The sequence below is a fragment of the Oryza brachyantha genome, chromosome 8, assembly GCF_000231095.2.
Source record: "Oryza brachyantha chromosome 8, ObraRS2, whole genome shotgun sequence".
Lineage (NCBI taxonomy): Eukaryota > Viridiplantae > Streptophyta > Magnoliopsida > Poales > Poaceae > Oryza > Oryza brachyantha.
In genome coordinates, this window is record NC_023170.2 from 10251302 (window position 1) to 10394121 (window position 142820).

Consider the following 142820-nt stretch of genomic DNA (forward strand, 5'->3'; position numbering starts at 1 on the left):
GCAGCCCGTGTATGAAGAAATCGGACGGTGAACCAAAAATATCGAAAATAGCTCATTATGAGAGTCGACCTTTGTGTGTTAGGCCATTTTTAGTTCTCAAAAACTTTTTTCAAAAACATCACATTAAATCTTTAAACATCTAAATGAAGCATTAAATATAAATAAACATTAAAAATAATTACATAGTTATGGAAAAAATCGTGAGACGAATCTTTTGAGCCTGATTAGGACCATGATGAGTCATAAATGCTACAGTAACCAACATATGCTAATGACAGATTAATTAGACTCAAAAGATTTGTCTCACGGTTTCCAGTCGAAATCTAAATTTTGTTTTTTTATTTGTGTCCGAAAACCCCTTCCGATATCGGGTCAAACGTTCGACATGGCTCTTTTGCTAAAAAGTTTTTGACAATTAAACAAGGCCTTAGATAGCACAATCGACCTCCAAAAAAGGGTCAAACTTAGGATGTTAAAATATTAGTTTTTGTTGCGACGCTGTTTCCATCTATTATCATGAGGAAAATGCATAGGGGAGAGACTTTTGTAGCGTATATGCCCCCACAAAAATAGATGTACGCTGTGCACACTGCAGCCATCAAATAAAAGTTGTGTTCGCTGTTTAATAAGTGTAGTAGTCGAACAAGCACCGGAGACGGTCTTAACACAAATCTCGTTGCTGCTGAGAGTCAGTGTCAGTTTCCTTGGCATTGACCTCCTAATTTTTACCCAGATTAAAATTTACTCGTAAAATAAGACAAAATGACACAGAATAATCAAAAAGTGCCGCTATCAACTTTTTCACTTTATTCGACACCAAATCAACATAAAGCGTCAAAAAGGAGTGAGTGAACCAAAGCCCTTGTCCTTATTACCAATAAAAACAAAGAAAGTGGAATAGACCACAATACATTGATTTGTTATTTTTTTTCTAAAAATTTGATATGAAACTCAATTGGATTTAGGAGGCAGAGAGGTTCAGATCACGTTCTCATCCCTATATAAAATACAAAAACAAATTAGTGTAAAAACTTGTCAGTTTTAGCAATATTTGATGACAAATCCATAGGATCCATGAAGAGATGAGATGAGAAGTTATTACTACCTCCGTTTTATAATTTAAGATATTTAACTTTTTTTTACGACGTTTGACCATTCGTCTTATTTAAAAATTTAGTATAAATATAAAAAAATGATAAGTCATGCTTAAAGTTCGTTTGATAATAAAGTAAGTCATATATTTCCATAATTTTTAAATAAAACGAATGATCAACTATTATAAGAAAAAATTAAAAATCTTACGGTATGATGTCTCGTAGCAGCAAGGGGCAGCGCCAAAAAACCATCGGGTTCTGGCGCCACATTAGCGATAAATTTTACGGATGAAGGATGATTTACCTAAAAATACATGTTCGAACAGGATCGAATTGCAAAAGCATAAAAAATATGGATGCCCCCAAGCCCCAGCCCAGCCCAAACCATGCACGTGCCTCCCACGCCGCCCTCACAGATCACCAGTCGCTCTCCACGCCAGTACGCATGAACCGTCCTCGTTACTGATGAGGCTGCATTATGCGTGGAGGAAAGGAATAGTCTTTTTTTTATGTACCAGCGGTTTTTAAACTTGTGTGCATATGTTATCTAGATTCCTGAACTCTTAAAATATATTTTTGGGTCCCTGAACTTGTCCAGAGGTGTTATATAGGTCCAAACGGGCTTCGACCCACTCCATCTACTGACGTTCCTTTTTATTCTTTTCTCTACCTTCTCATAGGCGCCACCGTGGCATTCTATGTCAGAGCAGGTCGGAACTCGTTTGGACCTATATGACACACTTGGATAAGTTCGAGGACCAAAAAATGCATTTTGAGAGTTCAAGGATCTAGATAGCATATGCACATGAGTTTAGAGGCCGTTGGCACACTTCACTCTTTTTTTTTCCCTCTCTTTTGATAGTGCTGCAACCCCCCATTACTCCTTCAATGTGCATGCAACGATGGAGTAATTCCAACGCCATCAGATGAGATCCCGTGTGTGTGCTTGCTTGCTTTGGTCTTTTGAATGGTGCTTTTTTGTGGTTTGATCTGTCCTGTGAACACATATGATGAATAGGAAATGTGTCATGGGGAAGGATGCATACAGGGCTGCCAAAAAAAAGGCGCATGTATGCCGCCCAAGAATATCCCAAGTTTAGGTGGATCTAGCTAGGTATACTTTACTGTTTATATAATCATTTCACATCATATCTAGTAGATGATATATAGATTTTAACTGTATAGATAGAATATGGTATCCATATGTTTAAGTCGTCTAATAATTAATCAGCATACGACTGACTTCCCTCTCCTCGTCCTCTCCGTTACAACTTATAGTCAAATATATTTTTAGCCTCATGCCATAACAGGGTGCCATTATTTTTAGCTAAAGTCAATATATTGACCGGTTTTAATTTCATATAATTAAAAAAATACGTAGCTACATGATTATAACTGGCTTTCCTTATAACAAATTTGGCTACACCATTTTTATATATACCCCAAACATATATTCCAATGACACTCTTTTGTAACTCGAAAGACATAGAGAATATACCATCTTGGCTAGTTGGCGCTCACAGAGATAATGTCTTTTAAAACGTGACCTCAAATCTCGAAATCTTAAAGCATTTATAAGTTAAAATAATCTAGCATTTTAAAATATGAAATTACGTTAGTAGATTTGTCAAAGAAAAGACTTATTCATATAGTTTTATCTTAAAAATTCTTTGTAAATATATATTTTGAATAACAATAGCTAAACATGTTCGCTATAAACCGTGTCAACATATAAAACATCAAGTGAAAGAATGGGATGTACTAGTACGCAGTACCATGTCATCTCAAATAAGAACAGGTAACCTCAAATTTTGCCAGAAAGCAAGCTTTAGCCAATTCCGTGATACCATACCACGATTGAAGAGATACATCACCTTAATAACTTCTTATGGAAGATGAGAATTTTGGGAAGCATTTAATGATGGTCCCGAAAAGATTATATTTAATGTTCTTCATGAACACCTCATACTAAAGAGTAATGATTTTGGAGGGGAAAAAAACAAAAGACATTATATATAACTATCGAACTATGGAATCCCAGAAGCTCTTCCTAACAAAATGTGCGAACAATTCCTGCCATCTACATGGCCATATTACAGTAAGATCCATCGAATTCTCTCTGTCTATAAATATAAATATTTTTAGGTTCTTTACTAAAGATTAAGTTTAAGGAGAAAATACTTCAATATCCCCCGGTAAATATGGATAGTTGGGTCTAGGAGAATGGTTTAGGGTAAAATGAAAAGAAACTTAAGTTGGGCAGTTATAATGTAGTGAGTAAGATGATGTTTATATAATTAAATAAATTTTCACGTAATAAAAAGAGTATTGTTTTAGAATCCCTACGGTTAATGTAAGTTATATGTCTACTAACTATATTTCAAACATAGGTTTTCAACACATGAAGTTCTTCCAGTAAATGTTTTAACTTCTTTTTTCTAATTCATATAAAAGTATTAAGTGGTTAAAGTTGCATTTTCTTGATTTAAGAAAAACAACATTGATGCAAGTAGCCCTTTCCTTCAATTTTTTTTCATAACTATTAACCTAGATATAAATCATATGAGATTCGTAGCAAAAATGATACACGCACACCTTCGTCATCCAAATGCTGTGTGCGACTAAAAACATGATTAGGGTTAGACGAAAAGCTCGGAGCTCGGTAGCTCACTCAGCTCGTGGCTAGCTTGGCTCAGCTCGACTCGACTCATTTCAATTTCTTAACGAGCGAAGCCACCATTTTAGCTCGTTTGCAATAACGAGCTAGCTCGAGCTGGCTCGCGAGCTACTCGTGAGCTAAACGAGCCGCATCAAAGTAATTTTCTAGATTATTTTATGCCTGGATACTTATAATTTAAGCAATCTTGATCATGAAATTATGGAGGCATGAAATTAAATTTAGATTATGTTTTCATATTTTAATTAAATTTACATTATATTTTTTATATTTATACTTTTATGGTAATTGTAAATTTTAGTGCAAAGAATTCACGTAAATGGTGTGGCTCGCGAGCCTAACGAGCTAGCTCGAGTTGGCTAACGAGCCGAACCGAGCTGGTCTGCTAGCTCGTTTAGTTAACAAGCTAAACCGAGCTAGCTCGTTAACCAAACGAGCCGAGCCGAGCCGAGCTGACTCGTTATCCAGCCATGAACATGATAAATACTTAAGATGGTACAAAACATAGCATAAAGTCGGACATCCCATCGTATAATGGAGTCATATGAGTAGTGGCTCTCAATCCGTTAGCTGCAAATTAATATTTTTAAAAATGTACCGCAACAGATTTATAAATCATCCTAATACGGATAAAATTACACAAATTAAGTTTCCATAATCTCCTCGAAGAACCCAATCCAATCATCAGCCTCTCGAATCGTATTCCAACGCTTTGTAGACCACACCTTTCCTCCCTCCCACCGTTGAGCCATCATTTCGGCCTCACGCCCACCCCACTCCCCTCCATTTTGTCCACCCCGTCCAGTGCCAGTCCACTCCATCCCAGCCGTCCATCCCCCATCTCCCTCATCTCCAAGCGCTCACCGCACGCAGCCATCCCCCACCCCCACCCCGCACAGAATCCGAGTCCCATCTAAATCACGCACACTGAGAGAGAGAGAGAGGCGGCCATGGCGACGCTGCCGCAGCGGTTCAAGCTGCTGGCGACGCGGTGCGCGGCGGGGGCGGCGGCGCCGAGCCCGTCGAGGAGCCCGGCGCCGTCGTACGCCGGGGCGAGCCCCGGGTACCGCCTGCGTCGGAGGCGGAGGCGGCGCGGCGGCGGCGATGGCCGGCTGCGGCGCTTCCTGTCCCGCCGCGTCGGCGTGGGAGGGTGTGGAGGAGGAGGAGGCGGGGGGAAGGAGGCGGCCGCGCGGGAGCAGGAGGAGTACAAGAAGCCGCTGGTGGGCCACGGCGGCCGCACGCTGCGGGATCTGTTCGTCGCGTCGCCGGAGGCGGCCCGACGCCGCGGCGGCGGCGAGGACGATGAGAGAGGCGCTGGTGGCTTCAGGTCGGCCCATGGAGACGGGGGTGTAGGAGGCGGCGGCGGCGGCGGGAGGAGGTTCGGGTCGGGCGGGCTGCGGAGCCTGCTGATGCGGCGGAGCTGGCGGCCGGTGCTGGTGGCGATCCCGGAGGGAGAGGGCCGGCCGGAGCTCGCCGTCATCGAGGAGTAAACAAAGCTTCAACAACCGCAGAACAGAAGGGATCAGGCAGAACGGATCAAGAACACCCAGAAGCGGACATGGAATTCCTCCTCTTCTTCTTCTTTCTCCTTGCTCTGTTTCTTTCTCGCCTCTTCTTTCTTTTTTTACTAGCTTTTACCCGCTTTTGTTTGTTTTAGGAGATTTGCCGCTGTGAATATGGAATACTACCAAATCACCCCTGCCAATTAAATCTCATCCCAAATTGCACCCTACTCTGCATGCATCGCAAGCTCACCATTTCTCTCCTCGAACTGCGAGGAGGCCACGGTGATCTCGTCAGTACCACCACCAGCAGCAGAGTCATCAATCATCACCAGTTCACCACTGCACTCACCTGTCACCTGCCAAGAATAATGTACGCCAGGCGACTTGTACACAGCTGTACCGTCGGCAATGCAGCAATGGCTGCGGCCGGAATCCATGGGAAACGGAGGAGCTGGTAGTTCCGGTCGGGACGAGACGGCGCGAGGCACGAGGCTGATCGACGAGCATGTTGTTCGGTTCCGCTCTCAGTTTCATCGGAGTTTCAGCTTCAGAGGTTCAGTGGGTGGCGATCGTCTGTGAGACTGACCGCATGCATGCTTGCTCTACTCCGGCGTAATTAGGGATGGCAACGGGGATATAACCCGTCGGGTATGGGCAAAATGTTCTTGTCCCCGCGAGTTAAAATCTGTCCCGTCCTCATCTCCGTCCCCGCTGCGGGGATAGATTTTTCTCCGTCTTCGTCCCCGACCAGGTATTGCATACCCGTCGGGTACCCATACCCAAGTACACACTCATCTAAATTCATTATTGTATGACTTTTATATGGGTTGTACCGGGTTTGGGCCAATATATGCTTACTGGGCCTATTTTGATATAGGCATGAATAGCAGTAGCAGGTTCTCCAACGGGTAACAGAAACAGGTATATATAGGACGTCTCTGTACCCGTTATATATGATCCTATATCTATCCCCTAAATGAACAAATACCCGTCGGGTATCGGGGCCCGTTGCCATCCCTAGGCGTAATGCCTGGGCCAGCGTACTGCATTGCATAGCATTGATGGTTTCGGTTACTCATAAAGCCGACCGGAAGTGACAATTGAGACTAATTTTGGTTGCGTATGTTTCTCGAATTGCTCAACGATTACTCGTACAATAATAACATTGCTCGTTTTATGTATGCTAATTAGCCCAAATATATCTGCTATTGCGAACGAGCTCGATGAATCCATGTACCCCCGACCAACCACAAGATTGTTACTAGCTGATGATCATTTTGAGAAGTTAAGAGTGGAGATACTAGAGACTGCGAAGGAAACCCTCGTCATTTGATTTTTGTCAAAATTTAAATTTTTAATCTTAAAGTTTGAGTTGGTTTTAAGATTTTTTATTATAGTTTATTTTTTCGCTTTGGTTTGTAGATTGCTACGAATATGTATATAAAAGTTTTATTTGTAATTTTTTTTATTTACAGATATGGTATTTGATTTTTTTATGAAACACCCAAAGAAACACCTCCTATAATAGGTAAACATGGAGGGGTGATGATTTGGCATATTAAGAGAAAAAACCAAATGACATATTGCAAATAAGAAATAAGTTGTTAATAAAAAATTTATATACATGTTCTTAGCAATATAAAACTAAGGCTAAAAAATAAACCACGATAAAAAAACCAAAAAATAATCTAAATTTAAGATTGAAAATTTAATTTTTTTGCTTGAAAATGTAAACAAAACCGAAAAGATGGAGCTGATAGATGACATATCTAAGCACAACTGCATCGTTAAAAAAAATTACTTCCATCATATTTTTTATATGATGCACTTTACTTTTAACTTTACGTTTGACCATTCGTCTTACTTAAAAAATTTATAACTATTAATTATTTTGCATATTTAGATATAAATTTTGAATGAGACGAACGGTCAAATATAGACTCAGAAGTCAACAGTGTCATGTAAAAGAAATACGGAGAGAGTATTCATTTTCATTTCCCTATGTTTTTTTCTTTAGACTCACCTTTAGTACTAGCTGATTAGTCCTCCACTGTTGTATTTGAACTAAAGTAGTACGGTACAACGGTCTCGTACTCGTAGCATTATTATTTACCGAAGCCCACAGGCCACAGGCAAAGGAGCCCCACGACCGTACATCTCGGATCTCGAAGCCTAACGGACGGACGGATGGATACATACACACGGTCCCACTCACGGGGCCCCACCAGGCCCACCCCCCATAGCTCCATTGCAGCCGGGAAGCCCGACTCGCCGGCCGCCGCCGCCGCCCACGTCCCCTCGTCGGCCGGCATAGCGTCACAGCTAAGGGCCACCACAGGGCTTCTGTTCCGGCCGCAGGGCGTCCCCCCGATTCTCCCCGGGAGCGGCAACCAGCGCGGGGAGGGAGGGAGGGAGGGGGACGATGCTGGCGACGGCGGCGCGGTGGGCGGCGAAGAAGGGGAAGCCGAAGATGGCGCCGATCGAGCTGCCGGCGCCGCCCGAGCAGGCGCAGTCCATCACGCGCACCATCTTCGACGTCGTCCGGGAGCACGGCCCTCTCACCATCTCCGACGTCTGGGACCACGTCAAGGTTCGTCGGGCACCCAACCCAACCCAACCCAGAACCCGCCAGTCCTTCCTCCTCCTCCTCCTCCTCCTCCTGCTGCTGACCGTCTCGTTCGCCGCCTCACCCTTGCTGCTGTGTTCTTCTCCCTGTACGCCGTCCGCCCCTTCCCCGCAGGCCGTTCGTCCTCGTCCCCGCGGCGGCGGCGCGCGCGCGCGCGCCACCTGTTCGACGGAATGTCTCGCAGTATCAAAATAAACCGCGCCTCAATCTCCTGATAATCTTGTGTTCCCTCTGATTGCCAGCCTGATTGGAGAAATTTGGATTGCATCTCTGACAAGTGAAAAACAAAATTTTTTGTTCAGGGAGTTGGGCTTAGGGGCCTGACGAGCAAGAGGCAGATGAAGCTCATGATGCGGTGGATGCGGGAGAAGCAGAAGCTCCGGCTCATCTGCGACCACGACGGGCCTCACAAGCAGTTCCTCTACACCACCTGGTTCACCAATCCCAAGAACGCGCCGCCGAGGCCCAGGAGAGAGCATCATCATCATCATCAGCAGCAGCAGCTCAGAGGAGAGCCTCCCAAACCATGACGGACGGCAATGGCATCAGCAATGTGGAACAGATCCTGATGAATGCTCACTGCCAAGAAGGCTTGCCATCTGCCACTGCCACCCAGAGAGTTCCTTCAGTGGTTCAGCCCTTGTGCTTATCTAGGCCTCCCCTTCTCGAGTGCTTGTTTGAGCGTTGCGTATGGTACAGGAATCTCTGCACCACATGAAATGAACAGGGTTTTCGCATGGTTTAGTTCAAATCTTGCAAAAATCCCAAAAAGTTCGTCCATTTCAAAGAAGAGCAGGTGGCCACTGCTAGTGCTAAGCCAGGATCTTTTCGTAATTTGTACTAGGAATGGATTTGAGCAAGTGTCTTCTCTCTCCTAACTTTGCAAGTGCTATGAAGTAGATGGCACAGCATCTAATCTTTTTCGTTTATGCTTATAAGTTAAAATTTAAATTTTTAATCTTAAATTTAGAATTAATTTTAAGGTTTTTCACTGAAGTTTATTTTCTAGCCTATAACTTTTATATCAATAAGAATACATATATAAACGTTTTATTCATAAATTATTTTTCATTAGTAAATATGCCATTTGGCTTTTTTATGAAAAAAACCAAACAGTCACCTACTCTAACTAATTTTCTTTTGGGTAGTCCATATGATTTGGACATTCTTTCAGAGCATGAAAGCGCTAAGCATGCTCAGCAACCTCTCTTGAGCTTTAATCAACACCTAGTGGTGGGTTCGTGCTCGTAGTACTAGAGCCAAAATGAATGGTTGAATTCTCATGTGCTTCAGTGTAACATATGTACATAAACAGAAAAACTACATCTTTACACTTGCAATAAGACTCGTTACGGCCTTTACAAAACTATACCAGACAACCATATCTACCAGATCTGGAAGCCTTTGTGTACTTTGTTCTTCGTAGTTTTCATGTAAAAAACTCAAAAACTTCAGCGTGTGTCTTCCAATCCTCAATGTTGATACTGATCATGCTGCCAAGGCTGTTCAGTATAATGGTTTAGTTTCCTGATTTCCCTCACCACATTCGTCTGTAACACGAGCAATAAATCAAGTTTATAAATTTCAAGCTGTTTAAGCGTATGAGTTTCATTTCATTGTATTGGTATGAACACACATGTAAACTAACCAGTCTCCTTTTCAATTCATCAATGGACTTTTTCCTCTCCTGAGCAAAGTACTTCAATGACTGCAAAATGAACAAGGAAATGAGATGCCCGGTAACAGCTAACATAATGGAAAATAAGGGGGAGAAGGAGAATTATATGCCAATCCATACCCCTCGACGTTGAACCTCAATCGATCTTTGTAATGCTTCTCTTTTTGTCAGGAGATTACTGGGTGATGATTTTGATGGGCGACGATAATTCTTTCCTCGGTAAAGTATTATAGCATGGCTGGTAGTGAGCCTCTCTATTGCTATTAACATACCTCCTGTCTCAACCTCAAGCATCATAGATGTGTATGTGATCTGGCGGGCCTGATTCTGCTTGGTAATTACTTTCACAACCTCTTTATGTTTCCAGTGTTGATGAATCTCTTCAATAACTCCTTCAAAGATACCACGTCTCCCTGCAAGGGAAAACCACAGATGAATATCTTACATATCATAGGACGGTAAATAGCTTTTCTAGGTTATAAGGATAAGGACACATATAGACATGGAATACTGCAGTTCAATGAAAAAGGCTATACCAAGCAGCACGTGCTCATCCATTTTTAGGCCAATTTTTCGTAATATCATCCTTTCCTCCTCAGTCAATAGTTCTCTGTCTCCATCTTGTTCTGACGGGCTCCAAGAACTATGAAGCTTTGCTAGCACCTGGTTTGATCTTTCAATCTTCTTGGTAAGCTGCAGTATGTACCTTTTTTACATTACCATTAGAAGTTCAGGAATTCAAAACAAGGTACAAGATGGGTTAGATCAAAGCATACAGTGGAAAGCCTCCATTCATGGTCTTTCAGCTCCTTCTCCAGTAGATGCTTCTTTGCCTCTAGTTGAATCCTGACATTGTTGTTTTCAGTTGTTCCACACTCATGGTTATCCTGGAAATCCTGATACTCCCTGAAAGTACCCACTGAACTTTTCTCTGGTGATACTGCAGCAAGCATTTGAAGTGAGTCAACCACCTTTAATCGAGCTTCCTCTTCTTTCGCCTGTTGGTCATGTACCTGAGACTCCCGTTCAATAACTGATTCAGCAACATCACCAGGAAGAAAATCTTTGCCTCTATATATAATAATAAAATCCTTGTTCCTCAATATGACAGTTCCTCCTGTAAGACGCTGCACTAAGGGACTTCAGTGTCACAGATGAAGATTGAAGAGACAGATATCAGGGAAATCCAGATGACTAACATATTTCATGAGAACAATACACACCTTAAGATTTCTGGCCATCTGTTCATGATTGGTATTTTGGATACCCACTTTCACTGCAATCTTTGCTATTAGGCTCTTTTCCCAAAGCTTTAGTATAGCAGCAGCCAAACCCTGCAGTTTTGTATTTCTACCTGCCAGAAATTATACAAGATTATAGTTGGGCTACATATATAAGCATCTTATGATGGGTTTTTTTTATAACCCTACAATAATGCTCGTGGAAATTTAATGTTATTTGTAGAGACAGTCAACATTTAATCATCCTATGAAGCATACTGGAACTATCGATAAAGTGACTGACAAGTGAAGAACTTGGGATTAATAGCAAACTTACCTAAGGCAAAATGTGTTGGCAAAGGCCGTGCAAGCTTCCGCAGGTAAGTCAGTTCCTGATCTGCTAGTGTTGGTCTCACACCAGGAGGGCATTGTCTAAATGGAGTCTTGAAGCCAGGGACAACCTCTGGAAGGAGATCAGCGTCAACAGGCAATGGTGTGTTCCACCACCAATCAACAAATCGAGGGCCCAAACTGTCCAATAGTCTGTTGACTTCTCTTTCATACAGAGTTCCCTTGACAGGTTCGTTGTCCTTATGAACATCAATGCTTTGATCATTTTCATGAAAACTTTCAGCTTTACTCCCATATTTCCCTTGGGATGCAGGAAAGTTAGCTGTTACTGGAGAAACTTCCTCATTATGAACAAAGTCATGATGTCGCTTTGAGTTTTCTATATAATTGGCTCCTCTGTACACAAAATGTATGTCTCCTTTTGTCCAAACAACTATGCCTCCTGTTTTAATCTAATGGAAAACGGAAGTCAAAGAAAGAAATATCAGTGGTTTGAACTAAGATTAATAATGACTTTAATTAAAACAATCTCGGTTTAACCACAGTTCTTTAGATAGGCAACAACAAATGTCATCAACTAAGCCAACATATCAATATTAACACAGAGAGAATGAATCAAGCACCCGCAGTTCACCAACGGGCGTAGCACCACTTGCATCAACTCAATCATTTTATCTGCCAGAAAATGCAGATCACATTTGCAACTTCCTAGAAACATTGTGGTAGACGATGCCAAAAAAGGAACTAATCCTAGCAACATTGCTCCAGATGATGCTAAGATTGAACTCCAAAGTTCCAGAAAGATGCAACTAGTGCTGTTGCAATGACCACGATATCAAGTTCAGACAGGCAGCCAAGTAGTAGTAGTAGCTAGCAATGGAAGCAATCACCTCAAGAATCTCCCTTGCCCGGTCCATGTTTCGCTGGAGCGGCTCGACGATCCGCACGCCGGCGAGCTCCTGGACCCTCCTGGCCCACGCCCCACGCAACTCTTCCACCACCTCATCGGTGATCCCGGCCTTCTTGGCCCGCGCCCACCTGTCCATCCCCCGCGCCAGCTGCCGGAGCCGCTCCAGCTCGGCGGGCTCCAGCTCCGCCTCCGCGCGCGTCGGCACCCGCACCTTCTTCTCCCGCCGCAGCACCACCTTCAGCTCCTCGTCCCTCGCCGCGGCCCACGGCACCGCCCTCTGCCTCCCCTTCTCCTCCTCCTCCTGCTCCATCGGGAGGTGGAAGGGGACGCGGGCGGTTGCGGCGCTACTGCCACCACCACCACCACCGCCGCCGCCATTGGGGCTGGGTCTGCGCGGGTCGGAGAGCTCGAGGGAGCGGACCTTGCGGATGATCCCGAGGACGGCGCGGCGGGTGCGGCCGCCTGGCACGCCCGCGGTGAGGGGCCTGGCGGAGGAGGAGCCGGAGCCGGGCTTCCCTGGCGCCGGCCTGGTCCTGGGCCCACGGGGCTGCTGCCTCGGAGGCGCCTCCGCGGGGTCCGGCAGCGCCACGTGCGGGCCGTGGAGCCACGGCGGCGGAGGCAGCGGCGCCGCCTTGGGGGACGGCGAGAAAAGCGGCAGCGGAGGCGGCGACATGGCGCGGCGAGCTCGCCGCTGTGAAGAGGCGGAGGAGGAGGATGAGAGGCGCCTGTTTCGTTTGGAGCGTGGGATATTTTTTTCTTTCTGGGCCCACCTGTCGATATCTAGCCCATTTGTTGCAGTTTGCACGTCACGGCCCATGGACCTATACTTCCTCCATCTACGGCACACTGTTGGGCCTAAAGGGTCTGTTTGGTTGCTCGTATGTTGCCGGCTGCCCATGATAGTTGAGAAAAAGAGCTATTTAGTGAACGTTTGTACGAAACTTGTTATTTCTTTTAAAGTTTATATATATATATGTAAATTTATATCATTAATATTATACATACAAAGTTTACATATTTGACTCCATTTTAAACTAGGTTTTGATTTTTAATTTTAAATCCATATATTTATATATCTATATTAAAAATATATGTTAAAGTTTATATACTTAAAATTTTATATATATAAAACTTATATGCTTAAAGTATACACATGTTTGTTTATATGTTGGAAGTATATACATGTTAGATAATTAAGATGATCGTCAGAAGATCATTCACATGAACATTTGCTAAGCAAACTCACCCCAGTTGAACCGTCAGCCCGTCACAACGATTTGTTCTGTAGCAGTGCATCCCTCTCTTCTTACATACTCGAGGGTGTAATAGTTTTTTTTTTCCTTCCTTATACGATAATTTCTCCAAAACAATCGACAATCTTTTATGTGAAAAAGATGAAATGAGTATGTTACTTAATATCATATATTAATAAAATAAAACTATAAGCTCCTTAGAGGAGAAAGTTCTCCCTATTTTAACGGACGTTAAATTAAACTTCTAGTTATATAGTGCATAATTTTTAATTATTGATAACACATTTTAACGTTGGTGCTCGCGTTTACGGTTGATTATGACATTGGTGTTATAACTTGGTTTCGCAAAAGAAAAGAAAATCAGGTAGATGATAAGTAAGCGAAAAAATGGGTTAAGCTAGAGGACTCACCAAATACAATATTGTGTTTATACCTACTCCCACCGTTTTATAATATAAGATGTTTGACTTTTTTACTTGCAATATTTGATCATTTGTGTTATTCAAAAAATTATAGAAATATGATATATTTTGCTTGTGACTTACTTTATTGTCAAAAAACTTTAAGCACAACTTATATTTTTTATATTTATACTAAATTTTTAATAAGACGAATGGTCAAATGTTAAAAAAAAAATCAAACATATTAGATGTTATGAAACGGAGTTAGTAGAATATTTGGCGCGGTCAATCGAATGATTAACTTATTAGACATGCAGTTTCCTTGTTATTGACTGGCTGACTGACTGGCGCTGGACCGACTGACGAAGAACGCGGTATGGTCAGTATCTAAGCGACCAAAGCAACCACTGCAGTTTTTTTTCTCCATCTAAAAAAGTTACACTTTGGCATGACACCATCCAACTCTCCTTAATCTCGAAACTTAATTGAGGAGATCACCATTTCAATTAACTTTGCTTTGATCGCCGTTCAACCAAATCACCGGTCCATCTTTTTCTTCTGCTAATTATATTTATAAGTCAAAATTTAATGCTTTAAGATTTTATTTATCGTATCTTTTAGTGTTGGTTGTTAGATCAGGAAAGTACTATATAAAAGTTTTATTTGTAAATTATTTTTATTTGCAACCCATCAGATTGCGACTATTAATTTGAAAACAAATATTTGATCAAAAAATTAGAAAACAAATAAATTAAATTGAGCAACCATTTAGGTACAGCGTACCTGGCAGCATAGCTCATGCAAAACTTTATTTAATTTCCTGTTCCAAGTTACCATCGATTAGTGAGTGATAGTAGTACGTTTCAGCTGCCGATCTTTCTAGTTTAGCGCTAGCTTAAAATTCAGCTTGACTTTGTGCCAGCAGTCTAAAAGTAAGGCCTTATTTAGTTACTAATTTTTTTCTAAAAACATTAAATCAAATTTTTTGACACCTAAATAAAGCATTAAATATAGATGAACTAAAAAACTAATTGCACAGTTACGAAAAAAATCTTGAGACGAATCTTTTGAGTCTAATTAGTCCATGATTAACTATAAGTGCTACAGTAACCAACATATGCTAATAATGGATTAATTAGGCTCAAAAGATTCATCTCACGGTTTCCAGGCTAGCCGTGAAATTCATTTTTTCATTCGTATCCGAAAACCCTTTCCGACATCCAGTCAAACATTTGACGTGATACTTTTCCTAAATATTTTCTCAATCTAAACACCCCTGAAATCTAAATTCTTCTCGCCATTATGGTTACACATTATAAACTGTACCAGATGTGTTGTCAGGGCATCTCCATTATATATTCTATTAGCAAGTTATAAGTCTACATGTCATCTGATGCTAGTTTAGCTTGGTGAATGACGCACTTTAATGTTTAGACTTATACATCTTTGATTAAGGTAGAGCCACTAAGATAAAAAATTATCATCATTTCCACCTTTTCCACAGTACAACATTAAATATTTTGCTAAAATATTTTTTAATCTAAGCACTAATTAACTAAATAAGCAATGTATACTTTAAAAAATTTAGCCTAACACCATTCCTTCAATGTCTATCACATATACTTCTCTCTTTTTTAATATATCTTTTTAGAACACACATTAGAGATGCTCTCACCAGCGAGCCAACGGCTCAAGGCTGCTTATACTGCTTATAGTACACTAGTAATCTGTAACTATGTCTCATGCCATTACAAATGTCTTGTGCCATTACAAACGAAATATTGGTGGTTACGGGTAATTAAATTAGAGAGAAATTAAAATGGAAGGCAATAGAATCCTTACTTTTATATTTAGATAAATATCCCTATATACATGGGCGAATCCAGCGTGGATGCTGTAGGGGCTCTAGCCCCCTACACGCTGAATCCCTCATAGAAAATGAGGTAGAGCAGAGGGGAAGAAGAGAGGAGCGAAAGGAAGATGAAGATAATCAGTCCCTCAAACTTCAGATCCTGGATCCGCCCCTGCCTATATATAAAATAACCGAGGGAGCAACTAGCTAGCGAGTCGGTGGCACCTAGTTAATATATGCTCATATGTTCTAAAATATAAGATTTAAATTTTATATCATAATATAAATATTTTTTTATGGATTCCTATAATTCCAATCATTTTAATAATTGCAGAGTCAATCAGATATTTAGAACGAGAATATAACCAATTTAAAATTTAAAAATTAACCACTAAATAGCTTAAAAATAATTTAATATTTTCTTAGTCTATGCTAAGCTTGGCTTGAACGTTTATATGTTTGAACGGCGATCCAATTGGAAGGGAGAAACGTCAAACATGGGTGTACACTGTGGACAGGTCTACAGGAGGCAAGAATGTTCGCGGAAGTGTAGCAGTAGTAGTACGAGGTACCTAGGTTTGTACGTACGTATATATATGCCTGTCAGGTACGATGCAGTCGCTCTCAGCTGGGGCCGCCGGGTTAATTTCACAGAAGGAAACACTGGAATTTAACCTATAGCTATCACGACCGTATGACGTAAACATCAATGCATGGGTACCTCCGTGTATAAACATGAATTTAACCGATATGTGCTAATGATAGATTAATTAGACTCAAAAATTCGTCCCGTGGTTTTCAGACGGATCTAAAATTTATTTTATAATTAGATTACGTTTAATACTTTAAATGTGTGACCGTACGCGTCGAACGCGGCTTAAAACTCGAATAATATACTGGCTTGTATCCGAGGGCAGAGAATGAAGTCCTGATTAAACAATACCATATATAAGATAAATAAACCAAAACCATACTCAGTTATGTTCCTATAATTTTGAACGCAGCGAAACAAAAGCCATGTTTGGTGCACGCAAGATTTTCATCTTTGGATAGTTTTATTTGGCTCTGTATTTAGTTATTTTTCATCTAGAGTATAGGAGGATACACCTAATAGTTGCATCTATTCGATGTATCTAGGATTTCATCAATGAGTCCTCCACGATCTCTCTATAAGACATCAAGGAGAAGGAGAATACTCGTGAAGAGCAATCAGAAGAGTTGAAGCACCATACATTGGTCTAAACTATGAGAAAGACATAAGCTCAACTATGAAGCGCTTAAGGACTACTGCGGGTGACATGGATATTGTGTACCAACGTAAAAGACATAACCGACTATGGATAGGGGTAGATCAGATCCATGATATATGAGATAGACTATAACTTGAATAATATGTTGCGTTGTACCCTATAACAAGGAGTAAAGTCACCAACAAATAATACTAAGTAGGTAAAGATAAGGAAACTGAGGCAATATTCGATTAGGTTCCTTACATTGTAATCATGCCCCTCAGTATAAAAGGGAGACATAAGCTCCCGCAAGAGCACGATATTCCACACCTACCAATACATATGGCTAAATCCTGACCAGTAGGAGTATGGTATTACTCAGTATTTGAAGGCCATAAGTCCCTATCTTCTGCGCACCATCATATATACTTTTAGTCTCATGTGCCATCTTCAATTTACACAACATCAACACTACTTTTTTATTTTAATTTGTTTGGGCAATTGATTCCTTACATTTAAACACGTGCTTAACATGGAGCTGAGTATCATGGATTAGAATTCATGTTACTCGAATACTTTTACATAGGGTTGGCAGTTTTCATGTGAGGCCAGGGGAGATTTTACCCCCACTGGGAGAGGGTTGGAAGCCCCGGTAATAGCCAGGAGCGGGGATGAGGGGTGGAATTCTCCTATGAATTTCCTACGAAGCCTCGAAGTCTATGTTACCCCTTCAAAATAGTACATTAAAAAAAGACCAATATGCCTAACAACCTAGTTGTAGAAATGGATATGGAGGTGTAGATACAACTCAATGGCGCAAACTCTAAACTCATTCTCCATCCTACCCCCACTCCTGCCACCGCCTCTGCGGCTGTTGTGCGTCGGTCGGCGCCGTTGCCGACTCCATGCGTCCACGCCCGTCGTCGCCACCACCCTCAACTCCATGCAAACCGCCGCCGCTGCTCTTGCCTCTGTGCCTATCGCACGCCGGCCGCCTCCGCCTCCACACCCGCTGCGGCCTCCCTGTGTACCTATGAGGCCCCGATCAGGGTTGATGGGCGGGGCTGTTCTTGACCGATTTTGGCCCAACTCCTCAATTGCCAACCGTACTTTTCAATCATCAAGGGCAAAAACAAATTTATTGTCATCAAGAGAAGAAATAAATTTATCTCTTTGTTTTTTTATTTGCTTCGAGTAGTACTTAACACCTTGCTTTATACAATCTACACAACTAGCACTCGAGTGCCCTAGACTAGTACGGAGCATAGTGTAACACCCGAGTAGACATTAGGAAATAGAGCTTCACGACCGCATACCTTTTTTTTACTCGAGTTCATTTGCAAGAAATCAAGATAAATATTTAAAAAGCTAAAAACACATATTATAACATGTGGAGCTCCCGACTCACTGTTCAATGAAGAATCAATTGATACAGTGAGACAAAGGAAAAAGAAAATATTATTCACATATAAGAGAAACAACTTAGCTTTTTGATATTCATCGAATTGGTCCAGAATGATTCGTTTTCTTGATCATCATGCCCTACTAGGCAGCTTCATGAGGGGGCAAGTTTTACACTTACCGTTGGATGTAGTTGGTGTAGAGATAGGGTCACCACTCGACGATGATATAAAGGTGCTCAAACATGAAGGTGATGAAGCTTGGTGACGAGTTGACGACAACAAATGCAAACCGTATGTGAAAATGATAGGGCCTAGCAGCAATAGATGCAACAGAAGTGGGGAAGAAGTCAGCACTCGACGACGAATGCGACCAACCATGAAGACAATGAAGCCTGATGACAGATATGACCAATGTGGGAATGAGGTCATCACTTAATTAGTGGTGGCGATGAATGTGATCGACATGGGATAATGTTAGAGACATGCGCAATCAAGGACACGATATTCAACACCCAACCAACACACACGGCTAAACTGTAGTTAGCAAGGATATGATATTACTTTGTATTCAAAGATCCAAACCTAAATAATTTCTTGTTCCTTTTGTGCCATCATATTTTCGGTCTCGTGTGACATTTTCTTTATTTATTATACAGGTAGGTGCTAAATAAAAGATAAAGAATATTTAAAAAACAAAATATGAAAATTTATTTTCGCAAACAGGTCACTAAAACGTCCACATGCGAAAATTGTGATTTTCATAGGAAAAAAAACAGCTAGACAGTGTGAAAATGCCTGGAAAAACCTATGTTTGCAGTATTGTGCGTCGTCGCAGGCACAGCATGCATGAACACGACGCACCTAGACTGACCCGGTCGAGACTCGATCACGTACGCACGCACGCTCGCTCGCTCGCCTGGTCGCATCCATGCTTGCTACTTGCTGCGTCATGCCCAAGAAGCTGCTGGGCTCGCGTCGCACTCGCACACGTATCAGTGTAGCAATGACGCGTTTTTAACCCAGGACCCCTTTTGGCCGACCTGTCTTTTTTTTTTTTTTTTTTACGACCGTGTTGCTGCTCCGATCCATCCTTTCCAGTCTACTGATGGAGGAATAATATTCAGGACTTTTTGAAGCTTCGTCAACAAAATCACTGATCGGTTGGGTTCAGTCACGGCTGATAAACAGCAGTTGAAATGTGAACCAAGTAACCCGTTCAATTTTTTTTTTTCATATTACCCTGTTTCACATCATAATATACTCTGACCCACGCTCTCTATATATACCATATACTTCGTACGTTTCAAAATAAATTTATATTTTAAATTTTAATAAGAAAAAAGATGAATATATCATTATACGGGAGAGTATTCATTTATTCATGCATAAATCTAAATGTGATCAAAACATTTTATAATATATATGAAATAGATAGAATATATTATTTGTTATTTACAAGATAAGAATAATTAAAAATATACCAGAGTTAGGGCCTGTTTGGGAGCACTCTAACTCCAGAAAATCAACTCCAGGATCGTCGCAACTCTAGGATTAGCAAATCTAGGATCCCGAGTACATGTTTGGTAAACTCGTGTATCTAGCTCTAGGAAAAGGAGAGTTTGGTGAGATAGATTTTTTTGTCATTTTACTGTGGCGAGTACTTATATTGAAACTATCACAAAGATTGAGAAGATCCATTCCGTCACCTATGGAGGACCACCAACAATGGAAGGGACGGCGGCATCCTAGGGTTTGGTGGTCAGGGAGGGGGCGACCTACTGTTTATGATGAACGGTAGCCATGAACAGTAACAACAGGGAGGGGGTCGGGTTCCTCTCATTTTTTAGGGAAGGGGTACGTGTGTAATTGGTGGCATTGATGGGTAATTACTCCTTAACTTCATGTTTAAGTTGATAAGATTAGTTTTTAGAGCACCCCTCGAGGAGCTCTAGAAAAAACATGGAGTTGGCCTCCAACTCCATGATTTTTGCGGATTCGAAGTTTCTGGAGTTGGACGCGTTTGGCAGGAAAAAGTTGGAGCAGAGTTAAAAATGTTGGAGCGAAGCTGTGCCAAACAGGCCTTTAAAATTTAAATTTTAGCTGCGATTGACAAGTGCACTACCTCCGTCCTGTAATAACCTCATTTTTCGTTTTCCGTGTCCAACGTTTGACCATTTGTCTTATTTGAAATTTTTTTGCGATTAATATTTTTGTTGTTACTATATGATAAAATATGAATAATACTTTATAGGTGACTATTTTTTTTAGGTTTTTACACAAATTTTTCAAATAAGACGAAATGTCAAACGTTGGACACGGAAAAACGAAAAATGAGGTTATTATGGGACGGAGGTAGTAATTGCAACAACACAAAATAAATGAAGTCGTTGCAAAATCAAAGCAAGCACTTTTCAGCAAGCACTTTTCAGTAGGGATCGAGTCGCACATGCAGGCTACTAGTAATTGATCAATCGATCGAGCCCGGTGAAATGGGATGCATGCGATGCGATGCAGGGATATCTTCCAGCCACCTTCCTACGGCTTCCCAGGAACATTCTCTTCTCCTCTCCTCGCCTGGCCTTTTCCCTCGGCGATTCTATGCTAGTTATTGTCGACTGGGCGCAGGCAAGAAAACTTGCAGCAACTTCTTCAGCCGATCACTAATATCCCTTTGCTTATTACAATTCCTAGGTAATTAACAAGAGGCCGGCCGGCCGGCCGGCGTCCAGCTGATCGATCTCTCTCCCTGCCCTGCCCTATATATACAAGCCTAGCTACCTGGTTGCTTCTCTCGATCGAGCATATACAGCAACAATGTTCTTGCTTAGTTCAGTTCAGTCGTTCCAGGTGCAGGCAGGTACTTTAATTAGTTAGTTACCTTCATTATTATTACTATCTCTCATCTTATTTGTATTTATACGTATGAATATACGATCGACCTTCTGCTACCTTCGTTTTGTCTCATGCGTACTGTTGAGCTAGCTTCAGACATGACCTCTACGGCTGCCTGCTGGGCTTTTTGTTTCGTTCTTTTGCAGGCTGATCATCTGCGACTGATTAGTTAATTAGTTAGTTAGTTAGTCAGTTCTAGCTTGTTGCTGAAGGTGAGGTGAAGGAAGGAAGGATGTCGGTGCGAAGGCCACGGGTAGAGGAGGAGGGCGATGAGGATGAGGATGGGAGCAGCGGTGGTTCAGCAGAGGAGCATCAGCGACGGCATGGCGGCAGGAGGATCCGCCCTGTCCTCTCCTTCAGATCGTTAGTAATTTTAACCTCTCTCTTCTGTTTCTCCAGCCTCTTCATTTTCTCTTGAGAATTGGGCAACCAATATAAACCTATACTCCATCCGTTCCATATCATAAGATTAGTTTCTCTAAATTTATTGATGCATCATTATATATGTTTTGTATATGTGTTTATATTTATTATCACACAAATAAAATCTAGACAATGACAGAAAGTTTTATAACATGGAACGGATCTGGAATGTTATTTAAGGCTCCATTTCGTGTATATTGATATAAACCAATATTGTTCAAGACTCCATCTTCGCTTTAAAACTTATAGTAACACATGTACATAATTGTTATACGTTTAATAATTATATGTTTTGGGGGTGTAATATGCATGCATGTGCTCTTTCTGTAGGGTGGTGAGAAGGGCAGTAGCAGCCGAAACCATTCAGCAAATTGTCCTTAACCTGGAACCGGTTATTCGTAGGGTGGTAAGTTAATTCCTCTATCTCCTAATTTGGCCTCGATTTCTTAATCATTTTCACTTAGGGAATAATTGTGCTTGACGTCAAGTTTTCATGTGAGACGTGGGCTCGAATTAAATCCTTCACTATGCATGGATTAATGTAGAGCAAACAAATTTTAATATTTTTTTCTATAATCAATAATATATTCATTTGGACTTTTTAGGTACACTAGAATGATTATGAGCCATCTATTGCTTTGGATCTAACATATCTAATTTTACTATATATACTATACCGATACAATTAGAACTAAAATATATAACTCTGCAATAAATTTTTGTGTTATATATCTTATCAAAGTTTTAAATAAAATATTTAATATACTTAAAAAATACGAGTCAGATCTAAATTTAATACACTACTAAACACCGCTAGTAAAAGCTAGGGCACATTTTTTTTGGTTTATAATCTTTAACGAGTATGTACGCATGCAGCTACCGTAGATATGAATGGCCTTTTACTGTTCATCTATGTCATTTGCTTCTCTCGTACGTGTGAATTTCATAACGCTTTCGAGTGCATGTATATGAACATTCATTTTTAAGTTGTTCTGGATGAATTTTTTTTTCTTTCAACTTTCTTAGGTGCGTGAGGAAATTCGGAACATATTTGCGCAGCATGGCCATGACGTACCACAAAGGTATATACTTCTTTTCTGATGAGATTATCTAATTTTCTGGATTATCTAATTTTGTAATATCTACTGAAGGATATAAATGACTGATTAAATCCCTGATTTAATTACAACAAAGTTAAAATTTTGCTTTAGAAGGACTAGATGAGATGCTTTTATATAGAAAATTTGCACGAAACATATCGTTTATATGAAATGAGTAGGGCCTAACTGAGAGGTTTTGAATTAAAATGATGCATATATATAGCAGAAGGCAAGAAGCGAGTATAATCAAAACTAGCAGGACCACCAAAACAAACATCAACCATTTCTATCCTGTAAATTCGAAACATCAAAGTTCTGAAACATATTTCAAAAGTATACATGTCAAAATTTTAGCCACACGACCTGACAATAAAACCATCACAACCAGATCCATTCCAGTACAAATCCAAGAATTCGTCGGGATCTCGGCTCCACTGAAGCTCGTCTTCGCCAAGCAGCTCAAGCTACCGATCTTCACCAGCAACAGGCTGGTCGACATCGACAACAACCCAATGCAAATCCATCTTGTAGACGCCAGGACCAACCACATGGTGATGCCAGCAAGCACTCACCCAGCATCTTCATCAACGAAGCTCGAGCTACTTGTCCTAGACGGCGATTTCCGATGCGAAGATCGACCCGGGTGGACCGGCGATCAGCTCTCCGCTGCGATCGTCAGGGCCCGGGAAGGGAGGCGGCCATTGCTTGTGGGCGCAGGGCTCAGTCGGACAATGGACCGCCATGGAGTTGCGGTGATTGATGAGGTCTCGTTCACTGACAACTCAAGCTGGATCAGGAGCCGGAAGTTCAGAATCGGCGTACGCGTCGTGCCAGCTGCGAACAATCAGGCGGCCGTCAGGATCCAAGAGGCAGTGAGCGAGAGCTTTACTGTCAAAGATCACCGAGGCGAACGTGAGTCTCATGCTCAAAGATCATATCAATTATATGTGTGGTGTGTAACTATGAATATATGCTATGTAGAACTCTGAGACAGAAGACACAAACTTCCTTCACTTGCAGTGTACAAGAAGCACTACCCTCCTGTACTGACTGACAATGTCTGGAGGCTCAAGAACATTGGCAAAGATGGGCCGATCGACAAGAGATTGGAGGCTGAAGGTGTCAAGAACGTCCAGGACTTCTTGAAGCTTAACACCATTGATCCCAACAAGCTTAAAAGTGTAAGTGCCATATTCCAGTTTATGCAAAAAAAATTGAGACCTTGGGGCATCATAATTTGTAATATACTGACAGTTCGTGGTGTTCAAAAGCTTGTTGGCATGTCAGATAGGCAATGGAGTGCGACACTAAACCATGCAAAAACGTGTGATATGGGAGGGAAATGCTACATCTTCAAGTCTGAAGGGTGTGATCTTACATTTAACCCAGTAGGAGAGATCTTAGCTGTGAGAATTGGCGATCAGGTGTCCTCTTTACATGACCTGATTCCACTCCAAATGGTAAGTACATATTATCAAATTATTCCATGCATGTTTGATCATTAAACTTTTAATTGCTTTATGAAGATTTCCTTATGCCTTGTTTCTCCTTTGCATGCAGGTCCAAATCAGGCAATTGGCCAACCAAGCATACAAACAATGGGATCAGCTAGAGGAGGTGCCAAATGAGATGGCACTTGTTAACAAAAGCTTAATTCCATTTCATGAGGAGAAGCCCATGACTTCTTCAGCCATACCAAGTAATGAAATTAACTGCCATGTTTATCTACTTCCATGACTTTCTCAGTTTTTTTTCTTTTGGTAAAAAGTACATCCAGCTAACTAATTAATATTTTTTTCTTGGACCTTGATTTCAGGCCATATTGATCAAGCAGAGGGGCTGATGGAGAATTCAGGGTGGGAGCCGAGTGAGATGAGCCAGGAAAGCATGATCAGCTCTGGGTCTCAGAGTGCCATGTATCTTGACAGCATGGGAGCTGCCACGACCTCCACTGCTGAAATGGTGGCTACCAACAGCAGCACTAATTTGGAATCTGTGTCAGCTGTTCCAGGTGCTTTGTTCGGCTGGAGTTCAGGCATGGCTACTGATGATCACTTCAGCTGGCAGAACAACACAAACCTTGGCGCTTGGGATCATGCTGATGATCCTTGCTAGCTATCTGAGTCCAAACAGATTAGTCCTTGCATTGCTACCAGTTTAGATAGCTAGTGTTCTTATGCTTTTTTTTTTACAAACTGCGAAAATAAAATTGTATATATTAAGGGGCTGGTTTTCTCTAATGTTAGTTTGTTTGGCTCTCATCTTTTATTTAAGCCTGACTGGTGAGTATTGTAATGTCTTCTGGTCAAGTTAATATGAAAAAGAAGAGGACTACGGAGTACGGACGTCTTCCTGCAACATGTAGTAAGGCTGTAACTCATGTTGAATTTTCAGATTAGCTTTCCGTCAAAGCGAAGAGAAAAAGAACTCGCCCGCGCCGCTCACCACCGGCGGCACGCCGCCGGCCACAGCTCGCTTCCTCCTACCTCTAGCCTCACCGCCGCTCGAGCGGCCGCCGGCAAAGCCAGTCGGGCGTTAGGACGACGGCGGCGGCGGGGCCATCTCTCACCTCTCCGCTCGTGCTCTACAGCGGAGGCGGGCGCAGCGGCACGGGCGGCCAGGGTCGGCGTCACTGTGGCCGCATCCGGCGTCTTGCGCCCAGATCGGCGACCCGGCCGGTGGCAAGACCGTGGAGGAGGCCGCGAGGGCTGTGGTGGCTGGTCACGTCGGCATGGAATCCGTGCTGCTCGACGGCAGGTGCGGCGTCGCGTGCGAGGGCCGGCGTGGCTGGGTTCCGCAGCCGAGGTGGCTGGATCAGTGCCGGTGTGTCCGGATCTAACTGTCCTACGGTCGGTCGGTAAGGTGGTGGTGATGCTGCTGTGCGGCACGTGGGTGCCATCACAAGGGCGTGAAGATAGTTGGATTGCTGCTCTCGTTGCCTTGCGAGCACGAACAAGACAAACGTCTACAGTGGTTCGTCTTCCTCGCTGCCGGCCGGGCTCTCCCACTCCTTCGAATTTTCTTCCTTATTTGGCCAGACCTTGCTCTGGTTGTGGGGAGCTTTCAAGGGCGGGTTGGTGGTCCGTCTTGCGCCATGTGTTGGTAACGGGCTGTTGGCGTTCCGAGGGTTGCCGTAGGTTTGGTTGAGGTTTGATTGCTTGTGTCGTGATTTAAATTGTTCTTTAGGCATCAATGCTAAGGATGCTTTTGTAGATGGTGCGAAGACGTTGGTGAAGCTTTGTTGTGCCTTTAGACCGGCTTGACAACGACATCCCTGTGGGCGCCGTTTCCCTCCTTGGAGGTGCTGTCTTGGTGTTCTCTTTCATACCCATAATTCCTTAGGTGAAAACCTATTTCTGACTTCGGACGAGCGGTGGCGACGCAGGTCCTTCTTGGGGGCATCTCTTAGGCGGGTAAGATACTTGTGCATCAACGACCATGAGCAATCTTTTTCAGTTCTATAGCCTTCTTGCCTTGTTTTTTGGTGAGGCCTTCGTCTTCTTGGACTCGTTTCGTTTCTGTGGTGGGCAACTTGCTTCTTGGTGTTTTTGCTCTTTGAAGTCGAAGCCGCTTGCTGATGGGTTGCGGTGACACTTGGGAACGATAACATGGTACAATCTCTTCCTAGGGGTTTTGGTGCTGGCCGTGCGGGAAGTGGCTCTTTGGTGGCTTTGCTGAGTCTGTTGTAGGTTATCAAAACTACTTCTCGCTTTGTCGGTATGCTGGCAACAATGTCTTTGCGGTTGTGAAGTTGGACCGCTGGGTCGCTTGGACGGCTAGCTTGGCAACGATAACACCTTGAGCTATTTGTGTTGTCTTGTATTTAGCCTGGCTCCGGCGTCCTATGTTAGGCTCCGCTCTTGTGGTTCATCGTGTAATTAGATCTCGTGTTTTCTGTACGGAGGTTTTAAACGGTTTTTGTTAATTAACCGTGCTTGTAAGGTTTTTGGACCCGATTTTCCTATAAACTGAATCAACTCTTTTCTTGTTGATATAAAAGCGGAACAATTCCGCCTCTGTTAAAAAAAAGGTTGTAACTCATACTAGACGAGATCTATGTTACCATGGAAATAGAGAGTAAAAAACATATGTTTGCCATTCAAACTAAATTAAGTTTTATCAGTAATAAAATAGGTAATATTTGACTAATCGAGAACATATCATGTGAACACAAGTTCGATAGGTTTAAGAGTACCTATCAAAGTTTTATAATTTTTAATCTCTATGTATAATGAATTTGAAGATGATACTTTAAACAAAGATGTAGTTCTATTGAAAGTACATGTACAATTTTTTTTTGCAACATTTGTTAGTTGGTGTGTACCAAGTGTGCACGAAAAGCACAGTGTGCATAGGATACTTTTCCTGATTAATCAAACAACCCATAATAATATTTTTGCAAGTTATCTATACCAGCTTTTCTTTTCTTTTTGAAGAGTAATTTTTCAGTAGATGTGAACTCCCTCATCCATTTCTACCTCTGTAAAAAAATAATAATAATAACTGCAGTATGCTTGAGTCGAGTGGGCCGCTTGGGCCGACGGCCCATCCAGGCGCAAGGCCCGTGGCTTGGTCAGCCTCTTGGCGCGCCACCACGCCCTACCCCTCCCGTTCCCCCGGTGGCAAGGACGACTCAACTACGACTGCGGCAACCAGTCACCTTCGCTTGTAGTTATTACTCCGACGCCTTCCACGTCGCGGCAACCCTCCGGCATAGAGCTTGACGTGTTGTTCCTGGTTCGAGAGGAGATTTCTTCATCGTTGTTACCGAGTTTTCTTCAATGGTAGCAGTGAGGTTACTCTAATGGTACACATCCTCCTCTTTTTGTTTTTTGGCTGGATGACTCGCGGTTGATTTCATGATTATGTGGTGCTCTCTTCACGTGCATCTCGTCAGTGTCATGTGTTTGCTGTTGAATATTTGTGTGTTGTCTATAATTGAGCCCCTTTCCGGTGCTTTTTACTTGCGACAGAATTTAATCAACAATTTTGATCTATTTTATCGAATGACTAAAATTAAATTATAGTACCAACGGTATTATTAGTTAGTAGTAGAAATTTAGAGGGATATTATCATCTTTTTAATTATGATCTTGAAAAAACTAGGATATTTGGGCGCACATCGCTGCGGATCACAGCCATATTGCGTATCGCAGTCTTGCTGCCGCAGATGCAAAAAGTCACGTACGTATTATCTTTTCATTTAAAAAAAGAAAAATCTAAATTATACTAATCGATTACTCCCTCTATTACAGGATACAAGTCGTTCTGCCCCATCACCTCTTTTTTCAGGTTATAAGAATTCGGGGGTGGATATTTTTCTTCCCAAAGTACCGTTCGTCTCTGCCTCCCCAAATCCTGTGCCTTTCATCTTCCCGATCCAGCGCCACCACCTTCACCTTCGCCTCACGCGTGTCCCGAAGAAAGGAACCCTTCGTCGGTGTCACGGTCGGCATGGCTGACTTGCAAAACTCTTCGTCACACTCGAGAATGTTCTGATGTCAAGCCATCTCCGTCGCACTCGAGGAGGTGGTGACAGCGGCTGCATGAATGATAGAAGATGAGGCAGCGGCGCAGACCTCCAAATGAATCTCACACATGTGGAAGCCAAGGGGAACTACATCGTGAAGGAACTCGTGCGGCACGCTGTTGCCGCCGGCAAGCATTGGTGCCATGTGCGGCGGAGATCTACGCCACCAACGACCTCCATTTCTGCGACCTCTGCGGCGGCTGTTCTTTCGTCATGAACAAGAACAAGAAGATGAGAAGATTGTGCGTGTCCAGTAACAACGGCTCCTATCCACCGTTACAGGATCTAGGGCTAAAATGGAGCGAATACGGATGGATAATACACGTACCATATTTGTTTTCATATTTTTAGGCGGGTATGGATACGGATACGAATATCTCGAATACGGAAACAAATACGGATTATCTCGAATACAATAAGGATCGAATGTAGTCGAACACGAATATGAAAACAAATATTTCTCAAAACATATAAACCACTCAAACCATTCATAGAGACAAATAGTATCTACATGGGCATCCAAGATCTACATGATCTACATAAGGTATTGAGCTTATTGATTTCATGAATGCACAGCCAAGACTACTAGATCTAAGAAGAGCAAATCAAATATATTACCAGAGGGATTATGAGCTTGAGAACGACAGTTTGCTACCGGCGTCCGGCGGTAATAGCCGCCACCGTGCCAACGATTTGTTCACGGGTGGCAATGCAACACGGAATGACAGCTGAGGGGCCGAAGACCAGGGCCGAGCCATCGTCATACCCATTGCTTCCATCATGTCCGTCGTCGCCGTCGTGTCCACCGCCGCTGTTTCCGCCAAGGGTCTAAGGAATTAAGGGATACCTCTGTTGATGGACCAGACCGGGCTGAAGTACTGGTTTCGCTTTTACAGATATCCGCTCGTTACAATCTTTGGATATCCGTCGGAGTATCCGTATCTATCGGAAACTGCCATACCATATTCGTATTCGTATCTGGAGAAAATTATCTGTATTTGAATTATCCAAGAAATATCCGATTCGAACTACATTCGTATCCGTTTTTACCCGGAGCGGACGGAAATTATCCGCTCCGTTTTTAGCCCTAACAGGATCTGTGGCTACAGTGTCACAATGAGGAGGAGGTGAGGGCAGAGGTCAATACTCAACCATTGGCACAATATTAAATCAGTGTAGTTTCAAATTTTTCATAGCACAACCATTTTTCATAGCACAACCATTTAGTCAAGTACATGGATTATTAATACTTACTGCAAGGGAGTAAACATTGTTTGTTCAATCTGATACATAAGTGATCTAGATTTTCACAAAATTAAATTAGGCTGCCCAACTAACAATTTTTCTTCTTAGTGTAAGTAGCCTATTTAATCCCTTTCTGGGATTCAACATACTCGATTCATTTGCATCATACTCCATTGACGTCATGCATGACACCATGATTCATGTATCCATTCAATTTCAGTGACCATAAAAATCAGACACTCAATGAAAAGACAACAGAATAGCCTGGCAACCTTGCAATCCAAACTTTGTTTTCCAAAGCAAACTTTAGAACATATGATGTGCATGACAATAAACCATAAAACAACACCAGAGTTACTCCCTTACATCAGTATTAGCACTTTACTGTAGTTTCCTCTCTTATATCAGTAGTATTTGTAACTTTTCTCCTATACATCAGTATTTGTGAATTTTGTATACTCCATAACAGTACTGTCTTAAGCCATTACTCTAACCAACTTGTTCTAGATAGTCCAACACCTTCTTGTAGACTCTAGCATCACATGACAACAAGGATGGTAGCCTTCCTTCTCTTTTCAAAGCTTGCTTATTTATATGCGGTATTTTGTACCCATTTTCTCCATAAGCTTTCATCACTTCCATCATGCACAGTTGTAGAGTTAGGAACACTATTTATTTTTGAAGTTTCATATCCATCAAATTCTTCTTGGACAATATGAATTAGTTCTTGAATAATTTTTGAACTTAATCAACTAATTAATGATTGTATGGAGCTCAAGAATCCTAAATCTAACACATTCATATCTGGTGAATATTTAGTCTGGTTGCAACCACTGCTGGTAGGAAGTGTGGATCATTTGAAGGGATATGTGTTCTGGCGGTGTCCTGTTGGATATAAATTATCTCGCTAATGTTCTCTTCTAGCCATAATAATTGAATAGCTGGGATTACTTTTTCAAACTCACCTTTTTAACAAATGGACACATGACAATTTTACTCCCCCAAGTATGCCTTCAACATATTGGAGTGGCGTCTTATTAGAACATAGAATAAATCATTTAAAATGATGAGATCAAACTCACCTTTTTAACAAACGACCACATAATAATTTTTCTAAAAAAAAGTCACATTTTATTACTCATCAAATCTGGGTCTTGCTATTGCAGTTACAAAAATAACTTTACCGATGCTATTCTTATTTTGAACAGTCCGCAAAGGTTTTCCTTTTTCTATGCTATTCTTTTGACCATAATAATTGAATAGCTGGAATTACTTTTTCAAACTCACCTTTTTAACAAATGGACACATGATAATTTTACTCCCTCAAGTATGCCTTCAACATATTGGAGTCGTCTTATCAGAACATAGAATAAATCGTTTAAAATGATGAGATCAAACTCAACTTTTTAACAAACGACCACATAACATTTTTTCTAAAAAAAAGTCACATTTTATTACTCATCAAATCTGGGTCTTGCTATTGCAGTTATAAAAATAACTTTACCGATGCTATTCTTATTTTGAACAGTTCGCAAAGGTTTTTCTTTTTCTATTTAATCATATCAAACCACTTTCCATCAATCTAGACTATCTTTTGCATTGAAATACACAATTGCACCCTTTCTCTCTTATTTTACTCACTCAATTATGTATTTAACATATTAGAGTGGCGTCTTATCTTAACCAACTTGAATTTTCTATGCACTGTCGTAACATTCACGGCCAAAAAATTTGCAAGTGATATAAAATTGGATATTCTATTTAGTGAAATTATAGCAATTTTAGAGAGATCAATTTCCATTTTGCTGGGATCACAACGTACAACTTTTCTACTTGACACATCAACATCAAGCCCGAGTGCAACTTGTTCCCTTGCACGCTTAAAAATCTTTTGAATAGCTCGAATATCTACACTGAAATGTTCACTTTTTGGTGACATTCTTTTTTAATCTTCCACCTTTGCTTACAGTATGTAATACTACGTAACCAGGATATCTTTGTTTATCTGATAAACATTTTCTTGACTTTCTCTCTCGTGGTTAAACTCCTACAAGGACAAGAATGAAACATGACAAATATATTAAATCAAATTAAGATGTACCACTGTTAACAATATAGTGGTATTAGTATTCTGGAGTTGATGGACAATTAATATGGATGACAAATTAACTCTTTTTTCTTTTACTCTTTATTTCAGTTTAAGAACTACAGGCACAGGAAAGAAACAAATGACAGCGGGAGCATGTGAGCAACAATACATGCATTCAAGTGTACATGCACAACATAAGGAAACTCTAGTTTGTATCTTTCTTTTGTAAATGCAGTTTGTAACTTCTTTTTAAGCTGTAACATATTGGTGTGAAACATTATATTGTACTTAATAAAGTTAGTGAATTAATGAGTGCAAAATGAATGAATGAATCGATCTGACAGTATATCTGCTTGGCAAATTGAGTCATGAGCTACTCCTGTTTATATCACTAAACCTACAAACTGAATAAGCATGAGTACTTCAGATTTTAGAGGGACGAGTAAAATATCTACTCTATTTCAGAGGGAAGAGTACACATACAGGAACCGTAAATTTCATGAGTTCTCCAACCATAACAAAGCATGTACTCATACATTTATAATATTCTATGGAGTAAAAATTTCAGTACTCTATAAACATTTCATGAAGTGATGTACAAACACTTAGGAATAGTACTCTAAAAATATTAGCACAGACATTTACTTTGAAGTGGAGTACATGCATTTACTCTGAAGTTGACTACAAACGTATACCTGAAAATTTCAGTATATTAACAGATGTTTGGTTAATGATTCTTAACATGGCGTTTGATTGACATCATTAGTTAAGACATTTCAGAGTGAAGAATACTCCTGAATGCAATACATCTTCGGTACTCCCAAGTGTTCCATTCTAGGCATTTTTGAATTTCAAAACTTCATAAAATAAAATGTGAACTATGAATAATTTCAGACATTTTAGAGCTTCAAAAAACTGAAATACTCCAGCATCCCCAGCAATGTCGACTCCAGCCTCGTCGTCAGGTATGGCTTGACCTCCTCCAAGTTCATTGCCGTCTTCGGGAGGAGAAGAGTTGAGGTCAAAGAGATATATCACCGCCATGGAGCTTGATGTTGGGAGGCTAAAGCGGGTGCGCTGTGAGGCGAGGAGTCCCCTGCTGTCACGTCCTGAGTTTTACCCTAGCCAAGAAATAATTAAATAATACATTAAAAATAATTTGTTAATTAAAGTTCAGGAGAAAACTCAGTGTAATAAATTAATTTAATTAATTGGAAGCTTTTCGGATATTCTAAAAATGTCCCGAAAGCATTTTAAATGATTAACAGGATTTATATTTGAACTGCAGTCAATAAAATTTAGTCTAATAAACTTAATAAAAATCGGCAAAATTGGAGGCAATTTCTTTTTTTTCCCTCCTTCATTTTTTTCCTTTTTCCCTTTTCTTTTTCTCTTTTCCTTTTTCCTCTCCCTTGGCCAAACTCCACCTCCTCTCCTCCCTGTACGATCCTCTCCTCCTCCTCTCCAAGCCATGCAGCCTCATCTCTATCTCCACCAAAAAAATCAATTCCAATTAATTAGAATTCTAAATATTATCTCTTTGAAACCTTATCTATTCCTTGTTAATAGGAGATGGGTAACAAGATCTATCTCTAGCTTCCCCCTATAAATACCCCCTACACCCTTGTCTCTTTTCCCCGTCTCCCTCTCCCGTGCATCTCCAGTCGCCTCTTCCGCCTCCGCTACAGCTGTGCCGCCCCTATCCAGCAGCTGCGCAGCAAGCCGCTAGCAGCCCTGCTGCATCCTTGTTCGCAGCACGTCGCCGGCTGGTCTCTCTCCACCAAATTTCAGGTTCGCATATATTTTATTCTTGCGAATCAATCTAAATTAATCTACCGTTTAATTGTTCAGGTTTTCTAGCCTAACAGCAAGGAACAATCGCAATCTGTCGCTGATCTCTCCACCAAACCTCAGGTTTGCATACGTTTTATTCATGCAAATCAATCTATCGTTAATCTACCGTTTAATTGCTTAGGTTTTCCAATCTATTAGCTAGCGTGAGATTGATCTACAGTATGAAATTCTATTTCGTACACGTAGATTGGTTTAACGTTAAAGTCGTCTAATTCTAGTTTAGCGAGTCGTTAAATCTCAATTTAACGGGTCGTTAACTCCTGCCGTTGTGCCGCTAACAGTTCACGGTTTCACGTATCGGATCTAATTTGTCGTACGGATCTCTAATTCGTGCATGATTTGGTTCTGTCGTGTGAATGCGTGTACTGTCTGCAATTTCCCGAGTCGTGTCCCAACCGGCGCTCAAAGTCTGCACCACCTCCCTCGGCCCACTCCTCATTTTCCCTCCTCTCTCGGCCCAACAGCGCCGGCCCACTTCTCCCTTCCGGCCTGCTCTCCCTCCTCTCCTCCCTTCCCTCCCGCTGGGCCAGCCCAGTCCTTCTCTCGGCCCAAGCCGCTTGCGCCCAAGTCCTCCACGCCTCCTCCCTTCCCGAGACACCGACAGGTGAGGCCCACCTGTCGGGCACGTCGTCCACCTCTCTGCCCACGTCCCCGCCGTGCCCCGCGGTGCGTGTGCCTCGCGCCCGTGCTTGGCCGCTGCTCCGCGTCGCCGTCACCGTCGCTCGGTCGCCGTGACCGCTAGCGCGCCGTCGCCGCTTGGCCGCTGCCGCGTCTCCCCGGCCACCGCCGGTCCCTCTTCGCCTTTGCTTGCCTCTGCACGCGCAGGTCGCCACCGCTGTCGGAGTGCGCCGCCTCTTCCCGAGCCCCTCCCCTTCCTCTCCTTGCCGCCGCCGCCCCGCTCTCGGGCCAGCGTCACCTCGCTGCGCCGTCCGCGTTGCGCCACTCCCCTGTCGCACGCCACCGCTCTCCGCTGTCTCGGCGTGGCTCTCGTCGCGTCCCACCTCGCCGTGTCGTCGCGTCGCCGCTTCCCCTCCTTCCTCAACCCGATGAGCCCATTCTCTCCTTCCTCCTCCCTCAACTCTCCCCGGCCATCGCCGGCCGTTGCTCGCGCAGCCGGCCTAGCGACGCCTCCCTCGCATCGTTGCGCCGCCGTCGTGCGCGCGCACGCCATCGGTTCTCGCCTCCGTGTCGGTCGTCGTTCGCCACCCTCTGCCGAATGTCGCCGCCGTCGGTCGGCATCACCACCTCCCCGTGCCGAGCTTGTCTTGGCTGCTGCCTCGCCCGCGCTGGCTACGCTCACGCCCGAGCTGTGCAGCCGCGCCGCCCGCAATCCGCACACCTCGCCGTCGCGCCGAGCTGCATTGCCCCTCGCCTCACCGGTTGTGCCTCGCCCGTGCCGCCGCGTCGTCGATCGAGCCGCCGCTCCGCCCGCGCCGGCCCAACGGCTGCGCCGCAACTGCCGGGCGCCACCACCAGCCGCAATCCGTGCCGCCGCTAACCACCTCCCGCTTTCGCCGCGCCGCGTCCACCCTGGCCACGCCAACGACCTCCCCGCCCTACGCGCAGTAGCCGCCACCTATAAATCCCCCTCTCCTCGAGCCGCCGCTGCCTTTATTCGCACGTTCCCGAGCCGTCGCTGCGCCCATTGCCTCGCCGCCGCCAGTCGAGCTCGCGCCTCACCTCCGGTCGCCGTCGCGGAGCTGCATCATCACCCATTCCCACTCGACGCCGACTCGTTGCCGCCCTTCGCGCCGCCGGTGAGCATCCTCTTCCCCTCTCCCTCCTTTCTCTTCCCCTTCGGTAGCCGCCCCCGGCGCATGTGCCGCTGCCATGCATGTGCGCTGCTGTTCGCCGTCGATGAGCCACCCTGGCGTCGTCTCCCTTGCCGTCACCACAGCGGGCCCCCTCGGTCGTTGCCACCGCGCCGCGAGACGCCAAGCTGTCGTCGCGCCGACACCGCCGCAGTCCCCGGCCACCATCGCCACGGTTTCCCCTCCCTCCATCGTCCTCTGCCTCCCCGCGCACACGCCACGACGCCAAGCCGTCGTCCCGCACCGCTCCATCCTCCTCTCCCCGTCGGATTCCTTTTCTCTTCTCGGCCGTTGCCGTCGCTGGCCGTTGTCCATCGTGCCACTGCGCTAGCGCCGCCGAACGATCTCCATCGTCGCCGCCGATCTACCTCGTGCCGGCCGTCACCATCGGTCCTCGGCCCTCGCCGACCTGCCGTCGCCGTCCTCGTCGCCGGTAAGCCGTTGCTGTCCTCTCTATCCCTCTCTTTTCCTCTCCGCCCGTGGCCGCCAGAGCCGACGCCGCCGCCGCATTCTTGCGCGCTTCGGCCATCTCCGTCGCCCGTCCGCCAGCCGCCACCCTCGCCTTGCTGTCGCCGACGCGACCCCGCCACCGTCGAAGCACCGCCGCGCTCGTCGCATCACTGCCGTCGCTCTCCCCGAGCCGCCGCCGTTCTCCCTTCGGCGCCGCCGCTCTTAGCGCCGTCGCCAGCTCTCGCGTGGCCACCCACTGGGTCGCCGCCGCCGCCACGCGTGTGCGTGCCCCAGACGTCACCGTCGCCCCTCCGCCCATCGTTACCCTCGCCTCGCCGTCACCGACGCAACCTCGCCGACGCCGGAGCGCCGTCGCCCTCCCATCGCGCCGTCGTCGCCGTCGGACGCCGTTGCCGCCGTCGGCCATGCGCCTCCTCTCTACCTCGGCCGCCGCCTCACCTCGCCGATCCTTAGCGTCGCCGCTCGCCGCGCCGTCGGTCGTCGCCGCCGCCCGCTGCCGTTGCGCCGACGTCGCTGGTCGCCGGTCGCCGCTCGCGCCGCCGCCCCGCCGCCTGCCGCCTGCCGCGCCTGCGCTCTCCCCTCCCTCCTCTGCTCTCTTCCTCTGTCCAGCGGGCCCGGCCAGTCGATCTCTCTCTCCTCGTGGGCCCCCTTGTCAGCCCCTCTTCTCCTCTTGTCTCACTGCCAGTGGGTCCCGGCTGTCAGCCTCCCTCTCTTCTCAGTGCTGACGTCATGCCTCCGATTAATTGCGCAATAATTGATTTAGGACTTTTCTGTTTAGCTAAAAACCCAGAAAACTTCTAAAATTCATAAGTAATTCATCTAGTCTCCGTTTAGGTCTAGTCAAGTTTCATTAAATCCAGAAAAATGCCAAGAATCCATTAAAAATAGTTTCTTTCCCTGTTTCAGTAGTTTTATAGCCTGTTTTGTTGGTTTTGCCTTGTTTGTCGTAGGTTTTGACCCCGTCGCAACGCCGTTCGCTCCTGAAGTCGTCGCCGAAGTTCCTCGTGGGTCTAAGCAAGGCAAGTGGCACCCTTCTTTGATCATATTGAACCTATGATTATAAAATCCCCCGCTTTTACATTCAAGCATGCCTTGTATTCAAATGTATTTACTTTATTTATCTATTGGGCATTTACCAATATACCCGTTGATCCCCATTTATTATTATTGTCATCCCAGGGTTAATTTGGCTAGACTTAGGGTTAGGCAATGCTTAGCCATGCTTAGTTCAACTAGCTCACCAATTATCGTTTAATTACTATTACAGTTTGATTAGACTTTGATAGACCTTTAATGGTTGTAATCATTATTCATTTCCCTTTGAGGATTAATACAACTAAAATATTGCTTATGGTGGGCTGTGGGTGCATGGTTTTGAGAGTCGCACCCATGGCAATTAAGGACCGGTTCTCAGGAAACCCTGAAGGTCTTACACGTACTAACCACAAGCCAGAATGGGCAACGGTGAGACTCGTAATCTAGCTTGTCCCTATTCGACGTACCCAGGCAAGGGTAGGCGTGATGGAGTATGGACGGGCAATCGTGGTGTAACGAAAGCTTCTCCTGCTTCCGGATCTACCAAGGCATAAGAGGGGACTGTCCGACTTGGTGTAAAGGAGGGGGTGAAACCTGAAGTGTGGTGCGATTGTCTAGGGAGGGCTAGGTGAAAGGTCTTATCATGGTTTCCGTACTGAGGTATCGTGGTGATATGTTGGGGCATGGTAACATGCTTGGCAGCCATGTCTTGTGGGTAAAGTTGTACACCTCTGCAGAGTAAAACTATTCGAATAGCCGTGCCCGCGGTTATTGGGCGAACTGACAGATTCACTGGGATTAGCTGAACCTCTTTAATAATTTTATTAATCTTGGAACTGGTTTGACCCGGCGTAATGTGGTGTAACGTTGGCAGTGGTTTGGGTCTGTCGCAACGTGGTTTATCGTTGGGCAGAGGGTTGCCCCTGTCGCTACGTGGTGTAACGTTCTGCAGCGGTCTGGGCCTGTTGCAACGTGGTGTAACGTTGGACAGTGGATGATTATTTTAAATATTTACTTTACTTTTATTTCAGTCTATTTTATCCACTGTTTTGCTAAATTACTGCAGCTTTTGTGCAATTTAACCTTAGCCTATCCTTGTTACCCTATTGCATTCATTATTCTCCCTCTCTTGGGTGTTACTTGTTGAGTACGGTGGTTTGTACTCAGCCTTGCTTACTTTTTCCCCCACCAGAGCAAGTGCCAGAGCCTGTGTCAGAAGAAGGTTGTTCCGAAGGTTGAAGTAAGGTTCAGTCCGCCGTCGAGAGTGCCTGTGGTGTGGAGCCGTCTTCGCTAGCTGAAGCTGAAGATTAGATGGTTTAGTTTGTTTTCCTTTTCCGCTGCATTTCGATAGATAATTGTTTTTATTTGTTTTTAAGACGTGGAACTGTGTATTAATTTGTCATAGTGTGTACTCGGGTTGATGCCTGGACCGAGATTTAATACATGCTATTGTTCAGAAATTTAGTGTAAATTTCTGGGCGTGACACCTGCCATGCCACGTCGTCGGAGTGCATGCCGAGGAGCATTACGAGGCCAGTCATCATGCGTCGCGTTGCCAGAGTGCGCGTCCTGGAGTGCTGCACCGGACACCAGCGCCGGGGAGCTTGGCCGAGGAGGTGCTTGGCCGCTGCTGCCACCGACAACACGACCCCTTTCTGCGAGCTACTGCCTTTGAGGGGAGAAGAAAGGGGCATAAAGGGAGAATTCATTCCTTTCTTATTTTGAATTTCAAATTCTAGGACATCTTGTATCCTGTAACAGAGGGAGTAATTAACAAAGTACTAAAATACCTATTTTATCAATTACTCAAATTAATTTTACTGGTAGTATAAAGAGCACCGGAAAGGGACCTACCTAATTAGTTTGCGGTAGCTATGTGTACTCTGCTGCTTCCGCACATCATATCTATTCAACATTCATGAATTTGCACTCATGCAGTATCTGCACATCAAAAGAGATTCATTATTTGCATTCAGTATGCAGTATGCAGTATGCAGATACAGTTATAGTAGCACTAAACGATATTGAAGCTCATCTTTTTGGTGAAAAAAATGCTTGAAAGTTGAAGTCATGGAGTACTGCTCCTGAAAGTTGAAGTATTGCATGCTCGCAGCACTAAAGTTTACTGAAAACTCTCTCGTTACTTTGATTAGAAACCGAAATTCTAAAGTTCTCATAAGTTCTTTTTTTTTGAAACTACTGGCAGGAGCTCTGCCTTTTCGTTAAAGAGAGAGAGAGGTTTGAACACAGCGCAAGTTACAACAGCCTATAGTTTTCTCCAGCTTTGAGGAGCTGGTGAAGACTAAGCCACCAAAAAAATTAAGAAAGGTTAAATTTTGAAACACCATATCTGTTGTTTGTCGAGGGGAATTGTTGTAGTTGTTGTCGAAGATGCTCGCATTGCGGTGGAGCCAAATTTCCCAAGTTGCATATACCACCATGCCATCGAACTTTCTCCTGGCCTCCTTAGTCACCTGGAGTCTGGTATCCTTCCACCACTGGAGGTAGTCATCATGAGTAGCCGACTTGTTGATAAGGTTGATCTTCATACTCTGTAGCAAGATCCGCCAGGTTTGTCTTGCGTAAGCACACTGTAGAATCAGGTGTATTGCCGTTTTGTTCACTATCCCACACACCGGACATAACTCGTTGTTTTGCCAGCCTCTTAGTTCTAGGTTGTCGGCTGTTAGGATCTTGTTATGCGCTGTCAACCAGCTGAAGAATCTGCACTTTCCTTCCGCTTTCGCTTTCCAGATGAACATGAAGCGATTGTCCTGTATGTTGCCTGCGAACTGCATAAGGTAGGCTGACTTAGCTGAGTAGGTGCCCCGTGCCGTCAAGTTCCATGTGATTGAGTCCTGTACTTGGGGTAGTAAATTGACCCTTCTGATCTCTTGCCATAGCACAACAAATTCATGTACCTGCTCCGTGGTTGAGATGTGCCTCATCGGTTTAAGTCATTTGTTGTCACACAGTTCCTGCTGTATCGTTCTATTTTTTCTAAACACCAGCCTATAGAGGTTAGGTGCAAGCTCCGTCGGCGCTACCCCATTGAGCCATCTGTCCGCCCAAAAACACGTTTTCTCTCTGTTTCCTATGATGATTGTCATCGCTGACCTGAAGAGTTCCTTGTATTTAGCATCACACGGGATGTCTCCTCTAATCCAAGGCTTTTCTGGGGAGTTCCACTCATGTCATATCCACCTCAGCCACAGCGCTCTTCCAAAGCCCTCTATATCATGGATTCCTAGGCCACCCATCTACTTAGGTCGACAAACCGCCTTCCAGTTAACTAGGCAGTGTCCCCCACTGGCCGACTTAGAGCCGGCCCATAGGAAGCTACGGTGTAGCTTGTCCATCTTCTTGATGGCCTAAGCCTTAACCGTGAAAACTGTCAGGTGGTACGTCGGGATTGAAGAAAGAGTAAAAACATAGTAAACTGAAGTTACCTAATTTTGCAACCAATTCGAAAAGATGGGATTGAAGTTATGCAAATTGCAGTTTACCGAAGTTCTCTATGCTGCAAAAGTGCAAATTGAAGTTATGCATGAGGTTCAGTGGTTCAGAGAACTTGCATTGCATTGCATTTCTTCGCAACTTCCTTTTTCAGCATTTGCTTTTGCTGAACTCAAGTTCAAATGGCCCATTTTTTGGTCGTTTTTTTCCCTAACGGATGGTGTTTGCTGATTACTAGAGTGCACTAATTTTATATTATATATACATCTTACTTTTCTTAGTTTCTCAACTGATAGCCTTTATAATGATAGTGATACCAAGTTAATGAAAGTCCAACACGCCAGCTGCAGGCTTTGCTCAGATTGCATTGGGGAAATTTGACATTTTCTTGGTTTTTGCTTACTTTATTTTTTGAACAAAATATAGGTTTAAGCTAAAAAGATTGGTGTAATCATGTTACAAAACAAAATTGGAAAGAAGCCTCATGATGTGCAGATAGTGAGTGTATTTCCTACTTATGCGTTAATGTGACTTTTACATATACATACAGAGGGCTATTTATGCTTGACAGTCACTTATATTAGCAAAGAAACAATATGGCATATATACAAAGATCAATACGTGCTTATCATAGATGCATGTATGCATTAGCACCTACAGACAACCAAATAGACAATAACCATCTGAATTATTGTATAATCTATCTGTTTCGCTTCGCTGTATGTGTATCCAAAAAGACCATAGGCGTCCAGTAAAGAGGAGAGAGAGGATGGGCCGTGCTAACTAATTTTGCACGATGATCTTGACAAATCGACTACAGAATGAATTCACGTGTGGAGCAATGCTTATCTTCCATCCTTGAAAATCGAACTCATCCGAAACTACCCTTAAATTTGTGCCCTTCTTACATACGAAGATTAATTTAAATCCTCTTGTTACAACAATTCTACAAGACCGCAGCGAAAGAAGAGCATGCATGGAAAAAAAAATCAAATCATTCACCTCTCCTCCTAACTCCTACCGGCAAGCATTTGTGATCCCACAAAACAACAGTACTGGGATAGATGAATTAGTTCCATCTTGGCAATTAAGCACAAGACAGTTTGGTAGAATCACAAGACGATTTGGTAGGATCCATCTCTACTTAAGCCGCCGCGCGTTGATGGATGTTTGGCAGCTCACTGGGTCATCAGCGATCGAGGAGGAGACAAGAACGAACAAAGGTGGTGGTGGTCAAGCATGGAGAGATCAGCAGTGACGTCCCTGGCTCTGCTGCTGCTGCTCGCTGCCATGGCGGACCGGCACGGGCCGGCGCCGGCGAGCGCCCAGGTGTTCTGCCGGTCGCAGTTCAACCTCGCCTACGAGGCGTGCAGCATACGCGCCTTGCCCGGGGTGAGGCCGCCCGTGCCGCGGCGCCAGCTCGAGCTCAACGAGACGTCGGTGGCCGGCGGCCGCAGGCACGGGCTCCATTCCAGGGGCGACGGCGACGACGACGACGAAGACGGCGACTACTACTACGGCGCCGACAGCGGCGAGGAGGGGTCAGGCGGAGGGGAGGAGGAGGGGCGGGGCCGCCGCCGCCGCCGCCGCCACCGGCACCGCCGCAATGTCGACGTCAGGGAAGACCCCTACGACACGGCGTGCTGCCGGCGGCTGATGGCCCTGGACAACTCGTGCGCCTGCCAGGCGGCGGCGCGCCTCCCGGCGTTCATGACCGCCGTCCGGCACGTCGTCCGGCTCACGCCGGTGGAGGGCTGCCACGTCACCTTCGAGTGCCCCGGCTCCTTCTAGCGCTATCGTCTCGTCTCATGGTCGTCGTCGACAAAACCTAGCCACATAGTATAAATACAAATAAATCAATCAACAATATGTATCCAGTGCATATTCCAATGCACAGCACTGCAGTATTATTAGCACTAATTGAGATGAATAACATGTTACACTTTACACTCGATCTATCCTAGGTGATGGATGATTTACATCAATTTCGCATGAATTGCGTGCAACAAATGTAATGTACGTGTACGTGTTGTTCTTGTTGGTTTGTCACATGAAGCCGGCATCGAAGAGGGACAGATCGCTGTCTGTGATGCTGAAGTCCACGTTGGCATGGAAGGATGGCAGCGGGAGGTGGCCAATGTCGGCGAGGCCGAAGCCGAAGCGGTGGTCATTGGCCAAGAGATCCTCCTCCCCCCGGAATGGATCCACGGCGAGGGGCAGCGGGTTCTGGGGCGTCAAGGCAGGAGCCTCCACCGCCGCCGACGACGATGACAACGGCGTTGCCGCCTCCTCCGATGAGAGGGAAGCAGATGAGGTCGTTGTCGCCGCCGCCGCCGCCGCCGGCGGCGGCTGCTGCTTCCTCGGGCGGCCGGGCGCACGTCGCGCCGGCCGTTGGTGGACCTTGACGTCAGGGGTAGGCGGCCGCGCGCGGCGAGCACCCGGCGGCACCTCGCCGCACGCTAGGGCGGCGTCGACCCGCGCCTCGTAGGCGTCGTAGGCGGCCATGGCCTCCTCCTTGGAGTCGTGCGTGCCGAGCCATTTGCGGATGTCGAGGTGGCGGTCCCGGAACTCAACCCCCCACCGCCCGGGCTGCCTTTGGTACACGAAGGGGCGCAGGCGGGACCCCTTCTTGGTCGCCGCTGCAGCACGGCCCATCCTCTCGCTCGACGGCGACGGCCCCGGCAAATCTCCCCCCGCCGCCGCCGCACCGCCGGAACCTCGGGACGGCGAGCAGAGCGACCGCGCCATTCTTGGCAAGATCCAGCAGTTGCACCACGGAGCTAGGCAGGGTGGCACGAGAATCACCGTCCGGCCCGCGGGGGCGCGCTGGTCGTGCTTGTTCCCCTTATAGCGTCGCGGACGTCGTCGGAAGTCGGAGTCGGAGTCGGAGTAGGAGACCCGAACAACGACCATCCGGAGGAGCGCCACGTACGCCGACGTCGCCTTGATCTTCTCGTTAATACGCGCATATTATGCATGGCTAGTGCGGATGCAGGTGGGCCGGGCCGCGTGCTGGGTTCGGTCATGGGCCACCGACCGATACATTGTGGCTCTGTGGGTCAACCCATGCATGTCCGGCGGATGATCCAATAGCTCTCTGCACGAGCAATCGCCTGTTGACACCGGAAAGATCATGAGTTCTGCATCCAGGATTCGATGAGTTTGAAGCACACACCAAATAGATTTGCAAATTTAATCGTCTATGTTATCATATGGGATAACTATCTAAAATAAATCATTTATTAATATCAATTATAACTCCAACAGAGTATTCATATTATATCCTTCGTATATATTTTATTAATATTTTATAAGCACATTCTCGTATATTGTTCTATTCTCTTCTATTGAGATTGAATGTTGAGATATCGAGTAAGAAGAGAAAAACTCTAAATATAGTGTTTCTCTTTATAATATAAATGATGTTCTATTTTTTAGGATGAAATAAAGTATCTGCTAGTGCATTTCCCCTAACTCTATTTTCAAGATGGAGAATAACATGAAGTATCTGCTAGGAATGTTTGTAGGAGCATTCTTAACAGCTTATCTAAATTTGATTATCCATATTGTAATTTGGATGGATATCTAAAATTAATTATCTCTTCGTACAATTGTGACTTCAACAAAACATCCAAGTTACATTCTTCATATATTTTTATGGATAATTTACAACTACATTCTCTCATGTTATTCTTGCTCTTCCCTCTTAAGATTGGATATTAATATATCAAGCGAGAAGAGAGAAACTTCAAACATAAAAATTTTTTCTTTCTAATGCAAAGGATGCTCTATTTTTATAGGATGGTATAAAATATCTATTGGGACAATATTTTTTCTTACCTAATCTATTTTTAGGATGGTGGATGACATGGATTATCATCTAGAAATACTATAGAAAGGTCTATTACACATTTGCACCGCCATTATATCCCTTCTTTTATTTCCTTGTCTGTCATCGAGTCGGCACAACGTTGATCATCCTCGACGTGACCACCATCGGCTCTAGTCTGCATGGTTTCATCACTATAATGTTGTGTCTCTACGTTATAAGTTACACTCGTACTCGTGGATGTGTGTCTTCCTATATACGTTATAATGTGAAAACTAGCATGGGCATCTTCCAATTCAATAGGCCGTAAAGGCATTCATAGTACTGAGTAGCCCCATCAAATACCCTAAAATCAACTGGAAAGAAGCTACTCAACATCTCCCACAGTGTAAATGCCCTAGCTGCTGCCACAATTTTATATGTCAGCCCTTGCCCTTTTTATTTACTCCTTATACTTTTTATGTTTACGTACCAATCCTAAACTTTAAAATAAACATGCTAAAAAAACAGAAGTTGATACCCATTCTCTCTCCCACCCACCTCCTCAGCTTCTCCTCTTACCCCAATCCGACTGCCTCTCCCATTTCCCCCTCTCTCTCGGTGTGGATCTAGCAGCAGAGCCCACGGGCGTGGGCGGTAAAGACGTCAGCGTGGTTGAGGCGGAGCTCGAGCCGGCGATGCATCTCTGGTGGCACAACATGACTCTGGTGACACAAATTGGGTGAGCTTCAAGTCGCTCCTTCTCCTCTGCCTCACCAAGTCCGCGCACTGCTCCTTATCTGGCCACCACCTTTCTCTCTCCTTTCTTTGCTCATCATAGACGATAAGGCCCTCATCGTGGCGAGCAGAGGCAGAGACACGGCCTCCACAACGTCGTGCCCTGCAGTGCCCCAGCGCCAATCTCTAGCGGTACGTGAGCGGCCTGGCGAGGCTACGTGATCTTCGCCCTCTCTCCGCCACGACGTCCGGCTGCAGACTTAGTGTGATAAGACCACCCTCCACGTCCGCTACATTGTGAATAGCCTAAGATGCAGAAGTGGGCTCAGACGGGCTGATTGTGATCATCTGGAGGAGGTCACCGTGTGCTGTTTTCGGCCCAACAAAAAGAAGCGCGGCCCGCCTAGAATGTGCTATCTTTCCTCCGCCGCCGCCGTCGCTCTCGCCACTGCCACCGCCACCCGATCCCCCCCCCCCCCCCCCCACTCCGCCGCACGCGTCCTGCCTGCGCATGGCGACGCTGCATGCGCGCGCGCCGCTACTGCCACGGGCCCCACCCCAGGCATGCCCCGCCGCCCACCTCGCCACGCGCCGCCAGCCCCGGCTGTCGGTGGCCGTCTCCGCCGGAGGAGGCGTTGGCGTCGGCGGGCCCGAGCTCCGCACGTGCAAGAACTGCAAGAAGCAGTACGACCCGGCGGCGAACCACCCGTCGGCGTGCCGCTACCACACCGCCCATTTCGGAGGTGAGAAAACTGTCAGGCGCAGGGGAAATTTTGACTCAAGAAATGGAAGCTGGGGTAGTTTCAGAGTTCGTCCATCCTTTTCTGATCCGAATTCGCGCGGGTCGTGACAGAAACGCCGCTCCTAATCAATCCTATTCTCAGCCTTGCAAGATGCTAAAGTGGCCTTCTTGTCTGTGGTTAACCTCAGTGATTTGTCGTATGAATTATGAGTGTCAAAATGAGCTGTTTTGGTGGATCGACTGGTCAGATTTAACCAACTATGTCGCCTTAAATGTCAGATCCTTGTGCACACTGTATTGATGGTATGTTTTGGTGTTAGGACTTAGAATTGTTGGACAACCTATGTTCACTGATTCTATCTCATAAGCTGTCATATGCTAAAAAAAACAAAATCATAGGCTAACTTGGTATAAGTAGCGGCTCACAATGCGCAGCTGTATAAATATCTAACTTTCCCCATTTGATTGCCCCGACTATTCATCTGTGCATGTGCTAGTTTAGGTCTTCTTTGCGGCAAATGAATGCAAATTTAACAAGAATTTGATAATATATTTCCATAGAATTGGGTAAATAACATCTCCCAGATTTTGACAATCCAAAGTTCCTACGGAAAATTCATAAATTCGAGGGGCTGTAGGCATTTGAATTATACAAAATTCTAACATAGTTATTTATGTTGAGCTAATTACGTTGTCCCTTTCGATTGTCTATATCCATCTAAATGGCCAATCTCTGTCTCTTCAGGTGAAACAAAGAGAAAATTTGAAAGTGTCTATGCTGGTGGAACATTGGATACTCCAGATTCAGGCAAAGTGTTCCAGTATTGGCATTGTTGTGGATCGGAGGATCCTTTTGATCTTGGCTGTACTGCTTCTCCTCATTGTTCATATGATGATTAAATACCTTCTCATGTGTACATTGTGATTGTACTATTCTTGCACATTATACGTTTGCCCAGATTATTCACATATGTGAAACTGAAAATAGTGCATTTTTGCTGTCAAATATAGTTTGTTGTTACTTGCTGTACTCTCTTTTTTATGTTGAATGTACCCATTCATAGTTGGTTGATAGATTATATTATACATTCAGTTAACGAATGCCATTCCCAACTAGCAAATTAGGCTTTAGAGGGATTTGGACATGTGGTATTCAATGCACATCTATATGTTACATTTTGTAAAAGAAAAATTGATTATTCTCTATCCTGTATTTGAAGGGATTTGATTTAACACAGGATTAAACAAATATAGGTGCACCTGATGAATCTTTTGTATGTCCTAAATGAGGAATGAACAGTGGTACTCTACCTTCTAACTGGTAAGTGAAGTCCATTGCCATGCTATTGAAAAGCAATACTATTGTGTGAGTGATTAATATTGGTAGTATCTTGTAATTTTTTCTCTGTTGATAGGTTATTATTTTTTACATTATGGTTGCCAAACATGTTTCAAATGTGATGCGACAGAGACAAATATGAGCAAGTGCTATATTCGGAAAGATGTCAAATAATCCACATCCACGCAGAAAATACAAAGCAGAACAATGTACGGGGTCACATATATCTAGTTAATCATTTATTTACCTCCACATTTTTTTGTCATTTCCTCTTACCTGCAGATGACTGAACATGTTACTTGGTTGAACCAACTGAATCATGACTCATTAACTTGCTGAAGTGTGATTGTGCGAATATGGCTGGCTGTTCTTGTGTTCTTCATGTTTGTAGCCTTTTCTGTGGTGGTTTTAAGAAGATGACACTGGGGTGGGGTGTAAGTAGGACATTCGACAACCACACTGCTACGCTCCCCATAGGATGGCTGTATAGCTGACCATTTTCAAGTAGCCTGTTTCCATCCAGGAAAAGGTTAGAATCTTATCTAGTGCTAATCTTTATGAATGAGACCATAATTATAACTAAACATCGTAAAATACACTAGCACTTCAAACTAGATGTAGCTTAATTTGAAACTACATGCTCCCTTCTTCCAGCTAGCTAAGCTTAATCTAGAGCTGCCCTATGGGTGTTCTGTTTTATTGACAACTTCTGCTCATCCTTCTTTTCCCAGAACATGGCCACTATACTCAAGTTCCAAGGACCATATAGCGTTGCCCTGTTTTCAGCTGATAATGGCAATGGCTTGGACATGTCTTACTATGATTTAATCCACATGTCATAGCATATTCTGTCACCTTGGTGGCTTTCTGTCAACATCTTTGGTAGCTCTGTGTCGACATATTTGATTGATGTGCAAGAAGATTGGAGTAAAATGCTTGTTAACTTCATATGTTTGCATACATGTTAAATGTGCTTTATGCTCCTGTTTGGCATTATCACTTTACTAAGAACTGGTCAGGTATCTGTAGTGCTGTTCCCAGAATGCTTCCTTCATTCTCTAGCTTCAGAGCTTTTTAACAAGGAAACATTATCTTACAACAGGAGAAGTCATTTTTTCAACAGAGCTGAGTTAGTCTATTTGTAAAGGGCATGCATGATGCATCATATTCATATCGTAGTGTTCCTTTGTCTTGTAGAACAGCTAAGCAACTAGAACTGCTCCACTTGAGTGTTAAGTGAATTTTTAGATAGCATATTGTGTCCCACGTGAGAGTTGAAAGGTTCATTCTTAACTGTTAAGGCATATTAAAGGGCCATTCCTAACGTACAGGGCAAAAAGGAATTTAGTCGGCCACTAGGAGAGGTTGTGCTTTTTTTTAATAGATTGGAGTACTTCTGTTGTATAAACCAGAAAAATTAGAGTTGGTAGAGACAGAACAGGAGCAAAATCTTGCAGAATCAAGCTGTGCATAAAAATCTTACAAAGTCAAAAGGAAAAATGAGTAATCAGTGGTCACCTATTTTTCCTATCCAAGGTTGGAAGAAAGTATCCATATTTGGAAACAAAAATAATTTATGAATAAATTTTATATATATATATATGTATGTATGTATTCTTTGTGGTTTAAAAGCTAATGTTGGAAATAAACTTTAGTGAAAAAAAACTCTAAAATTAACTTCAAATCTAAGATTAAAAATTCAAATTTGGAGTTATAAACATAAACAAAAGCAAAAAAGATGGGTACGTTAATTCACTATTCTGTCCATCAAGGCTATTCCATGCTTTTGTGCAATCTCACTTATTACTACTCCCACCATCGAGAAATACAGGTTGGTAGTTTATACTCATTTTGATCAAAAAATAAATGATTATTTGATCTTTTCAATAGAAGTATGGAAAAGAATGAAAGACACTTCGAACCATATATACTTTCTTATTTGCATTCTGCCTTATTATCTCCGTGAAGTAGTCAAAGTACAGATAGCTAGGGCATGATTTTGGTGCGACACCATCTGATTCCACTTAAGTAAACAAAACCGACTTTAGTACCTCGTCAACTGGTGACAGGTGTAAGTTCATCATTTAATATCTTCTCTCGAAAACACACCAAGAAAATGGTTCGTCTGGTAAAGCCTTGGAGAAGGTCAATTCCTGGCTTGAGTGCCTTGTTCGAACAAAGCCTTGGAAAAGCTGAACCTGGCTGAAAAATTCACAAAAATTCAGGCTTACTGGTGGGTACTGGTAGGATACGATTTTATCCAAAAATTACAACTTCTAATTTCCACGTCAATTTGTTCAACTTTCAACGAAGAAAAGGGACTCATGCAATGATCCAATAATGGTCTGAGATCTGTGCACCCACCGTCCAACCCTAATCAAAACCTTCATTTCTCCCTCCTCTCGTCGTCGCCATGATCATCTCCCTAAGCCCCTGGGAAACAACCCTGCTTCCTTCTCCCCCTACCCTCTCCTACCCTCCAACCACGACCAGTGGCGGAACCAGAAATAAAATATAGATGAGGCAGACTCGATAAGGGAAAATAAAGACAACCCATATTATAATATGGTTATTAACAAATTAGGGTGTAAAGAGCATGGATGACTTCTTTTATTTCACAATAAAATCATATATAACCATATAATTCAGCATAAAAAAGATAGCAGAAGACCTATCGGTCTAAAAAAAGTAAGACAATTTTATAGTTCAGTGAAATGATATATTTAAAAATTAATTAATATATAAAAAATACCACTAATAAATGTCTAGTGTGCCATGGCGTTGCACTATAAAGTGAAGAGCAAGAGCTTGTTAGCAGTAGCAGCGAGCATTATGCTGTCTAAGAGAAGTTATAACGGGCCACAATTGCTTGTTTTTATTCTCTGGGCTGGGCTGTGGCAGTCGGGATCGCTTTTTTCTGTTAGTTGCCTGGCTTGGACAGTTTCCTAGACTGTGGACCAACTTCTTGGGCTGGGCTGCAGTGGGGTGTGGGTGGGGGCGACGTGGGCTGTAGCTGGGCCGGTCGCCCCACCCTGCCTAATGGGTAGTTCCGCCCCTCACCACGACCCTAAATCTAATGCATAGGTCCTCTCGTTATAGAGAAGGTTATATGGCGTAAATTATCGGAGGTCTAAAATATTTGGATGATTTTCTGGGAAAACGAAGGTTACCAATATCCCGAATAAAAAAGCCCATTCAAATTTCGATTTTTTTTGAAGTTTCAATCACTTTTTGCATCCCAAACAGTGAACCTGATGCCAACGGCTCAATGGGAACGGCCTAAAGTTATATTTTAGTTCTAATTTTACTTTTTACAGAATTTTTACTACGCATACTACTCATGTAATATAATAAAACCAAATCCGTTAGATCCAAAGCATGGCTCACAATCATTCATAGGTATCTTAAAAAAAATCCAACATCAAACATGTCGACAGATAGATTTCTAGCAAAACGGTAGCACTGTACCATTTGTGCCCATATATACTTTCCTAGTTCCACTTGCCACCTCAGTAATGATCGTTATATTGTGAAGTAGTCAAAATACAGGCTCTAGTGATACATTCAGTGCACAGATAGGTAGTGCATGCTTTTGGTGCGCCACCATATGATTCTCGGTGAAGAAAAGACTAACTAAAACACAATTGACTTTGCTATATATCTCATGCTATCTATGACCACCATGTATTTTGTCAACTGGTAACAGGACTTCACCATCAAGCCCACTATGAGAAAATGGTTCTTCTAGAACAAATAAAAGCTGAAAAAGAAGTTATTCAAAACTTTCACCTAGTGGACGCTGAGATTTTCAAGATTCCTAAAATTTCAGGTTTATAATTATTGTACTGGTAACATATGGCTCCGCCGAAAACTGTCATTTCTTTCAGTTGATCAACAGTTTGATCGAATTGAGCGAAAAAAAAATTTTGTTCAAATTTCAAATCTTGCGTTGAACATTTTCACCTTGTATCCTGAAATTTCAATCTCCTTACATTTTTGCATTCCCTCATCTTTTCGCTTTTGCTTATGCTAATTATAACCCAAAATTTAAATTTTCAACCATAAATTTAGAGTTTATTTTCGCATGTTTTCTCATCGTACTTTATTTTTCAGTCTTATCTTTAAATAATTTAAACACATATATAATATTTTATTCATAAATTATTTTTCGTTTAAAAAAACCGACGGATCCCCAAACTAACGAAGGAATGGGGACGGAGCTTAGCCACCATGAAAGCATCCAAGCGAATAATTTTGCAACCATGATGATGCCCTCAGCTCAGCCACCTGCTACTGATGACCTATTCTTTCCTCTTCCATGAATTGGTGTCTGCCTGGCGTCAGTGTGAACTGCCTCCAGAACGGCCGGAGTCTTTTTCCCCTCCTTTCGTTTTCACAACCATCAAGCCATGCACACTCAAGGTGGGGGTATATTAATTTATGTTCTGCTTTTGCATGGATAGGTTCCCTCTACTGCAGATTATTCCATCAAGGTTAGGCACAAGGAAAACAAGACATGAATAAGCTAAGGTATAATTGTAAGCAAAAGAAATCACAACTTGTCCTAGAGTGTGAATTTCTTCTGTGCGTCGAAAAGACTTGCGTGCTTGATAAGCCTCTGCGTTGTGAATGAACATACGTGTTATGACACCTATACAGAACACTAGTTGTTGGATTAGATGACATGGACTAGGTGACACAAAGGGACCAATGACGTATCTATTATTTTAAGTTTTAGTGGTCTAACTTATATAAATTTGTTAAATACCGCAAATGTATTGTACAAAATATACAATACAAGTTTGAAATTAATCGAAATATCGCCATCTCATATTTTTAAGAAAGTTTTCCTTATTTTTTTTCTTCGTAAGAGTTATTTTTTTAATCATACATTGTATCTTAAATTATGATTTTTTATGCTCCCACTCCCAGGACCAATCATGTTTAAACTGCTGAAAGGGGCAAATCATTATTGCTGATAAAACCTTTGTCAGTGGTACATCTAGGGGCTTACATATAAGTAACAACTAACTAAGCAACAATAACTACAGAAAATCCCCATCACCGAAAGGCATGCTTTCTCACCTACAACCTAAAGGTATGGAAACCGGTTCCAACATACTCCCTTCGTCGTAGAAATAGACAATTTTTAGGTTTTCGTGTCCAGCGTTTGATCATTCGTCTTATTTAAAAAATTTTTAAAAAATAAAAAATTAGTTACATGTAAAATACTATTCACGATTTATTATCTAATAAAAATAAAAATATTAATCATAAAAGTTTTTCAAATAAGTCGAAGAGTCAAATATTATACGTAAAAAGTGAAAGATTGATTTATTTTGGGATGGAGGCGATACAGATAGCTATCATCCATGCATATATATGGACCATGAGACAAAAAATGGGTTGGAGGCACCTCCAATTTTGAGCTACCACTGGCAAGATTCCAACGTGACATCTACACTTGTATGACAGGTCATCTGAATTGCGCTTTCTGATAGAGAAATAACCTGCAATGCATCACAATCGTGTCAGTGCTATTCTACCTCGCCTAGTCGGTACGGCACCATCAGCCTGCCACGGTCACACGAAAGAGTCAAATTTTGAGTGATTGATATGCAACAAGTTCAATGCTTTTGAGTTCATACAGTACAGTGACTTTTACACAAACTGTGTTCACACACGCACACTCTCTCTCTCTGGGGCTAAGCGCATATAGAAGTTAATTATATCCCATCTCTGTTTCGAAATAAGATCATTTTTTAGTTGTTAGATATAACGTTTTGACTTTTCATGTTATTTAAATTTTTTTGCGATTAATATTTTTATTGTTACTAGATGATAAAATATGAATAATACTTTATGCATGACTAATTTTTTTAAGTTTTTATACAAATCTTTCAAATAAGACGAATGGTCATAGCACTGGACACACAAATCGAAAAATGACGTTATTATGAGACGGATGTAGTATGTTCAACTGCCTAGGCGATATTGTTAATTCAAGATAAATTAATCCAAAGTTACAATGGGGTTAACGTCAAACTTTTCCTTGGTTACTCCTATGTTCGTTCTCAAATTCATGACGTCCTAAAATGCATGCAATTAAATATCAAAATCTCTTATATCGTTATATACATTCAAAAGCTTCAATTTGATATATAAAAATTATATTAAGATATGTATTTGCCATAAAAAGCACTCATATATTTATATTTTTTACATAAAAAAATAACGGTTGATATGTCATTATCGAAAATATCTTGGTGCATTGATTTCAGCCTCATACCCAAAGCTAGAGAACTCACAATAAACTCTTAAAGTATCCACGGTGTATGAAGAATGAAGTTCTTACAGCCTTTTATGGCATGACTCGTTATTGTAAGAGTAGTTCATACACTAGACCATATGATGGGCTATACATGTTAAAAAATATTCTCTCTTCACTTTTGTCTCTTATTAAAATATACACGTCGTGGAGTTTGTAATAGCAAAAATCCGCTATCGTTGATCCCAACTTTAAAGACTACATTAGCAATATATATTGGTGATACCTTTATAAAACCAATATTTTAAAGGTACAAAGAATTCCATGGGTGTTTATTTGATAATATTATTATCTTTACTACTTGAAAACGGAGACATTCGTTCTTTCTCCTACCCATGCAAGGCAAAAAAAAAAAAAAACCCAGTTCCACAACAAACAAACAAAAATTAAGTGGTTTCTTTAAAAAAAATAAAAAATCATTTTTGTGTATGGCCTGTAAAGTCCATCATTACTTGCAGGGGTTGCAAATGCATGAGTATATCACTCCCTCCATATATATACAATGTTGGCTACTTCAATTATTTGAACTAATGAACTAATCGACGTCAAACGAATTATATGTGAGAGAGTACTAGTTTATCTTAAAGTTACTGACGGTTTATGAACAATAGCAGCTAGCTAGAGTACTGTCGCGGAAAAAAAATGTACTGTAAGCATGCACTAAGCAAGGTATGATAGTACGTGATGATAGAAGAAAAGCATCCTAGATTAATTCTGGACCATCACAAATTAATGACAGAAGAGACCTGACACCACAAATTGATATCGTCCACCGGCAAATCAAGTCCAAAGCTAGTCGTACAAATTAATCTATACGTGTGGTGCAACTGTCAGTGTTTTTTCTATAATCTCTTCTGCACGTAGATTAACGCCAAGCAGAAAATCTCGAGCAGAGCGTTCAGACAGTGAAAGCTACTGACAGCCGATCGAGCAGAGCTCTTTAACAAATGTTCATCGCGTACAGGGATCTTTCCAAAAGAAAATTAAAGTTGTTGAGCTACGGATGATGTCTGAGCAATAAAAATAAACAAAAACCTAAAAGTAATTTATGGTTAAAATTTTATATGTATGTTAATAGTGATTTAATAGCTATGGTTGGATAAGAAACTACAATGAAAAAGTTCAAAATTAATATATTTTTAAATTTGAATTTTTCTTTGGCCGATAAGCTAAATTAAAGTCTTATTACGGGAATAAAATTATGTTCCCAAGGGGTGCTGGTGCAATCAAACACCAGTGAAATGGTTGGCTACCAATATTATTAAAGCAGCACTAGACTTATCCACCCTCTAGTTGTATTTGTAGGGGATAATCTTTTCGCTTTTTATAGAAAAACAAATGATATATTTACAAATAAAAATAATTTATGAATAAAATTTTTATATATGTATTAATGCGTTCTAAAAGTAAAGACTAAAAAATAAACTAAAATAATAAAACCTTAAAATCAACTTTAAATCTAAGGTTGAAAATTTAATTTTTGTCTTATAAACATAAACAGAAGCGAAAACTTACATGTAATCACATCTATAATGTGGCTAACATAATATCCTAAATTAATGATGATTGTGGTTAGCTTAATTAAAGACAATTTAACTCAAACTTAGCTTGAACTGTAAAAAAACATAACCACAAAATGAGCCCAAGCCGTCTGAACTGAATTTATGTCTTGTTCCTTATCTGCATGCATTTGCATTGCATCTACACCAACCATTGCTTGGTTCGGGACAAACCAATAGCTTTAGGGAAAGAGCAAAAAAGATATTCCTCTTTTTCAGTCTTCTTTTGTTGGATATCCGTATATAACCAAGCTAGCTATATATGTTCCAGTGTGAACGACTCATCGATGAGCCATGTATAACAAACTCAATCATGTGATTAATTATTGGCAAATATCCAATCTTGGTAAGGCTGGTCAAGCAAGAGCACATGTACTCTTCCAAGATATATATAAAAAATCAATGATATATATATATACATATCTGCAACAGTTAGAGCGAGTAGAATAACTGACTAAAAATCAACTATAAACCTACGTGAATATGAGAGAAAATAAAAAATAAAGAGTTATATCTACATGTGTCCCCATTAAATAACATAAGTGAGAGAAAGATTTGTGAGAAAAATATTAGAGGCAATCTTGTAGCTAACTTATTATACATATTAGCTCTAACAAAGCTTACCGCGGCTTTACTATTAAACATGTTCTTATCTATCCAGGAATCTGCACGGAAAGAAGAAAGAATTACTGCATATACAAACAGAAAGGCCATATCTAAGCTGATCTTGGTGTGAACCTGATTCTTGTCCGGGCTGCCGGCCATCGAAATTCAGGTCTGATCAAAATCAGATTAACCACATATATGCACATGTGTATGAGCGTGCGATTGCAATTTATATCATCAACTATAATCTTTTAAAATTAATTAGTGACGGCCGGTGTCTCTCCAGTAGCACGAAGCATAGATGAGAAATCGTGCTTATGAAAAAAGGAAAGAAGAATAGATGAGACCAATAGTTTCATCTATCTGTCTCTCTGGCACCACTTGTGTCAGCTGTGTGTGTGACGTGCAGCGTATGCCACCTGCAGCTACCAAACAATTACTAGTAACCAAGGAATACTGAGGCCTTGTTAGTTCCAAAAAGATTTTGCAAAAACATCATATCGAATTTTTAACACCTAAATAAAGCATTAAACATAGGTGAACCAAAAAACTAATTACACAGTTATGAAAGAAATCTTGAGATGAATCCTTTGAGCCTAATTAGTCCATGATTAGCCATAAGTGCTACAGTAACCAACATGTGCTAATAACGGATTAATTAGGCTCAAAAGATTCGTCTTGCGGTTTCTAGGATAGCCGTGAAATTCGTTTTTTCATTCGTGTCCGAAAACCCTTCCGACATCCGATCAAACATTTAACGTAACACTTCTCGCAAAAAAATTTCTCAATCTAAACACCACCTGAGACCCAGCTGTTCACACTAGTTGGCTAGGTTCTTTATAAAACTAGGAGTATTTACTACACGTGCTAGCTAGCTTGCTTGCTTCTGGGATGCCAAAGATTTTTCTTATGCAATGGAAGTCTTATAGAATTTTACCAGTTACATTAACACGATATAATTGTATGGGTAACATTTTTGTTGTATGTACTACTAAGATATATATAGCCGCACCCATCCATGCACTGGTGTATTATAATAAAAACATAAAATATTTAAGCACCATCAATCGTAGACTAAATTTAGACTCATATTTATGAGTAAAATATTCCTCAAATAGAGATTTATAAAGAATGGGTAGGTTTAAAGCCAGTGAACAAGAAAATAATATTCTTTATTTTTTTTAGATTGCCAAAAAAGGATCAATACTTTTTATCCTAGCATGGTAACATCCCAATGCCATTGAAAAAAAAATCCCTAATCCCTTTGACCCCTCTTCCTCCTCAAATCTGACGACTCACCGCTGATGAGTAGGGCGAGGGGTTGGCCTCATTCCTTCCTAGTAGTTATGTTTTAGTTGGGCGTATCTTATGCTCAGGATAAGAAACCCACTGCCGCTTGACTTCTCTTATTCCAGAATCACCTGACCATGGAAGCTCTTGCTAAGGTTCTCTTTGGTTCATCTTCGCCTAACCATCTTAGTGGTAGCTAGAGAAGTGATTGTGAAGGTGGTGAATATGGGAGGTTACAGAGCTCAGAGAGGCACAACTTGCAATGGAGAAGGATATCGACTGCAAGATAGATGTGGTAATGAATATCCTCCATCCTCATGCCCTTTTGTTTCTACCACCATCGTCTAGGGCCCCACCGTCTTTTGTTGCGCTTGGTAGTAGTGGAGGGATGTTGGTCTCATGCTCAATGGGATTTCACCATGCGCCACCACCTTTTCCAGATGGTTTTACTGCTGCATGGCATGCTCTGAGGCCGATACCATCTCTTTGCTCTGCCTCTAGATTTGCCTCGACCAATCCCCACCCCTAAGAGGCTAAGACCTTTGTCGTTGTAATTGGCCCTAGCTAGTTTATGCCCCCACGACTGTTGTCGCTGCCATGGGGTCGTCACTCTACCATCTATAGTGACTAGGGCGGAGGAAGAAGAGGTGAACTGACAGGTGTGCCTCACATATATACATGTATGCCACTAGGACTAAGCAACGCTGAATTTTGTGAACAGGGTAATTTGTCCATTTTAAAAAGTTAAAAAGGGTGTAAAACGTTTGGTATTTGAGTTGTGTAGGTTAAATCAAACTTTTTTGATAGTTGTGAGAGTAAATAGAACTTAACCCTTAAATAAAGGGTGGGTTTAGCCTTGGTGTATGGTAAAACTTCAGCCGATATGTACAGCCTTGTGTAACTTTGGTCAATATACATACATCAATTTGTACTCCCTCTGTATTAGTCATTGATTTTTTTGGTAACGCTTTATCATTCCTATTGTTAAAAAAATTATGCAAATAGATCAAAAATGTAAGTTATAATTAAAATAGAATTAACAATATACATACCTCAATTTGTACTCCCTCCGTATTTTACTTATTGATTTTTAGGTAAACGTTTCATCATTATTATTATTTAAAAGTGTGCAAATATACTTAAAAGTAGGTTATAATTAAAATAGATAGCAATAATCCAATAAAAAATAAATGATAGGAGTAACTATAATTTTTTTCTTAAGCTGAATGGTTAAATATGTGCCAAAAATACAAGACGTTCTTTACAAATACAAGTATGAAGCAGTTTAAAGTTATAAGTCGTTTTGACTTTTGTTAAAGTCAACTACTATGAGTTTGACTAAATTTATACGCAAATATAATAACATACACAACACCAAAGTAGTTTTATTAAATTAATTTATAACTGAATATATTTTTATAATACGTGTATATTGGGTTATAAATTTGACTATCTTTTTATAAATTTATTTAAATTTAGAGTAGTTTGACTCTGACCAAAGTTAAAGCTAACTTATAATCTAAAATGGAGATGGAGATAGTATTTTGCAGAATATAGAATGTCTCGTTTTGCATTGAACACCAGGTCCCCAAACTGCGTACGTGCAGGGGGATACATGACGCCAAGATGACCCCAAGGTATGGAGGGAGCCACCACGGCCGTCCCCGTTCACACGGCGCCGCCGCTCTCGATCGCTCGCAGTAGGAGGGGTTGGCGGTGGGCCCCGCTCGCGTTCACACCTGTTCCTTTCCCGCGCCCGCGCTTCCGATTCGATCGTACTATATATAAGAGCCCGAGGAGGGTGACCGGATTCTCATCCGCACCACCACCACCCACCTAGCTCCTCTCTCCATCTCCATCTCCATCTCCGGCCATGTCCGCCGCCGCCGCCTGCATCCCCTTCCTCCCTCCCCCGCCAATGGCGGCCGACGCTGCGCCGCCGCCGGCGGAAACCGCCGCCGTCGCCACCACCAACAGGTATATACGCGCGCGCGTACGTACGCTAGCTACATGGATTAACCAAGTAGTACTAGTATATATTATTATTATTACGGCATGATCATATGTGTGTTTCATCCTTCTCCCTCTCTCGTGATCGATCTTGTTAGTTTGGATGTTTAACTAATCCGCAACCACCTGAAGAATACTGTTGTTGGATCTATCAAGCAGCTGCGGCGAGGCGCTGGTGCGGAGGCCGCGGGCGGTGGCTCAGAAGCTGGCGTGCGAGCGGCGGGGCGTCGGCGACGGCTTCGCGGTGTGGAGTGGCGTCGGGAGGCCCGAGCTCCACAGCCTCGACCCTCTCATCTCCCTCTACGAGTTCGAATGTACTCCCTCCAGCCTTTTCTTACTTGAAGCCGTTACTTTTGAAAAAGTCATCTTATTTAAAATTTTACACTAATATATAAAATTATAAGTCATTTTAAAAATTACTTTGGTGATCAATCAAATTATAATAAAATAATTAATAATTATATAAACTTTTAAATAAACAAATGCTAAATATAGTTTCAAAAGTCAACTACGTCACGTGAAAAGGTGAATGACAAATTAATCACCAACTAATTAAAAAAGCACGTTTGGATCATTTTTTCATCGAAATGGATTTGACAAACAAACTGCTACATACCTACCTGGATCGTTACGCGGCAGTAAATATAAATTAATTTCACATTGTATAACAGTTGAGTATATTTCGTTGCCCGTCAGTATATATAAATGGATCTTCAGCAACAAGCTCTCTTGTGATTAATTATTCGGCAGAGAATTAATACTTTTAATAATTTATGTTTCTGTCTCTGTTTTTCAGTTTCTCCACCAGCAGGCTTTCATGACCATCCCCACAGAGGTTTGTATTTCATTTTATGTTGACCTCAACTGCACGTAATATCTTAATGTATCTCCACGCTAATGTCATGAACAATTAAATTATACTCTCTAGTTTTCTTGTTCCTGAATTCTGATCTTGCAATATTCTTTTCATCTGCATGGTACGTGTTCATTCAGGATTCGAGAATGTTACCTACATGCTCGAGGTATAATTCTACACGTACTGTATTATATTGCGCCCCTATACAGTTGCATTACGGAACCACCAAGAAATCAATTTAATATATTTTCATAGAATTTGACAAGAAAGATTTATTTTGCAAAAATAAATAAATAATTGATGTCAAATTAAATGTTGTTCTGAATTAATTTGTATTGCTTTTCAGGGAGGATTCAGTTACCATGACTTTTCAGGCCACAAGGGCACCATCAACACAGGAGATGTTCAGGTTAGGTCTCCAATCAGCTGTGTGTACCATTAAATATAGGGTTGGACTAATCCGACGAATTAATTAACATCACTGGTTTTGCTCCTGAAATTGGTTGAAATTAACAGCCTCTAACAATTTTGAATCGTGTTTCACTGCATAAATCTCACGTAATATATAATCATGTATGAGTACTTACTAAATACACTCCTCAAGGAGCCATTCAATGCTCTGAAAAGTAAAATGTGATTGGAATTATCCGCGGTTCTATTTACTTTAATTTGGAAACTTCAAATGACTATGATGTAGCGTCAGATTGTGATCGATCGCTAGTGAATATTGGGAAGAAAAATTCAAGGAGAAAGCTGTCTAGCAAGGAAAGATGAGAATGCAAAATGTGGCTGCCTACTTATTTTTTCTTCTAATAGTGAAGCAAAACCCACGGCATCTAAATCATTAAAACACGATTGTGTGTGAAATACACAACTAACTACTACATTAATTGCCATCACGTACACACTGACGAACAGAAACAAAAGGTTACTATCTAGCAACTGAGAAAGACAAACAAAAGGATATGCGTACAGTTTGTGCTGGTAACGATATGTTGAATTTATGTTTTTATTACACGAAAGACCTACATGTACACACACCAACATATCTTGCTAGAAATAGTGAATATCAGGATTTGAATTCTAATGGATCCATGCATCCACGGCTTGACATTTCTCAGTTCACGTCGTTACTCTATCGATCTATTTCACAATATAGGTTTTTTTAGTTTTATCTAGATTTATATAAACATCAATAAATTTAGTAAGGTATATAAACTATATGCATGGATCAGTGAATGCATCTAGCCACGTATACAATCTATACGAAACGGAAGGGGTAATTTTTATAACTCTGGAAAAAGATGAAGTCCGTATATTGTAGGGATTTTTAAACATGTTAACATTCAGAGCGTGCAGTATGAAGAGGAACAGAGGGGATGTTAGCTAACATGGTGTTGGTTGCAGTGGATGACGGCGGGGCGCGGCGTGGTGCACGCGGAGATGCCCGGCGGCCATGGCGTCCAGAGGGGCATCAACCTCTGGATCAACCTCTCCTCCAAGGACAAGATGTACGCTCACCTTCCTCCTCCTCACGCCGCAGCAATGGCCAGCGGCTACCGTGTAAATTGTACGGCGTACCGAAACGGTTGCTGACTGACTCGGCCGTGTGCCGCGGCGCGCATGCAGGGTGGAGCCGAGGTACCAGGAGCTGGCGAGCCAGGACATCCCCGCCGCCGAGCGCGACGGCGCGACCGTCAAGGTGATCGCCGGCGAGGCCCTGGGCGCGCGCTCGCCGCTGCAGACGCGCACCCCGGCGCTCTGCCTCGACGTCGCCATGCGGCCCGGCGCGCGCCTGCGCCAGCCCGTCCCGCCCGGCTGGAGCGCGTGCGCGTACGTCATCGACGGCGAGGCCGTCTTCGGGGACGGCGAGGACGACGCGGCGGCGCTGGGCGCGCACACCTGCGTCGTGCTCGGCGGCGAGGCGGGTGCAGCCGCCGATGGCGTGGCCGTGCGCACGACGGAGCGCGCCGCGGCGAGGTTCCTGCTGGTGGCGGCGCGGCCGCACGGCGAGGCCGTCGTGAGGGACGGGCCCTTCGTGATGAACACGCGGGAGGAGGTGGAGCAGGCCAGGGATGACTACCGGAACCGCCGCAATGGCTTCGAGATGGCCGCCGGCTGGAGCTCCGACTACGCGGCCACCGTGGCGGCGCACTGACGACGCTCACCCGCGGGGCGGCCGGTGATCATAGCAGAGGACAAATTCTAGGGAGTTCCATTGCAAAGTTGATGTATGAAACGGAGTGATTTTCGACGATGTCACATCGTGTGAAAGGCCGTAAATAACCTTGGCATCCCATATGTTCGCTTCTATTTATGTTTATAAACCAAAATTTAAATTTTAAATTTAAGTTATATTTAGAGTTTTTCACCGATTTTATTTTTTAGTCTTGACTTTTAAATCGCTACAAATATGTATACAAAAGTTTTATCGATAAACTATTTTTTGTTTGCAAATATGCAGTTTAGATTTTCCTATGAAAAACTTTAACAATCACCCCCTAGTTTTGAATTCCGTTCAAATTTTTGTGTTTCAAAACGATGGTACAACCAACTAAAAATCCGTTTGGTACTTTGGTATAGCTCCTGATTCTGTAATCATGTAATTCTATTTCTGATTTTCCATTAATGACAGAATCAGAATTAACCCAACCGATCATGCTAGAATCAAATTTCTACCAGACCTGTCTTTTTTAGCTTATCCGCATATTATTGAAATGGATTATTCACTCTATACTTCAAAAATATGTTTTCTAAAATTTTTGTTCTACTGTTTTACCTAGGCCACTTTTGGAAACTACTTCTTAAGTTTATTTTTATATTACATCCGTGTCGTATTGTAAGACTTTCTAGTGTTGTCTAAATTTATTAATTGATAAATATATATAATTTATATATATGTCTAGATTTATTAGCATTCATATGAATCTAGATAAGGCTAGAAAGTTTTACACTGTGAGATGGAGGGAGTAATATTTAATATATCCCTACCATCAAATCAATAATCCACGGTGATAATGAACTCATTAATCTAAATCAAACATGCAACGACAGCTACTTCAGCTGCTACACGCTAATCTGAATATCATGTATAAATTGCACACGGAAAACAGAGCACCTTTGTATCTACCAACTTGTAGGAGTTGCAGTTTAGAAAACAGAGCTGGTGTGTTATTTCCCTGACTCAATTTGTCCTCCAGTAAAACAATGGCAATATCCTTGTACTGTCATGTTAAATGCAGGATGTAAAATACTATATTTGTCTGATTATAAATAGATTAAAAACCTGTTGATTGTGAATATGCTTTGACGCATGGACAAACTATTATCCACTTATAGCGGTGATATCCACTTAAAATTAACCAAAAATCTTAATACAAAATTTGAACTTTGATGTTAAAACCACTGAAAACAGGCAAATGGAACAGTTCAAAACAAATTGAACTCGTCGTAGTTATCAGGGTAGATAGGGGCATCAACATTTTCAAGAATATGGTGGTACCAGCATATTACTGCTGGTTTCCTGAACTCTTCTTTTGACTATTAAGATATGCCCACAAGGGAATTTCATGATCAACTGAACTTTGGAACCAAAACATTGCTTATACTGCATTTAGGTTGAACAAGGAAGTATGCATATTGAAACACTAGATGATTGGCATTTGAACAGCCCAGAAATAGTATTCTCATCACTTCAATAGGTATACAAATACAATGTCAGAAAGGAGATGACCTTTAGACAAGAAAATATAGTATTGATATTTGCGTCTAAGCATGTGGTTTTCTAGGCTGAAAATGATTAACCATTGCAGTTGTATATTGATGAGGGGAGCACTAAGCAATCCCATAAACAATAGAAAACACCTCTATAAAAAGTAATGGCACTTTCATGAAGAAAACAACTCAACCTATCAAAACTACATGGGTAATTAAAGAACAATAAGGGACATGAACACATCTAAGATCCTAAGTAAAAGTGTAACTGTAATATGAGGGCAGGCACCCTTCTACAGCAATACTACATCTTGAATTTCCTGTAGGATATGATTATGATAACCTTGAAGCATATGATGCCTATCCAAACAAAAGAAGAAAACTGGGTATCAGTTGGAAACATTGTAGTTCAGACATTTGAGTCCTTTGGAGATGACACCTGGATTTGCTTCTCATCTAACTCAACTTCAGTATCTTCACCGTTCCCTTGCTTAACTACAGCCTCACGCTGCACTGGAGAATTCCCTTTTGTTGTAACTGACTGCTGATAGAGTACCCCACCAGCCAGAGTGAAGAGCAAGCAAACCAAACCAAATGAACTCGCATGCTTATCCCAGATCATAACATTGATTGCAACTGTGAGGAACTTGTTAACAACCCCTGTTACTGTAAAAGCTGTGGCAGAGATTGCTTTCCTTGCTGCGAAACCAAAGAAGCTAATGAGTAGCCCAAACACACAGGACAAGGAAACTGCCACAAAGGCATCAAGTTCAAACCAATTCTGACCCCGTGATTCCATGGCTCTGAAGACTGACAAGTGCTCTCCCGTCAAAAACCAAAATACAGGAGCCATTATCAGTGAAAGAAGATTGTTGTAGAGCACAAAACCCCATGTGTTGAGCCCCAAGTTGGTGACCATGTGCTTGATGTACACCATCTCAGTAGTTATAGTCACCAGATAAGCAACTGCCCATGAGTAGGCTGTGAGGCTGAACGCTGAATCTGTCATCACATAACCAACAGCGCCTCCCAAAATCGTCACAAGGGATACAAACGTGAGCTTGGAAGGACACGGCTGCTTCCTAAAGGCGGTATCAGCGATGGCGACCAGAAGTGGGGTCAACGATCTGAACACTATGAATGTATCCACATTGGCATGCTTCAGGAGATGTGTATTTGTGAATATGGCAAGGTAGAACACAAGCGCAGCGGGCGCAAACTTCTTTGCAGTCTGGAAGTTAAATGGATCATGGTAGAGAAGGCCAAGCTTTCCGAGGGTCCAGACTCCAGCCACTGATGTCAAGTACTGAAGTGCAGTCAGGAGGCCAGGGTAGCTGAACTTGGTGATGGCGTACTTGTTGATGATCGCGAGCAGGCTCGAGCACAGGGCATACCCTACGACGAGGCTGCTCGTTGCGTAGGCCTGCTTCGCCATGACCGGAAGACGTATTCACCTGATCAAACGTAGCTGCAACATTAGTAAAGATGCCGAGTACAAGAATGCAAAAAACTCAAACTTGATATGAAGAGAAAATAACCAGAAAAGAAAGCGATGCATATGATGTACAAGGCTAGATTTCAAGAACGGGGCCGACGAAAAAAATAAATGCGCTCCTGGAATTAGACAAGCTCACGGGATTCTCTGAACAAACGAAGCATCGGACTGTGCTACCATCAGTGAAACCTGGACAGATCATTCGGCCGAGGGTTTTGGACACAGACTCCCAAAATCAGTGAAACCTGGACAGATCATTCGCGACCGACAACCAGGGGAGGAAGGGACGACGGGGGGAGGCCGCGGCCGAACCACGGGACTCTCCTAGCCAGCTTCAAGAGCCCGCTCACCCGGCCGGCCGAGATCTCGGACTCGCGGGAGGGATTTGGAACTTCGCTTCGCATTTGGGGGGGTGGGGGGAGAAACGCAAAGGAATACAACCAGCTCCGACGACGAAGACCATGGGAAGAAGGAGGGCGGGGGAGGCGGCGGCTTACCGAGAAAGCTCTGTGCGCCGAAGCGGACGGGTTCCACGGCGGAATCGGCGCGGGCGAACGAGGGGGAGGGGGAGCTCGGAGAGGGAAGCGAAGGTCTCCGTGCTCTCCCAAGTCGGAAGGAGGAAGAAGAGGAAGGGGGTGGTTTGGGCCGGGCCGGACGCTGATTTGGATCGGCCCAACTGGGGGATCGGTCAACGGGCGTCGTCTTGCTCTCCTGCTGACCTCGCGGCTCGCGTCCGCATTCATGACGGCGCGGGCAGCAATGTGGCAGTTGGTTGGCGCGCTAGATTCTGGAGAAAAAAATGCTTCGAAAATCGTGCTTGTTAAGAAATGGTTTTTCATCTCCTTCTCGAACAAAGTTATTTTGTCTGCGCCAATCGCAATCATTTTTTTACTTAATTTTCTATTTATTTTTACTGAAAATGGTTTAATTTTGAGATGGAGGGAGTATTTTTTAAAAACAAATGAAGTACTAGAATATGTATTCCCAATAAGATTTGATCAAACTTTTAAAATTTTAATCATAAATAATTTTTTAAATGCTTAGTTTCAATATAAAATAAATAATGCAAATATATTTTTACTAAAAACCACTATTGTAACTTTATAAATTTATTTTAATATAACATTGGTTGTCAAAATTTTAAATATTTGACCAACTCTTATCTATTTTAAAATTTTAAATTTTAATAGTCTACGTTTACTATTTATAATAAGTGTCCAAACATTTGATGTTTAGCCCCTTGTCCCAAACACCCCCATAATATCATAGTTTTAATAAGTGATATTATAGCGTCCAAAGTAAAATTCACAAAATTACATATATTTTGATCAAACTATCCTAAAACTATATATTAAGCACTAAGTTTTTCACCAAACTATATATTTATGATACATATCAAATGTAGTTTCAAAATTCGAGACCTTAAATATAGCATTCTAGAATAAATTTGTTGTTAAATCTATAATTTATTATACATGACCTTAAATCTGCCTCCATACAAAGATTTATTTTTTATTTTTTTTTCTTTTTCCTTCTAGTTTTTCTCTTGTTCATTGAACTTAAGCTACCTCCACACAAAGTTGACCAAAATTTATTAGCTTTCATCAGCTTTTTCTTGGTCTTCATCAGCAGGACAACTACATTATACGATCATGTCTTAGGTGGACTACTTTATGATTGTTACGTCATCCTTCGTATTTCCTTTATCCTCATGAGTCAGCGCATCTCTCCTGCCACATGCTCATGTAACATCAGCCTCCGCAACAAGACAACACCCATAAAACTAGTAGGGAAAAGTTCTAAAGAAGAGAATAGAAGGATAAGTGGAGAGTAGGCATTGGTGGCAACCGGTCCGTCTGCGGTCATCCAAACATAGGCAAAGCCAATGTCCTTCCTCATGCTTCGATACATTGTACTTGATAATCATAAGATCAGCTAGTAACTGATACTTGGTACCTATGAACCTGTTGAAAGTGCATCTAGCCCCTAAACGAAGTTTTGGATGATTAATGACAATGCTAGCCAAGCATGTGTGCGCTAATGAGTTATGATTGCAGAGAAGATCAGAGATCATTTTAATTGAAGGATTACTTGATCAAACTTAGAGCATGTGTGACCCAAAGCGACGGCTCTACGAAGACAAAGGCGCTCGAAGGCGTATTTCATTTTTTTTCTTTTTGAGTCGTAGGAACTCCGTACTACTAAGAGGGGTCACTGGAATCTCTGCATGGATCCTGGAGTAAGTCTAAACCGAGTGGAGTAAGTTTAGGTCCAGTTGTAGCCTATGCTGTTTTTCCTGAAGCAGGGACAGGACGGTCCGGTCCTTGGTCCGGTTTCTGCTTGATCCGACCCTTTGTCCGGTGACAGGACGGTCCGGTCCTTAGTCCGGTGATAGGACGGCCCGGTCCTTGGTCCGGCCCGGTGATAGGCAAGCCGCCTTGATCTTGACCTTGGTGGTCGATCGAAGGGTTGCTAGTCCCTAGTTGTGAATTCGGAGACCCGTGTTGGCCTTGTGGGAGGAAGCCAAGAGAGGGAAAGGATCGAGAGAGATCCCGCTCGCAGGAGCGCCTCAACGGAGAGTAGGATCGAAAGATCCAAACTTCGGGATAAATCTCTCATGTCTTTATTCTTATAATTTCATGTTATGTTTGTTCCTGCGATCTTTCTGTTGTTTTATTATACACATAATCACATCACGTTCCCAGGAACATCACTGAAAAGGTAGACTGTCAAGTCTGCATTTTTCACTGACCGGACGGTCCGGTGTTCTAAACAGGACGGTTCGGCCAAAGCTCTCGGCCCAACCCGAGAGTGCCGACCGGACGGTCCGGCCCCTGTACTGACCGCTGTGATTTAAAAGATTTTTCAGGACACCTATTCATCCCCCTCTAGGCTGTCTCTCTGGGACTTCAATTGGTATCAGAGGCTATTCTTCTGAAAAGGCTTAAAAGCTTGAAGTGATTCAAGATGAGAGACAAGACTAGCGATGTTTCCAACAACAACAGCCGTAAAGATGAAGATGGTAGAGAAGGCTCTACCAAAAAGGGAGCCTCTATTGAGTTTGATTACTCTATACTCAATACTTCATCATCTTACATTTCTATCTCTTTCGGCCGTGCACCTTCCTTTGATGGTACTCACTATAGGGCATGAAAACATAAAATGAGACTTCATCTAATCTCCTTGCATCCAAGTGTTTGGAAAGTTGTGTGCATAGGTGTAAAGGTTATGCCGGAAGATGAAGAAGATCTCACTCCGGCGCAAGAGCTCCTCATCCACCGCAATGCTCATGTGGCAAGCGTGATTCTCAACTCCTTGAGCCTGGAGGAATTCAACAAGGTTGATCAACTTGATGAAGCCAAGGAGATTTGGGACACGCTTCGCATTGCTCATGAAGGATCAAGAGGGGTTCGAGAATCCAAGATTGAACTTCTTGAAGGGAATCTAGGGAGGTTCGTGATGGAAGATGACGAAACACCTCAAGAGATGTATAACCGGATGATGGTCATAGTGAACAAGATCCGTGGCCTTGGGAGTGAAGACATGACGGATCATGTGGTCGTGAAGTGCTTGCTCCGGGCAATTTCACCAAGAAATCCTACCTTGGTGACTTTGATCCGTGAGTCCAGCGGTTTCAAGAGAATGACTCCAAGTGACGTGCTCTCAAGGATCATCTCGCATGAACTCTTGGAGAAAGAAGCCAAGGAAGTTAAGAAATACGCCACCAATGTCGCCCAAGCTAAGAACAAGGAGATTGCATTCAAGGCAAAGAAGTCTAACTCTAAGCTTCAAGAAGAGAGCTCAAGTGACTCGGAGAGTGAGGATGAAGAACTCACTCTCTTGGTTCAAAAATTCAAGAAATTCCTCCGCAAGAAGAGCTATGGGAGAAAGGATGAGTACCGTTACAAGAGGCAATCTAAGAAAACATGCTATGAGTGCAAGGAGTTTGGGCACTTTATAGCGGATTGCCCCAAGCTCACTAAGAACAAGGAGGGCAAGGGCAAGGGCAAGACTAAGTATTTCAAGAAAAGGCCCGGGAGAGCTCACATTGGTGAAGAGTGGTTCTCAAGCGACAATGAGAGCGACAAAGAGGAGGAACCCAAGTCAAGCGACTCTAAGAGCAAAGGCGTCGCTACCATGGCCATATCGTCATCAAGCATGGAGCGGCTCTTCTCCAACTTGAGCGACGACGACGGTGATCATACGCCATTGTGCCTCACGGCGCAAGGGCGCAAGGTATATCTAGCTCCCAAGCATTATGATGACTCTAGTGATGATGATGATATAGACCATGATAATGATGATGCTTTGTTTAGAAATTTTAGCAAACCCGCTCTCATTCATATCGCTAAACTTATGAAAGTGCTAAAAGAAAAGGAAGGATCTCTCGAGAGGCAAGAAGATCTCCTTATTCAAGAGAGGATAAAAACTGACTCCCTTAAAAAGGTCCTTGCCAGAAATGATGAAAAGTTGGTTGATTTGTCTAAGGAGCTCACGCTAGCAAATCAAACAATAACCAATCTTAAGGATGTCAATGAAATCCTTGAGGAAACTATTGTGTCCATGAATGTGAGGCACAATGATCTTGAGAATGAAATTGACAATCTTAAGCACAACCTCTCCAACTCTAAGGACAACACAATAGTCAATACTATTCTTGATTGTGAGAAATGCAAAACTATTGACTTAAGTGTTGTTGAGACTAACAATGCAGCTCTCAAAGAGTTGAAGAAAGAAAATGAGAGGTTGAAGACCTTGGTAAAGTTTGGATGCATTCGAACTTACCAATCCAAGTATGCTCTCTTCAAGACAATCACCTCTTATAACAACAAAGATAAGAGGAGTCTTGGATATTCCCCCGACTCAACTGCAAGCCCAAAAAGAGTAATGATCAATGGTAAACCATGTGTTGCATTGTGAAGGAAAGGGAGTCAACTGCTGAAGAGGACACAAAAATCAGCCCTGAGGACAGACAGTCCGAACAGGGCCGGACAGTCCTGCCTGAGTCCTCTGTTCAACAGAGAGGGCAGACCGGACGGTCTGGCCCGACTCGGACGGTCCGGTCCGGCCCCTCTGTTCAACAGAGAGGGCAGACCAGACAGTCTGGTCTGAGTCGGTCAGTCCGGTCAGACTTCTCGGTCTGGTAGAAGGGTTCGGACGGACGGTCCGGTACCAAGGACCGGACGGTCCGACCTGAGCTGTCTGCCTGGCAAAGAGTACCAGCCAGACAGTCTAGTCCTACGAGTCGGACAGTCCGACCCCAGCTGAGCTGAAAGGTTGACTTTGAGCTCTCCTTAGTTCACGAGGATCCAGCTCGAATCAGGCTTATCTATGGCTCTCATGTGATCATGAAGGACAACCGTGGACGTGTGGTTGCTATCTTCATTGGATCAAGTCAAGAGAAGCGAAGGCCAAGCATATGGATCCCAAAGGAGTTGATCACTATTATTAAGGGACCCAAACTTAAACAAGTTTGGGTACCTAAATTGCATGCTTGATCTGTTTCTTGTAGGCATACTCCTCCGGTGGCTCGAGTTGGGTGATCGATAGCGGATGCACTAATCATATGACCGGAGAAAGGAGTATGTTTATCTCACTCGACAAGAATGGAGGAAATTGCGACGACATTATCTTTGGAGATGACAACAAAGGAAAGGTAATGGGCTTAGGTAAAATTGCTATCTCCAAAGACAATTCTCTCTCAAATGTCCTTCTCGTTGAGTCCCTTAGCTACAATCTACTCTCGGTTTCTCAATTATGTAAGCTTGGATTTAATTGCCTCTTCACCGATATAGATGTTACCGTCTTTAGGAGAGATGACAAATCGGAAGTGTTTAAGGGAAGATTAAAGGGGATCTCTATCTTGTTGACTTCGACAATGATAGAGTTAACTCTAAATCTTGCTTAATCGCCAAATCGACTCTTGGATGGCTTTGGCATCGACGCCTTGGTCACTTCGGGATGAGAAATTTGTCAAATCTTCTAAAGGGGGAGCACATTCTTGGCTTATCTAATGTCATTTTTGAGAAAGACCGAGTTTGTAGTGCTTGTCAAGCGAGGAAGCAAGTTGGAACCTTCCACCCACAAAGAACATCATGACGACTACAAGACCATTGGAGTTATTGCACATGGACCTCTTCGGACCAATAGCTTATCTAAGCTTGGGAGGTAACAAACACGGTCTAGTAATTGTTGATGACTTTTCTCGCTTCACTTGGGTCTTCTTTCTCTATGACAAGAGCGAAACTCAAGAAATCTTTAAGAAATTTGTGAAGAGAGTGCAAAATGAGTTTGAAGTGAAGATAAAAAGAGTTCGGAGTGATAACGGAGGAGAATTCAAGAATACCCAAGTTGAAGAGTTTCTTGATGAAGGGGGAATCAAGCACGAGTTCTCCGCTTCATATGAACCTCCTCAAAATGAGATTGTAGAGAGGAAGAACCGGACACTTATCGAGATGGCTCGGACAATGCTTGATGAGTACAAGACTCCGGATGTCTTTTGGACCAAAGCCGTCAACACCGCGTGCCACTCCCTCAACCGTTTATACCTCCACAAGCTTCTCAAGAAAACTGCATATGAACTTCTAATCAGTAAAAAGCCAAACGTATCCTACTTTCGTGTCTTCGGTTGCATTCTTAGCAAAAGGCCTAGATCATCGAAGTTTGCATCCAAAGTAGATGAAGGTTTACTATTAGGATATGAGGCAAAAGCACGTGCCTATCGGGTCTTCAACAAAACCACCGGTATTGTTGAAGTCTTAAGAGATGTGACGTTTGATGAAACTAATGGCTCTCAAGTAGAGAAGGTTGAAGTGAATGATGTAGGAATTGGAATTTCACGGGAGGATATAGACAACAAGGCTGTTGGTGATGTAAGACCCCGGGAGGTTGAGGGGGAGCAAGAGCAAGAACGAGATGTTCAACAAGAATCCTCAACCGAAGATGATCCCGTACAAGTTGATGATGATGGTGGCAATTAAAACCTTATGATGGGATTGATGCCGTGGGCGCATGTGAGCAAGAATCGGCTCTGGCCCCCACTGTGCACTATCCTCGAATTCATCAAACAGTACAAAGGGATCACCCGATGGACAACATCATTGGTGATATGAGAAAAGGGGTAACGACTCGATCTCGAATTGCAAGTTTTTGTGAAAATGACTCGTTTGTCTCATCTTTGGAACCAGTGAAAGTGGAAGACGCGCTTGGAGACCCGGATTGGGTAATGACCATACAAGAAGAGCTCAACAACTTCAAAAGAAATGAAGTGTGGTCTCTAGTGGAAAGGCCGAAGCAAAATGTCATCGGGACCAAGTGGGTTTTCTAGAACAAGCAAGATGAGCATGGGGTCGTCACAAGAAACAAAGCACGGTTATTGGCCCAAGGTTTCACTCAAGTCGAAGGACTTGACTTCGGTGAAACCTTTTCGCCGGTTGCCCGCCTTGAGTCCATTCGCATTCTATTAGCTTATGCCGCTAACCATGATTTTAAGTTATACCAAATGGACGTCAAGAGCGCCTTTCTCAATGGACCAATCTCCGAATTGGTATATGTGGAGAAACCGCCGAGCTTCGAAGATCCAAAGCACCCCTACCACGTCTACAAGCTACACAAGGCTCTATATGGGCTCAAGCAAGCACCAAGGGCATGGTATGAGTGTCTTCGCGATTTCCTAACCAAGAACGGTTTTGAAATCGGGAAGGCCGACACTACTCTCTTCACCAAGAAATTTAAGAATGACTTGTTTGTATGCCAAATTTATGTCGACGACATAATATTTGGCTCAACTAATGTTTCATTTAGTGAAGAGTTTAGTATGATCATGACCAAAAGGTTTGAGATGTCCATGATGGGAGAATTGAAGTTCTTCCTCGGCTTGCAAGTAAGGCAACTCAAGGATGACACGTTCATTTCGCAAACAAAGTATCTGAAAGATGTCCTCAAAAAGTTTGACATGGACGGCGCTAAACCCATCAAGACGCCAATGCCTATAAATGGACACCCCGACCTTGATGTAAATGGTAAGGAGATAGATATCAAGGTATATCGCTCAATCATCGGCTCCCTCCTTTATCTTTGCGCATCTAGGCCCGACATAATGCTTAGTGTATGCATGTGTGCTCGCTTTCAAGCTGCTCCAAAAGAATGTCACTTAGTGGTCGTTAAGAGAATTTTGAGGTATTTGGTTCACACTCCAAAACTAGGGCTTTGGTATCCGAAAGGATGCAATTTTGAGCTAGTGGACTACTCCGACTCGGATTATGCCGGGTGTAAGGTCGATAGAAAAAGTACCACAGGGACTTGTCAATTCCTTGAGCGGTCTCTAGTCTCATGGTCATCCAAGAAACAATATTCCATAGCCTTATCCACCGCCGAAGCCGAATACATAGCCGCTGGTGCGTGTTGTGCCTAACTCCTATGGATGAAACAAACTCTCCAAGATTTTGGATACATCATGACTAGGATCCCCTTCCTTTGTGACAATGAGAGTGCTATCAAAATAGCCAACAACCCAGTCCAACACTCAAGAACCAAACATATCAATATACGACACCATTTTTTGAGGGACCATGAAACCAAAGGAGACATTTCCATAACACATGTGAGAACCGAACACCAACTAGCCGACATCTTCACCAAGCCCTTAGATGGGAAAAAGGTTTTGTGAGTTGAGAAATGAACTAAATATCTTGGATTCTCGCAGCATTGCATGAAAAACGGCTTGACTTTTTGAATAGTTAAGTCAATTTCATACACATGTTAGAACAACATGAGTCTTCGTATTTCTAGAGGTCAATTCTTAAATAGAATTGGTCTTAATTACCAGGAGTAAGGCTCAAACATTCCCAAATAAAATTTCAAAATTCTTGTTTTTCAAACTTGGTTGCGAAAATGGTTGAGTGCTTTGCGAAAACTTGATTTCTAGATTGCGAAAATGGTTGTTGACTTGAGAATCATAGTTTTGTACTGATTGCTTGATCTGATTCTCAGGTTGAATAGCAAATATTTTCTTATAGTCAGTTTCGCTTCAGCCTCTTTTACTTACACCCGAGTCCAGTCTGGACCGGACAGTCCGCCCCTAGTCGGACTGTCCGGCCAACCCCCTCGGCCTGCTTCGCAAAGTCCCAGCCGGACGGTCCGACCCCTGCTCGGACGGTCCGGCCGGCAACTCTCATAATTGCTCCCAGGCCAAGCAGAGAGTGGAAATCTCTCTCATTTCCTCTCTCCCTCAAACCCTAACTCCCTCTCACCCCATAGAAGCGATTTTGGGTTTGCACCGTCGAAAAGCCTTCGGATCACGTTTTTCACTGCTTTGGTGGTGAGGAACTCGTCCCCCGAACGCGGATTCGACGTTCGGATTCCAGGTGACTAAGACCATTGAATCAGATGAGGACTGACCATCTCATTCCCACGCACAGTCTCTTTTTGGTGTATTGATGCCAAAGAGGGAGAAGTTGTAGAATTGAGAGGGGTCAAATCAGAGTTTTAGCTTTTGTGTCTGTGCTGGCCGAACCATCCGCCCTGAAGCCGGATAGTCCGGCCTCCCTTCCTATCTAAACTCATATCAGTTTGTGTTGCTGGGATGTATTGACTATAGGCTAGCTCGCATTTAATTTCCTTGCTATGTGTTGTGTGTTCGTTGCATGAACTCGTATGCTTTATGTTAGAAAAGTTCAAGTTTCATGCATAATTGCTTGTTGAAGGTAGCACACATCTAGGGGGAGCTAGATTTATTGCATCTCTGCATATATGATGTTTTATTGTCATGCGTTGACTAGTATTGTCATCAATCACCAAAAAGGGGGAGATTGAAAGTGCATCTAGCCCCTAAACGAAGTTTTGGATGATTAATGACAATGCTAGCCAAGCATGTGTGCGCTAATGAGTTGTGATTGCAGAGAAGATGAGAGATCATTTTAATTGAAGGATTACTTGATCAAACTTAGAGCATGTGTGACCCAAAGCGACGACTCTACGAAGACGAAGGCGCTCGAAGGCGTATTTCATTTTTTTTCTTTTTGAGTCGTAGGAACTCCGTACTACTAAGAGGGGTCACTGGAATCTCTGTATGGATCCTGGAGTAAGCCTAAGCCGAGTGGAGTAAGTTTAGGTCCAGTTGTAGCCTATGCTATTTTTCCTGAAGCAGGGACAGGACGGTCCGGTCCTTGGTCCGGTGACAGGACGGTCCGGTCCTTGGTCCGGTTTCTGCTTGGTCCGGCCCTTTGTCCGGTGACAGGACGGTCCGGTCCTTGGTCCGGTGACAGGACGGTCCAGTCCTTGGTCCGGCCCCTGCTCAAGTCGAGTGTGTGGATGGTCCGGCCCCAAGCCGGATAGTCCGGTGGCAGGACGGTTAAGACCTTGGTCCGGCCCTTGCTTTGAGTGAGTGAGTTAAGTGTCGGCCGGATGGTCCGGCCCCCTATCCGGACGGTCCGGTTAGGTTTCTTTTCCAACGGCTAAGTGACGTCCGCCAGCCTATAAAATGGGCTCTTGAGATCTAGCCGTTGGTGAGGCTTTCTGTTCGAGTTTTCTGGTTGCTAGGGCAAGTTTAGCACCTCTCAAGCTTCCCCACTAACCCAATACACCTCCTAGAGAGATTAATCGTTGGATCATGTCTTAGAGAGAGTGTTAATGTTAATGAGTGATAGACTGTTCATTCTCGGGCGTTGATGGATGCATGTGGAGTCAAGGTGGCCTATTACTCTTGGAGATTGATCTCCTAGATGGATAGGCGTCGCCCGCGAGCCTCCGATTCGTGTGGATCGCCCGGGAGCAAGTTGTGAAGGTTGGTGCCTAACCTCCGCAAGGGAATAGGTATGATTGATAGTGGATTCTTGTGCTTTCTCATAGAAGGCTGCAGGGTAGAGCGAATTGCAATCTAGGGCTGGGCAAGCCGCCTTAATCTTGACCTTGGTGGTCGATCAAAGGGGTTGCTAGTCCCTAGTTGTGAAATCGGAGACCCATGTTGGCCTTGTGGGAGGAAGCCAAGAGAGGGAATGGATCGAGAGAGATCCCGCTCGCAGGAGCGCCTCAACGGAGAGTAGGATCGAAAGATCCGAACTTCGAGATAAATCTCTCATGTGTTTATTCTTATAATTTCGTGTTCTGTTTGTTCCTGCGATCTTTCTGCTGTTCTATTACACACATAATCACATCACGTTCCTAGGAACATCACCGAAAAGGTAGACTGTCAAGTCTGTATTTTTCACTGACTGGACAGTCCGGTATTCTAACCAGGATGATCCGGCCAGAGCTCTCGGCCCATCCCGAAAGTGCCGACTGGACGGTCCGGCCCCTGTACTGACCGCAGCGATTTGAAAGATTTTTCAGGACACCTATTCACCCCTCTCTAGGCTATCTCTCTGGAACTTCACCTGTGGGTATCAAACGGTATCTACTACTTGATACCTACGGGTATCAGATGGTACCTAAAGATACCAAAACCTAATACATGCAAATATTTGTTGTGGTACCTCATACATGGGTACCGCTCTAGAATGACGCACTGCATATCGTACTTGCACATGAGCAGCACAAAAGGCTAGCAAGGTGCAGGGTGTATGAACCACCATATCCACTTTGTCTGCCAATCGAGGCTTTTTATCTAGCACCTTTGTTAGTCTTTCCATCCATCATCAATTCACCATCAACAATGGCCTAGGAGATAGAGCATGCCACAAACATCAACCTTCCTCTGCCCAACACCCTTGTTGCCAATGCACGCTCAGGTTGGAACAAGTGACAGAGAGAGTCTAGGCCTCTAGATTCGACACGTCCATGACATGCCTCCTACAGCCAAGAAGCCGAGGGAACCAATGGAGGAGGACCGAGAGAAAAGCAATATAGGGCCAGAGGTAGGAAATACTAGAGGGAAGAAGTGCTTGCCTGCTTGGTGGGGAGGCAAGAAGAAGGCAGGGGTGTTTAAAACTATAGTAAGTCCTAAAAATTGGAGATAATCTCATTTAAATCATTGTTTTACAACCCCCGAACTGGTACTATGGGGCATTCCAATGGATGGAGATGGATGGAGACAACACTGTGATTAAGGAAAATCATTCGATGATGAACGAATATATAAATAAAGATTTAGGACATAGTCCCTGGAATTATGGGGAATTGAGTTCACAAGGAACAATGTGGAAAGCCCTTAACATGGCTGCGGATTCACTAATTAATGGGAGATTTAGGTAAGATAGAGAGACTAAGAAGACGTGGGTCAAATAGAGTCAATTAGAAAGCTAGTGGGATTTAACAAGCGTGTAAGAGCATCTTCAATAGAGGAATAAAAATTAAGTCCTAAAAATCCTGTATTTGAGGCCTTCTAAAAAATTATGGGCCTAAAAATTACCCTCTACTCCATTAGAAACCCAAAATTAGGTCCTATAAATAGTTAGTTGGCCAAATAAACTAAATTCGTATGTGACTCTCCTTCTTGTTTTCACGTTTTTTCCCTTATGTCGTTCTCTTCTTTTTTCTTCTTCCCTTCTCTTTTTTACTAGCAACAGCTAGACAGAGTGTAGCCTTCTCTCTATTAAAAAAATCAGTCATTGCATAAACTTTTTCTCATGTACCTTCGATTACTGTAAACTGTCATCTCTTTCTCTCCTCCTAGTAGTTCTGTACTGCATGCTGCAGGCTTTGTAGTAGTGATGGGGTGGCTGTAGTGGAAAAAAATTGATAGGACTAAAGTCCTACACTTTATGCAAAGGACTTTGCCTCTTGCACAACACGTGTACAACTTGAGGAGCCGTGAGCACCCATTCGCCCATCCATCTTTTCCTTACGTTATTGGGATTGGGATAGAGAGAGCGTTCACCGCTTTGACATTGTGTATGCACACGTGTCGTACCGTAAGCAATGTCCTTTGTATAAGCATAGGACTTTGGTCCTATCAAATTTTCTTCCTGGCTACAGTGAAGTTCAGTGTTGGCATCTTTCGTCACCGTTCCCTTTTTACTATTCTAATTGATTCTTTTTGATTGCCCGTAGATAACTTTATATATACTATATTGGCTCCATATAACATTGTCTTGCTTGCAGACTAGTGAGGAGAGGGAGAGCGGAGGGACCTACATGCTACAGACTAGAGCAGAGGGCACGCCATCGGAGAACTGCGACGCGGGGAGGAGTTGGCCTTCGACAGAGCGGGCGTGCGCTGGCAGCAAGCTTTGACGACAAGAGCTCCCATCGTTTCGTTTTTTGGAGGAATAAGCAAAAACACGTTTTTGCAAACGAAAAATAATTTACAGATAAAACTTTTATATACATGTCCATAGCGACTTAAAAACGAAATGTGTAAAAGAAACCATGATGAAAAAACCACAAAATCAAGTTTAAAATTAAATTCTAAAATTCAAATTTTGGCTTATAAGCAATTGCAACTGCAAAACAACGAAGCCCCAAGATTGAGCAGAGTAGGCGGCGCTAGCCACAGGCTACGCTAGAGGGGTGGAAAAAAAAGTGCGATCGGCTTCTCGCTAAATGTGAATTGCGTTATCAGATTTACGCTGTTTTTGAGGTTCGATTGGGAGCAGGGTTATTTTAGAAATGATATAGGCTGTTGGACCACTGTTTTTTACATAAAACAAAAAAAAATTATTTTGGAAACTTGTTTGGGCATTATTGAAGATGCTCTAAGAAAGAAAAGGAAGAAATAGATACGCCGTCCGGACAGAACGACTTTATCGAGTCTTTCTGCTTTAACAAAACAAAGGGAAATTATTTTCACACGGAAGACGGTAAGGTATACCCTGGTCTACCTGAATAACTTTTGCAACGAAAAATAATAAGAAATTACATATAAAATGAGCTATGAAGAACATTATTAAGAAATGCCGAGCCGTTGTATCATTGTATCATTGTGGGTTTACAAATGTTTCAACCAGTCACCCTTGGTATTTCATTACAACGAACAATAATCCATTGGACAATGAATAATTTAATTTTTAGCAGTCGAGCACAAATTTGTGGGAAACCAGAGATGATGGATATTGGTTCCCATTCATCCTGAAAACCCTTGGGGAGATGAAACGATCTAACTGCGAGAAATTGTTAATGATACTATAGTCAGGAACATTAGTTCCATAGTGCAGAATCAGAAATGAACCTTTTCATCAGTCAAGACTCTTTCTGCCCAACATCAAACTTTGCAATGAAGAAACCAATTGTATCCAAGGATGATGATGGGTCAAATCTCTGGACAAGTTCTGATTCATGCTCCGTTAACCATTCCCTGCATAAGCATTCTATCAGTCCAACACACTGTTGAGGAGGAAAACATAGTTTCAGGAGTAAATAGCAAGTACTTCCTGTCCCAAAATGAGTATATAGCACATAACGGCAGGAGTACTAAAATGGCCCATACATCAGTTTGATTGACTGGCCAACTTATTTGACAAAAAATTGATCTGGCACAAGGACAACACATCAAGCTAACAACGATTGCTAATGCCTAGGAATGAGAGGTGATATTCTCAACAGGAAGTACGCTGCTTTGTGATGCAAATCCAAAACATTCAGATTCCACTGCATCCAAGTGTTCCCAAATTATGGCATAATCACATATTTAAGTGTTCTGGATGCTATGAAATGGGCATGCACCAATATAATTACAGATTCCGGATAGGTTCAGGCCCCATGTTCCAAGGAATATATAGTAAGAACCTTACTCGGTATATGTCTTGTTCAATAGCTCACACGAACCAACAATACCACGTCCTCCAACTTTGGGGTGCTGAAAAATTTTAACAATGAATGCAGTTATAGCACATACAGAAAAGAATAAATATAATTGTTTGTAACTACAGGAATAAGGGGCAAGTATCTGCTATTTCCTTTCCTAAGAAGCACACCATATTTGAAGAAAAGTTCATAGGCTGGATTAAATATGTGCAGAGTTTGATTTGGTTTTCTCTAAAGTGTTTCAACAGTTTCAAATCAATCCATCAGTCATCTTATCTGCACCGAAACTGAACAATATTATAATTTGTCAAATATACAATTTGGTCTCCATCTGATATGCATGAAACCATAATGTGTTTTGACACTATAAAGATTAAATGCAAATATAGCTTCTCCCTCCCCAGTTGCTAGCAGAGCTTTAATGAGACAATCATCAAACTAACCTGTGATCCAAGTGACAAAAACTTGTACGTTTCCAACGCATATCTGACCAAAGCTTCATTCTCTCCTGGATTTATAGTACACCTGGAAAGCCGAAAACAGCTAGGGTATATGGTTTGCAGGGTTGTAGATACTAGATAGAATAATTCTGCAAGTTATGTGGTTTTTAAAATGACTACATCAAAATATTCCATCATACAAAAAATACATATAGATGGAACAAATTTGACTGCTTCACTCAAATACCAACAAAATGTGCATGTATTACTAGAATGACCATGCCCAAGATTATTGTTTTTTTTATACTGGGTACATCAACTAAGACATACTTGTAGATTGCTAACTGTACTATGCATAAACGTGTGTTATGTTCTTTATGCACAATCAATACAACACAACAGGGAGAGTGGGAGACCTACTATCACAGTTTATGAAATACAGAAGGCTCTCAGTTATACAGCTATGCTCAGTAAGTAGTATCCTCAATTGATACATCTATGTCCATGCTAAAGTTTCTATTCATATCTGAGTAACAAGGATATATGTGTTGCTACATGTTATCTCAGTGACACGTCTTTTTCAATCTTCTACCACAGTAACAATACAAAATTTTGAACACTCACGTGGAATAAACAATCACCCCACCAGAGCGTACTAGCTTGACAGCTTGATCAAACATTCTTCTCTGGTACCTCGCATGATTTCTCAATGATTCCAGTGTGTCCTGCCACATTGAAATACAATATTGGAAATATTAGCAAGTTATGGGATGATAAATAGTCATGCTTGGTTGAATGCGCAGATGCAAATCAAACTTCTAAAAGCAATTAGAAGATTACAACATGTGTGTGTGACACATTTAGAAATTCCAACATCATGCCAGGGTTACAGGGTTACAGCATATGACACCATAAGGAATAGACTCTTGACAGAATCAATCACTGATATGAATTTTAACTTTTTAATGAATTTCATGTATAATTCCATGCATAACATTGCAGTAAAAAAATGCTTTGTTAATCTGAACAAGCATTCTAGCGTGTAACTTTAACCAACATTTTAAATCTTTAATTTTAACTTTTGAAGAAACATATAATGTCACATATATTATTCTTTTATTTTTAGATATGGCAAGTTCAAATCTTTGCTTAACATTTTCCATATTTGGAGAGTAAGCAAGGGCAAACAATGAAGCAAATTGAAAAACAGTTTATACAGGTTTTAAAACAATTTATATTTATGAAAGAGTTAAGGCTAAAACAGCCAACATCTGGAATCAGAGAGTACAAACAAACAAAGTGGAAGGCATCCTGAATTTACGATCAATCACATTCCTAAATAAGCTGTAGCAATAGTGCAATACCCTTACCTCACCAGCAAAGAGGCGAGGCCTTAAGCCAAGGGCAGAACATGGAGCATCAAGGAGGACACGGTCAAAGCTATTGGGCAAAAATCCTTTTGAATTTTGAACTCTACCACCTGAGCAGTTATTTCTTCCTGGTCCGTTCCTTATTCGCCTTAAGTTCTTCCTGAGGTCCACCTTGCTAACATATCTTTTATCATCTGGTCTTTTGTTATCTAACAAAAGAACATTATCAAATTTCTAAATTCAACTTAAGAATAATATATACTTAAGGCACAGATGCGTACATCTATTAGGGAATGCATTTTCTCAAGACTTAGTTGGGGTCTCCCCAAATGCAAAATGCAAAACTATCAAATATTCCTTGCCGTTACTCTAGTAAAAATATGTAGATCTAAATAATCTGAGATGACTCCTTGCTCCGGTACACAGAGGTGCTGTTAAATGTTCATCCAATCCCATCAGGTGAACAGAAGTTATCCCAGGGTGTGTCATTCACATTTACACACTATTATAGACTAATGTAATTAAAAAAATGAAAAGACATGCGTACAAATTGGCAATTTTGCATGTCCCTTACCGATCTGCGTGACTGATATAATGGAGCTGTCTTCACTGGCATTAGTAATCCCGGCATCAACTTTAGTATGACAAGGCTCAGAGTCCACCAGTGTCACAATTGTGTCAGTGCAGTTACTTGCCATGCCAGTATTATTTGCCTCATTGGTCTTCCGTACAGATTTGAGAGCATCAAGCTTATAAGCTTTTATACAGTTTAGGTCCATCTCAGCAGCCAACTTCAAAATGTCCATCACCTGTAATCTATTCAATGTTACATATGTGCAAACTTGAAACTAATATTGTTGGGATTAAAAATACACTCTCTCTGAGGGAGTGCATATAAAAAGTTAATGCATAAGTGTTAATTTTATAGGCATCGTCATTACGTATGGGTGGCTGGGGGGTGGGTGGTCTGATTGGGGAAGGTGAAGGGCTTAAAGGTTTTTTTATCTGAATAGTGTAACTTTTGTAGACTGTTAATGAAGCCATATAACACACCAAACCATGGCGCCCAGACATAACATTTTCTAGGGAGAAAACCTAACAAGCTAACCACCCTCAATGCTCATTTATCCCATGAGATACTTAGTTTAACATCATATGCATACTATGAGATAAGAAATTAACCTTGTTGTGAGATCTATCTAGGGCCACAATTTCTCCTTGGTCTTTCATAAGGATAGCAATTGCTGTTGTTTTCCCACCTGGGGCAGCACACATGTCCAGAATCCGCTCTCCAGGCTGGGGATCTACAAGTAAATAGAAAATTATGTACTGTCCATAACAATATAGGCTCAAAAAATTGAAATCACAGCTGTGAACACAAATAGTAGATAATTATAGATAAAAGTATCTCAAACATGCAAGTGCTATTATTGTAAGTGAAGCCATATGCCAAAAGGTAGGTAACGTTGACTATAGCATAATCCTTTAGCGGAAGAGTAGTAACAAGCAGTAGAATTCAGTAGTAGCAAACTAGTTCAGGTTACTTGGCCATTACTGTTCTTGCAAGTGCTTGACAATATAAGTTAGCAGAAGGTTAAGTTCACCAGAGTAGAGTAGTCAATTCAAATTTGTGCACCAGTAAATGTGGAAATAGACTTGGCCCATGTAACCCTATATATGTGTCAAAGTAATATCAAGAAACTAAGCTTTTCAGCTGCAAAAATGAGATTCAGACTTCAGCTAGATCAGAGTAGTTCAGCAATATTACCAACAGGTATCTACGAGAAGTACAAGAATTTTAGATGTCCCAAGATTCAACTGCTTCTTTTCTAACAAAATAACACCCACTCACAGTTTCAATTATTAGATCATTTCTGTTAAATAAGTAAATTAGAAATGGCGCTAGTTATTCATTCTTCAATTGAACATGCTCAACTCAGTGAACCTTCTTAATTCATTTTTTTAGCACTAGCATTTGCTTTTTTATCTGTTGGTACATACTTAAACCCAAGATTTTCAGTATTTCTACCATACAAATATAAATCGCGCAACAAAAACCATAATATCAGATAAAAAGGATGGCTTAAGACATTCAGAAAACAACCATATTGCCATAAACTTGGACAATTTGCTAACTTAAATATCATACCAAGGACGCGAGCAGCCACAACACTTGGCAAATTTTGAAGAAATATCTCCCCTTCAAGCACATCTAAATAACATAAGCAAAGAAAAGTTTAGGATAATGCATTTGACAGAAATGAAATACAGTATGAATGTTTAGGATAATGCATTTAACATAAGCACATCTAAATTGCCAGTTCTGTTTTTATATTACAAGAATGAAATACAGTATGAATGTTTACCATTTTATGTAAAAATACCAAAGAAATGTAACAAAAAATCAAATGTACCATTGAAAGATGGAAGCTTGTATACCCTCTCAGTCATCTCAACTGCAACTCCATGAGGAACACGAAATATTCCGGACCTTGACATTGCCGTTATCCCTTGACCAATATACAAACCCTTCCTTTCTTCATAATGTGCATCTGCAAAAGTTTGATTTCATAGCTTTACATGGTTGGCTTTTTGCTGGGTAAAACAACTTTGGCACTTCAAACTGTAACGGTGACTACATACCTACCATCTACTGCAAGGCATAACATACATGATGTATAGAAAAAGAGTTTTTACAGTTTATCAATAGGCTATAAAAATGATTGAAAATTCTCTTGAAAGCTTGCCTGACTGCAATCCCTGTAAAACAGTTCCTCGAGTTATACCAACAGTCCAACCACCATCCTCAGCAGGCTGTTCAATAGCGACTGACACTGCAACCTTGTCACCCTTTTCAACATGTGAGCTGCAAGCTAAAACTCCTGGGATATAGACCTGAAGATAAAGAAAAGGACAAGGAAAGGTAAAATATAAGGGAGTCATACTTTCTAGTAGCATGAACTGGCAGCAAGCATGCAAGACAGCACCTCGTAATGAAGTGTTCATATTTTCCAAATCCAAAAGGAAAAAGTAAAAGACAATCAGCAGCATGTTGAAGTGAAGGCAAAAAGGCATTATTTGAAAAAAAAAACAAGAATAAGGAATTGAAGGCTACAAGTCACCCTCCAGTCCAACATCATGAACTACAGTGGTACAGTGAAATTATACACTTGAAGCACTCCCAATGCTCAACCATGGCAAGTGTACAAAGAATTAAATGGGTGTGCAAAATAAGATTTCAGGTGATATAGAAAATAATTAGAATTAAATAATGACAAACGGAAACCACTCATTGTCTCATTCTCCTATTCTACGACTACCTATCTTTTGGCACAAATACACATACACAAGAAAACATACCTGAGCTCCTCTAAGAACCGACTCTGCACATTTTCGACTTACAATCACTTCCTTGATAGATTGGTTAGGTTGGCTATCATAACGCAGTGCATGGGGTCCTGAGCCTTGTACAAACAAAACGTTTTCAAGGCCAGAATATGGGCACTTATGCACAAGAGAGCTCCCTTCAGGTGCTTGCTCTCCACCATTCTTCTGAGCTATCTCCAAACCATTAATTCCACCACAGAGTCCATTTTGATCTACCAAATTCACCAGTTTATGCATGACAGCATCAGTGGAAGACTTCAGGGTATTGACACGGATACAAGAATAACGAGAAGGATGCCTAATCAGAAAGGTATTAGTTAGTAATAAAAATAACAGCCATTAGTTATGGAAATTAGCATTAAACTGTAGAACTGGCTCAATCTCTACTTTATCAGTTTGGTCGAGTAATAGCAAAATAATCTTTATACTAGATGTGTTGTGTAGTTAGTAAAGTACTGACCAGGTGAGCATACCAAAAAAATCTTTATACTAGATGTGCAGGAACAGAGGATACAATAACAAGGTGAGCATAGCTAGCTAAAGATTGATGTATCAATATCACAGAAGCCCCTTCATTTTCAACTCTTTCATGGAAAATCATGTTTCTTTATTTACATTGGAAAAGGAGGCTAAGAGACAATCATGGAGTAAGATAAGTCAACAATTATTAACAATCTTTAGCTAAGAGTTGAAGGGTTCCTTCTCTAGGAAAAGAAAACACTAATAGATAGACACATTGCTGCTCTAACATACTACTCATTGAATTATTTTATCCAGACTAACCCAGGATTTGCAGAGGATTTACAGCTAATAAACTCAATCAAATAGATGCATGCACTTTTGTTATTAGACAAATCATTTACTTAAACAAAAAAAAAGGAAAACTTAAGTATTAAGATATACTGTCCTTAAAAGCTGATAGTTCAGAACAACAATGTAGCAACTTCAAGTGCCAGAACTGACTGGCACATGGTATATTTGATTACACTGACATAATCAAACAAATCTACAAATGGTGTCTGTGATGGATGTATTGGTTGTCATGAAATTTGGGGAAAAAAAATGGAGAAGCAAAAACACCAGCATATGGGTGCAAACTTCAGAAAAGCTACATCTATATTCTTCGCTAACCCGGCAGTAGTACAGATCAGTGTATTTTTCCTTTTCTTCAAAATTGATAGAGATGGTGATGAAATGATTGTGTCATATACATAATTGCAGCCGAAAAAAAATCAACATTTCTGTTCATTAGCACTACATAGGCAGAAGATACTCAAAAATGCTAGTGCAAACCTTTACGCAGAACAATTATTTGAAAAATGCCAATTGAGTTGAAACAACTATAGAATAACATAAGATAGCATTTACAGTTATGCACTGTGCAGTTCTTGGAGGAAAGGCTCTTTTTAGCTAATCATGCTCTCTCACATTCACTACTAATCATACTTCACCAACTTTAAGCATTATATTGAACCAGTTAAAACAAATGTTCTTAATAAATCAGGGCAGCCGCTTCGCTAGAGGCTTGAACCGCACAAAGTAACCAAAGCTTAAAACACTATATAGCTAGGTTAACCCATCAAGAGACCAACAGTTCGCTCCAATACACCCCCCACAAACAGAGAAGGCACGAAACTACAGTGCACCAGAGATTAGTAGAAGTAAAGCAAGCAAGAAAGGGGAAAGGGGAGCGAGCGGCGGGTGGGGGGGGGGGGGGGGGACTCACGCGAGGGCTTCGGAGATCCGGGCAAAGCGGTCGCGGCCGTAGGCGGCGGCGAAGTACTCCTCCACCTCCGGGTGCCACCGCAGCCTCGGGCTGTACGTGTACCGGTCCTCAGCCGCCGCGGCCGCTGCCGCGGGAGAGGAGGAGGCGGAGGGATCCATCCGTGGCGGTGGCGGGGGCTCGAGCTGATCGCGCGGATGGGGGAGGGTGAGGCGGCCGGAGACGACCACGGCCGCCGTCTGGGGTTTGCGAGGGTTTCTGCGGGGTTTACACTTGCACTTTTTTCTCTCTGTCTCTTTCCCCGTTCCGAATTTCACAGTTTCTTTTACCTCGTTTATGTTTTGGCATTAACCAATTAACCAAAACATAAATATAAAACATAGTTGTTGATCAGCGGTGAAATCTATATTTACCATTTAAAAATTCTGACTTGCTTATGTCCTATATTTTGTAAGGCAATAAGACGAGGCGTGATGTTTAACCACCCTCCAGCCGCCTAGGTGTTTATGGCACACAACGAAGTGACGTCTTACCACACATCCTAGGACTGAATTGGCAGCAAAATATGTAGATATAGATAGTTATAGTTATAGGTATCTTTGTGCTATTGATTATACTAATCAAAAGTTCACATAGCACGAAGTCCGTAGTACTCTGCATGGCACTTTTACATGGCATGAATTGTGCACAACACTACACAACATCGAGACAAATTACTATGGGCCAAGAACAAACAAACAAGCAGACAACACACACCTATACAAAACAAGATAGGCAGAGGCTACATGCTAAACAATAAAACAGAGTAGATGTGCTGTAGAACAGAGAAAATAGGAGGAGAGGACCATTGCACCATACCTGTGCTCAAGTGGCTAACAAAGAGGGCAGCGGCTAGTGGAGGTTGGTCGGAGAAAGGGGATGGGCCTGCAGGGAGGTGGAGCAGACGCAGGGCATGTAGATCCACCGAGGAAGAAGGGACGGAGAGGCTAGGTGCAGATGCGACGTCGTTAGTTGCTTGTGCATCGCGCTGTTCTCCCGCTCTCTCCTCTCTTTCCTGCTCTCTGTTTCTGATAGCCCGTGCTATCAAGTCTAGCTTGCTCTTTCTTCTCTTTCCCACCATCCCTCCATTCTACTTCGCCTGTGCTAGGAGCCACGATTTCCCGCCAAATCGCTGGCCTGCGGCCCACTATGGCGTCTGTTTCGCGCGCCTAGGCGTCTACCAATGCCACATCGTGCCATGACAACGCCAAATCGACTAAAGCGGACACCTTATCGCATCCTAGCAAGGCGAGCGTGCCGCCCAAAGTCAGATCTCGTCTGGACACCATTGCGACAACAAAACACACTTTCTGTCTGGAACAAGGAGCAGCGATGGAAATTTACAAAAGGCAAGATGGACATGTAATTATCCATGCACATGGGAAATTTACAGCCGAATTCCTATTTTCATGAAGCAAAAAGTAGTGTATGTAAATAGATTATGTTGTGTGCATGTAAAAATAGTTGTTGGATAGCATAGAGATTTTGACCTTCTTTTTGCTTTTGTATATAAGGCTATCCTGCATGATTATATTGGTTACAAAGAAAAAATTATAAGCACAATTGACTCGGTTTCAGTTGTTGTAAATACATGTAAATCTTTAATGTTATAAGATTGAAAGTTGTTTCCGCCATAGCTTTTGGTAGCATGCGCCAATCTCTAATTTTTTCCAACGTCGAATCAATTGGAGTTAGCATTAGTGATAACTACCTAATTGTTGTAATTGATAGAATTGGATATAGGCACCTTAGCAATATCTGGGATGACTTACAACACGTACAAAAAAATTGGATCACATCCTATTTCTCGATGCCTTGGATGAAAGCACATTACTAATCATGTGTGTGCGTGTGCCTAGACCAGCTTTCATGTGATTGGAATTGGATATGATACTTGGTGGCCGAGGAAAACAGAGGGACACGGTTGGTAACACAAACTCACAATAAGCCTTTGTAGCAAGATCATCTATGGAAGTCGTGACTGATGTCTACGTGGTTGGATCAATAGCTCATTTTAATTTGGGAAGAGCGTAAAGAACGTGTGAAATCGGAGGTGGAATCACATAAAACCTTTACTCCGATGTAAGGAGGTTCTTTAATTAGTTATCATGCTTCATGTGCAACCAAAGAGACAAGGAGATCACGTCTAATTATGTACAATTAAATTTATCTACACTCATTGCAACTGTGAAACCAAGAGTGGTTTGGATTAATTATGATGGAAAATTGGCAAGTGTGAGAGAAGCGTGTGTGTTGACTAATGAGGGTCAAGTCGTGAAATCTGTGCCTACAAAACGATAGTTCGGATTGTTTGTGTGTAGGTGCTTGGGTCAACCTTGGTCAACGATAGACCGGGATCAAACTCAGGGGGAGTTGTGGTCTAGCACGGCTGAAGGCGTCGGGTGACAAGGTGGGATACAGTCACGTACGCAATGGACGGGCATCGTGCGGAAGCGCCGGAATTTGCGAAGGAAAATTGAAGAAGAGAAGGCAAGCGCGTGCGAGAAATTGTGTACTCGCGGGAACGACATCGCTGGCATGTGAGCCCAGCGAGGAAGGAAGACGTGCGCGCGTGAGCTGCACCAAGTTGGAGCACGGGATCCACCAGGACACATGGCGGATGGCGATTAGGCTGCCTTGGAGTGGTGGCCAAGGAAGCCAGATCTTCTGTGCAGAAGACTGATGTGTGTGATGTGGCCTAATCTAGAGCGTTTGATCTAGATCGAACGGCTGTGAGGACTTAGAGTAGCCGCCAAGTTTTAGAGGTATTTTGGTCATTTTGCAATGAAGGATTAGCCCTATAAATACGGGAGTGATGGTTGCTTGAGTTGGCAACTTTGTGATGGAAATGAAAATGTTTTTGAGGGTGGTTTGTTACTCTAGTTTGTTTTGACTAGATGTAACAATAACTCTCTTGTAAAGTTGTTAAGCTTGTGAATCAAGCTTTGTAAACTTCGTTTCAAGAAATAAAATTTGAAGTTTACTTGTGAAATAAAATTTTATTTACCGCATTTAAATTTTACGCTTTCCGCATTAAATTCCTTTCGATATTTCCTGCTCTGTTTTATTTTTGATATCTCCATTCCTGTCCTCCTATTTTCATGGAGATATCTTTTTCGAAGTTTTGTGATCGAATTGGAATTTGTTCTTTTCGGGGAGAGATAAACTATAGCTATATTCACCTCCCTCTATAGCCTAATCCGATCTCACAATTGGTATCAGAGCTAGGTTATTGTTCGTTGTAACTTAACCATGTCAACGAACTAAATCTAGGCTATAGAGAAGTATTCGACTAAGCCGTTCGTTTTTGATGGTGGCTTAGATTTTATGTTATTGAAGGCTCGAATGGAATCTTAACTCCAGAGGTGGAAGAATTCGCCCAGTATACTCCTATAATTATGATTATCGCTCTACTGAATCGAAAGAATGACTCTCGGGTTTGGAACAGATAAGTTCTGTACGGATAACAAAGAATAGAAATTGGAGAGCAGGTGCCCTTCCCTGGTTGTTACCTTCCCAGCCCCAAAGGAAAAGCCCTGATCATTTGAAAAAAAAAGATGTGTCAATCACGCATCCTAATTGGTGAGCTTATGCCCGCCCTAGTTCCTTCCCCGCTCTTAGTTTGCTTTACTGGAACCATTTTCGCGAGGAAAAAGAGGGTTCCAATGAATCCGAGGAAAAAAAGCACATTATGACCATGACCTGCTAAAGATCACTGGCCATCTCACGACGTGGACTCGAACCACAATTTCTCCTTTTAGTAGATCGTGATTTGGTCTGTCGTCCTCCTCATTATAGTCCTCCTAGAATCCAAGGCATTTCGTCGGAATACATCCTGTCTTTGAACCTTTGTAGTCCTATGCATAGTCAGTACTATAGCTCCAATCATAGCTACTAATAAAATCAGACTAGAAACCAAAAACCAGACGGGCTTTCCAAGATAAAGTCACCTATTCCTATACTTGGGTTTCCCCCTTTAGCCGGATACTAACATTTACTTTGAAAAGTGTTTCACTTTCAGTGTTGTTTTTTCAAATTCAATGTCTCAGATAATTAGATATATATTTTATTATCATATTTATTTTATTATTTCTCAAATGTACTTTCTTAAAAAATAGGCATTATTTGGAAAATAGGCAAGTGTTGTTATAGCTCTCCCCGAAGGGGTTTCCATTGGTTTTCAAAGCAAAGGTACTAACGTAAATGGCATACCTTAAACCAGCGTTTAAGGCACTACTCAGAAGGGCTATTTCTCTCAAGCGAAATGCACGAGAACGCAGGCTTACTCTTTTTTAATCAAACTGGCGCAAGGGTACTTTCGCGATAGCTGAATGCTTCAATAAAGCCCATACAGCCAGGTTAATATAGCCAAATTAGGGAAAAAGGTGCCATATTAACGACTTATAATGACCAGTGAACCTTTTGTTGCAACAGCAGTTGTTCCCTGAGAAACCAATCATCCAGCACAGCCACGCCGGTAGGGTTCGATTCCCCCAAGCCTGGAATCTGGACGAGGGAAAGGTCTCATCTTGTTGATAGCCTAGCTTGAGAAGTGCCATCGGAACCTATCCGGAAAATCGCCCCCTGGGGATAATGGAAATATCTGCCCTCGAGAGATCGAGGATAAATACATTCCCTAGCAAGAAAAGGTTAAAGACTTGAGCAACAAAGGACAAGAAGGCACTGGTTGTGGACCACTCTTTCTGATGCTAGCGGGAAAAGCCCACTGGGTGGATTCCAAGGGGATCCTACCCTGCGATAGTGATCGACGCGACGCTATACCGGAGGTGCCCCTACGGGGGTCAGATGGTATAGATCCAGTTTTTTATTTTTCCAAATTTGGCAATTTGGCTCAGTCCGAGGAAAAAGGTTTCCCCCGGACCCCCTTCCAAAAGGTAAATGAAAGGTTGATAAACTTCCATTCGATTATAAAAGGTGTTTATCAACCACTACTTTTAGGAACAAACAACTATAACGACTAGAACAGGTCTTGGCAAGACCCTTAACGGAACGGGCTTCTTTTTAAGCTATTATTCTAGTCTTTACTTTGTATGAATGGCGAAGTTGTTAATGCAAACCATGTGTACTATTCATCCTCGAAAGTTTGGGTACCGAAGTTGTGTTCGAGCACGAAGTGTAAACCAAGTGGATACAATATTTGTGTAGTTACCCCGAAGATAGAAGTTGAATCTTGGTCGACTTTGTATGAATGGCGAAGTTGTTGATGGAAACCATGTGTACCATTCATCCTCGAATGTTTGGCTACCGAAGTTGTGTTCGAGTATGAAGTGTAAACCATGTGGTACACGATTTGTGTAGCTATCCCGAAGTTAGTAGTCGCATCTTTGTTGACATTGTTTGAATGGCGAAGTTGTTGATGGAAACCATGTGTAGCATTCATCCTCAAAAGTTTACGTACCGAAGTTGTGTTCGAGCACGAAGTGAGGGTTCAAGGAATAGCAGAGTGTACCACTGCCTACCAAATACCCGAGGATACCTCAAATCTCACGGTAGATACCGTTGCAAAATGGGAGGCAAATTATCGAGCTCGAAATGTGCTTCTGGCTGTTTTAAGGTCTGGAGAGTTTAGCAGATTGAACCACCTCAAGACTACTAACGAAATCTACAAAAATCTATGCTCCTTCCATGAAGGAAGCAAGGAGATTAAATTGGTTCGTCAAAACCAATTCCAGAGGGAATATCAGCGATTTGAGATGAATCTTGGAGAATCTATTGATAAGTACTTTAAGAGATTTGAGAAGATTATTTCAAACATGAGGTCTGTCGGTCTTGAGCTTGATGCAAATGAAAAGGCTCGACACCTCTTCAACAGTCTTGATCTTGGACTTTGGGCTATAAAAGTTACATCCATCACAGAAAGTGGACATTTGAGCTCTTTCATTGTGGAAATGCTTTACTCTAAGCTGAAAACCCACAAGATGGAAATTTTCCATCGCAAAAGTCAAAAGCACTCGATGGAACGTGTAGCTGAGCCCTATTCTAGCACTTGTGCTAATGATACTTCTTTGGTATGTGGTGGCATCTCACTTGCTGCATTACACTCTATCTCTGACGAGCAGATAGAGAAAATCCCTGAAGATGATCTTGCTCTAATAGCTCGCAAATTCTCTAAGGCTTACAACAATGTGAGGCATAAAAAGAAAGGGACGAGTGGCAATGCCCTCACCTGTTTTGAGTGTGGAGAACCAAACCACATACGTGCCAATTGCCCAAACTTGAAAAGTAAGAATGAGAAGACGTCCAAACAGGCTAAGGGCCAAAGGCGTGGGAGCCGGAAGGAGGGATTGCAAACGGCGATCCACAGAGTACTTGCTGTGCTCGAGGACGTTGACTCAAACTCCGACGACGATTGTGACAAGGCCAAGAAGGACAAGGAGTTTGCTAGCATGCTGCTACACCGACGACCACTTCATCAACATGTGCCTTATGGCACTTGAGGACAAGGATGACTCAACGGAGCATCCTAAGATACGTTCTGATGATGCTCTCTCCCTCGATGATTCTAAAAATGACATGAATGAGTTGTCTTGTGATGAGAATTATTTGAGTGATGACTTGGATGATGATGACATTAGTAGAGAAAAAATGGCTAGGGTGATGACTACTCTCACTGAAAAATACAAGCTATGTGGTGCTAAAATTGAGAAACTAAAATCTGAAAAAGTTGATATGTTAGTAGAAATTGTTAGGCTTCGTTCCATGATTCCTAAGGATGATAGTGTTCTTCTTGCAAAAATTATCTTGCTGAAATTGCTCTCTTCTCAATTCTAGAAATGATTCTTGTGCTTTAGGAGCTGGGACAACTGCTAGTGCTAAAAATGCTTGCTCAAAATGCTATGAATTGAAACTTGATATTGGTTTGCTTGAAATTGAGCTAAAAGAAATAAAAGAAAAGCTTGATCTTGATAAGTCTAGGAATTGTGAAATTTGTCAAAATCTTGCTAGTGAGAATGATGAACTTAAAAACAAATTTGGTTTGCTTAAGATTAGGAACAATTTGCTTGAGCTCATGACAACTAAAAATTCTATTGAAACTTGTTGCTCAAATTGTGCTAATTTAGAAACTGAGCTAAAAGAAATTAAAAAATGTTGTTGAGTCTCATGCTTCTTATGCTTCTTGCATCTCTCTTAGACAAGATCTTTGTTCTGTTAAGAAAGAATGTGATAAAAATGAGGAGCAGCTAGCCATTCTAGAGCATGATCTTGCAGCTGCTAAAAAAGAGTGTGTCAAGAAAGATGAGTCCCTAGGAGTTCTAGAGAGAGAGAAAATCTTTAGAGAAATTTGCCTAGGGAAAGAAAAAGCTTAATATGATCCTAGACCAATCCAAGGTGAGCAAGTTCAACCAGGGTTTAGGTTATGATTTTGCTAAGTCTTTGAGGATATGAGAGCATGAGATTCTTGGCTTTCAGGATGGTGTTATAGAGTTAGCTAAAAAACCTACTATTTTCAAGTCAGTTGGATTCTTAGACAGCTCTAGCTCTAGCAAATCCAAGCCTATAGAAGCTGAGAAAGAACCCAAGCCTGTAGAAACTCATAAAGAACCTAAGCCCGAGGAGCCAAAACCAAAAGAACTCAAGAAAAATCCCACACCTTCCAAGGTACCCAAGTCTATAGAAAAAACCAAGTATGAATTCACCTACTGTGGTAAGTCTGGTCACTTGGTTGGGTTCTGCTTTAGAAAGGCCAAGAAAGAGCGACAAGAGTGTCTTAGGACTTTGAGAGCCATACGTGGAAATCCTAGAGTTCCTGAGAGGTTTGAGTGCGCTTGTCACTGTCGTTCAAATGGTGTATCTCGCTTTCCTCACCGAGATGTGCACCCTCGACGTGACTTGGCAGGGTTGGAGCAGAATAGGTGGGACCAGCATGTGTATCATACTATTGGTTATTCTAGTTTTGGTTCTACACCTCGATTGAGACAGTACTGGATTCCTAAGTCTTTGCTCACTAACCCAGTGCAAGATCAATGAGGGTTGTTGCTTCTTACTTCTGATATCTTGCAGGGAGGTAGATGGACACTTGGCTTTGATTTTTTGTTGCAGGTTATGCCATGTGATCCTTTACCTCTTGATGGCACTTAGACCAGACTTGTACGACTTTGTGTGCCTGGTTGCAGCATCTAGGCCGGACTTTTGCATGTCTGCGTGTATTTTGCCAGGTTAGTTGATGCTTACTGCTTTTGCACTTACTTTCTTTAATTTCTTACTTTGTGTTTCATCTGATATCGACAAGTTTTCAGGGTGAGTGTGTGTTCTTTGATGTTATGTCTTTTCAGTTGCCTTTCTGAGCTTCTTGTTAGCTTGATCTTCTTGGCTGGGTCTGCTAATTTCTTCCTGTATCTGCTGATGGATTGTCTTGATGTCCTATGAGCTATATGCAGTGATATGGGTTGACATTAAGAGATTCACTGAAACTAGTTTGGTTTATTCCATATGGCTTCAATTCAGGGGGAGTTCTATGCTTTGCTCTGCATTTACACCTAGTGTATCATGTTTAAATATCCATCTTGCATTCTATCATGTTTTCCTGCTTGTGAGCTTTGCATGTTATCTCTTTCACATTACTTTGTTTTGCATGTTTTATATATGTGTCAATTTGATCTCTTGTCTAGCTTTTGTGTGCTTTAGAAGCTTGTATGAACATGCCATGTTTAATCAAGTGCGTTGAAACTTGCCTAACTTGAATTTTTCACTTAAATATAAATCTTGTGCAAGTGCTTGTTTTAAGAGTTTGCTTAAATTGAAGCTTCTTTCTCATACTTATGCCATGCTTTACTCCTTCTTTGCAATAGCTATACATGCTGTCAGAAAGCTTTGCTATGGTCCATGTTTTGAATCTTTCATGCTATCTATGTCATCTTTTGCTCTTGTCCGGACTACTGAATGCGTTTACGTGTGAGTAGTTCCGAAGATAGCACGGAGACTGCCTGTAATGGGAACTCCAGCTGGATGTTCTGATTGACCAAATCAGAAGTACCATCGCAATAGTGCTATTAAAACAATGTGTGATGAGGCAAAAAAAATGATGATTTATGAAAAAAAAATGATGACATGTGCTTTTCTTGAAAAACATGGTTGATTGTTCATGGACTTTGACCTAGCACGTAAAGCATGGGCATATTGTGGTGTTGGAGTCTTCATTGCATTCTTATGAGGTCGATTGCTTCTTCTTAAGTCTTTTTTAGAACATGCTTTGCACACTAAACTGTTAAATTCAATTGAAAGCTTTTATGCTTGCTTGTGATACAATCTTGCTTCTATATGCCATGATTCATACTTCTTTTGCACATACATAGCTAGATATTGACACTTTCTTGCTCTTATGTGGACCATGCACCTCACTTTGATGTTTTTAGATAACTTTCAAAGCTCACACAATTTACATTGTGCATTTTTCATCTTTTTGCATATGCTCCTTTTGTCTTGATGGCATCATTGTCAAAAGGGGAGAAATTTATGCAATCTTTGAAAATTAAAAAAAATGTTTTATTCTTGTTGAAAGGGGGAGTTTGTGTTAGGCATCTGGAGAGTCGTTTCTTCTTCCGAGCCTATTTTCTGTCACTTGGTTTTTGAGTTTTGATCTCTTGTCACTTGGTTTTTGAGTTTTGATCTTTTTGACCAAGTTTGACTTTTGGCAAATCTTTTGCTTTTAAATTTTTAAATCATTAAAGTTCTACTTTAGTGTTGCCAATATTTCCATCAAGGGGGAGATTGTGAAACTAAGAGTGGTTTGGATTAATTGTGATGGAAAATTGGTAAGTGAGAGAAGCGTGTGTGTTGACTAATGAGGGTCAGGTCGCGAAATCTGTGCCCGCAAAACGATAGTTCAGATTGTTTGTGTGCAGGTACTTGGGGTCAACCTTGGTCAACGATAGACCGGGATTAAACTCAGGGGGAGTTATGGTCTAGCACGGTTGAAGGCGTCAGGTGACAAGGTGGGACACAAGCACGTACGCAATGGATGGGCATCGTGCGGAAGCACCGGAATTTGCGAAGGAAAATCGAAGAAGAGAAGGCAAGCGCATGCGAGAAATCGTGTACTCGTGGGAACGACGTCGCTGGCATGCGAACCCAGCGAGGAAGGAAGACGTGCGCGCGTGAGCTGCACCAAGCTGGAGCACGGGATCCACCAGAACACATGGTGGATGGCGATTGGGCTGCTTTGGAGTGGTGGCCAAGGAAGCCAGATCTTCTGTGGAGAAGACTGATGTGTGTGATTCTGTGTGACCTCTTGATGTGGTCTAATCTAGAGCATTTGATCTAGATCGAACGGCTCTGAGAACTTAGAGTAGCCGCCAAGTTTTATGGGTATTTTGGTCATTTTGCAATGGAGGATTAGCCATATAAATAGGGGAGGGATGGTTGCTTGAGCTGGCAACTTTGTGATGGAAATGTAAATGTTTTTGAGGGTGGTTTGTTACTCTAGTTTGTTTTGACTAGATGTAACCATAACTCTCTTATAAAGTTGTTAAGCTTGTGAACCAAGCTTTGTAAACTTCGTTTCAAGAATGAACTTTGAAGTTTACTCGTGAAATAAAATGTTATTTACCGTATTTAAATTTTACGCTTTCCGCATTAAATTCCTTTCGATATTTCCTGTTCTGTTTTATTTTTGATATCTCCATTCCTGTCCTCATATTTTCACAGAGATATCTTTTTCAAAGTTTTGTGATTGAATTGGAATTTGTTCTCTTCGGGGATAGTTAAACAATAGATATATTCACCCCCTCTATAGCCTAATCCGATCTCACAGCAACACACGTGTATTTTTTCTCTAGTGATATACCATATGGAACTAGGGATGAGAAAAGTTAACCGACACCGAGAAACCGAACCAAACTAACATAGATGGAAACAAAATGACCGAGACCAAAATTTTCAGATGGAAATTTGGTTTGTATTTTTCACTAAACGAAATTAATCGGTTAATTCGATCATCGTGCTTGATTAACCGAAATGACTGAATTAACCAAAATTAGGAAAAATACAGTGTAAATACTTTAATTTTGGTGATTTGAAGCATAAGTTAGAAGTAAGAGTGAGATCTTGGTAAATTATTGCACCATATAGGTGTTAACACCAAAATTTGGTAAATTTCCGTACTGGATTCTGATAAGGAAAGGTGCAATCGCCGATAGAAAATCTTATCCACAAGAAGCCGGATTTGAGAAGAAATCTTGAAGACCCAGGGCTTGGCGGCGCAAATTTATCTATTAATTAAAGTTAGTTAGGATTTTTATTTTATCTCTAAGGGAGTTAGAGTCCAATCGGGACTTGTGTGTTAGAGAGAATCTAAGCAGGAGTTTGTTATTTCTTTTTATCTATTAGGATTTGTATGTTGTGTCCAACACGGCCTAGCCTCAACCCGAGGATATAAATATGTATGCTCGGGGTCATTGTTTTTCATCTACCAATCAATTAGATCAATTACTTTCGGCGCATCGCCACCTCCTAACCGAGGTTTCAACTTCGGCGGAACTTGGCACCTGACGTGGGGCTGCATCGTCTCGATCTTCGATGGAGGGGTAAGTCCTACGTTCCGCCGGGCCACGGTAATTGTTCGGCTAGATTAGAACTGTCTCGGTTCGGTCTGATCTTCTAATCTAGTTGCGTGATTGCTAGTTATTGTATCAGTTTCAACTTAGATCACTTTTGTGTTTTGAGTTGATCTAGTCGACCACTTTGGGCGATCTATGTTGGTTTGATATTCACCGTTTGACATATTCAATCTAGTACTGTCTCGGTTAAGTCCGATCTAGTAGATTGCGTTTGTCATATAGTTTATATCAGAACGATATATTTTGTTTATTGTTTTATCGGAGTACCAACCGATAAGTTACCAGTCATCGGCTCATTGTCATGATAGCAATCTAGATCTGTTTAGTATTTATCCTGACGTTGCTAGGTTTAATCTTGAACTGTCTTGGTTGAGTCCGATCTTCTATGATTATTCTTAGCAATCTAGTCTAGGTATTTTATAGATTTTGGTTGTTTGTCCGTCGTCTATAGCTGATCATTTTTGCCGATCTACATGCTTGTCATATTTGCATCAATAGAGTAGTCGATTGCTTTACCGCATTGTTTCTATATCAATCGACTTGATTTAGTTAGATCGACAGTTAGTTATGTTGCATCGGCCTATGAGAATTACATGCAAATTGGTGTTAGCCGATCGTAACATATGATTCATTGTTTATTCCAAGTAATTCGTCGGTTTATTTATTAGCCTTATCGATCTTCATGTTTCCTATAACCATATCGTGCTCGACTGCATACTGTCTTGGTTAAGTCCAATCTCTATATGTCTAGTTCGATCTGGTTATAGGGGCTCGTCCGATCGACTAAGATTAATAGGTAACTTGGCGGATCGCATTGGTCTAATATTTACTTTAAGTTTATTTCTAGTGAGTTTCTAGCCGATCCAAGTTTTTACAACCGATCGTTCATGCTATCGGCTAAACGCTGCTGCATCAGTATCCGATCGGCTGGATATTTAGTCACCTATCGGCTCGATAGCCGATCGGCTTGCTTTACTGTTTATCTTGTCAGTTGCAGGATTAGACTGACTGGCACGTCCGCGCATCATTCTAAGAATTTAGGTCCTGCACTGGTGTTGTCTAAGATTAACTTCTAGGCCTTCATATGTGACACGTCAAATCATATTTTTGACAACCACATCTTTTTGCTTATGCTTAGAAGCCAAAATTTAAATTTTCAATCCTAAATTTAGAGTTCATTTTGAAATTTTTCATGGTGGTTTATTTTTTTAGCCTTTGCATTTACATCACTGAGAAGACGCATATAAAAGCTTTGTTCATAATTTTTGTTTGTAAATGTATCGTTTGATTTTTTTTCTATAAAAAAGCGAAAAGACGACCCCTGAAATAGCTTTTCTCAGTTACCAGCATGAAAGATAATCAACAGTCCACTTTCTTTTGATGTATTGTATTGATGTTCTTGTACAACTCCATTATTGCCAATTTCTTCCGAGAGAAATTACAAATTACACGGGCAGCTACACCAGCGAAATTAAGTGGCAGAGAGCAAAATTCACCGAAATCAAGATTCAATCATCAGAAAAAACAGTTTTGGATGCAGGCACTTCAATTCCACATAGAGCTCCCCCTTAACCGGTGTTCTGCATGCCGGCAGCAATGCCCTTCATGGTGAGGATGAGGGTGTCCTCCAGCCCAGGCGCGTACTCGCTGGTCGGGTTCAGCTTCACCAGCTCCGCCGCCGGCTTGGAGCAGTCCACGATCTCCCTGGACATGTGAGGCCGCAGCGTCACGTGGTAACCCGGGTCGCGGATTCGCTTCATCGTGTACGCCTGGCACACGTTCAGGGTGGTGATGTAGGCGTCGCGGAGCCGAAGCCGCTGCTTCAGGTATAGATCGCCCTCGAGAAGATCCTTGTGTCCAGCAACCTGTGAAGTTCAGAGTGGCCAAACGAGATTCATCAGCTTGAATGACAATACAACATTTCAGTACTCCCTCCGTATTTTTTTTTTATATGAAGCTGCTGACTTTTGGATTTACATTGATCGTTCATTTTATTCAAAAATTTTATTCAAATATGTACAATTATAAGTCATACTTAATGTTCGTCTAAAAAAAGCCATAGTTAAAGTTCCTACCAAAATCAATTTATAACAAAATAATTAATAATTGAGAAAATCTAAAAAATACCATTGAGAAACATCTAAGTCTAAGAAATGTCATTGACAAATACGAATTCTAAAAAATACCATCGTACAAACGAATTTGTCTGAGAAATACCATTGTCGTTAGGTTTCCGTCCATTTTTTGCCGTTAATACACTGTTCATATTATAACACTTAACGAAAAAAGTTGACGGAAACCCTAACGACGATGACATTTCTTAGATAAATTTATTTGTATGATGATATTTTGTAGAACTCACGCTCGTCGATGACATTTTTTAGAATTAAGTGTTCGTCAATGACATTTGTTAGATTTTATCTTAATAATTATATATATTTTTTTAATAAAACGAGTAATCAAATATGAACATAAAAGTCAACGGTCAAGGGCGTTATGTAAAGAAACATGGAGGGAGTGGAGTAGTTCATAGTTGTGTTTGTTATCATTGTTAGCCACTGTGTAATCAGCTCTAGTGTTCGGTTAGTCTGACGCACCTGAAGGAGAAGCTGTTTGGTTTCTTCATAGTTGGCCCTCAGCTTCTCGCCCAGAGGCCACAGCTCCTCGGAGACGAGGAGCTTGTCGTACAGCGCGGCGATGCCGGGGTCGCCCTTGGCGAAGACCATCTCCACCAGATCGATGGTGACCCTGAAGAAGGGCCACTCGTTGTACATCTCCTGGAGGACGTGGAGGTTCCTGATGTCCTTCTCCAGGATGTGCCTGAAGGCGGCGCCGAAGCCGAGCCAGACGGGGAGGTGGAACCGGGTCTGCGTCCACGCGAAGATCCACGGGATGGCGCGCAGCGACTCGATGCCGCCGCTCGGCTTCCTCTTCGACGGCCGGCTCCCTATGTTCATCCTCCCGTATTCCATCTCCGGTGTTGCCTGTGGTTTCCACGAACAATTGTCAAGAGAATTCCACCTAAAATGAACTACGTTATGTTTAGCTATATAAGTTGCTTGAATTCATTCGCGGAAAAATGTTGCTAGTCTGATGATTGTGAAGAAACAATGTGCTGCTCACAAGGCGGAAGTACTCGACGAAGCGCGGTTCCTGGAAGACGATGGACCGGTACTCCTTGGTGGCCACCACGGCCATCTCATCGAGCAGCGCGCGCCATTCTGGCTTCGGTGCAATGGGTGGACGCATGCCATGCTCCAGGGTGGCAGCCGTGAAGCGCTGCAGCGTCCTGAAGCAGAGGTGCTCCTCACCGAAGGACTGCTCGATGACTTCGCCTTGGACAGTGACCCGAAGAGATCCATGGATGGTGTCAGGCGGCTGAGACAGGATAGCAAGGTGAGTCGGGCCACCTCCTCTTCCAACAGTCCCACCACGGCCATGGAACATTGTCAGCTTCACCCCAAACTCCTTGGCGACATTGATGAGCTCCTCCTGAGACTTGTACAGCTGCCAAGCGGCCGAGAGACGGCCGGCGTCCTTGCCCGAGTCCGAGTAGCCGATCATGACCTCCTGCTTGCCGTTTATTCTCTCCCTGTACCAATCTATGGAGAACAGTCTGGCCACTGCTGCTGGGGCACCTTCAAGATCAGCCAGCTTCTCAAACAGTGGGACGACCCTCAATGGTGTCTTCACATGGCATTCGCGCTGGAGGAGCTCGACAGCAAGCACGTCCGATGGAGCTGTCGCCATGGAGATGATATATGCTCCGAAATTGTCGGCAGGAAGCTCGGCTATCACACGGAATGTGTCCAGAACGTCTGCGACCTCGTCAGTCTGGGGAAGGTCCGGGCCGAACAATGGGCGCTTCCCATTGAGTTCAGACAAGAGCCAGTCCTGGCGGCGTTCCTCGGACCACTCGCGGTATGAGCCTATTCCTAGGTATGTGGTGATGGCATCGAGGACGTCAGTGTGCCTGTCAGATTCTTGCCTGATGTCAAGCCTCACAAGGCACAGCCCAAAGGTAGAAACCTGGCGTAAGAAGTCCAGAAGGGTCCCATCCGCGATCACACGGTCACCGCAAGCGCAGAGTGACCCGTAACATAGCTCCAGAGGCTCTAAGAACTGCAAGGCAAGACAAGTTTAGACTTGATAACAATCTAGAAACGGTGGTGAAGAAAGAATGCACAGTTCAAAGTTAAAGCATCCAATGGTTCTTTGGTTGAACACTTGACCTCTTCAACACTGGTGAGAGTGGTTTCTTCAAGGATGTCAGAATGTCCACTGGATAATAACTGGCGTGCTCGTTCACGTGTGTTGTATAGCTTGTCTCTCACGTCACTTAGAACGACTCGATATGGCTCGCTGGGGGGAACCTTCTTCCAGAATTCTATGATAAACAATGAAACAATAGTTATTATCTCATTCATATTGCCAACATTGTCCATCATAACATATTGCCATTATGACATCAGATATTGGCTAAAATAGTGAGCAATGGAGAAAGAAATATTAAAATGTGTAATCAATAATTTACCTATATAGTGCTTTGCATCTTTCTTCGAGGAGAGATGCAGCTCATCTGCTCTTGCCCGAAGCTCATCATTGCATCGCCACATAGACAACTGCCAGAATATGCAGAAATTTAATAAAAAAAAATAATTTATGCGTGGAAGATGAGGGATTATGTAACTGTAATTCTTACCTCAAACATGAGATCCTCAATCTGTGAGCAGTATAAATTTGAAGCCATCATTCTAGCAAGCAAGCAGACATCCCTTGTGACCTCTGGTGTCACTCTTGGATTTCCTAAATTGGTGCAATACACAATTATTAGGTACACGAGAATTGAAGTGAAGAGTGAGCTACACAAAGGCCATTCCATGCATACCATCACGATCTCCTCCCATCCAAGAAGAGAACTGAATGAGAGGTGCATTATAAGGAACACGCTCGTCGATTCCGATGTTCTTCAAGGCAGTGTCCAGACGGCGTAAGAACTTCGGAACACCTTTCCATATTGTCTCATGAAAGTAACTCATACCAGCCCTCATTTCATCCTGAGGAGTTGGCTGGGTTCTTCGGATCTCATCAGTTCTAAAGGCTGCTTGAATCTGAAACATAAGAGCAGCTTATAATTTACTTCATTAATGCATTGATAAATTTGGGTTACAAAAACTGGCATGTTGAGTGTTGTGCTGAAAGTAATTTACAATGTAAAAGGAACATACAATTTGCAAAATCAAGGACGATAAATGAATCAGTGATTAACTTCATTGTCTTACCTCCCTCTGGAGAGCCTCGTCAAGCTCCTGTTTATCATCTGGTGTGATATCCTTTGAGTACAGTTGAACCAAACAATTCCTTATCCTAAATTATATTTGCATCTTGACAATCAGATAACAAGAAATCATAGGATGTTCAACATCAAAGTACTGTTTCTTTAACTCACCTTGAGTGTTTTTGAAGCAGTGACCTCCTCACTGACTGTGTTGGATGTGCAGTCAAAACCAGGTCAACAGTCTGACTCTTAAGGGCATCAAAGACCTCTGCTGGTGATTTCTTCAGGTCAACAACAAGCCTCTTAAAAGTTTCTTCAATGTCAGATTCTGTGAGTGCCGAGTTCTCATCAGCAAAGTCACCCTTCTTGAGCTTGATTCTCCTCCTGTATGCAATCTGGACCTCCTCAGCCAAGTTAGCTAAATTAAGCATGTGGGAGAAAGCTTTGGCCATCACAATGGAGTCACCAGGATCCAAGCTTGTCAACATGTTGCCAAGTTCAGAAAGCTTTTGGGAGTCATGCTTCCCTTCATACTCAGCAGCAATCTCATAGCACTCTTGAACCTATACATTTCAATAACAAATTAGATATCCATGTTTTTCATTGCCTTAAAATTGTAATATGCTGGAATTATTTTCCAATCAATTCAGAACAGAAAAGGATTCAGCTAATTACTGCACATCACATTAAAACTTTTGTCATTGCCATACATCTATAGAAGGGCTGCAACAGGGTTATCAGTTCATTTTGACAAAAAGAAAAAAAAATCAAATTCACTATTATTCTCATGACTGAACATGGGCCACACAGGGAACTGATAAAGCTAAGTTATTCACTTTCAACAGAAGTTCATGGCCTGCTTATCTATAGTTGAAATGTTCTTTGAAACTGTGTGTGGCGCTGGAGTGTATCTGTGCCCACCCCCTTCTGACTCCCGTCGATTGTCGGTGCGAATGTTCACCTTTCTCTCTTAATTCAATTATACCCGTCGATTGTCGGTGCGAATGTTCACCTTTCTCTCTTAATTCAATTATACCAAGCTCCTTCTTGGTATTCAAACTTTTTTCAAGGAAAAAAAGAACGATCTTTGTAATCATTAAAAAGTTGACAGGCAACCAGAATACAGAACTGAAGATCGACTCAGATTTCACTCATACTGCACCACTTTACCCTCCTATACAGAATTGCAAGTTTGCAAGCACCTCTGCAGATGAAGACTTCAAATGCAAAAGCACCAAAAATAGAGGACACTTGTGCGCTACACCTAAAAATTTCTGCACAGATGTACTAAGCAACTCTCTAGTAATACCAAAGAATTCACATTTGTTTGTCAATACTAAACATTTATATGCAGGTTGTTTCCTGATCAGGATAGACAATTGAAGTCCAGATTATATTTTTGACTCAAACAGGATATATTCAGACTTCAGCACAGAGACCCCTGCAAGATAAAGCAAGCATTTTTCTGTTTGATTTCCATTATCTGAACGCATTAAGAGCATTTTCAACCCATAAATGTGAACTCATAATCCAAATATAGAAATGGGAAGTCTCCACTCTAAGGGGTTGTTTAGATGAGGCTAAACTTTGTAGCTCCATGTCACATCGGATGTTTGGGCACTAATTTAAAGTATTAAACATAGACTAATAAAAAAACTAATTTCATAAATAAGTGGTAATCCGCGAGACGAATTTTTTAAGCCTAATTAATCCATAATTAGAGTGTGTTTACTGTAGCATAGCATCACATAGGCTAATCATGGATTAATTAGACTCAATAGATTCGTCTCGCGAATTAGTCTAAAATTATGGATGGGTTTTATTAATAATCTATGTTTACTATTTATAATAAACGTCCAAACATTCGATGGACTAGGGAGTAAAAATAAATCCCTTGTCCCAAACAACACCTAAGCACCAAAACTCCAGTCAGTATCCTCACTGGAAGCACCAATTCTCCCCAAACCACACATGATGACATCCAGGACAGGAAAACTGGAAGCACCAATTCTCCACAGACCACACATAATGACATCCAGGACAGGAAAAGGGGAAAAAACTGCCGGAATATCTGGGGTTTCTTTTACCCCAAATCTCATCTCAACTAAAAAAAAAAAGCAGAGAGAACACCCAAAAACTGGGCACCCTCCAAGTCGCAATTATGGTAAAGCACAGAATCCCCACAGCCCACTCACAAAAGCTAATCCAGTCAGACAGTCAGCCAGCCAGTTGTCCCCAAAGCAGCAACCATAAACCAAATCACGTGCACACGCAGCATTATCATCATCCTCTGATCCGGGGAGCATACCATGCATGCCTAATTAATTAACTAACTGGGATCCAAGAAGAGATGTAACGCGAGGAGGAAGAGGGTGTTTGTGATTGGTAGTACCATCTCGCGGAGGTCGTCGCCGTGGAGGTCCTGCAGGATGTCGAGGAAGCGGTCGAGCAGCAGGGCGTCGTACTCCACCAGCTTGTCGTCCTCCGACAGCTTCGCCGGCGCCAGCATCCGCAGCTGCGCGTCGATCGACGCCATCTTCTCCACCTTCCCCGCCATCTCTCAGTACACTTACTCAAGCCGATTTCAAGCGAGCAAGAAACGCCCGCACCACGACGGACACCTCTTCTTGCTGCAGCCAAGAACCAAGAACCACTTTTTTTTTCCTTATCGACTTAATATTTTTTTCTGCAAGAACGATGGTTCGAGGGAAGAAACCGGATCTGATACACGATGCTACTAGCGGATTGGATGTGTGATGCTGTGGTGGTGGTGGTGGGATGGGGAGAAGCGGGGGAGGGAGCAGAGCTGAAAGGGAAGCTTTTTAGCGAGATTGTGGGAGTGAGGGACTTGACTCCGGGGGAACGGTTGGGTTGCTTTTTTATAACCCAAAAACCGGTCGCCTGGGCACCGGTTGGGACCCGGAAGAGGCGGTTTTTTTTTCCTCATTTGGAAAAAGTAGGCATGAGTATATGCACCCATGTATTCGTTATAATTTGTTGAACCTTGTTAAACTTATAGAAAATTTGATTTTAAATTTGGCTGTGTTGAAATAAATATTTAGTTGGCATGGTACGACGTTGTCGTGCTCAGGAAATTCGTACCATCATGTAATATGTGGTAGTGTGGATTGTATATGAGGGTTTATTTTAGAATTACAATTAAAAGATAAGAAAACTAAATAAGTGGGGCTGCACATAAGTCATGTTTATCGTTTATATGTTTGGGAGAAATCCTAGTTAAGTCAATTTTTCAAGAGGTTATCTGTGCAAATAAACATGTATTTAGAGCATGAGCAATGTATGAGGATTAAATGGTTTTCTTAGGGCTTTACCTTATAGATTCTTGTCTGATTGAAATTAAGTTCGATAGTCTTATTTGGCTTCTCACCAAAGATATTGTCAAGATTTTGCATCAAACTAAATGTTTAAAGAACACAATTAGGATGATCAAATTTTAGTAAAGGTAATTTTGAACTCAAATTAAACTAGCCCTATCTACCCATTATTCCTTTACTTTGACTGATAGAAATTATATACTTTGACGCATATTTCACTGGCATATGACATGATTTGTACTATGGGCTTGTATGTAAGTAAGAAAAATTAAGTAGCATTATGTCAGAGGATCTGCGTCTGACGGGTAGGCTACTTGTTTTTTATTTGACATTGAACATGAGTCAAGTCCACAAAATACTTAACTAGCCCATTATGGAATATGCAAGTTTTCGTTAGGGCTATCAATAAACCGAGCTCGATTAGCCTTTGATATTCCAAACATGCTCGACTCAAGCTCCAGCAAGATCAAGCTCGCCTACCGAGCTTTACTCACAAGTTATATAACATACATTTTAATCATAATATCTTGATGAAAATAATAATTTTTTAGTTAACCACGTTAAGTGAAAAAGGAGCAAAATAAATAAAATAAATGTATGATGTGACACGAGCTAATTCATCATGTGGATGTATACAAATGACAAATCTACTATTTTATTAAATAAGCAATAAAAATCATATATTATTGGGCTCATTTGAAGCGCACAAAGCTCACGAGCCTAGAACGAGTCAAGCTGCTCGAGCTTTTTTTTTTTGACTATTCTAGTTATTACTACCTACGTCCTATAATAATCTTATTTTTCGTTTTTTCATGTCCAACGTTTGACCATTTGTCTTATTTGAAATTTTTTGTGATTAATCTTTTTATTCTTATTAGATGATAAAACATGAATAGTATTTTATGCGTGACTAATTTTTTTTAAGTTTCTGTACAAATTTTTCAAATAAGACGAATGGTCAAATGTTGGACACGGAAAACGAAAAATGAGATTATTATGGGACGGAGATAGTAGTAAAGAGGCTAGTAATAGTGGCGAATCCAAATTAAAAAGTTTTAGTGCTTGGGTAAATCGTATTGTATCAACTGTTTCAACTGTTTCTACGAAATTTTCTTTCTAATTCATCGAAAACACCCTACTTGTACGTGCATTAGAGCATCCTCAACAGCTCATCTATCCCATCATCTATCCTGAAAATAGAGGATGAAGACTACAAATTGAGCTCCAACAGAACGGCTATCCTATCATCTATTTTTAAATGTCATCCATATGAGAAGAGAGAACCTTCATATTTAGATGATCTCTCTCCATCTTCCAAAGATATATAGAGGATGTCATATATGGATGATCTAGTAGAATACAAAGAGATACGAAGGATGAAACTAGTTTAGATGATCATCTAAATGAAGATATATGTGATCAAATTTAGATGAGCTGTTGGGGATGCTCTTACACATGACCTTACTGGCACTGTCCCCAAAGCAAACACAATTCATTTTTTTAAGGAAAATGACGTCATATTTTTGTTACAAAAGCAAACAAGATTCATTTTAGAAAAGTAGTTAGTTTGTGGGCATTTTTTGAAGTTCAGATCCATTTAGTAAAAAGCATGCATGGTCTTGTTTCTTTCATCTAAGTTTCACTTCTTCTATAAGTAAACATCTTACATACAAACTGCAAATTTACGTAGAACTTAAAAGTTGAGTTGTTATGTGCTTAATTATATTTTTTTAGTTTCCAAAATTAGCAATTATGTTTGATAGTGTGCACTCCATAAAGATACAATAGAACAGCTAATGGTTGACACATGACACCCTTTATCATAAATAAGTATAGCCGACCATAATTTTCAGTTTATAATTATTATCCACAGCAAATAGTAGCCAGCCGTTGCATGCTAAAGCAAAAGGCCATGCAACCGGAGCATCATGTGCCAAAAGCTATTGACACATCGAAAACGAAAGCTGAGCCACTCTTATACGTACGAGAGGACATTATTGCTAACCTCGATCTATATTCTACTATGAAATTATATCTTTCGACTTTTTTCATCACTGAAATGCACATAGCCATGTTTAGACAGTAGGATTTAAATCGTGGTGGTGGAGTCATATACGTGGCTTCACCATTACACTGACTATATATTCTTCACTAATCTAGTGCCTCATTTGGATATTATATTTTTCTTAAAAAGAAATCACATGTATTTGAACAAAAAAGTTGTTCGTTGAAGGAAAAAAAAAGAAGATGAACTGTGTTCAAACAAGCCTAAGCATTTTACGGGGTATCAAAGAAGGGATTGTCTATGCAATACTCCCTCCATATTTTTTTATATGACGCCGTTGACTTTTAGGTCCACGTTTGACCATTCGTCTAATTCAAAAAAATAATATAATTATTAATTATTTTGTTATAACATGATTTATTATTATAGAAACTTTAATTATGCATTATAATTTTATATATTTGGATATAAATTTTGAATAAGACGAATGGTCAAACGTGATTCTAAAAGTCAACGGTGTCATACATAAAAATATGGAAGGAGTATGTGACATGAAACCTCACCGGCCCGATGTCATGCGAATTTTGGACCATTTATCTGCTTTGGGATTTATGCATACAGTACTTTATCTTTTTCCTCCCCTTAACTCTCCTTCATGCACTCGCACACATGATCAAGTTCGCCTTGCCTCCACCGCGCCATCCCCTGGCCTTTCTGGAGCTGAAAGGCAACAATAGCGTCAGCAAGGCCCACTAGGTTAGCCTCCTATACAAGATGCGATGGTGGTGAGTGCCCTCATCTTGCCACCATCCGGAGAAGTCACCACCACCCCTGCCCTCTAACTTATCTGGCCCTGATGATGCTACTAAGTATCTCGCAAACACATTAGAAGTTATGCAGATAAAATGATGTTGCTAACTTTGTCTTGGCATGGAATACTCTTTCATTAGCTAGATATTTAATAATTTTTATAAATGTTAAAAACAATGACCAATATATGCGTAGGCAGCTATGTCGATGCCATATTTCCATGAAAAAGGAAAGGAATAGAGGAAGTAGAAGTGTAGAATTGTTTTTCCTTTGAAATTCAGATTGGAGTGGAATATTCTCCCCTTAAAAGGATTCTCAACATTTTCCAAGGAAGTACTTGTCATCTGCAGAGAAGACAGAGAAGACTTTGCCTGTGCTTCTGAAGAGGTTTTGTATATATGTTCTTCCATTTCGTCAAATCATCTATTCTCTCTGTTTTATATTATAAGATTTTCTATTCACTCTGTTTTATATTATAAGATTTTTTATCATTGTATAGATTTATTTGTGTGCTAATAAATCTAGATACAAATATAAAACATATATACATTAATATATGGATGAATCTAGATAAACTTAGAAATTCTTATAATTTAGAACGGAGAGAGTATGAGTTATGATTTTCGACAAGGTTTCATCTTTTGAGGTTCAGTGTGGGAAGACTACAGATCTGTTGACTTTGCGAGTCCATTGTGCACATGGAGAAGGCAACATCTCCATTTTCTTTCAAAATAATTGAGATATGTACTTAAGGTGCTGCAGGTGTGCATGGTGGATAATATATCTTAGTCCTCATGCATAGTACAAATACATTACACCATTTCATACTTAGTTTTGGAATCTAGAAAAAAATTATAAATTTGCTTATCTCTCATTCAAATTTGATTGTTACCGTATAGATTTTGTTGAAGTTAAACTATAGAAATATCAATGTGTAATGTCATTAAACTTCATGATTTCTGTTATCTTTTGTTTTCCATGTTGTCTTGAGCTTTAGGATTATTCAGCAAGTGACATGAAGAAAGGTACTAATTAAAAGGTGTATTGGATTATGTTTTCCATAAGGTCTTGGTAACTTTATAATCCACACAAAGCGAGAACAATTTCAGTTTGCATTTGATTACATTCAACTTGTGTCCTAAGAATCTGTGAAGAGAGATTAGGGTTCGTGTTGTCTATTTGACACACACAGACAACTAAATAAACAGCTTGTACAATAACTTATCTATTTGTTTGTATGCAAAACATTTAATTTATCCTTGACACATAAATCAAGGTAATCAATGGTGCTAGCGAATAGACGAGACGCAACATACCACAGTGCTAACGGTGTCGGTTTCGTATTGGAGCACGCACCCCTACCGTCTCTTCACGAAGAGATGTTGTGGTCATCTGTTAGATGGAGCAGGGTATTTTTTTGCAAATTTCATAACATAGAGACGGCTTAAAGACAGACGTTGTACGTGCCCTGAGTCCGCTTTACAAGCTATTACACCATGTCTTTTTGCAAAAAAAAAAGGTAAGTTACTTAAAAAGACAAGTAAATCTATTATCAAGTTCACAGTAGTTAAATCTTAATTAATCGTACGGTAATGATTTATCTCATTTTGCGCACCGCTAATAATTTCGGCTCATGCTCTGGTTTGAACGCAGCCTTCAGATAGCATGATAGAAGTCGTAAACCGTTTCCTTGGGGCACTCACGACAAAGAAACTAAAGTTGAAAATTCTTAAATATTCGAAGCACTCTATAACCAACTAACATTTTCACACCAACTAGTCAACTACACAGAGAAAATGGACATGAGGAAATATACACTCCCATCTTTTGTTTTTTCTTATGTTTATAAACCAAAATTTAATATTTTTCAATATTAAATTGAGAGTTTTTTTACCGTAGTTTATTTTTCAGTCTTGACCTTTTAATTATTAAGAATACTTATATAAAAGTTTTATTTATAAATTATTTTTTATTTATAAATATATTGTCTGTTTTTTTTATTAAAAAGCCAAACAATCGCTTCATATATGAATAAAAACAAAGCACAGTCATTTGTGTGTCACTCTTAGAAAATTCAAACCATTGTTTTGCTCAATGAATTCCCTCGAGGCAAAGAGCCAAAAACGGTCCCATCAGCTGCAGCGAACTCCAAATCGTTTGTTTCTGAATCACACAAAATAACCAGGGAATGCCCATCAAGGAGAGTGACACATGTCCCGTATCTAGTCGTGAAAGAGAGAGAGGAGGCATGAAGCGCTCTCGTATCGTAATGGCTGCCACTCGCATATGCGAACATTCCACTCACCGTGAACTGTGACTGTGTCGAGTCACCGCACTTGCCAACTAGGCAACTAGGTGGACGAATTGGACTAGGACACTTGTTCCATTCTCTCGTGAGATTACAGCTACTTCGTATTTCCTCCGTTCTATATTTATTTCTATAAATTAAATGACATTTAGGACTTATTTGACTAATGGGTGAGTGAAATAATCTTTTATCCTTATTTTTTTCCTCAAACTGAACAATCCCTTAGCAGTGGTGACGTTGATATAACAAAGCACGAACTTTCCTAGTTTTTATGAGATAAGCACAACTTGTTGTCAGAGGCATATAGAGGATTTTTACTGTGGGTGGTCCAACTTGTATAGCTTTTTTAATGGTCAGAAATATAATATATAATATATAGATTAGTTGGTTAATTTGCAACAAAACAAAAGGTAAAGGAAGCACCGACTTGAGCCCGACATGGCGAGGGAGCATGTTTTTCTATTTTTACCTCGTACCATGGCTCAAGTGGCTAGAAGGGCATCCTCTGTTTTAAGGAGGTCTTTCTCTCCTCAAATAAGTTTGAATAAGTAGCGTGGTATCAAAGTTTCACATGCATACCTCCCATCAAATATATGCTTTTGGTATTTTCTTATAAATTATTTCTCCCATAGGCCAACAAATTCCAACAACAAATACTGAATTATCAATGATCTAAAAACACTACAATTAAATAATATGGTGTAATAACTGCTTCTTAAAAGAAAAAAATTCTAGATCACCCTTGAGGTTTGGCACCATGGTTAATCCACCCCCAAAGCTTTAAAACCATCTGAACAACACCCTAAACTTTACAAAACTGTATAAAAAACCCCTGGGTGGTTTTGGGGCGGTTTTGCTCAAGCAAAAAAATCTCCTCCCTCTCGCACTCTCCGCCGGCCTTTCTGAGTACTGTTAAAACACCTCTTTCTAGTTCTAATTCTGTTGGCAGCAGTTTAAGAATTTTCCAAAATGTGCGTGGCAGAACATACATGGTGAGCTTGGTCATGGTTTTTGTATTGAGATTAGTTCTTTACGAATTTCGTTTAGTGCTTGGTTCCATGCCACTGCCATAAATCTATAATATGCATGTGTTTTATTCATCTCCGTTAATAATTACAGAAGTGATATGTTTGTGGATATTTCGTTTGTTTTTTCCTTGCCTTTCACTTTTAGGATTGAGATCGTCATTTTTTTATTTTGGTTAAAAAAGTTATCAATTTTAAGATCATGTATCTTTTATGCTAGAAAGATTTAAGAATTAAAGAAAGTGGGGGAAGAAGGTCTGCTAGTAGTTTTCAATTTTAGGTTGTTTCATTATTTTTAGGGTTTTTTTCTTGTCTGCTTTTATTTTTCCATCTTGTGAACTACTCCCTCCATCCCAAATTATAGGCGTATTAGCAAAATAAAAAAAAAATCCCAAAATGATCCACGTATAAGGCCCCTTCCAATGGATATCTATAAACTATCTATAAGATGTACTATAAAATTTTTTAATGAAGAGAGATAAAAGCTATCTCTTAATCAAGAGATAGTCTCTTGCACATACTTTAATATCAAGTGAAAATGACATATAGGGTCATTTGTATTATGAGCTACTTGCTAGGAGCTAGACCATTGAAGTAGTTGTCTTTTAGATAGCTTAGGGCAGTCCCAATGGTAGAAATCGACACGGTTGCCATAGCATAAGAAATCATGTATAGAAACTATTTTTCACAATGGAGATGTATTTGAGTAATAATGGTTTTCTTTTTATCTCTCCTAACTCTATATATTCTACCAATGGTTAGCATGACACATGCCCGTAGAAACTAGTAGTTTCTCTCCAATAGTGAATTTATGGTTTCTTGGTGCTTTGGGTGAAGAAAAGACTTGGTTTCTTCATGAGGAAACCATTTCTAAGCTTTTTCCTCTCTTTTTTCATTAATTATGTTGTCATGTCATCATTTTGCTTATATGACAAGCTATTTAATAAGGATAGAAACCATCATTAATTCACCATTGGGACTGCTCTTAGAGATAGTGTGCTATCTTAGAGCAAGGCTAATAATGTAACCAACAAGCTGGCTATAAGACTTCTTATAGCCTTTTGTTAGCATACCCATATACTAGTTAGCTTTTTATGATTAATTCAGGACCCACATGTCACTCTCACATAGTTTCTTAGTTCCTGTGCCCAAGCTGGCTACAAGCTAACAGCCTGCTTATATTCTCTCTCATCCACTCTCTCCTCCACATAAGCATATAACTAGTTTATAGTCTGCTATTATACTTGCTCTTAGAGGTGGCCTAGCAGATTGAACAATCAAAACAGAGTCGTTCCGCATTTATTTTTCTTGGGCAGAGACGCTAGCTTCGAATGCATGCACCGACGAATTAATCCAACTACCTAATAAGCTGCTTAGTATCCCGTGTAGTACTGGGCCATGCAAAGTCAGTAGTATGCATGGCAACCATGCATATGCATATGCATGCATTCACCTTGCAGTTATTCACTGCATCCACAATAAGCATATGAGTTAAATTTTCTTGTGATGAGATCCGGTAAAAACGCTAAGCATGTAGAGATTTTTTTTTTATCCTTGGTCTTAGTGCCCACATACGTTATCAATTTGGAATGGTGAGAGTATTTTTTCCACTTTTATGTCACGACTTGTGTCTAGTTTATGTAGCTATGCACTGGTGAGGACTAACAGAGGGAGAGCATTTTTATGGGCGCCCTATCACCCGATAGCCGTTTAAACAAAACCACCTAGGGATAAATTAAACCGCCCCAAAACAGGCTATGAGTTTTTTTAAACGGGTTTCTGAAGTTTAGGGTGTTGTTTAGACGATTTTAAAGCTCAGGGGGTGGATTACCCATCGTGTCAAACCTCAGGGAATAATCTAAACTTTTTCCCTTCTTAAAATATTACACTTAGATAGTATATAATTATAAAGGTAACATTATTTTGAGACGGAGAGATAAGTACATCACGGGTACCTCTAGAGTAACACTACATGGTCGGTATACATCACGCGACACCTACTTATGTTTGAAGAAAAAGGACAAATATTTAAGTCATCAATCATCTCAATTAACATCAGTCATCCCAATTAAGAATTAAGAAGGGGTTTGGTTGACTTCAATGTGTCATCAATATATTCCAACCTTCGTGGAGTACATTCCAACCACCACATCCTAGTTTAGAAAACTTGTCAAAACCAATTTCAGTTCATCATAGCTAAAAGAATACAGTATCAGTTATATATATGTTATTAATGCTGCTAGCCGGCTAGAGAACAGAAGAAGATGCTATGTGAATTATGCTGGTAGTCTAGAGATCCACTTCATACAATCAGACAAAACCGACAATGGCGCTGGATGTTGTGTATGTGAAGTGATTTATGCATATCCATCTTCCAGCATACATTAAGGACATTTTCATCACCAGATTTTTTTTTGGTTTTCAATAGCGTCATGCCACGTAAAAGGTTTAAATTTACGAGAGCAAGGTTAACAAAAGAGTTACTGCCTCTGTCCCATAATATAGAGGATTCTAACTATTCACTTATAATTTTTAACCATTCGTTTTATTCAAAAATTTAGTGCAAATATAAAAATTATAAGTAATACTTAAACTACTTTCAATAATAAAGAAAATAATAAACAAAATAAATAATACCTTCAATTTTTTTAAATAAGACGAGTAGTCAAAGATTATAAACAGAAAGTCAAAATCCCCTATAATCTGGGACGGAGGGAGTACATACTAGCTCCAAATATTTTCATGTCATCAAGAGCTAACATAAGATCAGTTTGTACTTTGTTACACAAACATAAACATATATTATGTCATTAATATATGGTACACTTCTCCTGCACACACTCTTTGCATCTATAATGCAGTTGGGCTGCAAATTTATAGCCTAATTTTTCTTCTCTTGTCTACTTTCCTCTATGGAAGCATAAATACGATGTGGAAATATTTGGAACCCGTTCACGTCACTTATTATACTCACTCTGAATGGGGAAAAGTCTCCGATATACAGTTTTATTTGCAGTTTTATATGCATATAATTATTGAATTGTGTTGCAAATAATTTGGTTATAATAGGGTTTCATTTGCGCTGAATAAAACAATTCGGTCACAGTGGAACACATTCTTTCTCTCTCTTCATAAATTTCTTAAAATGGTGCTTCCCATCTTTTCGCTCCTGCTTATATTTATAAGCCAAAATTTGAATTTTTAAACCTTAAATTTAAAGTCAATTTTTTTAGCGTAGTTTATTTTCTAGCCTTGTTTTTTAGATTGCTAAGAATAACTGTATAAAAATTTTATACATTGTGGGATACCTATACCGGGGGTATCCGGAGACTATACAAATAAACACGGTCAATGGGGTACCGAATAGGAAGGAGAATATATCTGTATGGTGTCGGCTGGGAGTCTGGTACGTACCGGATTGCATGCCGTGTACTTCGGACCCGAGCCATAACCGAATTGGGATAGATCTTAGTCTTACTAGATTATGACTCTATCATATCTATAACCATTCCCCCACTATATAAAGAGTACGGGGTGTCTCCTTTGAGGGCAATGGAGATTCATATGCGCAATACGATCGCCAAGCAGAATTAAGGTATTATTTCGCTACGTTGAGAGCCTGAACCTGGGTAAATCATCTCCCTCTTCATCTTAACCATCGAATTCCGACCTCGGTAGCCACCCTATAAGTTTATTGCCGACACCAATCGTCGACATACACAAATTATTTTTCGTTTACAAATATGTCATGTTGTCATTGTGACATCTTATTTAATGACATTAAACTCTAAGTAATGAAACTTAAGCTGTGAATGGCCTATAGCACAAATTTAAGGCTTTGATATGAATACACTACTCCCTCCATCATATACTAGAAGAGGATTAAATTTTTTTTTGTAAAACTAAAAGATGGACATAAAAGATTAGGATATATTCCTATTAAAGAAGAGGTGGTTATGAGTTGAAGTGTAGTTAGAGAGTAAACTAATATAATTAGAATTGATTGGTTAGACAACTAATATAGAAAAAGCTCTTATATTTTAGGAAAAAAAATAAAATACACGAAATCTCTCAACAAATCATATCTCTCGTCCGGCCGAACGAAACAAATACAGACCACGCCTCATCTGGTTTCGTCTGACTTCGCGCCTAATCATTTTCTAATCTAAGACCTGGTTTGTTTCAGCTAGATATTATGGTAATTTAGACTATTGAATCAGATTATTTTAAACTAGATTATTATAAATTAAAGTTGAAAGAAATAATAAACATAGGTAATTATTAAAAAACACTTTTAGATGAGATTATCATATTAGAGTAATCTAGGCTCTCGATTATAACAATATATTACAATAATTTCATCTGTTTATTTTAGCTTACCCCTAGTAGGTTAGATTATAATAAACAAGGCCTAATTAACACATCAGCCACCACATCTATCGGTTATTAACCGTGTGTAGCATCACATCGATTATTAACCCAATATGGCAATATGCATGGCTGTAGCATCACATCGGTTCCTTCCGACTACGCGGGTGATCGACTCGTAATCTAATTAACCCAATGTAAACTAAATCATAATAATCGTACTCATGGTTGTAGTTGTACACAAGCACGTGCCATAGCAAATAAATATATACCCGAGCAAAACGCAAGTAACCAAAGTAATATCAGATTTTTCAGGACTCGGCGCTCACATGTGTGATACTCCCTCCGATTTTTTTTACTTGACACAATTGATTTTATTTGACTCTTTGTCTTATTTAAAATTTTATACAAATATACGAAACTATAAATCATAATTAAAATTATTTTAGTAACAAATCAAATCATAATAAAATAATAAATAATTATATAACTTTTTTAAATAAAACGAATTGTTAAACATAGATTCAACGATCAACCGCGTTAGTTAAAAAACTGGAGACAGTTGTTGTTTCCATCACCAAGAACCCAATGTTCACAATGGATGGCTCGGCCACCACGGTCACCGCCACAGTGTATGGCCTCGTTCGGCTCTCCTCTTCTTAGCCCCAGATTTCCTCACATTTTACGCATACACTTCTCGAACTATTAAACTTTATATTTTTAAAAAAATTCTATAGAAAAATTATTTAAAAATTATATTAATCTATTTTATATTTTTTATAATTAATAATAAATAGTAAATAATTAATTAATCATGTACTAATCTATTATTACGTTTTTCGCGTAAGATAAGAAACCCTCGATCTCCTCCCGCTGAACACGGCCTACCTCGTCGAGTGGAAGCATGGGCAGTTGGGCACAGGCCTTCTGGACACCGGCAGAGGCCATAGCAAACATATTTATATTTTTCCATTTATAAATTATAAGGTAAAATTTGCTAAAGGACATTGAAAAAAGTATAATTAGCCGGTGGACATCGTAAGATCACGAATTTGCTGCAGGGCACTACAAAAGTGTGGTAATTAGCTATAGGGCACTCCGGCCAATTTTTTATTATTTTCGGAGTCAAAAATTCTAAAAATAACGATATTGTCCTTGGTGGCCAACTTGTTATGCGCCCTTATCGTCGTTGAGTCGCCACTGTCACCGCCTGCTCACTCGCCCTGTAGGCTAGGGTTCGGGTGTGGTGCAGCGCCGAGACCAACTGGCTCTGGTTCGACTAGACCCAGTCGATATAACGGGTTGGCCGTCGAGGGCAATCTCGTCATTTTTAGAATTTTTGACTCTGAAAATAATAAAAAATTGGCCGGAGTGCCTTATAGCTAATTACCACACTTTTGTGGTGCTCTGCAGCAAATTCGTGATCTTATGGTGTCCATCGGCTAATTACGCGTTTTTTCGATGCCCTGTAGCAAATTTTACCAAATTATAATAACCTGAAATTGAAATATTTATAACAGGAGTGGATCTTGCATGACAGTCAACTATTCCAGAATTGCTGTGACGATCCCTCCATCTTGTCAAATCCAATTCATGTCCAGTCCAACCTGACACGGATTCATACGAAAATTTTTTCAAAATAATTGGACACCTAAATGAAGCATTAAATGAAGCATGTGCTAATGACGAATTCATATGTAACCATGTCCACCACTTTAGGCCCTGTTTATTTCCTAAATTTTTTTTTCCAAAAACATCACATTAAATCTTTGGACACCTAAATAAAGCATTAAATATATATGAACATTAAAACTAATTACATAATTACGGAGGGAATCGTAAGATGAATCTTTTTAGCATAATTAGTACATGATTATCCATAAATGCTACAGTAACCAACATGTGCTAATAATGGATTAATTAGTCTCAAAAATTTCGTCTCGTGGTTTTCAAGTAGAATCTGAAATTTGTTTTGTAATTAGATTACGTTTAATATCTCAAATGTACGATCGTACGCATCGATGTGACCTCTGACCTAAAAATTTTTGAAATCTAAACGCAGCCTCATATTCTCAAGTCTATCATAGTAGTAGCTCTCAGTTAGGTCAGATATCTATCACACCAACCCGCCATCTGCGCCTTCAGAGAGTGTCCACGCCCCCAGAAATTAAATTAAAGGGAGTAGAACTCAGAAACCATGGTAGTAGAAAATAGCATAACAGGGTTTAGTATGCATCTATCTAGCTTTGTTATTGAAAGGCCACTTATCTTATTTAATTTATTTATTATGTTGAGCATGAACTTACCATTATGAGCTTTCCGATACCACGTACGCTTCCTAATTAATTATATGTTGACTACAATTTACTATTTTCAACTCAATTCCGCGAATGAAACGCGTATGTGACACACCACAAATGACTAAATTTATTTTCAAAACTTATTTTTTAAATTTATTTAATTTATCAACTTGACCTCCAACGAATGGGATTCTTTATAATAGATTAATATGTGCATGCATTCATGTTTCATCTTTTCTACTCCTCCAAGCCCAATTAGTTTTAACGTAGTATAGAATTACTGCTTGTGTCCCTAAATGTTATATTTGACGTCATTGACTTTTTTATACACGTTTGACTATTCGTCTTATTAAAAAAAGTCAAATATGTAAAGCTATATATATGCATAAAATAATACACAAAATGATATAAAAATAATTAATAATTAAGTAAATTTTTTGAATAAGATAAAAAGTCAAACATGTATAAAAAAGTCAACGGCGTTAAACATTTAGGGATGGAGAGAGTATTAGGCAGGCCTGTAGTGGGTCGCCTGTCAACTGTGTTGGTGGGCCTACTTGGGTGACTGGGCTATGGGCCCACGAAATAGCATCAACAGCCGACCCAGACCCAGTTCGCTCTTCATCCTTTGGGCTGGCCCAAAAACTGGTCGGGTGGGCATCGGCGGTTGGGACCCGGAAGAGGCGTTTTTCTTTTTCCATTCGGAAAAAAGTAGGCACACATATACACCCCTGCCGTGCATTCGTTTTTATTTATTGAACCTGATTAAAATTTAATTTTAAAAATAAGTGACTCGAAAATTGGCTGTCTTGAAATAGTACAGTAGTATTTTAGTTGGCATGGCATGACGTTGCCAATTTGCCATGCTCATGAAAAATCATACCATAGTGTAATACGATAGCGTGATTTGTATCAGATGGTTTATTTTAGAACTACAATTAAAATATTAAAAAACTAAATATGTGAGGCTTCACATAAGTCGCGTTTAACTTTTTAAAAACTGTATTTCACATGCTTAAGATGATTATAAGGGTGAATGAAGTATTGTAGTTCTAATATTGTTTGCTTGATCTTACTACTGTTTTGAGATAGTCTTACCGGTCTGATAACAATTGGCAACATTTTATAGCAAATTCAAGTTATCCTTATCTTGTGATATCCATAAATTCAGAAACTCTCTTCCTCTATCTCTCTCTTCTTTGCTGGGCTCTAAACTTTGGACTGATCTGAGCTCTCTGAAGTCTTGCTTGACTTGCCATTTTTTTTCCTGGTTTTGTGTGTTTCATATTCTGTTTTCCACATTTTATTGGTAAATTTTTATTCATGCCACCACAATTCAGATAGTTTTATTTTTTGTGATCCGAAATTTAGTTATTTTGGCTTTTATCCTTTTTCTCAAGTTACTAACATTCTCATTTGTTTCAGAAGGATATATGATACGTGGAGGAGGGAAAGATAACGACATATGAAAGAGGCATAAAGATGTGCGCATGCAAAACTGTGAGCCCATGACTTCCATGAGTAGCTATGCTTTCAAAACTAGCTGAAAAATATCCAGTATGTTTGTGCAAATAGGAGGTGATTTTGATCAGTGTACAGTGTTGGTGCAAATTGGAGCTGATTTTGATCAGCCTACAGTGTGCTTGCAATATGGCATGTGCACTTCTTGCTTGTTAAAACTAGCCTAGCAATATCATATATGGTGCTCTAATGAGATGATTTTGACTTGTGTGCAGTGTGTTTTGTTTCCGGTTGTTTGTCATTGACCATTATGCTCTGAAGTTTATAAACTGCTGTAATCAACTAAGTATAATGTAAATTGCATGTTCTAAAAATTGATGTAGTTTCTATGGTTATGCGTATGATACATTGATCATTAATTTGCAGATTGAAATCTAGTTACCTGTAATACAAATGACAGATCATCCCAAACCGCCAAACTAAAGCTGCCGATTTGTAGATTATTGATTTCCAGTAATTTTAACCCCGTGCCTTTCAAATGGTGGCAGGAAAAGTATCTCATACGAGTATTTCTTCTCAGGGAATTCAAGGGCTTGCTATGTCGCCCAGAAAATCTTTCAGTCTCGTTCAGTTAATCCCTGTCACAGGAAGATTTAAGGGAATTAGAAAGTGTTTTTGTCATGGTTTATTTTATACCATTTGCTTTTTAGAACTACAGGGACACATGTGTAGAAGTTTTAACTATAAATTATTTTTTAGTTACTTGCATGCCGTTTCGTTTGTACATTTTATAAGCAAAACTATGAGGCTGTAGTTTTGGATTGATCTTATTGGTGGTTCTGTGAAACGAGATTAATGAAATATTAGCTATATAATCTAAAGAATAAATTTATTTATTATTTTAAAATAAAATTGTACTCACTCTGTTTCTGTTTCAAAATATAAATTGTAATTATTTTTTCTCTATCTCATAGTCTAATTTGTGCATGCAAAAATGCATGAACTAACACATTCCTCTTACTCACTCCTCTAAGTTTAATTTATTTTAATTTCTTCGCCACCATTACGTCTATCCACATTACATACATGTATATATGCACTATAACAATCTAAACGATAACATATTTATAATTATTTCTTATTTATTTTGAAACGGAGAAAATATATAAGAAGTATTTAAAAATGCACATCATTTAAGATTTATTATTAAGTAAGGGCTCGTTCCGATAAGCTTAGAGAGCCAATTATCTTGTTGTTTCTATTTAACCAAGCTATTAATTGTATAAGTGATTTCATCAAAGAACCAAATAATTTCTTATAATGTTTGTAATAGGTAATCCTCAGTTCATTGTGTTGCAATGAGCTTTCTCGCTTTTGTTTGCCACAGTTAAGGTTAGCGGAGAGCTCGTTCAAACATAGCTAATGTACTGTTTGTTTGGGACAAGTGAGAGCATCTTTTTGCAATTTCGGTTTTCCAAATCCCGTGTTTTGACAAGTTTGTAAATAATATGACAAAAGAAGATAAGATTTATTTTCAAGAGTTTAGAATAATCCACTTGTAAAAAAAAAGGCCCAAAAAAATATTGGTAGTTGACGCAGGAGGCCGATCACGACGCCGCCTTCACGTCGCGCCTTGCCGACCTGCGCCTAGGCAACGGCAACGCGGCGCAGGGTGTGGCCGCGGTGTTGACATGCGGCGTTCGGCTCGGGGCCGCGCCGGCGGCAGCGTGGGCAGGAGAATGCCGGTGGAGTGAAGGTGGCGCACAGACGAAGGTGAAAAATCAACGTCGGGGAAGGAGAGAAGCTACATCCTACTCTGGATGGGCAAAGGAAATGTCGACTCTTAGATCTACGCATAAACAAGAAGATATGATAAATTGCTAAATTTAAAAATGTCATATGTTAAGCTATTGAACGCTGTTTTTTTTTAGATTTGGAAAAAAAAACAGGGATAGGGAGTTGATATAACAAACTCTTATAACTCTTATAGATGCACTGTACGTATTCCGTATATACGTTTCTCAAACTACAAAATATTATACTTTTTTCTATAAAAGTTTCTATAGGAAAAATACTGAAAAATCTACTATGTTTATCTTTTTCAAATTATAATGGTTAGTACTCGACTAACCGTGAATGATAGGTCTCATTTAACGTACAGCTAAATAAACCTGGTTAGGTAAGCCCAAATGAAACACCGTCACCCTATCTTTTAATTCTGCGTATGCCTATATAACCTAAAATTAAATTTTTAATCTAAAATTTATATTTATAGTTGACTTTGGAGTTTTCTTATCATAATTTATTTGTTCAGTGTTAGCTCCAAGGTTGCTAAAAACACGTATATAAAAATTTTATTTATAAATTATTTTTTATTTGCAATATGCCATTTGCATTTCCCCAAGAGATAAACAATCACCACTAGGCAATAGCTCGAATCAAACGCTGCTACCTAGCTTATTTCTTGTTTGTGGGTTTATTAAGCAGATAATAAGAAACCCAATTTAGCTCATAATATGGAAAAACTCGCATTGCTTCTGTTTACGTTCGTAAGTTAAAATTCGAATATTTAATCTTAAGTTTATAGTTGATTTTAGAGGTTTTTTTAACCATAGTTTATTTTTTAGCCTTGGCTTTTTAATCGCTAAGAATACATGTATAAAAGTGTTTTTCACAAATTATTTTTCGTTTGTAAATGTGTCGTTTGCCCTTTTTCATAAAAAAGCCAAACAATCACCGCTTACAGTTTATTTTCACCTCATCTTTTTTGCTTCTGCCTATACTTATAAGCCAAACTTGAATTTCAACCTTAAATCTGAAGCTGATTTTGGTTTTTTTCAACGAAGTTTATTTTCTAGTCTTAGTCTTTAGATCCCTAAGAATACATATATAAAAATTTTATTCACAAATTATTTTATGTTTATAAATATGATATTTGGATTTTTTCATTGTGAATTGTAGAACTACATATTATCGAAACACGAGTTCTAGCTTATTTCCTATTTGCGGGGTTATTTTGAGAAGCAATTGAAAAATCCAGGTTATCATAATCTACTCCGTAGAAAAACTAGATTTCTTAGTTTATGTTTTCTAATTTATTTTGTGAATTCAGCAACTATGGATTCTCAGAACAAAACTTTTAAGAGCATGCAGTAACTCATTCATCACATACTCTATCTATAAAACAAAAAGATGAAGCATAAAAAAAATATGATCTAGCAAATCCTCCAACGTATCCTTCAATTTTAGCCATCATCCATGGAGTATCTCTCTCCGGCTCTAAATAACGATGCAAAACAATTTCTTAAGTAGCATATATTTAAAGGTAATATATATTAATAAAATATATTCTTATGTAGTTAATATATATTAATAAAATATATTTATACGTGATATAAAGGATGCAATATGGATGATCGTTAGATTACAAACATATATAGAGAAAAAATATCTTTTTAAATAATTATTTAAATAGAGACATAGACAAGATGAACATATAGACATACTCTAATTTCTAAAAATTCCCAGAGAAATGTAGCTGCAAAAGCTCTCCAACCTGTTTGGGAGAGCTTTAGACTATAAAAAACTACTGCTTGACAGTCAGCTTGTGAGAATCTGAAAAAGCTCCTACACATAATTTTTCTAACTTCTGGATTCATAGTTCATTTTATAGAATGTAGTTAACTATAGATTCTCAGAACCTATGAATAATTTAGGATAGTTTCTGGCAAAAATAGTTTTTGAGAAAAGCAAGCTCCAAACAGCCCTAAAGCATCAAGACAGACAGCACTCGGTTTTCTCTCGACGAAAAGGGAAAAAAAAAGCAAAAAGAAAAAGAAAAACCGGATACACAAGATGACAAGGTTTGTGGTGTCGGTCCCACCCTGATTCCCCAAACCAGGTGGGCCCCACCTGTCATCGACTACGGGGTCACTAGATATAACAATATCCACGGGGTGGGGTGGGGTGCCTATCAATTGCGACTCCAGAACCTTCTCCGCTTCCTATCTTTTTCCTCCATCCCCTTCCCTTCCCCTAACCCTTCTCCTCCTCCTCCTCCTCCTCTTCTCCCCGCCCCGTCGTTGCGTGCGCTTCGCTCCTGCTCCTGCCGCTGCTGCTGCTTCTGCTGAGAGACAGAGACACAGAGAGAGAAGAGAGACCGCGTTCGAGTCAGTCAAAGATGGCCGGGATCGGTCCGATCAGGCAGGACTGGGAGCCCGTGGTGGTGCGGAAGAAGGCGCCCACCGCCGCCGCCAAGAAGGACGAGAAGGCCGTCAACGCCGCCCGCCGCTCCGGCGCCGAGATCGAGACCATGAAGAAGTGTGCGTCTCACTGCCCTTGATTCGCTCCCCCCATCCCCCTCCCCCTTCTTTTGTTCGCGGTCCCTTTGTGGATTTGTTCGATCCTTGCAGCCTTGGTTCCGTGAAAGGGGATTTGATCGATTCGACGTGGAGGGGAGCGTTCGTTTGTTTTGAGATTTCTCTTTGATCATTTTTTTTTAGGTTTTGGGCTTACTGACGGACTGTTTTAGAGGGAAAAAAAAGAAGATTTGTTTTGTTTGGCGCAGTTGATGTCTGATTTTGAGGGTTTTATTCGATCTGTTTCTAAGCTGTTTCTTTTATGTTGAAAGATTGTTCTTTTAGCCTGGTATTCGATTAAATATTGATTCTTTTTGTTGATCTATTGCAGATAACGCTGGAACGAACAAGGCGGCGTCCAGTGGCACATCCCTCAACACCAAGCGGCTGGATGACGACACTGAGAACCTTGCCCGTGAGTAATCGTCGAACTCATATCATCTTTTTTTTTTGCAATAATCTTTTTGGATTCGATGCGAGCATATCTATCCTAGAAGTTACACGACCGCTGAAATAATCAGCCAGATAGTTCGGTTATTTTTCGGTATGATGCTATGATCGATCAATTTCAGTACAAAAATCAGCCAGATACTGAATCTCCTGCTGCTCCGTCAAAAGGACTTGTATAATCACTATTTATCACTGAGTGCAAGCATATAAGTTACAAAGATATATGATATTGTCTACTTTCATAGCACTTAAATATTTCTCTCATTGATGTCTTGATGGATGTGCACACTTGCACCTCATGACAATCTTTCTTCAAGTTCTCCTATGTATGTTCATACTTTTTTAGATTCCATCAATTTTGATTTTCTGTGAACAATGAGCATCATACTACTAAGATGGCCTTTAACCTTTGTCGTTCAAATTCTTGCTGAATATGTGCTGAAAGGAGCTGTCTTGTTGAAGCATGATGTCCTTTTTATGATTGTCTTTGTGGATGCTATGAAGCTTCACAGGCATATTTGTGGCTTTATAACACCATACATGCATGGTTTAGCTGGAAATGGGAACTTCATATGTATGCTCATGCCCATGACTCCATGTAGGGCATATCAAGTTCCACTAATTGACACATAATTGATATTTTTCTATACACTTTATTGGTCATGATTGATAACATTTGTTCATGGTTGAATATTGGCATCGGTAGTTTGTATGTGCAAAATGCAACAAAACTTTGTTTTAACCTTCTCTATGTTCGTTGTATTGGAAAGTAACCTGTAAGCGTTCGTGCTCACCTCTGATGCTAGTGGGCTCCAAAAAAGATTGTCATGAAACATGAAGGAATATATAATTGTATTGGGTGGGATAGGTCAGTACCACCACTTAAAACGACGAGAGGGATGCTGCCCAAGGGAACATGTAATGTAATCTTCAGAGAGTTATCATTATCCAGTCAAAGGAAATTTTGTAACTTCCCTTCCGATCCTTTTGTTTTGGGATGGCATTGCAGTTATATCTTCCATAACTCAATAAGGACACAACTTCATGGTGCTAACTTTGCAAATTGGGGGCTCAAAGTTAGATCCTAACTTTGCCAATCCAGTGGGATTGCTTTAGGATTCAAAGTATTGAGATGGCAAAATTTCACATTATCTAACATTGTTTATGTCATGACAGCTCGATGTAGGATATTCTTCTTTAATGCAATATCATAATAGAACCAAATATGGTTTTTCATATGCAATTGTGCAGGCTTAAACAAGATTTATTTCAATACTGTATTACTTGTTTCTATAGAGAGCATTGCTACAAACTTGTTTGTATCTTAAATGAAAATGAACTGACTCGTGTATATTGGAAAAGCAATTGTCATGAAAAGAAGGATATGACCAAATGATGGAGCATTCAACATTCATAGGATATGACTGTCTGAAGACAGGAATTTGTATTGTCTGTTCTTTGCTAAGAATTGATTTTTGTACTTGGAATTTCATGGATTGATCAGATCCTTGTGTTATTTTTAAATTTTAGCCTTGCGAAAGCATAGTCAGTGTATTACATGACTCACCTGTCCTTTCATTTTTTAGTGTTGTCTAATCACTTGTGTATTCTCAACTTACGCTAGATGAGCGTGTCTCAAGTGACCTGAAGAAAAACCTCATGCAAGCAAGGCTTGATAAGAAGATGACCCAGGCGCAGCTTGCTCAGGTGCTCTTTTTGACCATATTTAGAGCCTCGGACATTCATTTTTTCACCACATTTACTTGAATGCACACTGTTACCTTTAATTAAGCATGCCATGTTTTGTAAACAGATGATCAATGAGAAGCCCCAGGTGATCCAGGAATACGAGTCAGGTAAAGCTATTCCCAATCAGCAGATCATTGGGAAGCTTGAGAGGGCCCTTGGAACAAAGCTGCGCGGCAAGAAATAATGCTCGCCTGCTACCTATGCTGGGTCTTGAATACCATGCAGGATGTTTCTGTTGGTGCATGAGTGAATACTGAATAATTATTATGTTGTCACAAACCTTGTAATGCTGCCGCTCTTATGTGTCATAGTCCCTAGTGTGCAAGAGTTGTGCTGGACCTTCAAAAACTAACTTGATAACCTGCGTGGTCTATGCATGATGTTTATGAATGATCTTTGGCTGTTTGCAACTGATATGTTTCCATGCTGCGTGACTGTCTTGTCCAGGTGCCAATTTCACCATTTTTTTTTGCGGTCTAAGATATGTCATAAATGCATTGAGCTGATAATGAAATGAAATATAAATAACTAGTGTCAAAGGGGCAGGAATCTGTTTTTCGGTTGCATCTTAAAGCCATCTGATTGTGCTGTTGGTTAGCAATGGTGAAGTAATGTGTTACAAATGACAACGCCGAGCAAAGGATTGAATACAGTAAAACCTCAATATCCAAGAGCCTATTCCTATACAACTTACAAGGATTCAGTGTATGCAGCAAGGGGCAAAGGAATGTATGAAGTTTGTGCAACGTAGAGGCCATATTCAGGGGCCTATTCCTACGTAATAAATCAGAAGGATTCAGTGTATGCAGCAAGGGGCAAAGGAATGCATGAAGTTTATGTAATATCTCTATTAGAGCAAGCTAATCACGAAGTAATAAATATTTAACGAATGGATAGTATTGTTCTAAATAATCAGGGTAGAGATGTTTGGACATACATAGGGGGGAAATAGATTTTACTCATCCAAAAAGAATATATGGTATAAATTTCATGTATGTTCAATCACCGAACTATCTGTAATGGATTTGGAAGAAATGCACAATAAAAATAAAGGTTTTCAGTTGGCTTCTGCTCATAGATAGGTTGAATACAATGGATTTACTTGATAGGAAGAAAATGTTTTTCTGAATCGAGTGATGTCACATTTGTGCTATGCAACCAAAGGTTGACAGAGACAGGTATGAATCTTTTTCTTTTGAGTCCTTTTAGTAAAAGCAAATTATCACTTTATGCAGCTTGGCACATTTGGAAACAGAAAAGAATTTATCTTTCAGAATATAAGGCCCATGGTGCAAACTTGGAGACATTCTTTAATAAATGATTTCTTTCTTTCACCTTTTTAGGCTTAATCCTTCAGAGAGCTTCTTTAAATAAAACCAGATGAATGATTTCTTTCTTTCACCTTTTTAGGCTTAATCCTTCAGAGAAAGCTTCTTTAAAACTACCAAACTTGGAGACATTTGTTGATGAATGATTTGTTTCTTTTACTTTTTACACTTAATCCTTCGGAGAAAGCTTCTTTAAAACCCTTTTTATTAGACTACGTTTTAATCTTTAAATAAAGTTTTTAACTGCCCCCCTCAGTAAAATAAACAGAAAACCACGATTGCACAGGAAAGAGCAACCTCAACAGAAAATATGATAAACAAGAGCATATCATTTCAGAATAACAATCTTTCCATTCTAAAAAAGCGAGGAAAAACAGACTTATAGTAGTTTCTTCGTATGAACACCGAGGCTGCGTTTGGCTTGAGGGGATAAGTTAACTTGTCCTGGCACGAAAAATATAGTAATAGATTAGTACATGATTAATTAATTATTAAAAAATATAAAATAGATTAATATGGTTTTTTAAGACAACTTTCCTATAGAATTTTTTTTGCAAAAAACACACCGTTTAGCAGTTTGAAAAGTGTACGCGCGGAAAACGAGGGGTAAGTTAACTTGGGGGGCAAACAAATGCGGCCTGAAAAAGAGAATGAAAAAAACCCCATGGCCACAGCATGTCAGCATGGCAATAGTACCCTTTCTTTCATCTAACCTACTTAGGCCGGGTTCGGGTAAGAATTGCATAAGTTAACTTACCTGTCACAAAAAATATAATAATAAATTAATACGTGATTAATTAATTATTAATTATTAGGCCGAACGTGGCCTTAGGCAACTTTCGGCTGAGGGTAGAGCTAAAAACTTCTCTAGTTCTCATGAGCACTTTTGCTGAATGGTTGAACCGTGTTTTTCTAAAACTTTTTTATCTTAAAAAGTCACACTAATTTATTTTTAAAATTTGTGATAGGTAATATATTAATTAACCAATCATAAACGAGATAGCTTATTTTGTGTGATCATCTTTATTTCTCACTCTCAATCTGATCCTTAGTCTAGTACGATCAAATCATTACTCCAATACTCCAATCACCCTTTGCTCTAATTTAGTATTGTCAGAAACATTAACTAAAGGTGGGGGTGCTTGCAGCATTATTTATTTTTTGTGTTGTCCATTTTTAATACGAGCATTGATGGCCGTCCACTATAAGACGGAGCGACCAAACAAACAATTTACGGGCACAATATTTATAAGTATATTTGTAGCGACTTAAAAAATACTACTTAAAAAACTACAATAAAAAACCTTAAAATTAAGCTTAAAGATTTAAATTTCAGCTGCCGTCTATAAGTTGAGAGGGAAACGATGGGGATGATATTAGTATATAATGAAGTACATGTTGCGCAGTTCAAGTAGTAGCCTCATGGTTCATTTGTTACAGCTCTAAACATCTGTGCTTCTTCATATACTATTCTCTCTAGTTCTTTTGATTTCTCTAATACTACCTCTGTCCCTAAATGCTTGATGTTGATGTTGTTGACTGTTTTATGCACATTTGACCATTCGTCTTATTTAAAAAAAATTCAAAATTCAAAATTATATTTGTATCATTTCATTTATTGTTAAGTATACTTTATGCATATATATAGCTTTACATATTTTAAAAATTGAATAAGACGAATGGTCAAACATGTATCGGTGTCAAACATTTAGAGATGGATAGAGTATTTGTATGGAAACTGAGAACAACTAATTACATAAATGTTAAATAGCACTAACTCTTTGCATTGCTCTCGACCTTGAAAGCCTTATCAGTGTGTATCTTGGGGGTGTTGGCTTCACAAATTTGATGCAGCAAAGAGCCAGGTTCTTCCACTTTACTTCCCAGTATCACTCATGATATCTTCAGATTTCGAAATGAGGCATGCATCTCATATATGAGTTAATAACAGTTCCGAAACTCCGGTGGCAAAGGGAGGGAAACAATGATTATTATACAGGAATGATTCTTAATTTGAAAAGACAAAATATAAACACGATTCATTTGTGTGCAAGTTAAGTATTACCAACGTCCAAAGAAGAAGCAAGCCCAACTAGATTCTGTATCGGTGGCAACAGATGGCATAAGGATGCATGGGGGAAAGTTTGGCTAAGTTGGTCAAGTCCATTAAGAGTTGGGGAAGAGAAGATTGAGTCATAGGAATATTATGGTTAGAGCTTTTCCATGAAATGAAATGACTCCCGAGTGAAAATATATCCAGAAATGGATTTCATAGTGTGTAAACATCCCACGAAGTCACCATTTGAGTAGCCTAGGATTTCAGGCTTGTGAGATTTTTTTTTATATTTGAGCATGCAATGTTTAGTTACTGGCAAATAATATAATACTTTCTTTACTGTGTTCTAGTGCTCCATGTTTGATTTAGACAGAGACCTGCTAAGGACTCCACTTACAAATGCCATGTCTTGCTGTGTACAAACTTGATTCAATGGTTCAGATTATACGTTGATTAGCAGCATAATTATCATTATGGAGGGGCAAGTTTGTGCTTATGAAGATTGATCCCATGTCCAACCTAACTCCATCGCTCCATCAGATCGCATGACGAGCGATAGCAAGACCGCGGAATAGTCACTGCATCAGATCGCTCGCAACGCCGCCCGCTTCCATTGTGGCGTCCCTCCAGTCAAGCTGCGCCACCCGCTTTTGCTTCCACTCTCGCGTTGGCATCACCTCCTTCCTTTGTAATGCCACTGGTTTCCTCGCAGAACTTGCGACGACCACTACCCCCACCTTCTTCTTCCACCCTACCGCGCGCTATTGTTCCACTACATCACGACATTATCCTTCCTTTGCCCCGTCCCCTTCGTCGCTGACAGCTGCCGCCACTCGCATGATTATTCCTTCCTGTGAAGTGGGGCATTTAACTTTTCGCCACTCTTATGATTTATGATTGTTCATAACAAATTTGCTACTGGACCCACATGTCATAGACTCATGAGTACTCACATGACATAGACAACGAGTGGCAAATCTATTTTGATCACTCGTAAAAGTGAAAAAAAGTTAAATTTCCCCCTGTGAAGCTGCCTTCATGCTGTGGGTTGTCATGCATGCTCCTTGATTTCCTTATATAGTGGCTTGCGCCAATGATTGTGGGGTAAAATTTGATGAAATTTTCTCTAGTATTCCCTTTGTTTTTTTAGTTTGATGCCGTTTAACTTTAGATCTACTTTTGATCGTTCGTTTTATTCAAATTCTTTGTGCAACTATGAAAAATTATAAGTCGTGTTTAAAATGTCTATAGAAACAAATCAAACTACAACAAAATAATTAATAATTATGTAATTTTTGAATAAGACAAACGGCTAATCATAGACCCAAATGTTAATGGTTTCAACTAAAGAATGTGGAGGGAGTACTGAGACAACATGTTATGATATAGACCCTGATTAAATTTCAAGGATTTTTTAAGGTACACTAACGGATCCGATTTTTTTATACTACGCTCTACGCTGGTAGTAGTGCAGCAGAAATTTTTTAGGCGTAAAATTTAAACTAAAATATATAACACTACAATAAATTTATGTATAATATTTCATATTAAAATAGATCAATTACTAAATATATATTATCGAAGTTTCAAATAAAATGTTTAATATTCTTAAAAAAATATATGGTTAGATCGAAATTTTACTACACTACCGCCCTTCCTACTAGAAGGTGCCATAACAATGCTCAATTTCAAAGTCATACTTTAAAGCATTTTGCAAAAAAAGGTAGAAAACTTAGAGTGAACTGCCCTGTTAAAATATAAATTGTAACCCCTTGTTTGGGATTCCAATAATCATGTTAATAGATATTAATAGATACAGTTGCATGATGTACTTGATGATTGTGGGAGATAACTGGTTTTAACTAGTTGACATGGTATTAAAATTCAGAGTCAAACAGTTAACAATGTTCAGAGTAAGCATTTGATCATATCAAGGGGAAAGTGTCTAGAACATGGTATGCATATTCAGCTTGCTTATACTTACCCTTGTGCAGTATTTTGCTGGCTGGTGCATTTCTGAAAATGCTTAATCTAAACATTGGCATATTCTGACAATGGCAATATTGATTAAGTTCTACCATGAAGTAGATTTGATGAATGATGAAAATTTGGAGAATGGATGCTTTGATTAATCCATAATAATGAGTGTCCCATGCCAGTTAGAGCTTGGGCATGTTCTGAATAACACTCGAGCCTTCATGGGCACCTCCTCACCGCAAGCCAGCAGGGATCCATCTCTTTCTCTCAGGTTTCTATATCTTCCTTTCTCTGGCAAGATCATGAAAAAACCTCTTAATTGGCAGTACGAATTGTAAATATTGAATGTACTCTGAACAGGTGGAGTACTAGTTAGCTGAACTGCATGGACTAGCTTAAGATATTATTGTGCAACTTAGCTGAATTGAATGGAGTACTGTAATGGCAATTACTCTAGTTGAACTGAATGGTTTGCAGTCCTGGATGATGCTTTCAAGAAGAGGCAGTGGTGGCTAAGCATTGTCAATATTCCGATTGTCATCAGAGTAATTGCTGTTTGCTCTTTCTTGTAAAAAAAAACTACACAACTTGCAAGGCACCTTGAAAGATGCAGATACTCCTGAAACATAGTCAAGAAGCATATATGCAGTAGTCAGCACAGGCTATGTTCTTTGGGTTTTCTTTTTGTACAAGCTTTTGTAGCTAAGAGCAATAACAAGACAACTTCAGAGGTTCTTTTGTGTTTCTTGTGCATGGACTCTAGAGATCTCACCCTCAAAACAGTTTATATGTAATTGACATGTTAAAAATCTGGGTACAGCGTGATTTTATTTACCCTTTGGAAATCAGGTGGTACTGCAGATAGGCTGGCGCCAGGCAAATTCATCCAGGGATCGAGCAAGAACAAATTTATTTGGACGATTAGTATTGAGCAGATAGAGTGCATATATAGATAGATCAAACTATTGGAGGAAGGAGGCGATGCCGACGCTCCAACTCTACTGTTTCCAAAGCAACTTGTCTATGAAGCAACAAAATGAGATGATACATTGTATGTGCTATTTTCAACGGTTATGTGGCACCCTTGGAAATATAAAAAATGAAGGCTCCTTTTACAGTACCCAACACCGTTAATTAGCGGTAGTAGTGTAGTAAGATCATAATCCAACTAACCATCTATTTTGATGGATAGTTTAGACATTTTATCTCAGGTGAATAGGGATAGTTTGGACCTCCTAAAATTATTGTAGAGGACATCCCAAAGCAATCTCAACTTCACATCGTCACCCAACCAGCTCATTGTCACTACTAGCCGCTGCCTCACCATCATTGCAATTTGCATCGGAATTAATTCAAACCGAAACGATAGCTAACATGCGGAACCAGATTACCACTGGGTCTGCATGCATGCAGTTGTGCATGGAACAATTTGAACGACCCTATTTTTTCTCAAGTAAACGGCAAGCAATCAACTCATTGAAGCCAAGAAGGTCGAAATGTGTTCCTCTCATATATGTGTTCCACTAGGATATGTAATTAACAGTGGCCCACATGCAGCTTATTAGGCCAATAGCCCACGCGACTAATTACGGAAATTAGGTAAGGAACTATGCGAAATTACTTTATTGCCATAACATTTTTTTCGAATTTACCGTCTTATTAATTGTACTATCGATACTGTGAGATGCAGTATAAGCGAATAATATCCATCGGATGAAAACGAATGGGTGGCTGGTATTCATCCTAGGGTACTTAAAAACATCCAGAATGAAACCTTCCATTATGAATAGCCTAAAAATACCGAGGGATACTACATTTTTTTTAACATAGGTAAGATCATAGTCATGACCAATATTTTCTAATGAATAATTGCCTTGTGTTGATTTATATAGAAATTAGTTTGAAAACATTTAATGTGTTGGTGTGAGTGCATGGAACTAATGTGGGTCAAGTTGTGATATATGTGCCCAGAAATGGTTGGTTTGTCTTTATGTGCAGGTGACTCGAGGTTGACCTTTGTTAATAGTGAGGACCATGGTTCAGGGAGGAACCAAGGTCTAGATGGTTGGTATGTCATATGGCATGGTTACACTAGAACTGTGATCCTTGTAGGCCAATATCGGTCAACGACAGGATCATGACTAGACTCAGGGAGAAGTTGATGTCTGGATGATTGAAGATGCCGGTGACGATGTTTAATATAAAGTGGCACGTGGTGGAGGAACATCGTGCGGGAATGGATTTGTAATGAGCTTCACATGTCATGTGTAAGCCTTGAAAAATTAAAACAACGAAGTAAATTAGATCAAGATAGGATGAAAAAGGAAAGAAAGTTTTGCTACAGTACGCGCTGCAGCAACTGTACAATAGTCGCCACTGTAGCGTGTACGATACTGTAGCAGTGAGCCGCATACATGTACGATTCGTTATTTGGTGGCCGTACGTTGCCGGGACGGCTGCAGTTGTTTTTGGTTAAAAAGGTTTTCTAGTTTGGATAAATTGCATTAGATTAGGAGAGTGAGAGATGAGTTCTATTTGGTAAGGAGTCATATTCTTTGGGCCTATTTAGGGGTTTTTTTTCCAACTGCACCTTCTATCAATTTTTCCTAAAATTTACTTCTGCCAGAAGCTGTCCCCCAACGGTCCATAACTTCTAAGAATCTGTAGTTACATATTCTGGAAAATGAACTAAGAAACCAAAAGCTGGAGAAACTGAAGAATCTGTAGTTTCATATTTAGGAGCTTTTCTAGATTTTCATAAGCTAGCTACCAAACAACTGTTTCTTAGAATCTAAAGCTACTCTAAATAGACCCTTTGTTGATAATGGACTTTTCGATATAAATAAAAACCGAGGGTATGCCCCTGATGTGTTTTTATGAGATTTAGATTTAGATGATAGAAAATTAGAGATTTAGAATAGTTTTCGATTTCAGATCAAAAGTTTTGACAGGAGTGCTGTTGGTACACTTTGTAAACACTAGTTGATCAATAAAAGTCGAGAGTTTCAATCTACATCTTCGAGTTTTATCAATTTGTGTTTTTACAGGATCCTGATGATCTAATCGGCGTTAGGCAGATCGTCAGATCAGAGGGCGAGCACAGAATAACTGGTGCATAGTCGGCGGTCTGAGCAATTGATCTAAGGTAAATCTTTTAATTTCATAAACAGATTTGGATTTGTGATATACCTACAATTCACCATCCTTTGGTAGGTGTGTTAAATTTTGTTTAAATCCTACAACATATAATGGATTTTAATAATAGGTCAGGCACCGGCCAAGAATTGCTCTCTAAAAACAGCCTATGCCTATCCTTATAACCTGAGCCTTTTTAGAGTACTTCACCTTACTTCTAGAGTGGTAAGAATCAATCACCAAATCTCACTGTCAATTGCTTTGTGATTTATTATCTCAATAGAAAATTGTATCATTTTCCAAAAAATATATTTATTAAAGAAGGAAAGTAGTAATTGCCCTTCCTACCTTAAGATGCATGCATTGCATGGCATGAATGGAACAAGCGTTTGAGACCTTTCAAACTTTAAAAATTCTAAAACTTTTATAATATTCCAAACATATATATAATCCATAGAGAATTTATTTTGAAATGAATGTAATTGTAAGTCATGGATTATCTCTATGTGAAATATAATGAGAGAAAATTTACAAAATATGTAGAAATTTATTTGAATAATTTCACATAACAATTTCAAAGTGAAAAATAATAAAATTTAACTGAAATCAACATGAGAAGTAACATTAGATTAAACAGATAGTTAAATTTTTGGCTAAAATGTGAATATTTTTACTATATTTATTCAATGTATTAATTCTGATTTTGTGTGCATGCAAGGAAACATTGATTCTTTCCTTATTTTATGGTAGTAATTGATAATAACAATATGTATTGGTAACAAATGACACCTTACCTCTCAAAAGGTAGGAGGAATATATGGGCCCTTTGATTAATCTGAAATGCATGGCTCCCAATTTTTGGTGTACTATAAAAAAGTCTTTATAACATTCATGGCTTGTTTCTCTGATCAATCTAGTCGGCCAATCCTCTCTCTTTGTAATAACTTAGTTTTATGAAATATAGAGAATCATATACTTGATGTCTAGGCCATGAAAAAGTTAAAAACAGCTAATGATTTCTTTGTATCATTGGGATGCACGCTATATTGATTATAGGCTTGGGATGCAACGGGAACAATTAACTATCGAAGGCGCTGATTCCTACCTTTGATTTCGACCTTCAAAGAACGACGTGGGTTGTCACTTCGCAGACATGAATTGCTCGCTATGCGTAGGAGCAACTATCATTCTCATGAGGAAGAAGGAAGAACTCCTTGGCTGCCTGCCGCCATGCCAAGTTGAGTAGATCTTAGACCCTTGAGATGACACTCTCCTACCTTACAAAGCAAAAGTTTGATATGTATCCCACCAAATGCACCAATGAAACTGTTGTACTGGTTTTGTACAAATTTGCTTCTATGTGTCTTTCAGAGGCGGAGCCAGGACGAAAATCTCCTATAAGTTAACTTATGCTACTCGTTTTCCACGCGCACGTTTACCAAACTGCTAAATGGTGTATTTTTTGTAAAATTTTCTATATAAAAGTTGTTTGAAAAAATCATATTAATCTATTTTATATTTTTAAAAATTAATAATTAATTAATCATGTACTAATCTATTACTACGTTTTTCACGCCGGATAAGTTAACTTATCCCCCTTGCCCCGAACATGGCCTAAGTTCTAATTTGTGTATAAGAACCACATATGTAAAATAAAATGAAGCTATAATGCATTAACTTATAAATCATCTTGTGAATAGTACTACATATAAATCACAATACTTATAAATCATCTTTTACGCGTCGTACAAACACTGAGTATGACGAGGGTTCCGCCAGCGGCCAGATATGGCGGCCGCCATAGCTCGCCATATAGGTGGCTCCGCCACTGGTGCCTTTTGTGAGTTCACAGGACTGATTGGTACATGAATGAATTTGTTCCCGAGGGTTCATCCTGATTATAGCTCGCTCTACCTATGATGGGTGATTCCAAACCTGGACATTCTTTATTTATTGTGTTCTCCAATTTCTAATAAGAGCACTAAAGGATTCAACATTTATTAGCAAATAATGAACTTCATGTTCTATAGGTCTACCTTCTATATATGCTTCTCTCCATATAACATTCTGTCTCATGTTCTGGTGATTTCTCTCACTGGCCATATTCCTTTCTTCTTGTAATAACTAGTTCTTGGTCATGTTGAGCATCATATGCCTAGGCCATAGAAAATTGGCGTTAAAGAAACAGCTAATCACACACTGCAAACAGTCTAAACACAGTCCCAACATTTTCTAATATTTGTAGGGAGATTACCATAGGATTAGGATGCATGGGAGACAATTGATTAGCCAGAAGGCAAATACCACTAATTCTTGGCATTACTTTCGACCTTTTAAACGTGATCATCGTGAATCTCGGTGGTCTTCACCTCACGGATTTTGTTGCAGGATGAGTTGATCCTCATTGTTAATGATACGGGCACAGCAAACGTTGTTGTTAGAATCCCTGAACTGGGAGCAGTGATTGTGATCTGCAAGAGAGAAGGTACTGTACAGGAAAATTAAAACAAAAGGTTCAATCTGTCATCTTCCATGGTATCATACGCAAATTTCTTCCTTCTATCACTGTTGGTATATTTAGATTTAAGAATGAGGCATGCAGCTCATGTATGCATCAACCAAGAACTCTGAATCTTGTTCAATGTCACTTCCCTGTCAGAGATTGTTAGACTAAATCCAATCCATCATTTGTAACGTAATGTAACCACGAGTAATTAAATTCCCATCGCAAAAGGAGGACGCAATACATATTATACACGAATAAGATAGTACAAATGGATACAGTATTATAAGCGTTGCTTAGCTACCTTAGATGGTAGGCGTGATAAATAAAATGGGTCTTATTCATAAGTATGACTTCTCGGTCTCTCAACAAACATGACTAATTTTTGAATTTCATGTTTGTCACCACATGAGCAACTTATCCTAGCAGGTTAAGACGTTTGATCCCGAAGTTTATCCATAAGAACCCACGTTTAAACTATCTTATCTATTTTAGGACTTACTTAATTACTAACTAAATCTTTCATCCTACAGTTATTAATGTGGAAGTGGACACCTATTGATACGAGGAAGATCTAAGTAGAAATTGTCGCTTTCTTGTTAAATGATATAATCAATACAAAAGGACAATTTCAGTCTAGCAATTTTAGGGGTTAAGTTTGTAATTGTGACTTGGTTCGAACTTTTCGATGTTGTCAACTCCTTTCCATGAATGTTGTTATTATGTGCTGCCTATTAGGCCTCTTTTATCTGCTATTTATTTAATGTCAACAACACTTTCTAAGCTATGTACATAGGAGGACTAAAGATGTTTGATGGATTGTATATATATTGCTGCATTCCAAGATTGTTGTGTGTGTTTCGAGATTGTGTATTGATGTGATTCCTGTAAAGAAGTTACTAGAAATCTGAAATGATTTGTTAATGTATATATATTTTGAGAATACAGAGTGTACTGGGATATATAAGTGCTGCTATGTTATTTATATTTTTGTACTGCTGCTATTTTAAGAGGACATGACTGGCATTACCTAAGTCTAGCCGATTTTTCCAATTTATTTTTTTAAAAATAAATATCTATAACAAGCATAGATTAGTAGCCATTATTGATACTATAACATGTTGAGATATAACCTATGACCGATAATGTGATATCGGTCACGGCCCACGATCTTTGTCATAATATGGATGGATAATAACAGGCCGTCTACGCGGCTGTAATGTTGGTCACACATAGATCTATCATGGTTAACAATGACATACCATTAACGATATTATCCATCCATGTCAGTGCATTCAACCATGACATATATTTTTTGGTTTCGGTAACCGTTTCTCCACCATGGGGGTGATACCCATGACAAATTAGTGTTTTAGTCCATGATGGCTGAGAATACCACGATAGTAAGCTCAAGTATGTATCAACCAACTATAGATCTTGTTCAGGGTCAGTTACCTGTCAAAGGTTTTTATTAGAGTAAAGTGCACAAGCGGTCCCTAAACTTGTGTGCAAGTATCATCTAAGTCCCTAAACTCTCAAAATGTATTTTTGGGTCCCCAAACTTGTTAGGAGGGTGTCATATAGGTCCAAACGGGCTCCGACCCACTCCATCCGCTAACGTGGCATGCCACAGTGGTGCCTACGAGAAGGGAGAGAAAATAATAAGGATGAGAGAGAGGTACCGACATGTGGGACCCACATGGCCCCACCAACACGTAGGCGCCACCGTGGCATGCCACGTCAGCGGATGGAGCGGGTCAGAGCCCGTTTGGACCTATATGACACCCCCGGACAAGTTCGGGGACCCAAAAATGCATTTTAAGAGTTCAGCGACCTAGATGACACATACACACAAGTTTAGGGACCGCTGGTGCACTTCACTCTTTTTATTAGGAGTGGATAGCAAGCCAGCTCGGATCAGCTCGATCTAACTTGTTAAGATAACGAGCCAGCGTGGCTCGGCTTGTTCGACTCGGTTCATTGTAAAGCTCGAGCTGGACATAGGACCAGAACCATTGGAAAGGTTATCTTCTTTGCTTTCCATTCAGATGAAGAATTCCCTAATCCAAGTGCGTATGTGACCTGGGTGACTGTTTTAGTGCAGACTAGTTATGGAGCACAAAACGTACTCAAAGTCGACTTAGTTTGGGCCTCCATCTTGATTTGGATGCCCTTGCTGGTCCTCTACACCTCTAAGTCCCTCTCTAAGTGCCTAGTTATCCTCTTCATTGTTTCTAATCATAATATAATCATTAGGTAATAATCTACTTTCAAAATCATATAAGGAAGAACTTAGGAACAAGCTTATATCTAAATTTAATTTCAATGAGTGAGATCTTGTGATTGGACCTTAAATGACTAGCAGCGGATTGTTGTATATATCTGAAGGATTGATGCCCTGATCATTTACTAGGGCCCACAAATCCACACCATCACTCTCAGCCACCGGCTCGCATGCCTACTTGTGATAGTCATGTTATGTAGGCTCATAAAAGAAAAAAAAAACCAAAATTCAAGAATTTTTTGACCAGCTAGCATGTTAGTAATGGAAATTCTGAATTGTGTCCAAAATGTGTTTTCAAATGGTCGTGACAATTTAAAGGAGAGGACTGAGACGTAGTTAATTAGAGAGTCATGGCCTCTTGTTTTTATGTGCAGCTGTAACACGGTTCAGCTACCATCCCATAAAAGGTATATTCTCATTGGATCAAGCATCCTCTGCTGCTCCATATAAGCATGTGCTTCAGTTGTTTCATGCATTGTTGCCAATGCTGCCATCCCAACCTGTTCTATCTGCTTTGTTGTTCGAGCAACAACACTTTTGATAATGCTAGCCATCCTTGTTAGTTTGTATTGCAAAACTCATGTTCATATAGAGGAGAAAAAACGTATTAAGTTGCAGCGATGAACTTGCACAGTAATCAAATGAACTAATTAAGTTAGGGCTGGGATGCACGAGGAATGACTAGGTGTGAGAAGCTTGTGCAACCAGCACCAAATAAGATGTTCAAGCAAGCTTTCATGGCACTCCCGACAACATCCTTCTACCTAGGAGCAACTTGTGGTCAACTAATTGTTGGTTCCTACTATCATAATGCCGAGCTACTTGGAAGTTTTCTTTCACTAAACATTAATCATGCCCTCCTTTTAAACTAGATTTATACTTCAAAGACAAGTCAAGTCTAAACGTTCATGCCTTTTCATTCTCCTTTTCTCTGTCTTATTGTTAGTCTAAAACCTCGTAGTTGCAGCAGTCATCGGAATATTAGACACACATTGCTACAACGGCATGTTGCGTGTTGGCTAGGTTGTTGCTGCAGTGCATTGGATGACAAACCATAACAAAATATAACATTTGACAAAATTATTTTGAGACCTGAATCATATCTTCATTAGAACCAAACCCTTTTCTCCTATTTCTAAGTTAACAAAAAAAATTATACTTTTTGTGACCGCTATGGCTAAATATACTATAGTATAAAATTCTGAATGGTCTTCATTAATCGACTGTCACAAGGGTACTAGTTATAAACATTTGTAAACACCCACCCCCATGAACCCCCAAAACCATTATGAAAAACCTGTCTGAGGTGGAGGTTTTGAATCCTGAATTGACGATTCCTTTTGTAGTGTTTTTATTACGAAATAGTTGACTTCAATCTTAAAAATGATGAAAGAAAATTTGTGTGGTCCAAATGGAACAAATTAAGGAAATGTGAAGATAGCAGATGGGGTAAAGAGGAATAAGTTATGGAGATAGCAGGAGTATCTTGATGACAGTGAGCCTAGCGTAGGCTTGTCAGATGGTTCGACGTGAGCTGCGAAGGAGGAAACAACTCAACTCCGGGTACCAAGAGGTTTGTGGAATTAACAAAATGAACATTCATGTGGCTTATTTGCCAAGTTTGAGTTTATTAGAGTTTGTGTAGAATAAGTTTACGTAGTGGGTTATAGTTTAGGACTTGGAGTTATAATAGTTTGTTAGAGTTTGTGTATAGAAGGTGGACTTGTCTTAATCTGACGATGACTAAACAATTATAGCATAGATGAGGATGTTACTGGTCGACTGTGATGTCAGTCGATCATCACGGATACACCGTGAATTCACTAGATCAGGAAGGAGTGCCCATATTTAGTGCCTCGGTGATCATGCTATAGCTGAAGCTCGTTAACCAGCATGGTGCCTCGGTGCATCGTTAGATTTGCGATCTTTTATTGGTGCTTTTACATTCAGTTCATATGGTGATTTTGCGATCGGTTTTATAATACCTTATGCAAGCCATTCTCCATTGCATTAAGCATCGTAGTTTTCATATTGTACACATGCAATGTAGTGAATAGACAAAATTACATTACTCCCAAAGATAGAATATTCCAATTTTATAAGTTAATTTATCAACATATAACATTGGTTTACAATAGATTTCATCTTGCACATTTAGCATTCTATCAAGTGAATATTAGTTAGTTTGGTCGATTCATCTTTTGTCATACCTCTTAAGTTACCATATATGATCTTTATGTCTTCAAGACGAGAGTATTGTCAACTTGTATGCTTGTATAATGTTAT

The 142820-nt window shown here is 40.8% G+C and overlaps 12 protein-coding genes across 13 annotated transcripts; 7 read left to right on the top strand and 5 right to left on the bottom strand.

Annotated features, from left to right (window-relative positions):
* The first annotated feature begins 4654 nt into the window (after positions 1-4654).
* LOC121055164 (rRNA 2'-O-methyltransferase fibrillarin) lies at positions 4655-6519 on the top strand. Its single transcript, XM_040526935.1, has one exon. The coding sequence runs from the start codon at positions 4722-4724 to the stop codon at positions 5259-5261; it is 540 nt and encodes a 179-aa protein (XP_040382869.1). The 5' UTR covers positions 4655-4721; the 3' UTR covers positions 5262-6519.
* An 891-nt stretch (positions 6520-7410) lies between these two features.
* Positions 7411-8776, top strand: LOC102700363. Its single transcript, XM_006660020.3, has 2 exons — positions 7411-7866; positions 8205-8776. The coding sequence occupies exons 1-2, from the start codon at positions 7699-7701 to the stop codon at positions 8430-8432; spliced, it is 396 nt and encodes a 131-aa protein (XP_006660083.2). The 5' UTR covers positions 7411-7698; the 3' UTR covers positions 8433-8776.
* A 338-nt stretch (positions 8777-9114) lies between these two features.
* LOC102700643 (chloroplastic group IIA intron splicing facilitator CRS1, chloroplastic) lies at positions 9115-12754 on the bottom strand. The gene is made up of 8 exons (XM_006660021.3): positions 12042-12754; positions 11138-11603; positions 10804-10934; positions 10357-10707; positions 10117-10273; positions 9701-9993; positions 9551-9610; positions 9115-9452 (listed from the first exon to the last, which is right to left on the bottom strand). The coding sequence occupies exons 1-8, from the start codon at positions 12732-12734 to the stop codon at positions 9375-9377; spliced, it is 2229 nt and encodes a 742-aa protein (XP_006660084.3). The 5' UTR covers positions 12735-12754; the 3' UTR covers positions 9115-9374.
* Positions 12755-20997: 8243 nt separating this feature from the next.
* Positions 20998-24961, top strand: LOC102704724 (protein SAR DEFICIENT 1-like). Its single transcript, XM_006659259.3, has 9 exons — positions 20998-21056; positions 21238-21454; positions 21845-21920; positions 22541-22596; positions 23003-23526; positions 23635-23795; positions 23886-24074; positions 24175-24313; positions 24431-24961. The coding sequence occupies exons 2-9, from the start codon at positions 21324-21326 to the stop codon at positions 24727-24729; spliced, it is 1575 nt and encodes a 524-aa protein (XP_006659322.1). The 5' UTR covers positions 20998-21056; positions 21238-21323; the 3' UTR covers positions 24730-24961.
* Positions 24962-41257: 16296 nt separating this feature from the next.
* On the top strand, positions 41258-41962 carry LOC121055189. Its single transcript, XM_040527087.1, has one exon. The coding sequence runs from the start codon at positions 41345-41347 to the stop codon at positions 41894-41896; it is 552 nt and encodes a 183-aa protein (XP_040383021.1). The 5' UTR covers positions 41258-41344; the 3' UTR covers positions 41897-41962.
* Positions 41963-42108: 146 nt separating this feature from the next.
* On the bottom strand, positions 42109-42853 carry LOC121055203 (dehydration-responsive element-binding protein 1E-like). Its single transcript, XM_040527151.1, has one exon. The coding sequence runs from the start codon at positions 42851-42853 to the stop codon at positions 42152-42154; it is 702 nt and encodes a 233-aa protein (XP_040383085.1). The 3' UTR covers positions 42109-42151.
* A 2280-nt stretch (positions 42854-45133) lies between these two features.
* On the top strand, positions 45134-47748 carry LOC107304721. Of its 2 annotated transcripts, XM_040527008.1 has the most exons (4): positions 45134-45394; positions 46139-46258; positions 46648-46714; positions 47464-47748. In XM_040527008.1, exons 1-3 carry the CDS (start codon positions 45163-45165, stop codon positions 46680-46682), a joined length of 387 nt encoding a protein of 128 aa, XP_040382942.1. In that variant the 5' UTR covers positions 45134-45162; the 3' UTR covers positions 46683-46714; positions 47464-47748. The 2 variants fall into 2 exon arrangements, with proteins under 2 accessions (XP_040382942.1, XP_015695579.2); XM_015840093.2 differs by lacking the exons at positions 46648-46714; positions 47464-47748 and having other exon boundaries at positions 46139-46400.
* A 10685-nt stretch (positions 47749-58433) lies between these two features.
* On the top strand, positions 58434-61750 carry LOC102700921 (pirin-like protein). The gene is made up of 7 exons (XM_040527153.1): positions 58434-58492; positions 58685-58839; positions 59322-59360; positions 59519-59547; positions 59728-59790; positions 60789-60892; positions 61011-61750. Exons 1-7 carry the CDS (start codon positions 58434-58436, stop codon positions 61537-61539), a joined length of 978 nt encoding a protein of 325 aa, XP_040383087.1. The 3' UTR covers positions 61540-61750.
* A 1256-nt stretch (positions 61751-63006) lies between these two features.
* LOC102704438 (GDP-fucose transporter 1-like) lies at positions 63007-65181 on the bottom strand. Its single transcript, XM_006659258.3, has 2 exons — positions 65088-65181; positions 63007-64549 (listed from the first exon to the last, which is right to left on the bottom strand). The coding sequence occupies exon 2, from the start codon at positions 64528-64530 to the stop codon at positions 63505-63507; it is 1026 nt and encodes a 341-aa protein (XP_006659321.1). The 5' UTR covers positions 64531-64549; positions 65088-65181; the 3' UTR covers positions 63007-63504.
* Positions 65182-78399: 13218 nt separating this feature from the next.
* On the bottom strand, positions 78400-86469 carry LOC102704166 (rRNA (cytosine-C(5))-methyltransferase NOP2C). Its single transcript, XM_040526787.1, has 12 exons — positions 86193-86469; positions 84440-84764; positions 83827-83974; positions 83494-83631; positions 83229-83291; positions 82262-82383; positions 81654-81888; positions 81080-81288; positions 80334-80434; positions 79713-79794; positions 79257-79321; positions 78400-78820 (listed from the first exon to the last, which is right to left on the bottom strand). Exons 1-12 carry the CDS (start codon positions 86348-86350, stop codon positions 78706-78708), a joined length of 1761 nt encoding a protein of 586 aa, XP_040382721.1. The 5' UTR covers positions 86351-86469; the 3' UTR covers positions 78400-78705.
* A 12691-nt stretch (positions 86470-99160) lies between these two features.
* On the bottom strand, positions 99161-105913 carry LOC102703887 (phosphoenolpyruvate carboxylase 2-like). Its single transcript, XM_006659256.2, has 10 exons — positions 105475-105913; positions 103254-103645; positions 103087-103171; positions 102693-102915; positions 102507-102610; positions 102339-102426; positions 102037-102191; positions 100928-101926; positions 100402-100788; positions 99161-99669 (listed from the first exon to the last, which is right to left on the bottom strand). Exons 1-10 carry the CDS (start codon positions 105637-105639, stop codon positions 99373-99375), a joined length of 2895 nt encoding a protein of 964 aa, XP_006659319.1. The 5' UTR covers positions 105640-105913; the 3' UTR covers positions 99161-99372.
* An 18793-nt stretch (positions 105914-124706) lies between these two features.
* LOC102703602 (multiprotein-bridging factor 1a-like) lies at positions 124707-127667 on the top strand. The gene is made up of 4 exons (XM_006659255.2): positions 124707-125016; positions 125384-125467; positions 127127-127209; positions 127316-127667. The coding sequence occupies exons 1-4, from the start codon at positions 124875-124877 to the stop codon at positions 127433-127435; spliced, it is 429 nt and encodes a 142-aa protein (XP_006659318.1). The 5' UTR covers positions 124707-124874; the 3' UTR covers positions 127436-127667.
* The last annotated feature ends 15153 nt before the right edge of the window (positions 127668-142820 follow it).

What these genes read in the sequence shown, in the direction of transcription:
- LOC121055164 (XM_040526935.1), top strand. Translation starts at nt 4,722, where the DNA reads ATGGCGACGCTGCCGCAGCGGTTCAAGCTGCTGGCGACGCGGTGCGCG.
- LOC102700363 (XM_006660020.3), top strand. Translation starts at nt 7,699, where the DNA reads ATGCTGGCGACGGCGGCGCGGTGGGCGGCGAAGAAGGGGAAGCCGAAG. An exon ending in ACGTCTGGGACCACGTCAAG is followed by an intron (nt 7,867 to 8,204) that starts GTTCGTCGGGCA and finishes TTTTTTGTTCAG; the next exon opens with GGAGTTGGGCTTAGGGGCCT.
- LOC102700643 (XM_006660021.3), bottom strand. Translation starts at nt 12,734, where the DNA reads ATGTCGCCGCCTCCGCTGCCGCTTTTCTCGCCGTCCCCCAAGGCGGCG. An exon ending in GGGCAAGGGAGATTCTTGAG is followed by an intron (nt 11,604 to 12,041) that starts GTGATTGCTTCC and finishes GTTTTCCATTAG; the next exon opens with ATTAAAACAGGAGGCATAGT. An exon ending in GGATGAGCACGTGCTGCTTG is followed by an intron (nt 9,994 to 10,116) that starts GTATAGCCTTTT and finishes TTTCCCTTGCAG; the next exon opens with GGAGACGTGGTATCTTTGAA.
- LOC102704724 (XM_006659259.3), top strand. Translation starts at nt 21,324, where the DNA reads ATGTCGGTGCGAAGGCCACGGGTAGAGGAGGAGGGCGATGAGGATGAG. An exon ending in CCTGTCCTCTCCTTCAGATC is followed by an intron (nt 21,455 to 21,844) that starts GTTAGTAATTTT and finishes CTCTTTCTGTAG; the next exon opens with GGTGGTGAGAAGGGCAGTAG. An exon ending in ACCTGATTCCACTCCAAATG is followed by an intron (nt 24,075 to 24,174) that starts GTAAGTACATAT and finishes CTTTGCATGCAG; the next exon opens with GTCCAAATCAGGCAATTGGC.
- LOC121055189 (XM_040527087.1), top strand. Translation starts at nt 41,345, where the DNA reads ATGGAGAGATCAGCAGTGACGTCCCTGGCTCTGCTGCTGCTGCTCGCT.
- LOC121055203 (XM_040527151.1), bottom strand. Translation starts at nt 42,853, where the DNA reads ATGGCGCGGTCGCTCTGCTCGCCGTCCCGAGGTTCCGGCGGTGCGGCG.
- LOC107304721 (XM_040527008.1), top strand. Translation starts at nt 45,163, where the DNA reads ATGGCGACGCTGCATGCGCGCGCGCCGCTACTGCCACGGGCCCCACCC. An exon ending in CCACACCGCCCATTTCGGAG is followed by an intron (nt 45,395 to 46,138) that starts GTGAGAAAACTG and finishes CTGTCTCTTCAG; the next exon opens with GTGAAACAAAGAGAAAATTT. An exon ending in GGATCCTTTTGATCTTGGCT is followed by an intron (nt 46,259 to 46,647) that starts GTACTGCTTCTC and finishes AAACAAATATAG; the next exon opens with GTGCACCTGATGAATCTTTT.
- LOC102700921 (XM_040527153.1), top strand. Translation starts at nt 58,434, where the DNA reads ATGGCGGCCGACGCTGCGCCGCCGCCGGCGGAAACCGCCGCCGTCGCC. An exon ending in TCATGACCATCCCCACAGAG is followed by an intron (nt 59,361 to 59,518) that starts GTTTGTATTTCA and finishes GTGTTCATTCAG; the next exon opens with GATTCGAGAATGTTACCTAC. An exon ending in CTCTCCTCCAAGGACAAGAT is followed by an intron (nt 60,893 to 61,010) that starts GTACGCTCACCT and finishes GCGCGCATGCAG; the next exon opens with GGTGGAGCCGAGGTACCAGG.
- LOC102704438 (XM_006659258.3), bottom strand. Translation starts at nt 64,530, where the DNA reads ATGGCGAAGCAGGCCTACGCAACGAGCAGCCTCGTCGTAGGGTATGCC.
- LOC102704166 (XM_040526787.1), bottom strand. Translation starts at nt 86,350, where the DNA reads ATGGATCCCTCCGCCTCCTCCTCTCCCGCGGCAGCGGCCGCGGCGGCT. An exon ending in CAAGCTTCCATCTTTCAATG is followed by an intron (nt 83,292 to 83,493) that starts GTACATTTGATT and finishes TATGTTATTTAG; the next exon opens with ATGTGCTTGAAGGGGAGATA. An exon ending in TATATCAGTCACGCAGATCG is followed by an intron (nt 81,289 to 81,653) that starts GTAAGGGACATG and finishes TTCTTTTGTTAG; the next exon opens with ATAACAAAAGACCAGATGAT.
- LOC102703887 (XM_006659256.2), bottom strand. Translation starts at nt 105,639, where the DNA reads ATGGCGGGGAAGGTGGAGAAGATGGCGTCGATCGACGCGCAGCTGCGG. An exon ending in TTGAGGATCTCATGTTTGAG is followed by an intron (nt 102,427 to 102,506) that starts GTAAGAATTACA and finishes ATATTCTGGCAG; the next exon opens with TTGTCTATGTGGCGATGCAA. An exon ending in CTCTCACCAGTGTTGAAGAG is followed by an intron (nt 101,927 to 102,036) that starts GTCAAGTGTTCA and finishes CTTGCCTTGCAG; the next exon opens with TTCTTAGAGCCTCTGGAGCT.
- LOC102703602 (XM_006659255.2), top strand. Translation starts at nt 124,875, where the DNA reads ATGGCCGGGATCGGTCCGATCAGGCAGGACTGGGAGCCCGTGGTGGTG. An exon ending in GATCGAGACCATGAAGAAGT is followed by an intron (nt 125,017 to 125,383) that starts GTGCGTCTCACT and finishes GATCTATTGCAG; the next exon opens with ATAACGCTGGAACGAACAAG. An exon ending in CGACACTGAGAACCTTGCCC is followed by an intron (nt 125,468 to 127,126) that starts GTGAGTAATCGT and finishes AACTTACGCTAG; the next exon opens with ATGAGCGTGTCTCAAGTGAC.